This window comes from Delphinapterus leucas, chromosome 15 (genome assembly GCF_059928025.1).
Source record: "Delphinapterus leucas isolate spDelLeu-1000000601 "Yukka" chromosome 15, BTC_Dleu_Yukka2, whole genome shotgun sequence".
Taxonomy (NCBI): domain Eukaryota; kingdom Metazoa; phylum Chordata; class Mammalia; order Artiodactyla; family Monodontidae; genus Delphinapterus; species Delphinapterus leucas.
This window is the reverse complement of record NC_143143.1, coordinates 60,500,618-60,642,884: the sequence shown is the minus strand read 5'-3', so window position 1 is coordinate 60,642,884 and position 142,267 is coordinate 60,500,618. Positions and strand designations below refer to the sequence as shown.

The 142,267-nt window shown below is 45.8% G+C and overlaps 5 protein-coding genes and 1 pseudogene across 30 annotated transcripts in view; 3 read left to right on the top strand and 3 right to left on the bottom strand.

Moving 5' to 3' along the window:
* C15H20orf202 (chromosome 15 C20orf202 homolog) overlaps window positions 1-369 on the top strand; it is a 2,543-nt gene extending 2,174 nt beyond the window's left edge. Inside the window, exon 2 of the mRNA XM_022592799.3 lies at window positions 1-369. This exon is cut by the window's left edge and continues 107 nt beyond it. Within this exon, the coding sequence (XP_022448507.2) occupies window positions 1-127 (127 nt within the window). The 3' untranslated portion in view covers window positions 128-369.
* TMEM74B (transmembrane protein 74B) overlaps window positions 1-8,207 on the bottom strand; it is a 30,984-nt gene extending 22,777 nt beyond the window's left edge. For 9 of the 16 annotated variants that reach the window (XR_016387890.1, XR_016387895.1, XR_016387891.1 and 6 more), the window contains exon 1: window positions 1-75. This exon is cut by the window's left edge. The gene's annotated coding sequence lies outside the window, so the exon portion shown is untranslated. Of the gene's footprint in view, window positions 76-3,304 lie in introns of those variants that run through there. The other 7 variants (XM_089896651.1, XM_089896655.1, XR_016387897.1 and 4 more) reach the window with 5 other exon arrangements.
* An 11,371-nt stretch (window positions 8,208-19,578) lies between these two features.
* On the top strand, window positions 19,579-51,861 carry RAD21L1 (RAD21 cohesin complex component like 1). Of its 3 annotated transcripts, none has more exons than XM_089896647.1 (13): window positions 19,579-21,505; window positions 22,694-22,823; window positions 24,387-24,480; window positions 26,149-26,255; window positions 30,450-30,617; window positions 31,553-31,648; window positions 32,618-32,728; window positions 34,057-34,283; window positions 34,515-34,614; window positions 35,456-35,580; window positions 37,790-37,882; window positions 40,196-40,273; window positions 47,179-51,861. In XM_089896647.1, the coding sequence occupies exons 1-13, from the start codon at window positions 21,362-21,364 to the stop codon at window positions 47,365-47,367; spliced, it is 1,662 nt and encodes a 553-aa protein (XP_089752773.1). In that variant the 5' UTR covers window positions 19,579-21,361; the 3' UTR covers window positions 47,368-51,861. The 3 variants fall into 3 exon arrangements, with proteins under 3 accessions (XP_089752773.1, XP_022448672.3, XP_089752774.1); XM_022592964.3 differs by having other exon boundaries at window positions 37,787-37,882; XM_089896648.1 differs by lacking the exons at window positions 34,515-34,614; window positions 37,790-37,882; window positions 40,196-40,273; window positions 47,179-51,861 and having other exon boundaries at window positions 19,580-21,505; window positions 35,456-35,548.
* LOC111184268 (small ribosomal subunit protein eS27 pseudogene) lies at window positions 44,938-46,156 on the bottom strand (annotated as a pseudogene).
* A 12,744-nt stretch (window positions 51,862-64,605) lies between the features above and the next one.
* On the top strand, window positions 64,606-106,985 carry SNPH (syntaphilin). Of its 5 annotated transcripts, XM_022592812.2 has the most exons (6): window positions 64,606-64,711; window positions 64,956-65,062; window positions 93,523-93,619; window positions 94,306-94,413; window positions 98,717-98,866; window positions 101,980-106,985. In XM_022592812.2, exons 3-6 carry the CDS (start codon window positions 93,570-93,572, stop codon window positions 103,160-103,162), a joined length of 1,491 nt encoding a protein of 496 aa, XP_022448520.2. In that variant the 5' UTR covers window positions 64,606-64,711; window positions 64,956-65,062; window positions 93,523-93,569; the 3' UTR covers window positions 103,163-106,985. The 5 variants fall into 5 exon arrangements, with proteins under 5 accessions (XP_022448520.2, XP_089752775.1, XP_022448519.2 ...); XM_089896649.1 differs by lacking the exon at window positions 64,606-64,711 and having other exon boundaries at window positions 64,771-65,062; XM_022592811.2 differs by lacking the exon at window positions 64,606-64,711 and having other exon boundaries at window positions 94,207-94,413.
* On the bottom strand, window positions 106,941-126,034 carry SDCBP2 (syndecan binding protein 2). 5 transcript variants are annotated; one of them, XM_022592813.3, is made up of 9 exons: window positions 125,668-125,922; window positions 116,267-116,339; window positions 115,533-115,599; window positions 114,800-114,900; window positions 110,906-111,064; window positions 110,070-110,245; window positions 109,819-109,990; window positions 107,718-107,809; window positions 106,941-107,459 (listed from the first exon to the last, which is right to left on the bottom strand). In XM_022592813.3, the coding sequence occupies exons 2-9, from the start codon at window positions 116,318-116,320 to the stop codon at window positions 107,405-107,407; spliced, it is 876 nt and encodes a 291-aa protein (XP_022448521.1). In that variant the 5' UTR covers window positions 116,321-116,339; window positions 125,668-125,922; the 3' UTR covers window positions 106,941-107,404. The 5 variants fall into 5 exon arrangements, with proteins under 5 accessions (XP_022448521.1, XP_022448523.1, XP_089752783.1 ...); XM_022592815.3 differs by having other exon boundaries at window positions 110,070-110,176; XM_089896657.1 differs by lacking the exon at window positions 107,718-107,809 and having other exon boundaries at window positions 125,668-126,034.
* Window positions 126,035-142,267: the final 16,233 nt, after the last annotated feature.

The window sequence follows — 142,267 nt, the reverse complement described above, 5'->3', positions numbered from 1 at the left end:
CAGTGGCGGGGCCTCCCCCATCAGACCTCGAGCAGGCTCTGAAGGCAGGGGCCGCCAGCCCTTTTCCTCCAGGGGCCTGGCCCAGCTCCTCCAAGGGGCAGACAGCAGACGAAGCTCCCTCCCTTAACAGGCCAGAGATGACCCTGACTTTACACCCTCCCCCCACTAGTCTAAACTTTGATTGTGATGAGAGAGAGCACTGGAATGGGAGTCAGGAAGGCCGGTCTCTGGGTTCACCCCTGCCCTCATTCACTGTGTGTCCCTGGACCTGTCACTCAGCTTCTCTGTGTCACTCTTTCCTCTCCTGTCACTTCTCAGGGTTTTTGCACAAATAAAGTATCAGATGTGAACACGTTTGGAAAACGCAAACATGTTACATGGCTTCTGGCAAGCACCACGGTGGTAATCCTATTCTTAGGAATTTCCCACAAGGTGATTGTTAAAACAAAGAAAGAGCTCAATGTGCCCGGATGTTTATCTAGTGTTGCCATGGCAAAAATACAGAACCCCGTGCAGTGACTTGATGGTTGTTTTCTGTCTTCCCGGCAGGCCTTCTTATTCCCCTTTATCTGAAAGAAACAGGCCCTACAACCAGCCTGGCCATAGAGATGGGCATGTAACCAGCCTGGCCAATTACAATTCATGGTCATCCTAACAACATGATTGGCCCAATGAGTGGGATGTGGCTCAACAGAGCCAATCACAGCCCTTCTCTGGGATTGCCCTCTTGATTCTCGTTCTACTGCGGTCGCAAACCTGGGGCTGCCGGTGGCCATGATTCCTGTCAGGTGAGGGAGACCTGCTGGCAGTAGGAAAGAAAGAGGCTAATCTTCAAAGAGAAGCAGAGAGAGGACCACACAAGAGATGGGCAGAGAGGAAGGGTGCTGACTCTTTTTAGTCCCTGGTTTCAGACCCTAATTCTGTGAGTTGCTCCTGCCGTCTTTCCAGAACAGAAGCCAGCAGATTCTACCACCACCACCCACAAAGGCACACACCAGTTTGTTTTTGCTTAAGCTGATTTGAATAAGGTTTCCCTTATTTGCAACCAAAATAATGCAGATGGTCAAAGAAGCAAAGAAGAGAAATCATGAAAAAAAATGGCATTTCTGACAACCGAGTTTGGCAGGCAGGCAACAAGGTGTATGTTGTGGCAGAACCCTCAATTCTTTGGGGTGCAGGAGTCATATATAAGAAAGATATAAATGGAACAGGTGAAAATAAAGTCCTGGTGTTAACATGGTCCGATTATCATCAGGCCTTTTTATTTTTGAAAATCTTCTTGCATGTTGCTAGGATATTGCTTTTAATGGCCTTGAAAAAGTAAATCCATTGCATACAGAGGCAAAGGGTGGGAGGGTTGCATTCTATGTACTATGGTTATGGTCAGACTAATCTGGGGTTTCTATATAATATTTGATAATACAAAAAAATAGTTCTCCATCAATGGCTGAATGGATAAACAAAATGTGATATATACATGAAATGGAATATCATTCAGCCTTGAAAAGGAAGTTAATCCTGGCACATGCCACAAGATGGATGGACTTTGAAGGCATTGTGCTAAGTGGAGTAAGCCAGTCACAAAAGGACAAATATGATTCCACTCATACAAGATACTTAGAGGAGTCAAATTCATGGAGACAGAAAGTAGTTCTGGTTGTCAGGAGTTTGGGGGCAGGGAGTAGGGGGTTGGGGGGGTCATTTAAGGGGTGCAGAGTTTCAGTGTTGCAAGATGGCAAAAGTTCTGTGGATGGATGGTGGTGATGGTAGTATAACAACGTGAATGTACTTGATGCACTATACACTTTAAAATGGTTAAAATGGTAATATTTATCATATGTTATATTTTACCACAATTAAAAATAAATACTTTAAAATTTTAAATTACCTGCTCTGTGATGCTGGGGCTGGAGCCCCACAAACCCTATTTCTGCATTACTAGCTGCTCCAGGTTAGACCTTGCCAATAAGCAGGGCGGGGCTAGAGGGACACCACAGGGCTGGAGGAGAGAGAAAAGACTTGCTTCTTCATCTTTGTTCTTTGTAGCTTCCTGTGGCCTTCCTACTCTCATGAACATCACCCAGCAATGCTCCTTCACCTCAAAGCAGCAATTCCTCCCTGTGGCACCAGCCAGAACCCCCTTCTCAAGGCTGTAGGTGCCAGCCCTGGGGGGCCCTTCCCCCAACCTCAGAGACACCAGCTCCAGATGGCCAGCATCCCCTCCCCCGAAGTCTCAGTTCCTGTCCTCCCTGGCTCCTCTCTGCTCTCTGAGACCTGAGCCCAGCTGAGCAGAGCTCCCTTCTCAGATACCTGAAGTGGAGCTCTGCAAGGCTGAAAGCTTTAATAATTTCAGTCTCCTCTCTTTGCTCCCTCAGCCCTGGGAGTGGTAGATGCTTCCTGCAAGTGCTACCTTCATTCTAAGAGTTCTTTTTATAACCTTTCGGTCATCCAGTTAACAACTTTATACCTAGTTAGCAATTCTTTATATTAAATTCTCTCTGTTAAAATAATGCAGTTTTTGGCTATAATTACCAATGCTGCTGTGATCCCTTTTGTTCATGTGCCCCGGTGCACAAGCCCAGTGCCCCTAGGATATACAGGTTTTCTCTCACTAACTGAAAGTAGATCATTCCTATGGAACCTTTCACAAGCCAAAATTTCATATAGTGAAGAAGCAATTACCTTAAGACACATCTTGCTAAAAGAGGCCCAAAATAAATTGAGATAAAGCACAGATGCTCATAGACACAGGTCAAAGCCAGGTCAAAGCTATGGTGGCTTGGTGCAGAAATGCTGAGTGCTGTTCCTGGGGAAGTAGCTTGGCGGTGCCACTCCCCCCCAGGGTGCTTGCTGCCTCTGTAACGGCTCACCCCAGATCAAACACTGAACACCATTTTCACTTTTCACCTGTTTTTGTAAAAGTGAAAATCATCTTTGGCTTTCTTTCAGTTCATGAAAACAGGTACTAATGTAGCTCTTTCAGGAAAGCAAAGTGGCATAAAGTGAGCTTTCGAAAAACAACGGATACCTGTAGAGCAAAGAGTTGAACTGGAAGTATGTGTGTGAATACTCAAGTTTACAAGAAGCGTGTTTTCCAAAGTGGGGTATTCACTTAAACTCCCACAAGCCGTGTCCAAGAGTTCCTGTTGCTCAACATTCTCGCCAACACTTGGTATTATCAGTCTTCTTAATTTTTGCCCATATAATGAGTGCAAAATGGTATTACACTGTGATCTTAACTTGCATATTCCTACAAATGTGGTGGTTAACCTGAGTTTTAATTCCACCTCCACCATTTACTTACTTTTTGATCTTAGATGAACGACTCAACCTTTCTGAGCCTCATCTGTAAAAGAAGGGATAATAATATCTACCTCATAGGATTATTATTTATATTGTATAGGAGAATGCATATAACTCACTTTACCATGCTCACTGAGCATTGTGAAGGCTAATAAATGACAGCTTGTTATTATTGCTGTGTAATCACAAATATAATGATTTCTGAAACTATGACTATTACAAGTAGACAAGCTTGCTAGCAACCATCATTAGGAGAGATATCTGCCTGGCCATGTAAAGTAACAATGACATTGGTTTTCCATGCCCAATGCCAACAACCAGCACCCTCTGCCTCGCCCAGCTTCCCACAGTTGGGCCCCCAGACCAAAAACATCTGCCAATCCCCCCTCTACCAATCTGCAACGATAAACCTGACCCTCTGCTCGGGTATGTGTTGTTCTCCAGATCCCACCTCTGGAACCAATGTTCAGTTCCTGATCCCAGGTCAGAACAAGCTCAGACTGAGCCCAGATGCTGGGGGACAAGGGGGTTGGAGTGGCAATGACATCTTCAGTGTGGGTTCCTAGAGGGCTGGGTTATAGATCATGCTCATCCACGAGAGCAAGTGAGCACTAGAGGGAGCCTGTGGATCATGGTCACAAAGGAAAATCTGGGGTTTTCTCTGCTGAGGCAGCAAAAACAGTACTGTACACCCAAGGGTGAGGAGAGAAGGGGACACAGGTGGGGAAAGGACTGATGGGGGTCAGAAGCTAAAAAATTAGGAGCAGAAGAAGAACAGTTCAAGATGTGATACCTATTGTCAGGGCCGGCAGTTCAGGACTCACCCTGTGACTAACCAGAAAGGATCAGAGGCTCACTTTTACCTGGGGCCAGCGTCCAGCCCTGGGCCAGGCTTGATGTCCTACAGTGCCCAAGTGTTCTGGCTGGTGCGTAACAAAATGCTCCCAAACTTAAAACAAAAACAGTCACTTTATTATTGCAACAACCATTCATCATTGCAGTAAAATCACACTTCCCACAGTTCTGGGGATTGGCTGGGTTCAGCTGGGTGGTTCTTGCTTTTGGTCTCTCAAGTGGCTGCAGTCAGATGGTGTCTCAAAGGCTTATTCACATGTCTGGCAGTGGACGCTGGCTGTTACCTGGGACCTTAGCTGATGCTGTCACCTGAAACACCTACCCATGACTCCTCCCTGTGGCCTGGGCTACCTCAGAGCATAGTGGCTGGTGCCAAGAACAAGCATCTGAAGAGAGCCAAGAGGAAGCTGTATAGCCTTTATGACTCAGTCTTGGAGGTCACACAGTGTCACATCCATTGCCTCTTATGCAGCAGAAGCCAGGCACCAGGCCAGCTCACATTCAAGCGGAAGAGAATTAGACCGCCTCTTGACGGGAGGAGCATCAAAGAACTTGCAGACATGTTTTAAAGCCACCACACCATGTAAGACTGGACGGGTTTCCAGTGTGGCACATCAGCTGCAAGGAATAGGCATCGACACTTTGTAACCTCAGGCAGAGTGATAAGACAGAATCTCATCAAAATCCACGAGCAGGAACTCCAGGAGGTGAAGGGTAGGTCTGGATCTACAAGAGTTCACTCCATCACTCCAGCATTACTGTTTTCAGTGTGCTACTGGGAGGTGGGCTCAGCTCTGCTGCTGTGACAAACGAACTCAAGGCCTCAACACGACCAAGGTCCATTCCTGGCTCACACTACATGTCCTATGGCTCTATTATGGGGGGGGGGCTCCTGCTCGGGGACCCAGCCACCATCTGTGCTGTCACCAGATGCTACAGTAGGGAAGGTACATAAGGAGAGTCACACACTGTCTCTTCCACACTTTAGCCAGGCAGTGAAATGTGTCCCTTCTGCCCACAGCCCATTGGCTAGAGTTAGTCACGTGGTCTGTCCCAGCATGGGGGCTGGGAAATGTGAGGAGTGGATGGAGAGCCTGGTGAGCACCCCCATGTCAGACACATCCTCCATTCTCTCTCAACAGACCGGCTTCCTCAACGTGTCAGAGTGGGTCCTCGTCAGTCTCCACCACTGTGCGCACTAAGAGTGCGGACCCCCAGGCCCACCCAGGCCTGCTGAACCAGAGCCTCTGAATTGGGGTCGGGGGATTGAGTTTCCACAGCCCCCACTCCCCCAAGGGAAGTCTGAGAACCGGGGCCGGGGGCTGTTCTGCCATCTGTCCTAGCTCCTAGCTTCAGTTTCCTTTAACTATGTCTGGGCTTTACTTTGTCTTCTTTCTGCATATTTTCATTGTCCACTCCCACTGCTAAAGATAGCACTCTCCTGCTATTTCTCTCTGTCAAAGTCTAGAGAGAGGTCTAAAAACAACAAATGCTGGAGAGGGTGTGGAGGAAAGGGAACCCTCTTGCACTGTTGGTGGGAATGTAAATTGATGCAGCCACTATGGAGAACAGTATGGAGGTTCCTTACAAAACTAAAAATAGAATTACCATATGATCCAGCAATCCCACTACTGGGCATATACCCAGAGAAAACCATAATTCAAAAAAACACATGAACCCCAAAGTTCACTGCAGCACTATTTACAAGAGCCAGGTCATGGAAGCAACCTAAATGCCCATTGACAGATGAGTGGATAAGGAAGATGTGGTACATAAATACAATGGAATGTTACTCAGCCATAAAAAGGAATGAAAATGGGTCATTTGTAGAGGTGTGGATGAATCTATAGACTCATACAGAGTGAAGTAAGTTAGAAAGAGAAAAACAAATATCATATATATGTGGAACCTAGATATTTGTTCCATATATATATATATATATATATATATATATATGGAACACATATATGTGGAACCTAGAAAAATGGTACAGATGAACTGGTTTGCAGGGCAGAAATAGAGACACAGATGTCGAGAACAAATGTATGGACACCAAGGGGGGTACGCGGCGGGGTGGTGGTTGTGGTGGTGTGATGAATTGGGCAATTGGGATTGACATGTAAACACTGATGTGTATAAAATTGATGACTAATAAGAACCTGCTGTATAAAAAAATAAATAAAACAAAATTCAAAAAAAAAAGTTTAGAGAGAGGGAATCTGATGGATCAGCTCAGCCTTTGACATCTGAACACATCATAGGTGGTTGGTATAAGGTAGGTTTGTTTTCTCCTCCCCCTCCTCTTCCTCTACCTCTTCTTCATCATCATCGTCAATACACAGGTAATACAATGCAATGATTAAGAGTGAGGGCCTTGACACCAGGCTGTCTGGGTTTGAATCCCAGGTCTGCTACTTATTAGCTCTGTGACGTTAAGCAAATAACATAACTTTTCTTGCCTCTCTTTGCTCCTCCATAAAGCAGGGATACAACAGAAATTACCTCATACAGCTATTGAGCAAATGCAGTGAGTCAACATGGTCCTGGCACATCAATCTTAGCTATTATAATTAATAATAACAGCTACCATTTTAAAGCTCAGGATAGTGTAGTGGCTGTAAGTACAGCCTGTAGCCTCACTGCCAGTCTTTGAATCCCAGCTCTACCATTTACTCATTGTGTGGGCTTGGGCAAGTCATTAAACTCTCTGTGCCTCAGTTTCACCATCTATAGAATGGGAATAATAATATACTTACCTCCTGAGGATGATGTGAAGAACAATGAGTTAATACATGCAAAACGTGATTGGCACCAAGATGGTGGAGTAGAAGGACGTGTTCTCGCTCCCTCTTGCAAGAGCACCAGGATCACAACTAGCTGCTGGACAATCATCAACAGGAAGACACTGGCACTCACCAAAAAAGATACCCCACGTCCAAGGACAAAGGAGAAACCACAGTGAGACAGTAGGAGGGGCACAACCACAGTAAAGTCAAGTCCCATAACTGCTGGGTGGGTGACTCACAGACTGGAGAACACTTATACCACAGAAGTCCACCCACTGGAGTGAAGGTTCTGAGCCCCACGTCAGGCTTCCCAACCTGGGGGTCCGGCAAGAGGAGGATGAATTCCTAGAGAATCAGACTTTGAAACCTAGTGGGAATTGATTGCAGGACTTCGACAGGACTGGGGGAAACAGAGACTCCACACTTGGAGGGCACACACAAAGTGGTGTGCACATTGGGACCCAGGGGAGAATGAACCACACCTACCTGCTAGTGTTGGAGGGTCTCCTGCAGAGGAGGGGGGTGGCTGTGGCCCACCGTGGGGACAAGGACACTGGCAGCCGAACTTCTGGGAAGTACTCCTTGGCGTGAGCCCTCCAGGAGTCGCCATTAGCTCCACCAAAGAGCCCAGGTAGGCTCCAGTGTCGGGTTGCCTCAGGCCAAACAACCAAACAAACAACCTGGGTGGGGAACCCAGCCCCACCCATCAGCAGTCAAGCGGATTAAAGTTTTACTGAGCTCCGCCCACCAGAGCAACAGTCAGCTCTACCCACCACCAGTCCCTCCCATCAGGAAACTTGCATAAGCCTCTTAGCTAGCCTCATCCACCAGAGGGCAGACAGCAGAAGCAAGAAGAACTACAATCCTGCAGCCTGTGGAAAAGAAAACCACATTCACAGAAAGATAGACAAGATGAAAAGGCAGAGGGAGGGACAGATGAAGGAACAAGATACCAGATGAAGGAACAAGATAACCCCCCAGAAAAACAACTAAATGAAATGGAGATAGGCAACCTTCCAGAAAAAGAATTCAGAATAATGATAGTGAAGATGATCCAGGACCTCGGAAAAAGAATGGAGGCAAAGATCGGGAAGATGCAAGAAATGTTTAACAAAGATCTAGAAGAATTAAAGAACAAACAAACAGAGATGAACAATACAATAACTAAATGAAAACTACACTGGAAGGAATCAATAGCAGAATAACTGAGGCAGAAGAACGGATAAGTGACCTGGAAGACAGAATGGTGGAATTCACTGCTGCAGAACAAAATAAAGAAAAAGGAATGTAAAGAAATGAAGACAGCCTAAGAGACCCCTGGGACAACATTAAATGCAACAACATTCGCATTATAGGGGTCCCAGAAGGAGAAGAGAGAGAGAAAGGACCAGAGAAAATGTTTGAAGAGATTATAGTTGAAAACTTCCCTAACATGGGAAAGGAAATAGCCACCCAAGTCCAGGAAGTGCAGAGAGTCCCATACAGGATAAACCCAAGGAGAAACACACTGAGACACATAGTAATCAAACTAGCAAAATTGAAGACAAAGAAAACTTATTAAAAGCAGCAAGGGAAAAACGACAAATAACATACAAGCGAACTCCCATAAGGTTAACAGCTGATTTCTCAGCAGAAACTGTACAAGCCAGAAGGGAGTGGCATGATATACTTCAAGTGATGAAAGGGAAGAACCTACAACCAGAATTACTCTACCTGGCAAGGATCTCATTCAGATTTGATGGAGAAATCAAAAGCTTTACAGACAAGCAAAAGCTAAGAGAATTCAGCACCACCAAACCAGCTCTACAACAAATGCTAAAGGAACTTCTCTAAGTGGGAAACACAAGAGAAGAAAGGGACCTACAAAAACAAACCCAAAACAATTAAGAAAATGGTCATAGGAACACACATATCAATAATTACCCTAAAAGCGAATGGATTAAATGCTCCAAACAAAAGACACAGGCTTGCTGAATGGATACAAAAACAAGGCCCATATATATGCTGTCTACAAGAGACCCACTTCAGACCTAGGGACACATTCACACTGAAAGTGAGGGGATGGAAGAAGATATTCCATGCAAATAGAAGTTAAAAGAAAGCTGGAGTAGCAATACTCATACCAGATAAAATAGACTTTAAAATAAAGAATGTTACAAGAGACAAGGAAGGACACTACATAATGAAGAGGGGATCAATCCAAGAAGAAGATATAACAATTATAAATATATATGCACCCAACATAAGAGCACCTCAAAACATAAGGCAACTGCTAACAACTATAAAAGAGGAAATTGACAGTAACACAATAATAGTGGGGGACTTTAACACCTCACTTACACCAATGGACATATCATCCAAAATGAAAATAAATAAGGAAACAAAAGCTTTAAATGACACAATAGACCAGATAGATTTAATTGATATTTATAGGACATTCCATCCAAAAACAGCAGATTACACTTTCTTCTCAAGTGCACACAGAACATTCTTCACGGTAGATTACATCTTGTGTCACAAATCAAGCTTCAGTAAATTTAAAGAATTGAAATCGTATCAAGCATCTTTTCTGACCACAACGCTATGAGATTAGAAATGAATTACAGGGAAAAAAAATGTAAAAAATACAAACACATGGAGGCTAAACACTACATTACTAAATAACCAAGAGATCACTGAAGAAATCAAAGAGGAAATCAAAAAATATCTAGAGACAAATCACAATGAAAATACGACAATCCAAAACCTATGGGATGCAGCAAAAGCAGTTCTAAGAGGGAAGTTTATAGCTATACAAGCCTACCTCAAGAAACAAGAAAAATCTCAAATAAACAATCTAACCTTACACCTAAAGGAACTAGAGAAAGAAGAATAAACAAAACCCAAAGTTAGCAGAAGGAAAGAAATCATAAAGATCAGAGCAGAAATAAATGAAATAGAAAATAAGGAAACAATAGCAAAGATCAATAAAACTAAAAGCTGGTTCTTTGAGAAGATAAACAAAATTGATAAACCATTACCCAGGCTCATCAAGAAAAAGAGGGAGAGTACTTAAATCAATAAAATCAGAAATGAAAAAGGAGAAGTTACAACAGACACTGCAGAAATACAAAGCATCCTAAGAGATTACTACAAGCAACTGTATGCCAATAAAATGGACAACCTGGAAGAAATGGACAAATTCTTAGAAAGGTATAACCTCCTAAGACTGAACCAGGAAGAAATAGATAATATGAACAGACGAATCACAAGTAATGAAATTGAAACTGTGATTAAAAATCTTCCAACAAACAAAAGTCCAGGACCAGATGGCTTCACAGGTGAATTCTATCAAACATTTAGAGAAGAGCTAACACCCATCATTCTCAAACTCTTCCAAAAATTTGTGGAGGGAGGAACACTCCCAAACTCATTCTATGAGGCCACCATCACCTGATAGCAAAACCAGACTAAGATACTACAAAAAAAGAAAATTACAGACCAATATTACTGATGAATATAGATGCAAAAATCCTCAACAAAATACTAGCACACAGAATCCAACAACACATGAAAAGGATCATACACCATGATCAAGTGGGATTTATCCCAGGGATGCAAGGATTCTTCAATACATGCAAATCAATCAATGTGATACACCATATTAACAAATTGAAAGAGAAAAACCATATGATCATCTCAATAGATGCAGAAAAATCTTTTGACAAAATTCAACACCCATTTATGATAAAAACTCTCCAGAAAGTGGGCATAGAGGGAACCTACCTCAATATAATGAAGGTCATATACGACAAACCCACAGCAAACATCATCCTCAATGGTGAAAAACTGAAAGCATTTCCTCTAAAATCAGGAACAAGACAAGTATGTCCACTCTCGCCACTATTATTCAATATAGTTTTGGAAGTCCTAGCCACAGCAATCACAGAAGAAAAAGAAATAAAAAGAATACAAATTGGAAAAGAAGAACTAAAACAGTCACTGTTTGCAGATCCCATGATACTATATGTAGAGAATCCTAGAGATGCCACCAGAAAACTACTAGAACTAATCAATGAATTTGGTAAAGTTGCAGTATACAAAATTAATGCACAGAAATCTCTTGCATTCCTATACACTAATGATGAAAAATCTGAAAGAGAAATTAAGGAAACACTCCCATTTACCACTGCAACAAAAAAAATAAAATTCCTAGGAATAAACCTACCTAGGGAGACAAAAGACCTGTATGCAGAAAACTATAAGACACTGATGAAAGGAATTAAAGATGATACCAGCAGACGGAGAGATATACCATGTTGTTGGATTGGAAGAATCGGTACTGTGAAAATGACCATACTACCCAAAGCAATCTACAGATTCAATGCACTCCCTACCAAATTACCAATGGCATTTTTTACAGAACTATAACAAAAAATCTTAAAATTTGTATGGAGACACAAAAGACCCCGAGTATCCAAAGCAGTCTTGAGGGAAAAAAACGGAGCTGGAGGAATCAGACTCCCTAACTTCAGACAATGCTACAAAGCTACAGTAATCGAGACAATATGGTACTGGCACCAAAAGAGAAACATAGATCAATGGAACAAGATAGCAAGCCCAGAGATAAACCCATGCATCTATGGTCAACTAATCTATGACAAAGGAGGCAAGGATATACAATGGAGAAAAGACAGTCTCTTCAATAAGTGGTGCTGGGAAAACTGAACAGCTACATGTAAAAGAATGAAATTAGAACACTCCCTAACACCATAGACAAAAATAAACTCACAGTGGATTAAAGACCTAAACTTTAGACCAGACACTATAAAACTCTTAGAGGAAAACATAGGAAGAACACTCTTTGACATAAATCACAGCAAGATCTTTTTTGATCCACCTCCTAGAGTAATGGAAATAAAAACAAAAATAAACAAATGGGACCTAATGAAACTTCAAAGCTTTTACACAGCAAAGGAAACTATAAACAAGACGAAAAGCGAACCCTCAGAATGGGAGAAAATATTTGCAAACGAATCAACGGACAAAGGATTAATCTCCAAAATATATAAACAGCTCATGCATCTCAATATTAAAAAAACAAACAACCCAATCCAAAAATGGGCAGAAGACCTAAATAGACATTTCTCCAAAGAAATCATACAGATGGCCAAGAAGCACATGAAAAGCTGCTCAACATCACTAATTATTAGAGAAATGCAAATCAAAACTACAATGAGGTATCACCTCACACCAGTTAGAATGGGCTTCATCAGAAAATCTACAAACAATAAATGCTGGAGAGGGTGTGGAGGAAAGGGAACCCTCTTGCACTGTTGGTGGGAATGTAAATTGATACAGCCACTATGGAGAACAGTATGGAGGGTCCTTAAAAAGCTAAAAAAAGGACTACCATATGACCCAGCAATGCCCTCTGGGCATATATCCAGAGAAAACCATAATTCAAAAAGACACATGCACACCAATGTTCATTGCAGCACTATTTACAATAGCCAGGTCATGAAGCAACTTAAATGCCCACTGACAGACCAATGGATAAAGAAGATGTGGTACATATATACAATGGAATATTACTCAGCCATAAAAAGGAACGGAATTGGGTCATTTGTTGAGACGTGGATGGATCTAGAGACTGTCATACAGAGTGAAGTAAGTGAGAAAGAGAAAAACAAATATCGTATATTAACACATATATGTGGAACCTAGAAAAATGGTACAGATGAACTGGTTTGTGGAGCAGAAATTGAGACACAGATGTAGAGAACATATGGACACCAAGCAGGGAAAGCCGTGGGGGGTTGTTGGTGGTGGTGTGATGAATTGGGAGATTGGGATTGACATGTACACACTGATGTGTATAAAATTGATGACTAATAAGAACGTGCTGTATGAAAAATATATATATGTATATATATTATTCAAGTCATCCAATGGTGGAATGACCCAGTTGATTGTATGACTGATTTGACCAATAACAGAGTGATGTGAGTAAAATATATATATATATTTTTTATATATATATTGCTTACACCAAAAAAAAAAAGCATCCACTGTACACCTGCTCTAACCATTAAAGAAAAGTGTGCCTTGTCCAGAAGTAAACAATGTCTGTTCTGAAGATAGAGATAAATACCTCCTTTCCTGGAGCATCAATGCTAATACTCCTTTGATGATAAGACTCTCTTCACAGGTGCCAAGGCCAGGCTGATTTGCTGTGTACGTGCTCATCTGTCTTCTTTGAAATTTTGAAGGAATGTATCCTGTAATGTTTGATGTTGTTTGCTCTGACAAGATACAAAACTGTGCTAAAAACCATGCTTCTTTGGAACAATGCCTCAGAGCTATCTGAGAGACTGTCTCCTTGGCTATAGTCCTCAGTTTGGCTCAAATAAAACTCTTTTCTGGTCCCATTAAAAAAAATACATGCAAAATGTTTTCAACAGTGCCTGCCATCTAATAAGGGCTGTGTGTGTGCCATGTAAACTATTCATTTTTATTATCAATTATCTACCCTAACTACTAGCACCATATGAAACATTGTAAAGATACTGTTGCTGTGAACCCACTCAACAGCTCTGCAAGGGTGATATTACATCTCCATTTTACGGATGAAGGAATTGAGCTTTAGGGGAGCTAAGTGGCCCAAAATAACACACTGAGTAAATCTCAGGTCTATCTCCTGCCTAAGCAGACCTCTGACCCACAGCATGATGGTGCTCTTCCAATCAGCAGCAGTGGAGGGAGGGGTGCCGTGGGAAAGAGGATGCAGAGATGCTGGGTTCACATGCCCCCCTACCAGCCCCTCCACTCTTTCTGGCAGAGTCTGGGGCAAGACAGTCTCTGTATGTGTGAAAGGAACTCAAAGACATCTCTAGACAACACCATCTGGAATCACCATGGTTGGTGAGTAGGCCTAGAGTCTGGGTGTCCCCGGTAGTGTGCCCCCTTCCCTGCCTCCAGCATATCTTGAACCCAGTTCATAGGTGGGATTTCTGTCCTGCCTCTGCCCCATGGTCGCAGTTCCGCTCCTGTTTCACTGGACCAAAATCAAGGTGTGGGCCAGGCTGCACTCCCTTTGGAAGCTCTAGGGGATAATCTGTTCTTGACCTTGTCTAGCTTCTGGTGGCTGCTGGTACTCTGATTTGAAGCCACACCTATGCCTTCTGCTCTGTCTGTGTAAAATCTCCCTTTGTCTTCCTCTTACTGAGGATACATGCAATTGTATTTAGGGTGCACATGATAATCCAGGATAATCTCCCCATCTCAAGATCCTTAATTTAATCACATCTGCAAAGGAGGACCCCCCCCCCTCCCTTTGCCACATAAAGTAACATTCACAAGCTCCAGGGATTAGGATGTAGGGGTCATTTTTCCACCTACCACAGTAGGTGATCAACAAAAAGGAATTTCCTTCTCATTCCTGCTGGAAATCATTCTCTGGCAATGTGCAGGGCTAAGAAGAATTTTGTACAGCTGGAGATTACCATGGGCCCTGTCGGAAGAAGTAGGATGCATGTTTGTTGAATATGGGCCGTGCATGGGCACCATAACGTATCGCCTGTTTAGGAAGTACCTGTTAATATTCCCATTTGACAGAAAGGAAACTGAGACCCAAAGAGCAAGTGGTCAATGAAGGAAAAGCAGGGCAGTTGAAATCAAATGAAACTGGTGGTTCAAACTTTGGTTTCGGATAAACTTTTTTGATCTTATCAAGTTGCTATCAAAGACTAGGGTAACTACTCGATGGATCGCGCCACCTGGTGTCCATGCAGAGTAACTCTTCTGGGACCCGGCCTGCTCTGCGTTCTGGGACTGGCTTCTTCAACGTCTGCTTTCCTACTGTGGGACAGGTTATTGGGAGTGCTGTGGACATTGAGGCTTTCGGGCCCTGGAGATCTAGATTTGAAGTTCAGCTCTGCCACTGGCTGAATGACCTGGGGCAAGTCACTTCTCTTCTGAACTTTAACTCTAAAATGAAAATGACATCTCTGAGTTATGGAGAGATCTTGGGAAAGTACTTTGTAAATGGAATAACTGGAGGCAATGAAAAGAAGCATTATCTGCAATGAAACAGGTCTGGATTCATTTAGAAAAATACTTATTGTGCCCCTGCTGTATGCAAGGCACTGTTCTGGATGTGGGAATGTAAGAACAAATAAAACAGACAAAATTCATGTTTCCCTGGAGTTAACATTCTAACATTCTGGCTTCTGAGTCATTCATTCATTCATTCATTTATCTACAAATAGTTTTCTGGTATCACTGTGTGCCAGGCAATTTCCTAAGCAATGGGCATAGAGGGGATCCAATATGGCTAGAGCACAGGGGGCAAGAGCACAGGGTTGGGCAGAGACAGTGCCAGGCTTTATGGGGCCTGAAGCTTATAAAATGTAGAGTATTCTTTTTTTTTTTTTTTAAAGAAGATGTTGAGGGCTTCCCTGGTGGCACAGTGGTTGAGAGTCTGCCTGCCGATGCAGGGGACACGGGTTCGTGCCCCGGTCCGGGAGAATCCCACATGCCGCGGAGCGGCTGGGCCCATGGGCCATGGCCGCTGGGTCTGCGCGTCCGGAGCCTGTTGCTCCGCAGCTAGAGGGGCCGTGACAGTGGGAGGCCCGCGTGCCGCAAAAAAAAAAGAAGATGTTGGGGTAAGAGTTTATTAATTAATTTATTTTTGCTGTGTTGGGTCTTCGTTTCTGTGCGAGGGCTTTCTCTAGTTGTGGCAAGCGGGGGCCACTCTTCATCGCGGTGCGCGGGCCTCTCACTATCGCGGCCTCTCGTTGCGGAGCACAGGCTCCAGACGCGCAGGTTCAGTAGTTGTGGCTCACGGGCCCGGTTGCTCCGCGGCATGTGGGATCCTCCCAGACCAGGGCTCAAACCCCTGTCTCCTGCATTAGCAGGCAGATTCTCGACCACTGCGCCACCAGGGAAGCCCGAGTATTCTTTTCTTAAAGAAAAAGAATAAAGTCATAAATACAGAACTAGGTTAGAAAGGGAAATTGTTTCTAGAATGACAGAAGAAATAACAACAAATTATAAAATGTTAAAAGCTGACAATCATAAAATCTGGAAACATAGCGTAATATTTTATTAATTAGCCGCCATGATATGGCTCTATAATAATTTTTTCTCTACATTTTTTGCTGTATATTCTTTGACCATATACTCATAAGACAATGATTTTGTTGTCTTTTCATAAAAATATGAAGATGATAATTTAGTGTTTACAAGATTGATTAACTTTTTTGGTGGATAGTTTAAACAATTTTCTTTAAGTTGTAAAGCTTAATGCCATGTAAATTCTTAGGATTATTGTCAAATTTGAGAAAACCTCTAAATTGCTTTCATACATGAGCTATAAGTCTTTTTATATAGTGACTAAGCTTAAATACTTTTTGGGTTGACAGCACATTAACTAGTTTTATTGTCAGCATCCCCATGTGGTGGCATAATATGAATTCTACATTATCTTCATCCATATCAGTATTTCATGTCAAATAAGTGAGATATTTGAATCTTTCCCCAAATGTATTTATATAATTCACTCCTTTTAATTAATTAGATTATCACAACAATCTACAAGTGTATTCATTACTTTGATTTGAAATGTATCTATTCCTCTTAATGAATTACCATTGCCCTTTGGTATCTGTGGGGCAATTATTCTCCCACAGATACCAAAATCCACAGATGCTCAAGTCCCTTATGTAAAATGACATAGTATTTGCATATAACCTACTCACACCCTCCCCATACTTTAAATCATCTCTAGATTACTTATAATACCTAATACAGTGTAAATGCTATGTAAATAGTTGCCACTGTGTGGCAAATTTAAGTTTCGCTTTTTAGAAATTTCTGGAATTTTTTTCAAATATTTTTGCTGAGGTTGGTTGAAACCACGGATGCAGAGCCTGTGGATATGGAGGGCCTGCTGTACTACTTTTGTTAACATCTACAGGCCATTTCTTCTGTAAGACATTGCTAGGGCAGAAATGCTAAGTAAGGCATGACCCAACACAATGAGATCATACAACACTCAAATTCCCTCATGGACATACTCGCTGTTTACAGTTCGCCATATCCCTACAAACATAGGACTTTGATATCTTCTAGTTTGTGCAATTCCTATTAGAAAGGAAGAAAAAACGTGCAGTGCATTTATAATTGTACAGGCTGCACTGCCAAATATACTTCTGCTTTTAACCAGGCTTTGTGGGGAACCAAATCCTCTGCATATAGTTTAATACATCTGATGATCAGAAGAATTTTCTGTAGACTAGCTCTAGCACTGTATGTTCCAAATCTTGTTTTCCACCCATTTTGCACTGATGCTGGGCAATGATACAACATGTGGCCCTGCACCTTCCTGTCACAGTGCAGGGTGAGTCAGCACAGTGGACAATAGGGATATTCCTGGAAGCCATTCCTACACTGAGACGGACAGCAGTGACACAACTAAAGATGAAAGGGGCTGTGAACTGTATAAATTGATCCTTCTTGTCCTAATCTGTTCAGGCTGCTATAACAAACTACCATAGACTGGGTGGCTAAACAACAAACATTTGTTTCTCACAGTTCTGGAGGCTGGGAAGTCCAAGATCAAGTTGCCAGCAGATTTGGTGTCTGGTGAGAACCTGCTTTCTAGTTCACAGACAGCTGTCTTCTCGCTGTGTCTTCACAAGGCAGAAAGGTTGAAAGGTCTCCTTTATAAGGGCACTAATCCCATATTATTAACCCATCAGGGTGGAGCCTTCATGACCTAATTACCTCCCAAAGGCCCCATCTCCCGATACCATCACATTGGGGATTAGGATTTCAACATATGAATTTGGAGGGACACAAACATTCAATCCATAACACCTCTGAACCTAAATTAATGTACACCTAACTCAACTCTGCCTTAGCTGCATCCTTCAGGTACTCCATTGCCACAATACAGTATGATAAAGGGAGAGTTGAAAGACATCGATCTTAAAGGATTACCGTTAAATATCTTACTTCTGCAATGTTTACAAAAACACACACCCAGGTGAACACACTGCTATGTTTCTCCCAGGGCCTTGGAGGGGCCCATGCAAGCAAGGGCCCTGAAACTGAAGATTCATTGTGGTCAGGATAAATCCACCCATAGGACATGAAGCTAGAATAATAAGTAAGGGGGAGACTATGCAGGACCCTGTAGTTGTTAGGAGGGAGTTTGTTTTTATTCTAAGAGCAACAGGAGGACTTAGAGGGCTTTAAAGGGGGGAGACCCTTCTGGCTTCAGTGTGGACAATGGGCTCAAGGAAGGCAAGTAACATGAGGGAGATTGCTGAGAAAGCTGTTGGAGCTTTTCCAGGAGGGAAGTAGCTTAGACCAGGGTGGAGAGGGTAGAGGCAGTGAGAAGTGGATAAAGTCCTATTTGAAGGTGGAGTGATGGGCTTGCTTATGGAGTGATATTAAGGTAGAGGTGAGGTTGGCATCAAGGGCATCTCCCAGATGTCTGCCTGAGTGGTCACTGTGACACCATTCCCTGAGGTGGGAAAAGGGGAGCTAAACCCGAGCTGAATTCTGTCTCTAACACCCCCAACTATGTGACCCTGGACAGGTGGCTTCTCCCTCCAGGCCATTTCCTCATCTCAAAAGGAGGGAAATTACTAACTACCTTGTGAGGTTGTTTGAAGAGTAAATAAGACAACCCATCAGCAAGGAGGCTGGGACCTTATCAATAACCTATATATTGGATGCCATTGTTATTCCAAGATTTATCAGTATTTACTATGAAGTTCAGGGAGGAAAACAGCCTTTGATCCATATGCTTTTGTATGATTTTTCTTATGTTGTAGCAGTTGGCTTTAGCTATTGAAAGCTGTGATATTCCAGGCAGGAAAATGTTTGCTGTCCCTAAAGTGCTGGTCAATGTGAATGATCTTTTTAACAACAACAATAATGATAGCTAATATTTATTGAGCATTTATTATTGCTAGGCTCTTTACATGCTTCATCTCACTCATCTCTTACAATACCCTATGGCAGAGGTACTTTTATTATCATCATTTCCATTTTACAGATGAGAAAAACTAAGGTTAAAGAGATTTAATAACTCTCCAGGGACCTCCTCGCTCTAAGTGCAAAAGATGAGACATCATCCTGGTGATGTTCAGAGGCCAAGCAGAGAGGTCAGACATTACTACCCCTCACAATTGTTTTGCAGTGACTAGTGACCGGGTCGCTGAACAGATAAGCTCCAAGAACAAGCACCACGCGGGAAACTGCTCTCAGTGTCCCCCATCCCCGCCCCGGTCCGGGTCCCTGTCCCCTGCCCCGCCCTTTGCCCCACCCACTCATGCCGCTGGCCCTTAGCCCCGCCCACCCTGCCGCCCCGCCCTAGGCCTGCCCTGTTCCCTGCCCACTGCCCCGCCTATAGCCCCGTGCCATCCCCATATGCCCCTCCCCTCGCCCCGCCCCGGTCCACTGCCCCGCCCCTCCCCGCCCTGTAGCCCAGCCGCGCACTCCCAGACGCACAGCAGCTCAGGGCGCGGAGCGCCAGAGATCTAACGCGAGGATCTAGCGACTCCTCCTCCAGTCCCTGTTCGGGCACGCCTCGCTGCAGACCCGGCGCTGGAAGTAGGGCGACGGGCGGGACCCGGGGGCTGGAGGCGGGCTGGATCACGGCGGCCGCGGCCACCCTCATCCCCACACGTGTGCCGCCGGGCTCTTCACCGGCACGAGCCCTGAGGGACCCCGCCTGAGGGGAGGCAATGGGCGCTTGCGGTCACTCCTCAGCCTCGGTGTCCCTCTCTGAGTACCCGGCCTTCAACTCTGAGGAGTCGTGTGTGGAGGGAGCCCTAGGCGTCCGAGCCCTTGGCTCTCGCCGTCTTCTCCTCACACCCCTGCCCCGCTCCCCTTCTCTCTCAGCACCTTCCATTCCTCGCCCCTGCCCCCTTCCCTCTTCCTGGAAGGAGCGCCCTCTGTGGCTCTCTCCACCCCCGACGCCACCCGCCCCCAGGGTCCGCTTTCTAACCCTCCCTCCCGCCCTCTGCTCCCCTTCGCCCACCGCCCTCACTCTCCTCACTGGGACCTTTTCCACGAATTAAGCCTCCTCCCTGGCTCCTAGTTCCATGTACTATCCTTAGCTTTACTTTGCATGAAGTCAATTCAACCTAGAAATAACTCACAGGAAAATGGGGCTTCTGTGGGGGATTTTTTGTGGGGTGAGGTAGGAAAATCAACGTCTCAGGAATAGTAAATCACAGGGTTGTTTTTTTCTTAAAGTTTACTAGTAATCATACACCTGGGAGCAATTGAAAAAGACAAATCGGAATTTATTCTAAAATACCAGACACAGGAGAAAGGAAGAAAGTGGAGCCAAGGCAGGCAGAGGCCATACACATTAAAATCTCTAGCTGTCCCATTGAGGAATGTGGTTCGGTAGATTGCATAACCTTTATTTTGGGCCCAATGATTTGATTCTTGGGGTGGAAATGGGCATTGATCAAAGGTCATCTAAGTTTTTAATTCCGTGGCTGATTTTGTTTTTGTATTCGCTTTGGTTCAGTTTTTCTCTTTTATCAGAACTTTAAGTAGGAAAGAAGTTAAAAAATGGCTTTCTAGTGGCAGTTTAAGATTACCTATATGTAAACAATGATTTGATTCTTCTCTAGAAGTCAGCCAAAGCGTTATGACATTCCTTTGCCTAGTACTGGAGCCTTATGATGTTATTGAGAATAGTACAATTTGTGGAAATGTGCATAATTATTTTGTCTTTAAGTGGAGGTTTTCTTTTACCATTCTTATTTCAAAACATTAAATTGGATTCTTTTTTTTCTTCCCTTCCTCTGATTCTTTTCCTATAGTTTCTTTTCTTTTTTTAAAAAAAATTAATTAATTTATTTTTTGGCTGTGTTGGGTCTTCATTGCTGCGCGCGGGCTTTCTCTAGTTGCGGCGAGCGGGGGATACTCTTCGTTTCGTTGCAGTGCGTGGGCTTCTCATTGCGGTGGCTTCTCGTGTTGCACAGCACGGGCTCTAGGCGCATGGACTTCAGTAGTTCTAGCACACGGGCTCAGCAGTTGTGGCTCACAGGCTCTAGAGAGCAGCCTCAGTAGTTGTGGCGCACGGACTTAGTTGCTCCACGGCATGTGGGATCTTCCCGGACCAGGGCTTGAACCCATGTCCCCTGCATTGGCAGGCGGATTCTTAACCACTGCGCCACCAGGGAAGCCCAATATAGTTTTGTATTTTAAATAAAAGTTTCTTTTTATAAGAAAATAATTTGAATTGAATAATGCATTGAATTAGAAGATAATCTATTTTATAGAATTAGTGAAAAATGGTTTTGCTTGCTGTAAAATAGCACTGAAAGATTTTTGTATCAAAATTTAAATGTCTTTTAATGTTCTCTGTAGTTCATTAAATACTACTAAGGAATACAGGCACCATGTTCTACACACATGTGCTTATGAGTAAGCGAGGGCCATTGGCCAAAATCTGGCTTGCAGCTCACTGGGAGAAGAAACTGACAAAGGCCCATGTATTTGAATGTAATCTAGAAATAACCATTGAAAATATTCTTTCACCTAAGGTATGTTATTCATTAAAATTATAGTATGTATTTGCTATGACTTATGGAGAGGAAAGGAATTAAAATACATTATATCATGAAATATATTTCCAAGGAAGCTTTACTTCTTAAATGGTCTTCTCTTTTTTATTTCCTATAGCATTTATTTTCTGGACATAAACATATATTGATTTCTGTTGGTAATTAACTCTTATATGTTTATCATAAATTGATTGGATCCTGAAGGATAGAGGCCATGTTTTATACATATTTTGTGATTGTTTCTTATTCCCTAACAAAATATTGTATACACAGTAGGTATCAAATGAGTATTTCTTAGAAAAATAATGGGTGAATGAATAGGAGAGTAGAAAGAAAGGAGGATTGGGTATAAATCAAAATATATATGAAGTCACTTCATAAGCAAGGTACTATGTTCATTATAAAACACTATAACAAGCTATTAGAATTTGCATTAAAATATCATTTTAATATTTTTATAGGTTAAGTAGTTTTCTTCTTGAGAGAAGGATGAATTATAATTGAAAATTTACCATGTGTCAGGCACTGGGCTAGACTTTATGTATGTTCTTTAGTTTACTTAATCTTCACAATAACCCTATGAGATAGGCTTCTTTTAGCCTCAGTGAAGTGTGGTAATTAAGAGCATGAACTTCTGAGTTGGTCAAATTTAAATTTAATTCCTCCTCTATCACTTAATAGTTTTGTTACTTTGGGCATGCTGCTTATCATGTCTGAGTCTCAGTTTTTGCTTCTGTAAATAGAGGTTGTTGTCCAAATTAAATAAATTAGTGTATGAAAAGCTCTTAGGACAATGCCTGGCACAAAATAAGTATATAATAAATTGTAGCTATTATTAATAAATTGAAGTTCAGGAAGGTTAAATGACTCAGCCTCAGCAACTGAGCCAAGGCTTGACCCCAAGTCTGCCCGACTGCAAAGGTTATATACTTCCCATAAAACCAATAATAGCATACTTCACTTAAATGCCACATTAGATTATCTTCACTGAATAAAAAAGTTAATCATTTTACAAGGTGAGGTAAAAGTTAAGTGATTCACCTTAAATAAGAATACAAAATGTCTGCTTTTTAAAGAGAAGACATTCTTATTATTTTATAATTTTCAAAGAACAGAGTTTATGAATCTAATTTTTAATATTCTAATACTTTAAAAAATTTTTGAAAGGTGAAAATTGCACTTCGAACTTCAGGACACCTTCTTTTGGGAATTGTTCGAATCTATAATAGGAAGGCAAAGTATCTTTTGGCAGATTGCAGTGAAGCATTGCTTAAAATGAAGATGACATTTTGCCCAGGTATACATGCAATATTGATCTGTCTCACTCATCTTTGTTCCCTTTTGCATTTTTATTTTGGGTGGGCTCTTTTAATTGGCAGCACTCTGTAGTTCCAGTGTGAGTATGGTGAATGTAAACTTCCTTCTGACTGAATCTAAGTTTCCATGGTTAAGAACAAATTACATTATTTTCCTTGCTCTTTTCCTGTGTTTGCAGGAAAAGGTTATGCTTTCAAAAACTTGGAATGTTGCTGCATATTTACACAAGAAATATACTTAATGCTACCACACTTGTGTAAGAAACTCTGATATTCAGTTTTAATGGGTCACTTGGTTTGCCATATCTATTTTTGCCTTCATGAGATAAATTAGAAATAGTGTGATTGACAAAACCTAGATATCAGTAATTGTCATTGTTTTCACAATTCTCAAGACTCTAAGTACAATAGCATGCTATTTATGAAATATTATAGAAAATCTTTAGGCATTCCAAAGTGCTAGAGATTTACATGTGTCATAAATAGAACGCTTTCAAATTTTTATTTTAGTTTTAAGACTTTAGTCATTTTCCACCTTGTATTATGTTTATCTAGGTACAGACCTTGCCTCTCACACTAGTCTGCAAGCTCCTTGAAGGCAACATCTTTGTCATACTTATTTCTGAATCTCTTATAGTGCTTGTCTCAGTGCCTTGCACATACTGTTCCCTCAGTTAATATGGGTGAATCAGGATGGACAAGTTTTTTTTCTTTATTTAAAACATCTGTAGAATCTCTTAGTAGATTTTATAATTATATCAAATATGGTTCAGTGAAATAAATTTGTTCATTATTTCACTTATATATTCCATAAATATTTATTGATCTCATACTTTGTGTGAAACACTATGTTAGGCTCTGGGATACAAGGACAAACAAGACAAATAAGGTCCCTTTGAGCCTGGTGAGAAAATCAGATAATGAAAAAGATTTTCTAAAAAAATTATTATAATAATTATAGATTGTGCTATGAAGGAATATAAAAATAGTACTACTACAGAAAATAAGAGAGAAGTGTATTTTAGTTAGGCTAATTGGGAAAAGCCTTTCTGAGAGGATAGAATTTAAGCTCAGACTTGAAGAATGAGAAGTATCCAGCCATGTAAGAAGTCCATGAGGGAATAGCATTCCGGGCAGAGGGAACTGCAAGAGCAAAGGTCTTGAGGTGGTAAAGTGCTTGACTCATTCAGAGAGCAAAAAGACCAGTACGGCTGGAGTAGAGTGAGTACGGGAAGGTGTTGTTAGATGATGCCTACAGGTTTTGTAGGGATACAGGGCCCTGATTAGAAATTTGGATTTTATTTAAGTGCACTAGGGAAGTCCCTGAGTCATTTTACCTATGGGGGTGATCTGATATAATTGCATATTTAAAATATCACTCTGGCTGTTTTGTAGAGAATAGACTGAAGAGGAGCAGGAGTGGATACAGGGAAACCAGTTAGGAGACTAAACAGTTAGTCCAGTGAGAGAAAGTAGAGATTTAGTTGGAAGTTGATTTTATATAGCATCATGGCTTATTGAATGTGGTATTTTATCCTTTTCAGGACTGGTTGACCTTCCAAAAGAGAATCTCGAAGCAGCTTACAATGCGATCACATTGCCAGAAGAATTTCATGATTTTGATCCCCAAAATATGAAGTAAATTATTTTATTTTCCTTCAATTTGATTTTCCTGATATTTTGTTGTTTTACATTTTCAGATTTCATGAATGCAGATGGAACATAGTTAACAACTGAAATACACATGCAGTTGACAAAGACTTAAATTTAGTGTGAAAGTTCAAAGTAGAAAACCAAAAATGTATCATTATATTTGCTGAATGTAGTTTGCAATATTGACAGTATATTCATTCATTCGATATTTGTTGGGTGCCTGCCATATGCCAAGCACTGTTCTAGGCACTGAGGAGATAGCCCCTGGCCACATGAATCTTATATTTTAGTTGGGGGAGACAGGTAATAAACAAACAAGTAAATATATAGTATGCTAGGAGATGATCAGCATTATGAAGAGAAATAGAAAATAAAATAATAGAGAGATCAGAAAAGGCTTTTCTAATAAGGTCCAAACAGAAATCTAAAGGAAATGAAGGAACAAATCATTCAGTAATGTGGGGAAGAATGTTCCATGTAAAGCAAATGGAAAGGCTCTAAGGCAGAGCATGTTGGACCTATTCAAAGAACAGCAAGGAGGCAAGTGAGACTGGAGTGGAGTAAATGAAGGGCCCAGTGGTAGGAGATGAGGTCAGAGAAGTAGCTGGGGTACAGATGATGGAGGGTGTCGTAGGCTGTAATGAGGACTTTTCTTTTAGTCAGATAGGGAGCACAGGAGGGTTTTGAACAGGAAAGTGACTGGATCTGACTTGACTTCAACATGCTTCCTCTGGCTACATACTATAAGGGTGAAAGGAAGGAAGCAGAGAACCTATGAGAAGATTATTGCAGTAAGAAGTCCAGACAAGAGATGATAGTCTCTGTGATCAGTTCTCAGTCTTCATTTTATCAAGGTGGTAGCAGTCAAGTTATGGATATATTTTGAAGGCAGAGCTGACAGAGAAAGAGACAAGTGAAGGTTGACTATATGATTTTGGGCATGAGAATGGAGTTACCAGTTTAATGAGATTAGGATAACTAGAGCATGGCAAGTTTAAAGAGGGCAAGGTAAAGGAAGTAAATTAGGTTTTGGATATAGGTTTTGAGATGACTGTTACACATCCGAGGGGAGTAGGTAGGTAGTTGAATATCTGGGTCTGAAATTCAGGAAAGATGTTTGATGGGATATATAAATTTGAGAGTTGTGAGTATGTAGATGGAACTTCAACCATGAGTCATAAGAAATCCCTGAGGGAATGAGTGTAGATCTGAGAGAGAGAGAGGTCTGAGGACTGAATGTTGGGTCATTCCTAATAGTTAATAATCTGGGAGATGAGGAAGAACTAATAAAGGAGATGGAAAAGGAACAGCCAGTGAGGTAGGAAGAAAATCAAGAGACAGTAGTATTGCAGAGGCCGAGAAGAGAATGTGTTCCATGAGGAAGGGAGTGAACATCAATTTCAAATGCTGTTGGGTATGGTAAGTAAGATAAGGACTGAGAATTGCCCATTGGATTTGACAACCTGGAGATCATAGTTCATTATATCATATGTATAATGAACTAGTGTTTGTAAGGAATACTATTGAGAAAATAAAATTCTCCTTTGTTTTTATAATAAAACATGTTTTTGTTTAAGGTGTTTGTTTTTCAGTATACTGCAAAATCATTGTGTTCTGTTCACATGCTTTCCTCAATCTTATATTTCTCCATAGTGCTATTGATGTTTCAGAACACTTTACTCAGAACCAAAGCAAACCAGAAGAAATCACACTTAGAGAAGATTATGGCAATGATCTACTTTTCCACACTGGGAGCTTTGGTGAGAATATTTGAGAAATTCAAATTGCAAGTCATAATCAATTATATTTGCATTTTTGTATTAAAACAATGCCAAGGCTATTTCTATGCCAGTAGAAATATCTTTAGAATGAATGAGTTTTTTGATGTATAAATGTAACCCCCCAATAAGTTTATTCTTGCCTTTTTCTACTGTAGGTGTCAATGCCAAGACTCAGGCTTAGCCTATGCTTCCCTTCTCAGTGTACAACCGTTTATTAAATATCTACTATATGTCAGGTGCTATCACAGCCATGGGCAATACAAAGTTTAAAGAAGCATTTCCTGCTCTCAAGGATCTTCAGGCTGGGAGAGAGACATATAAATAAACAGTTGCTGTAGTTAACATATACACAAGGTTTTACACAAGTGCTGCATACAGAGACTTCAAAATATATTTCCTCTAAATATATATCAATAACAGATTTTAAAATAGCTTGGGAGTGAGGAGGAAATACACACTAAATACACATTGATTGAGAAATAGAAACTGTTGAATGTATTTTAGAATTAAAGCTATATGGTGTAATTTAACTATATAGTATTTGTTCTTTTTTATGGCGTTTACCACTCTCTGATTTGTATCATGATATTTATTGTATTGGTCTGTTTTGTTCTGAAAACTCCATGAGGGTAAGATCTGTGTCACATTCATCTTTGACTTTCTTATAGTGCCCAAAGCAGTGAGCATAGGAGAAGGCTGGCCTAAATTTGTCTTAGGTGGAGGAGGGTGATCAAGCATCAGTAATGCTTGAGCTACCTCGTAACCTCCACTTCTCATCCTGACTCTCCTTCCATAACTCTTATAATCTATAGCTGTGTTTCTCAAATGATTTGTGGTGAAGGACCAGTTTTATAATTTTTGTCAATTTCCTATCTGTCATGGAATGACACTTTTGTAAAATATAATAAAAATTAATTACTAGAAAAATTTTAAAACTTACTTAAACATCAACATGTAAGCCTCAAGTTTTTGTTATTAGATTCAACATGTATTAAATTACTCTGCGACGTTATATTAAAACTTTGTGAACATTTACCTCTAATTTGTGTATTTACTCTGTTGTGGACCAACACCGTCTACAGACCCTACTTTGAGTAGCACGCATCTCTTACTGGCTGTTACCCCAAACCTTGAAATATAACACATTGGTAAAAAGTTAATCATATTTCCTACTGCCCAAGATATTCTTTACACATTTCCCTGTAAATGCTACTGCTCTTCTTCAGCCCTGCAACTTTAGGATCACTTTTAACTATGCTTTCTATAAGCTTCATACCAGTGCTAATTAAAAAAAAAAAAGGAAATGTCTCAGGTATTCTTTCTGTTTCCCTAGCCACCAGTACTAAATATATATATATATTTAGTTCACCAGTACTAAAGTGCTGAAGTGCTGTATACCCTCCTACACAGTTTCTTCCAGGCCCCACATTTTATACAGCTCTGCAAGAGGAATTGTCCTTAAATTCCATTTTTTTTCCACATCACATTTCTCTTCTTAAGTGCCTTGGGTCCCTATAACTTACTGATAGATACTCCTGCCTCTCCTCAAGGCCCTCTACCAATTTATCACCATCTTTATTAACTTTGTTTTACCTTAATATAGACTTTTTGCTCTAGTCAAGCAAATGTCTTACCAGTCAACCGATACAATTTAGTTGTTCTCAGTTCTGTCTACTACAATTCAAGAAGGTGGGGAGAACGTGTCCTGAGTAGACTGACAGACCTGGGTTTGAATCTGGGCTTCCTCTGTTGATTTGCTGTGTGATATTGGGCAGATCACCTAGCTTCTCTGAGCCTTACTGCCCTATATGTAAAATCGGGATGTTACTAGCAACATCACAGTTATTTCCCTTATTCTCTCCTTTAGTACTCTCTACCAATAAGGGATTTTCTCTCCTTCAAAAACTAGTTCAAACCTAATGTCCTCTAAGAAATATTTAATGTTAATCCATCCTATTCTGGATTATAGTATAAGAGTGAAAGCAAAGATTATTTCTTTAATTTTTTGGTGTACTCTCAGGTTCTCATGATGTTCAGTGCTCAGAATATACTGTCTGTTCATAAATGTTATTATCTTATTGACCAAGAATGATTTTTCTTTTGGGAGCTATCAAGGTGCACCTGGAAGATGTGAACAATATCTTTAGTTCTTTTGAAAAAGTTAATCTTTTCTATTGAGCAAATCTTTAGTCCAATACAATGAAGGTTGCCTTTTTTAGCTCTTTCTTTCTAGAAGATGTAGGCCTGTAGAAAAATTTCCAGTGAGTGATACTTCATGAGTTTCTTTACTGACTAGCAGTGATGTGGGTTGCTAGAGGAAGGAAAGAGAGGACCAACCTCTGACCTCTGGGATTTCAGACTTCTAGACTCTGACCTCTGGCGTTTCAGACTTCTGGACCCAAAGATTCAAACCCAAGGAAGGGAAAGAATATGCATGTACTGACAGCCAACCTGGAAGCAGGCAGTTTGAAGCAGGGAGTTCATTTTATCTGCTGCTGTCAGTGTCTTAGGAGTTTTCTCTCATTAGTCTCCATTTTGCTAGAATTCTAACACCGTTACTAAGACGATCTTTGCTGCCTTCAGATCCTGGCTCTATCATTTATTAGGGTGTGACTGTGTGCAAGTTACGAAACCTTTCTGTGGATGTTTCCTTGTCTGTACAATGAGGATTATAATAGTATCCTCTACTACATAATACAATGCACATAGTAACCACTCAGTTTATGTTAGCTGACCAGGTTTTATCTTTTTTACTGCTGTATCCAACCCCTAGCATATTGCCTAATACCTAGTCATTCAATAAATATCTATTGAACAAATGTTATAAGCCCATTGTTTAATATTTTACCTACCTTTCCATTACTTAGAAGGCAGACATACTCCTTATTTTCCAATCCCTCCTTATGGACAAACAACTCAAGCAACTGTCCATGAAATAATACTCAATCAAGTGGGATATGACCCACCTAAGGTAGAAGAAATCATTCGACTGCCAATAATAACCTTCTGGGAAGTATTAAACTGTACCACCACTAAAAACTCTATCCTGATATTTTGGAAATTTTTGTTATTGTATTGGAAAAAGTGTTAGACTAGAAATCCAGTCTCCACTGATTAGCAGAATGACTTGAATAATTCAAATATTTTTTTTCTTTTTTCTTTTTTAAATTTAAGTATAATTTACCATGTTGTGCTGATCTATACTGTATAGTAAAGTGACTCAGTTTTACACATATATACATTCTTTTTTTAATATTCTTTTCCATTATGGTTTATCCCAGGAGATTGGATATAGTTTCCTGTGCTATACAGTAGGACCTTGTTGTTTATCTACCAACCCCAAATTTCCAGTCCGTCTGTCTGCCTCCTCCGCTCTCCCTTGGCAACCACAAGTCTGATCTCTATGTCTTTGAGTCTGTTTCTGCTTTGTAGACAGGTTCATTTGTGCCATAATTAGGTTCCACATATAAGTGATATCATATGGTATTTGTTTTTTTCTCTCTGACTTACTTCACATAGTATGATAATCTCTAGGTCCATCCATGTTGCTGCAAATGGCATTATTTTGTTCTTTTTTATGGCTGAGTAGTATTCCATTGTGTATATATATACTACATCTTCTTTATTCATCTGTTGATGGCCATTTAGGTTGTTTCCATGTTTTGGCTATTGTGAATAGTGCTGCTATGAGCATAGGGGTGCATGTATCTTTTTGAATTATAGTTTTGTCCAGGTATATGCCCAAGAGTGGGATTGCTGGATCATATGGTAATTCTATTTTTAGTTTTCTGAGGAACCTCCATACTGTTTTCCATAGTGGCTGCACCAGCTTACATTCCCACCAACAGTGCAAGAGGATTCCCTTTTCTCCACACTCTCTCCAGCATTTATTATTCGTAGACTTGTTAATGATGGCCATTCTGACTGGTGTGAGGTGGTACCTCATTGTAGTTTTGATTTGCATTTATCTAATAATTAGTGATGTTAAGCATTTTTTCATATGCCTACTGGCCATCTGTATGTCTTTGAATAATTCAAATAAATTTTTAGCTCTCACTTTTCTCATTGTAAAATGAAAAGAGCTATTCAAAATGATATCTAAATTCTAGCTTCTAACCCTAAAATTCTGTGTTTCTATGACTAACTCAATATTAATTATATGTATTTATTTAGAGGAGGAACCTGAAATTCTCAGAAGACATAGCTTCTTTGATGACAACATATTGCTAAATTCCAGTGGTCCTGTTGAACATAGTTCTGGAAGCCTCATTGGAGAAATATTTCTGTTCTGTGACAGTGGAGATGGATTTGGAGATGAAGGAGCTGCAGGAGAAATATTTGGTATACTATCTGGTCATATAGAAATTGGATATTTGTTTCAGTCAAATTACATAACATACTGGAAGTTTTATTCCATCAAACTAAAATTTCAGATATGCTTCTGGGTCATATAGGTCAACACATTTTTTTACACAAGTTTTCAAAGCCTATGGTATATTTAAAAATTTAGGCTAGTTCCAAGTAAATAGCTATCTGTTTAAACACATTTATCATATAAGTTCTTGTTTTTATTTTTACAAATTTCTAGTCTTTAGAGGGGAAGAAGTGAGGTAAATATATTCCTCACAAAATATACTAGATTGTATACTAGAAAACATTGTTTTCTTTAGCAGAAATTGTGGGACAGCTATTCTAAAGGATCTGTCCAGCATTTTATATTATTATTTTATATTATTATTTTATATTTATATTATTATATTATTTTAAAGTCATCATAGAAATAAGATAGAGAAAACTTGGAAATCGAAATGCACTTAATTTTAAAGATACTAACTATTATATATCAAATCTTTTTTTTAAATTCTCTAGTTTACAGTAAAAGGCTGGTTATGGCAAACTTTTTGAAATTTGAAAACTACGAAAAATAGTGGCTCTACCTTAGATCTCTACCAAAGGAGTATGAAAACTTTTACTTCTTAATTTGAAATCTAAACATGGCTTTGTAACAAGGCTACTATCTTGGTAGTTTAGTAAATGTTTCCTGAAATAAACGTTTATAAATAGACTTTTAATAAAGGAAAGGAAATTAAATATATAAAATTCTACGTCATACTGCATAAAATGTGGTAGTCTATATAACCAGTCAAATCTAATTAAGCAGGGTTCACTCATTTTTGTATCCCATCACAACTCCTTGTATGCAATACTGTCAAGTGTTTAGTGAACAAATGACAGATTCAACTCTGTATAACCAAAGTGTTTATTGTGTTTTCAAGACAATCTATTGCAAGATGATCAGAATATCCTGTTAGAAGACATGCATTTAAATAGAGAAATTTCCATGCTTCCTGAGCCTCCCGATACTATAGTGGGTATGTTGTTTCTTTTCTGTAGAATGTGAACAGATACTAATATTCAAATTAAGCCTCAAAACTTATGGGTTTAAGTAGCAGTATAGTATAGTGAAAGATAATAAAGAGTGTTGTCCCTCAAACTCTTAGTCTGACTTTAGATAATATAGGATAGAAAACTAAGTTCTGGGAAAAGTACAATGATGGGTATTTAATCGGGATTGGGTTTATTTGTTATGAGAGCACATTTAAATACTCTGCCAAAATACCCTGCTTTTGAATCATTAAAATAATATATGTTACATAGTAAAAGCATCATTAATGTTTGACACTAACATGGTTATTAATTATTAATATCACATTAATATTAATATAGCTTGACAATCTATATATAATTTGATAGAAATTATAAATTTGGGGATATTTTCTACTTGAAATTGATGTGAAAGTACCTCAGATGATTTGAAGTCTTGTAGTCTGATTTTTCTTAAGAATTAAAAGAATGATTAGCCCCATTTTGATGTTTCACTCTTTTTGATGTTACATTTGCTTTCTAACACAGTAGTAGAAATTTTAAATGTAAAAAGAGGCAATAAAAATTTAGTTATGTGTGGTTCTTTATGGGTCAACTAATCATTAACAGAACACAAATCTTTTAGCAGACATATTGCCAAATTTATGTCAATCATTTATTGTGGTTCCTATCTCTGTTTTCACTTCTGATGTGACTGTAGCCCAGCCTTAGATGTGACAGGTGCAAAAGAGGGTGATACTACTTGACTCACCTGAACACTGCAGGCCCCAGACTGTATAATCTCTGAGTCTCTCCAGCTCTATTAAATACATGATTCTAAGAATTCAGATGTGGCTCCAGTTAGCAATATAAATCTACAGTTAGTTTATCTTTCACTTTAATTCTCATACAGTCCTCTAGTTTGCAACATAACCATTATTTTTTTTAATAAATCCTTTTATGGCAACGTTGATTAGTAGAACCAGATAATCCTGAGTGTGTATGTCGACCTGAAAATGAAAAAATGGATGAAAGCACATTATCAAATGAAGAGGAAGGATTTACCCTTGAGCCAATTGATACTTCAGGTCAGAGTCATTCATGTTTTTATGTTTAGTTTTGATGCACTACTATCTTATTTACCCTGAGATATTTTAATAATTCTTAAAATATTATAGGAGGTAGTCAATCTAGTAATAACATTCATAATACAATAAGGGAAAGGTGTGAAGAAAATTTGGGATGGTCCTTTCATTATATTCAGTCCTGGTCAAACCATCTATCCAGCTTGGGAAACTGGAAAATGTAAAACAGAGTTCAGTTCCAATAGTTATCAAGCCATTATTCTGGGCACACAAATGAAGACATAGTTCCTGCTTTTAAGAAGCTTACAGTCTGATCAGGAGATAAATAAGCATGCAATATAAAATAAGACAGAGTAAAAGGGTCAGAATAGAGGCACTGAATATGAATCTAATATATAACTAGATCTTTTAAGAATATCCTAATTTTAAGTAGTATAATTGATATTTCAGTTTATAAACTCAGGCATGCAAAGAATAAAGCATTCAACGTTTTCTTCGCGAAATTCAACTCTGAGCCTCTATCCCACTTGGTTGGCAAGAAATGCAATCTGCAAACCTCCCCTATTTGCCCTGAGCCATGTATAGTATCAAAGTTTGGGGGAGGGGTACAGCAGGTGGAAGGGAACCTCTGGTCATCAGCCACACCACCGTGTGATACCCAGTGTCCCAGCCTACATAACCTCTGGAGTCATCACACAGCCAGCCCCTTTGGAATCTTGTCCTAGTCCCAAGATTTTACTGAGGCACATCAGCAAGCAAGTTCCTTTGGCTCCATCTGATCTCAGGTCTCCACCCATTCCAGAAAATCTAACTGCCCCCCACTCCCCTTTTGCATCTTTACTAAGGAAAAGCTTGACTTCTACTTTCTACCCGGCCAAATTAGTTAAAGGAGCAAAATCCCATGGCCCTAACTACCTACTAGGAATTTGTATATGAATTTCAATGGGGGAGGGAAAAATACACTGGAGAAATACAAATTAATGTTTTAAAAAGTTATCCTGTTAGGTAGATATTTTAAGGAACTTTAGGACTGAGTGACTTCCCTCTCAATATACTCTCTGCTCCACATTCCTCAGTTGTCCATTTAGTATATCAACAGGGTGCCTGCCTCCTAAGCACTTTACAAAATGTGTTAACCCTTGGCTGCTGAGACACACTAGCTGTGCAAAAGCCATATAAAACATACTTTTCAGTAGAGAGAAGGGGATTTTCTTCCCAAGTCAACTCTGTAGGTTGTATTGTGGTAGACATTTCTTAGATATGCAATGCCTAGAATATCATTATACAAAGTTGTACAACCTATCACATTTGTATGTATTTATTATATTTAGACATTGCTGAAAAAAGAAAAGGCAAAAAGAGGAAACTGCTCATAGATCCAGTCAAGGAGATCAGTAGCAAAATTATGCATAGACAGCTTACTTCCTTTACGGACACACTCATGGTTTTGGAACTTGCACCTCCTACCCAAAGGTTGATGATGTGGAAGCAGAGGGGAGGAGCAGACACACTTCTGTCAACTGCTGCCCAGGATCTGACTCATGCTGAACTGAAAATGGTAATAGTTTCTATTCTTTTACATGGGTGCCATGTTTGGTGATAAATAAATACATATTTATATTCATATATACAACGGAATTTAAACTTGTGAAAAAATACCCCCTTTTGAATTAATTTGCTGGATGTGTGTGCATGAATAATAGTTTTAACTTTTTAGCATATATGCTTGTATTTTGTTGAATTGCTTTACTTGTACAAAAGCGAGAAACAAAAATGTATATTTTTACAGTTGTTTACAAAATGCTTTGTGTCCTCTGGCTTTAAACTTGGAAGAAAATTGATGCAGAAGGAGTCAGTAAGGGAAGAAATGGGAAGCGAAAACATAGTAGGTGAGACATCCTGATTCTGTTGGTGTTGAGGGGAATGTTGTATAAACAAAACTTTGATTTTACATTTCAAAATTAAGATGGGATTCAATTCCATATTCCCAAGTATAAATGCTCTTAGAAGAGTACTTGAACTTAAAAGAAATTGTTAGATCAGCCTTGCATTCTTCTATGTGGATTAATTTTTGTCCAACAAACTACCTTAAAAAGATGAAGTATATATACTATGTGGACTATTCTTAATCTCACTCTTTCCCACCTCCCCCACCCGCAAAGGGAGTACTCACAAGCCTTCAACAAAGAAAATTTTATATCTCGTAGGATAATGTTTCACTTTAAGACAACTAACATGAAAAATCACTTAGTGATAAGAATAGCATTTAAACAATACAGTTAACCTGAGGTATAGATATATCTATCCCCCTAGAGGATACATGAAATTTTAATAATATTAATAATGAATTATTATTGTGACTATAATAAAGGAATAATAAAGCTAACTTATGTGGTGAGTGAACCTCTGCTTACTGAAGGCATTAAAATCTGCTGAACAATATACTAAGATGGGCTAGGTATATCCATGTTGTCTTGTGAGTTAAATGTGTGGGAACGAGAGTGGAGGAGATAGGTGGTGGAACATGGGGAGTAGAGGTGATAAAGAGGCAGATGAAGGAAAATGGAAGATAAATATGTGAGACTTCGGGTGCTATAAGAAAGTTTGCGCACACTTAAATTCTTGGATTTTAAGTTGTCTGTCAGAAGTTTTCTTTTGTAACAACCATATCCCAATTTTAAGTTTGAAAGATATGTTAGTGAAATCTTTTTTACTTCCTTAATAATTCAGAGACCTCCATGATGGAAGAGCCAAATTCCCTGCAAGAGTTAAGTCAGTCCAAAACTTGGAAGGAAGCGACTGATGGACCTAAGTGTAGCTCTTGTGAGGATACCAATAAAAATATTAACTCTGATGTAAGTTAACCAAAGAGAGTAATAAAAATATTATTATCTTCCTGTCACATACAGTGAAGGAACATTGAGACTCTGGTATATCGTCTTATATTTATAGTTTATATTTCATCTTACGTTATTCTATAACTTCTTTAGTATGTAGCAGCACTACAGGGTAAAACATAATTTACATCTGCAGAACAGTATTTTCTAGAAGTTTAGGATAGTAAATCACAAGATAAGTAGTTTCATACTGAAAGAGTATTTTTCATGGTACACTGAATAAATTATTATACCTGAATCTGGTTATATGCTGAGGTCTCACATTCAATATGTCATGGAATCCTTTAGAACTCTAGAAAATACACCTAAGCTTTGCTTCTGATCATAAGTTCACCCTTCCTAACTCTAAAAATAATATGTGTTAGACCCACCAATTATCTTAGCCTGAAAGACTAAAGATCCATGACCAAAAAAATTTTTTTAAATTTTTACTTGAAGACATAATTTTTATTTGAAAAACAGTTATTAAAAAAATGCAGGGGCTTCCCTGGTGGCGCAGTGGTTGAGAGTCCGCCTGCCGATGCAGGGGACACGGGTTCGTGCCCCGGTCCGGGAAGATCCCACATGCCGCAGAGCGGCTAGGCCCGTGAGCCATGGCCGCTGAGCCTGCGCGTCCAGAGCCTGTGCTCCGCAACGGGAGAGGCCACAACACTGAGAGGCCCGCGTACCGCAAAAAAAAAAAAAAAAAAAAGTAGTTGGAAAAAGTGTGCTGTAAAATATTTTCCCAATGTCACTTTACTGACTGTACAAGTGTAAATATTATACCACACCAGATAAAAAGAAAACAGTGCTTTTCTGGTTTGTTCCATCATCACTGTATTTTGATAACCACTCAGGGAATTGAGAGTCAATCCACATTGAAACTGAATGCCCTTGGAAGGAAAGACAATTTCATAATACATTAAAACAGAATGTGTTTTAATTTGATCATATACTGGATATTGAGATACTGGGTTGCCAGTACTACTCTCTTCCTTATTTGGATTCAGACATTTCTTAGAATGCACCTACTGAAATTATGATTAGGCAAATTTGTTTACTTTATTATTTTTTAACATAGTGACAAAATTTTGGTGCTTGCAGTGAAGGAAAGATTGTTGCACTACTTCTTTTGAACCTTTTACTCCTTTACCCTATACTTATGCTTTAACCTTCAATTTCATTCTTATTCTGCTTCCAAAAATGGTGAACAGATATGAAATATAGTCAGTAATGGAAGCACAGTCAATTTAAATGGACAGAAAAATATTGATTCTGATAATCATTTTCAAATCTTTCAAAAATTCAAACAATTTTTTGTAAAATAACTGCACAATTGAGAGTATCTAAAATGTAGAATATCCATAGAAATTAAAAGGGAAAAAACATGATAGGGCTCCACAAACATGTATATTAAAGAATAAAATGCAACCTCATACTCATGAAAATTTTTAAAAGCTAAAATGAAAAATCAAGTAAGCTATGTTGTGGGAAGCTTCTAACTTAATCACAACCACAGATAACAGCTGGGGAATGAAGCTTGGAGACAGGCTGAAGATGAGAAAGGGGCCAACAGCTTCCATAGCAATGAGAAAAGAGAATGTTGATGAATGGAGAATTTCTCTTTTTCCGTCTTCCTTTTTGTCTTCGTTCCCCTTCCAGAGGACACAGTTTTTCTTCCCTCTTGCTAGTGGCAACTCCAGCAGCAGTGGCAAGAATCCTGTCATGGCCCTAGGTAGGGATATTAATATCCCTTCCGCCACTCTCATTCCCTCTGCTTACAGTTCTTCTTCCTCTGCCACCTGGTTCTGGTATGAGAATAGAGGTAGGGGACTGGGGCAAAGACAAACTGCTTCATAGAAAGTGGTCTCAGCTGTGCAGCAGCAGAGACTTTTGATATGACATCTGTAGTGTTGAGGGAAATAGGAAGGGAAAAGATACGTAGCAAGGAGGGCAGAACATGCAAGTTCTTCATTGTGGGAGGCATAGAGAAAACAGAATATTTAAGTCAGGGATTGCCTATTTGGGATATTTCAGAAATAATATTTTGAGAATGCAGGTAGTATTTTAAATTACTTTTAGAAATGAGCATCCATGTGATTAAAGCATTTAATAAAATGAGATTGTTCCTGTGATGACTACTACTACTGTGATAACTTACCTATATTTCCCTAATTTGCTTTAGCAGGATATTGCTGAAATGGTACCTTCAGCTGCTGAGGAATCATCTTTACTGAATGCCATCTTAGCACAAGAAATTGAAAATTGTCCAATTGAATTGGTAAATAGATGTATAGTCTTAATAATGTTATTTAAAACTTTGTTCCTCAATAGTTAACACCTTATTTACCTAAAAATTGTTTTTAGCTGTCACGTTACTCTCTAAAATTACAATTTAAATTTGTGTTCTTAACAAAGATGTGTATGAGTAGCTTGATAAAACGTATTCAGAATTCCTTTGATCTTTTATTCTTTAATTTATTTTGAAACTTTAAGTAATTTTAAAGAAATGTATGGAATTTTTATACTTATCACAGGTAGTCATGGGTTTAAAATGTTGAGAATCATTGTTTTAAATTATTCTTATAACATCTGTAAAGAAGCAGAGCTGTATTATGGCTATGTCCTAGGGCATTTGAAATTTCATTTTATTTAAAGAAAAATGTATGGGCATTATTTCCCAAAACAATGACTCACGGTCTATACCAAGACCTTGGCTGATATAGACCAAGGTCAGACTCAAGACTTCTAGAGATCAGAAAAAGGGAATGGTCTGCACAGAGGACCACAAGTCAGTAGCAAAGCCAGAGCTAACATGTGACTCACCTGACTCCATATAGATTACTGTCTTATTTCTCTAGTCCTTGTCCCATAGTGCTGAAGGCATTTTTAACATTGTAATGAATTTTAACAAAAGTTTCTTAAATAATATCAAAACACTTACTAATGCCTAATGTTAGTTTGTTTTTAAATAAATTATCTTTACAATGAGTTCCAAGACTATTAAATTGTTTTTTTCATATGACTGACTTCTCTGGATAATCTAGGACAGAATAAATACATGAAATTTTTACCTGAAACATCCAAACAACTGAGCCAGAAGAGAGTTGAGTCACTTTTCGCCTTTCTCTTTGCTCCTAGACACAGGTTATTTTCATACATGGTCAAGAAAACCACAACACAGCACAAGTTCAGCTGTTTTAATAATCCACAGGGCTTTCCACACAATGGACTCAGCTGTAGGTGTCCAGATAGATCAAGTGGACAGGCTTCAGCAAAATGCACAGACTATTTTTTTCTGAGCCTTTTCCTGATTTGTTTAGTTGTACAATATAGGTGAAGCTGCAGTCTCATGGATCTTTAACAAAGAGTTGGGCCATTGCTTTTTACATTTGAAAAATACATTTGTGTATTTAACAATAAAATAAACATTAGTAATTGGGTGAACTAGTTTGTCCCAGAATAAACCAGAAAGAAATAAACATAAATTTTACCTGGAGGAATTCAGAAAACTCTTCAGAATAAAATTGACCATGTTTTCAGATCACTATCTTTGGAATGTAAGAAAGGATGCTGTATAGGCAGAACCAGGAAGCCAGTACAGCTGGCAAGAATGGGAACTTGGCAGTCCCCTTAGCCTCAAAAGATTTAAAATATCATACAGGATATTCTGAAGCTCTCTGAAATCATCTCGGAGTTCATGAAATTGAATGCAATTTTAAGAAGTGTCTGGGCTCCAGAGGTATACACGAAAACTTGACAAACAGTGGAGCTGTGATAAGGGTGACACAGAAGCTGTTAGGTTTCATGGTCAGAGATAGCATTGGGAAAATTATAAAGTAGGTCAGATCTGTGCCACTTGCCTCCCCCAACCCTTTGTAGTCTTGCTTTTTTATCAGACTCATCAGCACCTTTCCTATGCCCAGTTCTGTTCTCAGCTTATAAGGTGTTAGCTGGTAAGGGCTTAGAATGAGTTCCTGTGAAGGGATTTCAACTCTACAATTTTTAAATATTAAGGTGTTTCTGAAAGTGGCTAAAAACTGAAAAGATTGAATCTATTCAAATAACATGAAAGGCCATGGGTTGATCTTTTTCGGACAAGGCACCCTTGAAACTCGTAAGATTCCTAACCCAATTGTACATACTAAACATCACTTATTGTTACAGCTTTTATATCACCAGATAAATTCATATAAAGGCCTTTACAAGGTAGTTCTTCTATAGCTTTTTGTTTACTCCTGTCATCTGAGTTCAGATTGACCAGAGCTGGGACAGTCCTAGCCAAAAGTGGTCATCTTTACTTTTAAAAGTAAGTGCACAATGCCTGGGATGCATCACCAATAGAGATGGCAGAATCTCCAACTCTGGAACCCCTTGTCAGAAGATAGCCTGGGAGTATAAATATAATCCTGTAAAGACTGAGCTATATTTGTATGTTAGTCATATTCTCTCAATTATCAGACTATAAGCTCCTTATTTGGCAGGACCCAGTGTTACAGTTGTGTTTCTTGCGGCAGCTAACACTATGGCTGGCAAGTAGTAAACATTCAGTAAAATTTGGTTAAATGAAATATTATATCAATTATTCAAACAGGAGTCATTGGGGAATGAACAAAATATTGAGGTGGAGAGATGGAATCGAAGAATACTTCAGATGTTAAATAGCTTGCGGGTAAGACTTAGTAGGGTTTGTCAACCCTATTTTTATTTTTAAAAATAAGTAAAATGTTGAGTTCAACCTTCTAAATATTAATAAAAATAAAACAATTTTCATTGTGTTTTTGTTGAGGCCAAATTACACTAGAGTGAAATGATTTTTAAGCTGTATACCCGAGCCTAAATGTGAGTTTGCTTTTAGTGCCTACATGTTCTAATCAATTCTTACCCATTTTCATGTCCCTAGACATCTATTCTATGTCCAGTTCTTGTGTTTAGCAGCCTGTTAACTAATTCTCAATGTGAAACTAAATTTATAACACTTTAAGAATGAAACAGATAATTTTAAAATTTAACTTATATTTTTATCAAAATAATACATGTATATAATTTTGAAAGTTCAGTAGTACTATGCTTAAGGCTGAAAGGGAAACACACAAGTCTTTTGTCCCGCCCCTACTTATTCCTAAGTTCTGCTTACCAGAGGAAACTATATAAACTGTTTCTTTTAGTATTTATATCTATGTTTCTAATTACATGTTCTTACTGCTCTTTCCTAATATTTCAGCTTTATATTTTATCTGTTGACTTCTTTCAGAAGAAAATGAAAATTTAGCTTAGTTATATCTCCCCCACCCCAGTGTATTTTCAGCACAGTATTCAGTGCTTACAATGTTATAACTAGAATAGTCACGATGCAGGTTTGATTGTGACACAGAGCCAAAATGTCAGTGGCTTAAAAAGCTGGAAGTTTATTTCTCTGTCAGGTAGAGTACTATCTGGTATGGCAGCTATGTTCACAAAGTTGTCAGAGGCCCAGGTTCCCTTTATCTCATTTTCTTTATTCTTGGGATCCAAAATGGCTAACTATCCACCATGTCTGCATTCCAATCAGCAGCAAAGTTTCCTTTAAGGGTATATCCCGGAAATTGTATGTATCACTTTTCACGTTTAACTGACCAGCACTTAATCACCTTGCCACATCTAGCTGGGAAACGTAGTCCTTATCTGGCAACCATGGGACCAGCTAATAATTCTATTACTATGGAGGAAGAGGAAAATGGATATTAAGGGACAACCATCAGTTGCCACCACTATGTAAAAATTAGTTTAAATTGAGGCTTCATAAGCATAATTACATTTCTTGCCAACTTTATGGGTTTTTTATTTTGGCGTTAATCTTTACCTCATTTTTCACATTTGCTTAGTATCTATATACCCATCCTTAATTCTTTTTCAAAACTCTCTGACAATAAAATAAAACCCCTTTTAGTATGGTCAAATACATCAATTAATTCATCAGTTCCTTTCTTTTTCCTTGAAAATATCCTTCCCAGAGCTCATCCTCCTCTTGTTCTAATCTAGACTAGTTGCTCTCTAGGTCTGCTCCACAGTTTTTGTCTTGGGACATTCCTTTACCATAACATGGGAATTCCTTTGTCTCTTTCCTATGTTAGTCCCTCTATTTCTGATGATTTGATCTTTATCTTGAATTTTTTTGGTGGTTAACATCCTCTCATAATTTCCTGAGACAAAGAGTGCATAGGAGGTCAACTAATCTATGACAAAGGAGGCAAGGATATACAGTGGAGAAAAGACAGTCTCTTCAATAAGTGCTGCTGGGAAAACTGGACAGCTACATGTAAAAGAATGAGATCAGAACACTCCCTAACACCATACACAAGAATATACTCCAAATGGATTAAAGACCTAAATGTAAGACTGGACGCTATAAAACTCTTAGAGGAAAACATAGGAAGAACACTCTTTGACATAAATCACAGCAAGATCTTTTTTGACCCACCTCCTAGAGTAATGAAAATAAAAACAAAAATAAACAAATGGGACCTAATGAAACTTCAAAGCTTTTGCACAGAAAAGGAAACTATAAACAAGACGAAAAGGCAACCCTCCAAATGGAAGAAAATATTTGCAAATGAACCAATGGACAAAGGATTAATTTCCAAAATATATAAACAGCTCCTGCAGCTCAATATTAAAAAAACAAACAACCCAATCCAAAAATGGGCAGAAAACCTAAGTAGACATTTCTCCAAAGAAGACATACAGATGGCCAAGAAGCACATGAAAAGCTGCTCAACATCACTAATTATTAGAGAAATGCAAATAAAAACTACAATGAGGTATCACCTCACACCGGTTAGAATGGGCATCATCAGGGCTTTCCTGGTGGTGCAGTGGTTGAGAGTCCGCCTGCCGATGCAGGGGACACGGGTTCGTGCCCCGGTCCGGGAAGATCCCACATGCCGCGGAGCGGCTGGGCCCGTGAGCCATGGCCGCTAAGCCTGTGCGTACGGAGCCTGTGCTCTGTAACGGGAGAGGCCACAACAGTGAGAGGCCCGCGTATCGCAAAAAAAAAAAAAAAAAAAAAAAAGAATGGGAATCATCAGAAAATCTACAAACAACAAATGCTAGAGAGGGTGTGGAGGAAAGGGAACCCTCATGCACTGTTGGTGGGAATGTAAATTGATACAGCCACTATGGAGAACAGTATGGAAACTAAAAATAGTATTACCATATGACCCAGTAATCCCAGTACTGGGCATATACCCAGAGAAATCCATAATTCAAAAAGACACATGCACCCCAGTGTTCACTGCAGCACCATTTACAATAGCCAGGTCATGGAAGCAACCTAAATGCCCAGCGACAGACTAATGGATAAAGAAGACGTGGTACATACATACCATGGAATATTACTCAGCTATAAAAAGGAACGAAATTGGGTCATTTGTACAGACGATCCTAGAGACTGTCATACAGAGTGAAGTAAGTGAGAAAGAGAAAAACAAATATAGTATATTAACGCATATATGTGGAACCTAGAAAAATGGTACAGATGAACTGGTTTGCATGGCAGGAATAGAGACACAGATGTAAAGAACAAACATGGACACCAAGGGGGGAAAGTGGCGGGGGGGTGGGGGGTGGGGGGTTGGGGGCGGGTGGTGGTATGAATTGGGAGATTGGGATTGACATGTATACATTAATATGTATAAAATAGATAACAAGAACCTGCTGTATAAAAAATAAACAAATTAAATTAAATTTTTTAAAAAAAAGAGGGCTTCCCTGGTGGCACAGTGGTTAAGAATCCGCCTGCCAATTCAGGGCACATGGGTTCGAGCCCTGGTCCAGGAAGATCCCACATGCCGCAGAGCCAAGAAGTCCATGTGCCGCAACTACTGAGCCTGCGTGCCACAACTACTGAAGCCCATGCGCCTAGAGCCTGTGCTCTGCAACAAGAGAAGCCACCACAGTGAGAAGCCTTCACCCCACAACGAAGAGTAGCCCCTGCTCACCGCAACTAGAGAAAGCCTGTGCACAGCAACGAAGACCCAACACAGCTATAAATAAAAATTAAATTAATTAATTAATCTAAAAAAAAGAGCTCATAAGAGATAGAGGCCCTACATACAAGTCTGAAAATGTCTTTATTTTACCTTTAACTTTATTGGGTGTATCTGAACATAGTTTGAAAATAATAACTCTCAGATCTTGAAGGCTTTGCAACATTTCTAGGCATCTGTGTTGTTATTGAAAAGTCAGATGCTGCTTGGTTGGTGGTCTTTTGTAGGTGACCTTTATTTTCTCTCTGGAAGCTTTTAGATCTTTTCTTTATCCCCAGTGGCGTGAAATTTCATGATGATGTGCTCTGGTATGGGTCTTTTTCATTTATTGTGCTAAACATGTAATAGATTCTTTATTCTGAGAGTTCATGTTCTTGCATTGGAAATTGTTTTGGATTTCCTCCCTGTTAATCTAGTCTCTTTTTCTGCACTACCTATGCGTCAGATGTTGGATCTCCTGAATTGCACCTTTACTTTTTTTTTTTTTTTTTTTTTGCGGTACGCGGGCCTCTCACTGTTGCGGCTTCTCCCGTTGCGGAGCACAGGCTCCGGAAGCGCAGGCTCAGCGGCCATGGCTCACGGGCCCAGCTGCTCCGTGGCATGTGGGATCCTCCCGGACCGGGGCACGAACCCGTGTCCCCTGCATCGGCGGGTGGACTCTCAACCACCGCGCCACCAGGGAAGCCCCTTAGTGATTCTCTTGAATGCATTCTTTTCTGCCCTTGAATGTTAGAAATTTTATCCAAATGTCTCTTAGATCTCTTTTTTTTTTAAGAGTGAGACACCAAAAAGCTGATTGGAGGTTAGATAAGCATGGATGGGGCTTGTAGACTTGTGGTCTTTATAGTGAGATAATTGGGTGGTGCCCCCCCAATACACACACACACACACACACACACACACACACGTCATTATCTATAGGATTTTTTTCCTTGGAATGTTCACTTTCCCAGCTTAATCTTCAGATCTACTGCCTAGGAGATATAAGCATGATGCCCGTGGTTCAGGAACCAAAGGGAGTAAGGGAGAGGCTGCAGTCTCACTGTTTAGACATTAGAATTTCCCATATTCCCCCAGTCTGTAACACTTCTCCTCCACCATCCACAGTGCCTATTATTCCAAGTCTAGAACCTCACTGGTTGATATCTCCAGAAAGACAACTTCCTGCTTCCTGCTAGGTATGGGAGTAGTGGTCTTAAGGTTCTGTGAGGTGGTAGAGTAGACCTGAGGATCTAACTGTTTCCAAGTAACCTTTTAAGGAACTCTCATGTTTTTAGCTTCACCCCTCATTTCCAGCTTATGACATCCTGCTGCCTACAATTCCTGAGCTTTTCCTAGGTTTTGTTTCACTTTGGGGTTTTGTCTTTTGTTTTATTCAAGTGTGTTTATAGGAATGGTATCCCTCTCATCTTGATTCAGGATGCTTTTAGAGCTGCTTCTGTCTGAAGGAGCATCCTTCTGTAAGCCTTGCTTTTATTCCTGTAGGCTGGCGAGAACAAGGAGCAACCAACACACAAAATTACTGTTTGTGCATTGCTAGAGGTGGTAGTGATTTTATGGCATCCTGGGTATTTCATAACCATGGAGTAGGAATTGGGGTTCTGGACCAGGTGCTTCTTCTCATGTTTCCTCTTCTCTTTTGGAGACGGATGAAGGAGATCCTTTGCAAGAGGCACATACTCATGGGGAGGCTGTCACTGCTGGAAATGCTTTTTTTTTTTTTTATTATTTTACAGTTTTCATGTTTTATTGTACTTAACTTAAATTCCACCATTAAATACTGAGCAGAAGTATATGCTGGCCTTATGTCCACATTTTTGACATGTAAAGATAAACGGACGGATGGCCTTAAGGATGTGATATATTAGAGGTTGTAGAATATATTAAATAATTAGAGAATCTGGGGGTAGTAACATTCTGTCTATATACATTTACACATTTAGTGGCACAAGTAAACTCTATAGGGACAGGAAGACAGATGTAAAGCTTTGGGTTGCAATTAGAGGAAAAGCCCATTCAGGACTGAACTGAGAGGTCCTTGCTTGCTGACAGAATCTCCCCTTGACTTCAGACTTTAGACAAACTAAGTATTTTTTTTGTTCAGTATACAAAAACCACTGAATTGTACAAAATCCCTATTAGTCATGAGAAGCAGTAGCAACAAGATAGATTAAGGAATTGGCTCAAGCCAATTAAGATTGTAGGGTCTGGCCAGTCAGAAGTGAGCAGGGCTGGCTGGAGGCTGAAAATCCAATTGGATGTTGCAGTTCAAGTCTGGGATCTATAGATTAGAACAGCCAGCAAGAAACTCAGTCTAGAGGCAGAATGGTTAGTGCATTCCTCAAAAATCCTTGTTCTCCAAATAAGTTCCTAAAAGACTTTCCTCAAACAGGGTCAAATTTCTGTATCTCAAGTTGGCTTGCTTTTTGCTGGCTTTCCTCTCTGCTGGCATGTAGGGTTCGGCTTTCTCTAAGTCTGATAGTCTTCCACTTTGTATTTCTCTCCTTCCTTTATTCCTTTACCTTCATTTTAAAGGAGTTTCTGGAGGAAACAGAATAATCCTCTCAGGGTGTTTTTCAAAAGGATTCCTGGAATTGAGAAGGCTGTCCCTGCTCTCTCCCTGGGGAAAAAGCCACCTGATCTGCATTTTGTCTCCTCAAGAGGGGGGGATAAATGAAGGCTTGGCATGCCATCTCTGAAAGGTTGCTGACACTGGGCTGCTCCTTTGGTTGAGATAAAGTATGATAAATTATTTAACTTATTGATTTGTTAAGTGTTATGGACTGGCAAAAAAAAACAAAACAAAACAGAACAGAAAAACCCTTGTATATGTTATTTAAAAAAAAAAATGCTTCACAGCTATCAAATTAGTACAATACTCACAGGGATACTGACCAGTATTCACCACAGTATTTCTAACTAAAAAACAATACTCCTGTTCTAGAAATCTGATTCCAGGTACGTAGTCTAATTAAATACTTTATTGTACCTCAGTTTTTTCTAGTAGATTCACAGGTGTCCTATAGTGAATCCAACATCTTTTTAATCTGTGCAAAGAAACTGGGAGATGTATTTAGTCATATTCCCCTGCCATTACATTTACCACTAGAGTTGTTTAGTCACCCCCATCCTGCAGTACCTTTAAAGAAAACAAGCCTGATAGGCTGATAATTTTCATTGATTTTGAAGATTCCCAAGGTCCTGTGGACTTTTTTCTGCCTGCAAGTCTAAATTAATTTGCACTTTCTCCAGGAGCCATTTATGTTAACATCAATTTTTTAAAAGACCTAACATTTGTACAACACATTAGAAATTTGTGTAATACTTTAGAGTTCTTTTGCATGTATTTTCTCAATGAACCAAGCTGTGCTCAATGACCTATGATGTTTTTTATGTTTCCTAATGAGTCATTTGCATTTCTCCATTTAAGAATTTCACAGTCACTTATCAAAAATATCAATATTTTGTTGTTCATTATGCATCCACAGCCTGCTTTATTTCTAATCATCTTGTTTCCCTTTCCTTTCTTCTTTTATAATTGTTTTCCCAGGAATCCAACAAGATGGGAATGCAGTACTTTAGTCTGATGAAGCTCTGCAGAAATAATGACCGAAAACAAGCTGCAGCCAAATTTTATAGCTTTCTTGTCCTAAAAAAACAGCGGGCTATTGAGCTGAGGCAGAGTGCTCCCTATGCAGATATTATAGCTACAGAGGGACCAATGTTCCATAAAATGTGAAGGAAACCCAGAACATGCAGATTTATGTCACCATTGGAATTTCTTTATAGATTGTTCAGTTTAATGTCAAAGCTGTCTGGAAGCAGCTGAAGGTCTGATCCATTTCATAGATAGGTTGATCTCCATTTCCTCTTTGTAAGCTCAGAATAATCATAGCTAGAATTGGAAACCTATATGCTTACAGCAATACTTAATTATAGCTAAGTAATATTTTAACTTAGCTGACTTGAATGCTTATCATTTACCATTTCCCTGACTTGAACGTTGCATTTAGAATACATTGTTAAAATACTGTATGCCTTCAAGAAACATTCAAGGATTTTTAAAAAATTGGATTATTTACTTAAATTTTATGGGATTAATTAATAATTAACACTTTCTTATTTCCCCACAGACAATAATTTATTTGATCCTAATGCATATCATTCTTGATTTGATATGCCCCGGCTTTTAATCTAATATCTTAATTGAAGAGTTATAAAATTCACCTTAGCTTTTAATTATCTGAGTGGCTTTAGTCTAATAATAGATCATTCAACCTATTTATACACTATTTAATGATTATTATGACCATTATTTATGTATCAGCAAAACTGCTTCTTAACATTAAAAAAATTAACACATACTTATTCAGCATGTTGTCTGCAGCTACAATTCAAGTAAAGGTCACTAAAATAAATGTTCTTTATGTGGTGTTTACTGAGCATTTTTTTTTTTTACATCTTTATTGGAGTATAATTGCTTTACAATGGTGTGTTAGTTTCTGCTTTATAACAAAGTGAATCAGTTATACATATACATATGTTCCCATATCTCTTCCCTCTTGCGTCTCCCTCCCTCTCACCTGCCCTATCCCACCCCTCTAGGTGGTCACAAAGCACCGAGCTGATCTCCCTGTGCTATGCGGCTGCTTTCCAGTAGCTATCTATTTTATGTTTGGTAGTGTATATATGTCCATGCCACTCTCTCACTTTGTCACAGCTTACCCTTCCCCCTCCCCATATCCTCAAGTCCATTCTCTAGTAGGTCTGCGTCTTTATTCCTGTCTTACTCCTAGGTTCTTCATGACATTTTTTTTTCTTAAATTCCATATATATGTGTTAGCATATGGTATTTGTCTTTCTCTTTCTGACTTAATTCACTCTGTATGACAGACTCTAGGTCCATCCACCTCATTACAAATAGCTCAATTTCGTTTCTTTTTATGGCTGAGTAATATTCCATTGTATATATGTGCCAAATCTTCTTTATGCATTCATCCGATGATGGACACTTAGGTTGTTTCCATCTCCAGGCTATTGTAAATAGAGCTGCAATGAACATTTTGGTACATGACTCTTTTTGAATTTTGGTTTTCTCAGGGTATATGCCCAGTAGTGGGATTGCTGGGTCATATGGTAGTTCTATTTGTAGTTTTTTAAGGAACCTCCATACTGTTCTCCATAGTGGCTGTACCTATTCACATTCCCACCAGCAGTGCAAGAGTGTTCCCTTTTCTCCACACCCTCTCCAGCATTTACTGTTTCTAGATTTTTTGATGATGGCCATTCTGACTGGTGTGAGATCATATCTCATTGTAGTTTTGATTTGCACTTCTCTAATGATTAGTGATGTTGAGCATTCTTTCATGTGTTTGTTGGCAGTCTGTATATCTTCTTTGGAGAAATGTCTATTTAGGTCTTCTGCCCATTTTTGGATTGGGTTGTTTGGTTTTTGTTATTGAGCTGCATGAGCTGGTTGTAAATTTTGGAGATTAATCCTTTGTCAGTTGCTTCATTTGCAAATACTTTCTCCCATTCTGAGGGTTGTCTTTTGGGCTTGTTTATGGTTTCCTTTGCTGTGCAAAAGCTTTGCAGTTTCATTAGGTCCCATTTGTTTATTTTTTTTTTATTTCCATTTCTCTAGGAGGTGGGTCAAAAAAGGATCTTGCTGTGAATTATGTCATAGAGTGTTCTGCCTATGTTTTCCTCTAAGAGTTTGATAGTTTCTGGCCTTACATTTAGGTCTTTAATCCATTTTGAGCTTATTTTTTGTATGGTGTTAGGGAGTGATCTAATCTCATACTTTTACATGTACCTGTCCAGTTTTCCCAGCACCACTTATTGAAGAGGCTGTCCTTTCTCCACTGTACTGTCCTTTCTCCTTTATCAAAGATAAGGTGACCATATGTGCGTGGGTTTATCTCTGGGCTTTCTATCCTGTTCCACTGATCTATCTTTCTGTTTTTGTGCCAGTGCCATGCTGTCTTGATTACTGCAGCTTTGTAGTATTGTCTGAAGTCAGGGAGTACTGAGCATTTTTGATATTACAACCATTCTTTTTCTTTTTTCTTAGTTGAAGTTTAAGTTAAGAAAATTTCATGTAATGTTCTGTGAGCTCCATAGTGTGCTATAAAATGAAGCCTGTGGGACTGTCTAAAATACTATTGTATCTGGAATTATGCTAGACTAAATTCTAAATGACCCCTTTGAAAGTATTAACTATAAGTTTTAAATGTCAAAATTGCCTTTTTATAAATTTCCTTTAATTCTTAATCAGCACACAGAAAAAATTGACTTTTTAACTTTGGTGCACAGTTCTATGAATTTTACATGTATAGATTCCTGTAACCACCACCAGAACTAGGATACAAAAAAACTATGTTGTACTATCCCTTAGTAGTCACACCCTTCCCCCATTCTAACTCCTGGCAAGTACTCTTCTACATGACTATAGTTTTATCTTTTTAAGAATGTCATACAAATGCAATTACATAGTATGTAACCTTTTTGAGACTGGCTTCTTTCACTGGGTGTGTCTTTGAGCTTAGTACAAATTGTAGCAAGTGTCAGTGGTTCAATCCTATGTATTGCTGAGTAGTGTTCTGTTGTCTGGATATACCACAGTTTATTTATCCATTTACCCCCGAAGGACATTTAAGTTGTTTCCAGCTTTTGACAATTATAAATAAAGATGCTACTTATACCTGTGTATAGTTTTTTTTTTTTTTTTTTTTTTGCGGTATGCGGGCCTCTCACTGTTGTGGCCTCTCCCGTTGCAGAGCACAGGCTCCGGACGCGCAGGCTCAGCGGCCATGGCTCACGGGCCCAGCCGCTCTGCGGCATGTGGGATCTTCCCGGACTGGGGCACGAACCCGTGTCCCCTGCATCAGCAGGCGGACTCTCAACCACTGCACCACCAGGGAAGCCCTGTGTATAGTTTTTGTGTGAATAAAAGTTTCTTCTCTAAGATAAATGTCTAGGCCTGGGTCATATGATAAGTGCATGTTTTTTGTTTTTATAATTAGAGTATAGTTGCTTTACAATATTGTGTTAGTTTATACTGTACAGCAAAGTGAATTAGCTATATGTATACACATATCCCCTCTTTTTTGGATTTCCTTCTCATTTAGGTCACCACAGAACACTGAGTAGAGTTCTCTGTGCTATACAGCAGGTTCTCATTAGCCATCTATTTTATACATAGTATCAGTAGTGTATATATGTCAATCCCAATCTCCCAATTCATCCCACTCCCTCCTTCCCCCTTGGTATCCATACGTTTGTTCTCTACATCCATGTCTGTATTTCTGCTTTGTAAATAAGGTCGTCTATACCAATTTTTTCAGATTCCACATATATTTGTTAATATACGATACTTGTTTTTCTCTTTCTGACTTACTTCACTCTGTATGACAGTCTCTAGATCCATCCATAACTCTACAAATGACCCAATTTCATTCCTTTTTATGGCTGAGTAATATTCCATCTTCTTTATCCATTCCTCTGTTGATGGACATTTAGGTTGTTTTCCATGTCCTGCCTATTGTAAATAGTGCTGCAATGAACATTGGGGTGCATGTGTCTTTGAATTATGGTTTTCTCTGGGTATACGCCCAGTAGAGGGATTGCTAGGTCATATGATATTTCTATTTTTAGTTTTTTAAGGAACCTCCATGCTGTTCTCCATAGTGGCTGTATCAATTTACATTTCCACCAAAAATGCATGAGGGTTCCCTTTTCTTCACACCCTCTCCAGCATTTATTGTTTGTAGATTTTTTTGTTGGTTTGTTTTCTTAACATCTTTATTGGAATATAATTGCTTTACAATGGTGTGTTAGTTTCTGCTTTATAACAAAGTGAATCAGCTATACATACACATATATCCCCTCCCTCTTGCGTCTCCCTCCCACCCTCCCTATCCCACTCCTCTAGGTGGTCACAAAGCACCGAGCTGATCTCCCTGTGCTGCTTCCCACTAGCTATCTATTTTACATTCGGTAGTATATATAAATCCATGCCACTCTCTCACTTCGTCCCAGCTTACCCTTCCCCCTCCCCATGTCCTCAAGTCCGTTCTCTACATCTGCATCTTTATTCCTATCCTGCCCCTAGGATCTTCATAACCAATTTTTTTTGCCTTAGATTCCATATATATGTGTTAGCATACAGTATTTGTTTTTCTCTTTCTGACTTACTTCACTCTGTATGACAGACTCTAGGTCCATCCACCTCACTACAAACAACTCAATTTTGTTTCTTTGTATGGCTGAGTAATATTCCATTGTATATATGTGCCACATTTTCTTTATCCATTCATCTGTTGATGGACACTTAGGTTGCTTCCATGTCCTGGCTATTGTAAATAGAGCTTCAGTGAACATTGTGGTACATGACTCTTTTTGAATAATGGTTTTCTCAGGGTATATGCCCAGTAGTGGGATTGCTGGGTAGTATGGTAGTTTTATTTTTAGTTTTTTAAGGAACCTCCATACTGTTCTCCATAGTGGCTGTATCAGTTTACATTCCCACCAACAGTGCAAGCGGGTTCCCTTTTCTCCACACCCTCTCCAGCATTTATTTGTAGATTTTTTGATGGTGACCATTATGACTGGTGTGAGGTGATACCTCATTGAATTTTTTTTTTAATTTTTGAATTTTATTACTTTTTAATACAGCAAGTTCTTATTAGTTACCCATTTTACACATATTACTGTATATATGTCAATCCCAATCTCCCAATCCATCACACCACTGCCATCACTCCGCCCCACCACTTTCCCCCCTTGGTGTCCATACGTTTTTTCTCTATATCTGTGTCTTTATTTCTGCCCTGAAAACCGATTCATCTGTACCATTTTTCTAGGTTCCACATATATGTGTTAATATATGATATTTGTTTTTTTTTTCTGCCTTACTTCACTCTGTATGACAGTCTCTAGATCCATCCACGTCTCTACAAATGACCCAATTTCGTTTTTATGGCTGAGTAATATTCCATTGTATACCTGTACCACATCTTTTTATCCATTTGTCTGTCGATGGGCATTTAGGTTGCTTCCATGACCTGGTTTTGTAAATAGTGCTGCAATAAATATTGGGGTGCATGTGTCTTTTCGAATTATGGTTTTCTCTGGATATATGCCAAGTATTGGGATTGCTGGGTCATATGGTAATGCTATTTTTAGTTTTTTAAGGAACCGCCATACTGTTCTCCATAGTGGCTGTGTCAATTTACATTCCCACCAACAGTGCATGAGGGTTCCCATTTCTCCACACCCTCTCCAGCATTTGTTGTTTGTAGATTTTCTGATGATGCCCATTCTAACTGGTGTGAGGTGATACCTCATTGTAGTTTTGATTTGCATTTCTCTAATAATTAGTGATGTTGAGCAGCTTTTCATGTGCTTCTTGACCATCTGTATGTCTTCTTTGGAGAAATGTCCATTTAGGTCTTCTGCCCATTTTTGGATTGGGTTATTATTTTTTTATATTCAGCTGCATGAGCTGTTTATATATTTTGGAGATTACTCCTTTGTCCACTGATTCGTTTGCAAATATTTTCTCCCATTCTGAGGGTTGTCTTTTCATCTTCTTTGTAGTTTCCTTTGCTTTGAAAAAGCTTTTAAGTTTCATTAGGTCCCATTTTTTAATTTTTGTTTTTATTTCCATTACTCTAGGAGGTAGATCAAAAAAGATCTTGCTGTGATTCATGTCAAAGAGTGTTCTTCCTATGTTTTCCTCTAAGAGTTTTATAGTGTCTGGTCTTACATTTAGGTCTCGAATCCATTTTGAGTTTATTTTTGTGTATGGTGTTAGGGAGTGTTCTAATTTCATTCTTTTACATTTAGCTGTCCAGTTTTCCCAGCAGCACTTATTGGAGAGACTGTCTTTTCTCCATTGCATATCCTTGCCTCCTTTGTCATAGAGTAGTTGACCATAGGTGTGTGGGTTTATCTCTGGGCTTTCTATCCTATTCCATTGATCTATATTTCTGTTTTGGTGCCAGTACCATATTGTCTTGATTACTGTAGCTTTGTAGTATAGTCTGAAGTCAGGGAGTCTATTCTTCCAACTCCATTTTTTCCCCTCAAGACTGCTTTGGCTACTCGGGGTCTTTTGTGTCTCCATACAAATTTTAAGATTTTTTGTTCTAGTTCTGTAAAAACTGCCATTGGTAATTTTGTAGGGATTGCATTGAATCTGTAGATTGCTTTGGGTAGTATAGTCATTTTCACAATATTGATTCTTCCAATCCAACAACATGGTATATTCCTCCATCTGTTGGTATCATCTTTAATTTCTTTCATCAGTGTCTTATAGTTTTCTGCATACAGGTCTTTTGTTTCCTTAGGTAAGTTTATTCGTAGGTAGTTTATTCTTTTTGTTGCAATGGTAAATGGGAGTGTTTCCTTAATTTCTCTTTCAGATTTTTCATCATTAGTGTATAGGAATGCAAGAGATTTCTGTGCATTAATTTTGTATACTGCACCTTTACCAAATTCATTCATTAGCTTTAGTAGTTTTCTGGTGGCATCTTTAGGATTCTTTATGTAGTGTCATGTCATCTGCAAACAGTGACAGTTTTACATTTTCTCTTCCAATTTGTATCCCTTTTATTTCTTTTTCTTCTGTGATTGCCATGGCTAGGACTTCCAAAACTATGTTGAATAATAGAGGCGAGAGAGGACATCCTTGTCTTGTTCCTCATCTTAGAGGAAATGCTTTCAGTTTTTCACCATTGAGAATGATGTTTGCTGTGGGTTTGTCATATATGGCCTTTATTATGTTGAGGTAGGTTCCCTCTATGCCCAGTTTCTGGAGATTTTTTTTATCATAAATGGGTGTTGAATTTTATCAAAAGCTTTTTCTGCATCTATTGAAATGATCATATGGTTTTTATTCTTCAGTTTGTTAATATGGTGTATCACATTGATTGATTTGCGTGTATTGAAGAATCCTTGAATCCCTGGGATAAATCCCACTTGGTCATGGTATTTGATCCTTTTAATGTGTTGTTGGATTCTGTGTGCTAGTATTTCGTTGAGGATTTTTGCATCTATATTCATCAGTGATATTGGTCTGTAATTTTCTTTTTTTGTAGTATCTTTGTCTGGTTTTGCTATCAGGTGATGGTGGCCTCATAGAATGAGTTTGGGAGTGTTCCTTCCTCCACAAATTTTTGGAAGAGTTTGAGAATGATTGGTGTTAGCTCTTCTCTAAATGTTTGATAGATTTCACCTGTGAAGCCATTTGGTGCTGGACTTTTGTTTGTTGGAAGATTTTTATTCACAGTTTCAATTTCATTACTTGTGATTCGTCTGTTCACATTTTCTATTTCTTCCTGGTTCAGTCTTGGAAGGTTCTACCTTTCTAAGAAGTTGTCCATTTCTTCCAGGTTGTCCATTTTATTGGCATAGAGTTGCTTGCAGTAGTCTCTTAGAATGTTTTGTATTTCTGTGGTGTCTGTTGTAACTTCTCCTTTTTCATTTCTAATTTTATTGATATGAGTCCTCTCCCTCTTTTTCTTGATGAGTCTGGCTAATGGTTGATCAATTTTGTTTATCTTCTCAAAGAGCCAGCTTTTAGTTTTATTGATCTTTGCTACTGTTTTCTTTGTTTCTATTTCATTTATTTCTGCTATGATCTTTATGACTTCTTCCTCCTACTAATTTTGGGTTTTGTTTGTTCTTCATTCTCTTGTTCCTTTAGATGTAAGGTTAGTTTGTTTATTTGAGATGTTTCTTGTTTCTTCAGGTAGGCTTGTATTGCTATAAACTTCCCTCTTAAAACTGCTTTTACTGCATCCCATAGATTTTGGATCATTGTGTTTTTCTTGTAATTTGTCTCTAGGTATTTTTTGATTTCCTCTTTCACTTCTTCAGTGATCTCTTGGTTATTTAGTAACGTAGTGTTTAGCCTCCATGTGTTTGTGCAGTTTTTACGTTTTTTTCCCTGTAATTGATTTCTAATCTCATAGTGCTATGGTCAGAAATGATGCTTGATATGATTTCAATTTTTTAAAATTTACTGAGGCTTGACTTGTGACCCAAGACGTGATCTAATCTGGAGAATGTTCCGTGTGCACTTGAGAAGAAAGTGTAATCTGCTGGTTTGGGATGGAATGTCCTATAAATATCAATTAAATCTATCTGGTCTATTGTGTCATTTAAAGCTTGTGTTTCCTTATTTATTTTCTGTTTGGATGATCTGTCCATTGATGTAAGTGTGGTGTTAAAGTCCCCCACTATTATTGTGTTACTGTTGATTTACTCTTTTATAGCTGTTAGCAGTTGCCTTATGTATTGAGGTGCTCTTATGTTGGGTGCATATATATTTATAATTGTTATATCTTCTCTTGGATTGATCCCTTGATCAATATGTAGTGTCCTTCCTTGTCTCTTGGAACATTCTTTATTTTAAAGTCTATTTTATCTGGTATGGGTATTGCTACTCCAGCTTTCTTTTGATTTCCATTTTCACGGAATATCTTTTTCCATCTCCTCACTTTCAGTGTGTTTGTGTCCCTAGGTCTGAAGTGGGTCTCTTGTAGATAGTATATATATGGGTCTTGTTTTTGTATCCAGTCAGGGAGCCTGTGTCTTTTGTTTGGAGCATTTAATCTATTCTCGTTTAAGGTAATTATCGATATGTATGTTCCTATTACAATTTTCTTAATTGTTAGGGGTTTGTTTTTGTAGGTCCTTTTCTTCTCTTGTGTTTCCCACTTAGTGAAGTTCCTTTAGCATTTTTTTGTACAGCTGGTTTGGTGGTGCTGAATTCTCTTAGCTTTTGCTTGTCTGTAAAGCTTTTGATTTCTCCCTTGAATCTGAATGAGATCCTTGCCGGGTAGAGTAATTTTGGTTGTAGGTTCTTCCCTTTCATCACTTTAAATATATCATGCCAATCCCTTCTGCCTTGTAGAGTTTCTGCTGAGAAATCAGCTGTTAACCTTATGGGAGTTCCCTTGTACGTTATTTGTCATTTTTCCCTTGCTGCTTTCAATAAGTTTTCTTTGTCTTTAATTTTTGCTAATTTGATTACTATATGTCTTGGCATGTTTCTCCTTGAGTTTATCCTGCCTGGGATTCTCTGAGCTTCCTGGACTTGGGTGGCTATTTCCTTTCCCACATTAGGGAAATTTTCGAATACAATCTCTTCAAATATTTTCTCAGGTACTTTCTCTCTCTCTCTTCTCCTTCTGGGACCCCTATAAAGCAAATGTTGTTGCGTCTAATGTTGTCCCAGAGGTCCCTTAGGCTGTCTTCATTTCTTTTCATTCTTTTTTCTTTATTGTGTTCCACGACAGTGAATTCCACCTTTCTCTCTTCCAGGTCACTTATCCATTCTTCTGCCTCAGTTATTCTGCTGTTGCTTCCTTCTAGTCTGTTTTTCATTTCAGTTATTTTATTGTTCATCTCTGTCTGTTCTTTAATTCTACTAGGTGTTTGTTCCTTAATTCTTCTAGGCTTTTGTTAAACATTTCTTGCATCTTCCCGATCTTTGCCTCCATTCTTTTTCCAAGGTCCTGGATCATCTTCACTATCATTATTTTTCTGGAAGGTTGCCTGTCTCCACTCCATTTAGTTGTTTTTCTGGGGTTTTATTTTGTTCCTTCATCTGGTACATAGCCCTCTGCCTTTTCATCTTGTGTAGTTTTCTGTGAATGTGTTTTTTGTTCCACACGCTGCAGGATTGTAGCTCTTCTTGCTTCTCCTGTCTGCCCTCTGGTGGATGAGGCTATCTAAGAGGCTTGTGCAAGTTTCCTTATAGGATGGACTGGTTGTGGGTCAAGCTGGTTGTTGCTCTGATGGGCAGTGCTCAAAACTTTAATCTGCTTGTCTGCTGGTGGGTGGGGCTGGGTTCCCTCCCTGTTGGTTGTTTGGCCTGAGGCGACCCAACACTGAAGCCTACCTGGGCTCTTTGGTGGGGCTAATGGCGGACTCTGGGAGGGCTCACGCCAAGGAGTACTTCCCAGAAGTTCTGCTGCCAGTGTCCTTGTCCCCACGGTGAGCCACAGCCACCCCCTGCCTCTGCAGGAGACCCTCCAACACTAGTAGGTAGGTCTGGTTCGGCCTCCTATGGGATTACTGCTCCTTCCCCTTGGTCCCAATACGCACACTACTTTGTGTGTGTCCTCCAAGAGTGGAGTCTCTGTTTCCTCCAGTCCTGTTGAAGTCCTGCAAGCAAATCCTGCTAGGCTTCAAAGTCTGATCCTCTAGGAATTCGTCCTCCCGTTGTTGGACCCCCAGGTTGGGAAGCCTGACGTGGGGCTCAGAACCTTCACTCCAGTGGGTGGACTTCTGTGGTATACGTGTTCTCCAGTTTGCAAGTCACCCACCCAGCAGTTATGGGAATTGATTGTATTGTGATTGCACCCCTCCTACCGTCTCATTGTGGCTCCTTCTTTGTCTTTGGATGTGGGGCATCTTTGTTGGTGAGTTCCAGTGTATTCCTATCAATGATTGTTCAGCAGTTAGTTGTGATTCTGGTGCTCTCGCAAGAGGGAGTCCGGTTTTATATATATATTTTAATGAGTGTATGTTGAAACTTGTTAAATGCTTTTCCTGAATTGATTAGATACTGAGGTTTTTCTCTAGACTATTAAATATTACACCAACCAAGTTTTTTTGGCTGTGTTGGGTCTTCGTTGCTGTGCGTGGGCTTTCTCTAGTTGTGGCAAGTGGGGGCTACTCTTCGTTGCAGTGCACAGACTTCTCATTGTCCTGGCTTCTCGTGTTGCAGAGCACAGGCTCTAGGTGCGGGGGCTTCAGTAGTTGTGGTATGCAGGCTCAGTAGTTGTGGCCCTTGGGCCCTAGAGCGCAGGCTCAGTAGTTGTGGTGTGTGGGCTTTTTTGCTCTGCGGCATGTGGGATCTTCCTTGTCCAGGGCTCAAACCCGTGTCCCCTGCATTGGCAGGCAGATTCTTAACCACTGCACCACCAGGGAAGCCCACCAACCAAGTTTTGAATTTTTAACCAGCTTTACATATCCAGGATAAACTCTACTTGGTCATGGTATATTATTTCTTTTATGTATCATTGGATTCAATTTGCTAATATAGTTTAACAGCTTTACTGAGATATAATTCACATATGATAAAAGTTTTAAAGTGTTAAAAAAAACCTTTTATAAAGTGTTAAATTCATGGTTTTTCATATATTCACAGTATTATGCAACCAATACCATTATCTCATTTTAGAACATTTTAATCATTCATATAGCAACCCCATACTCATAAGCAATGACTCTTCACTCCCTCCTTCCCCACAGCTCCTGGCAACAAGTAATCCACTTTCTGTCACTCGTATAATATATGGCTTTTTGTTTCTGGCTTTTTTTCACTTAGCATAATGTTCATTTATGTTATAGAATATATCTGTACCTCATTCCTTTTAATGGTCAAATTAATATTCCATTATATGGATATGCATTTTGTTTATCCATTCATCTGTTGCTGGACATATGAGTCGTTTCCATTTTTTGACTATAATGAATAATGTTGCTGTGAACAACAGTTTATAATTTTTTGTGTATACATGTTTTCATCTTTCCTGGATGTATATGTAGGGGTGGAATTGCTGGGTCATATGATAATTCTATGTTTAACTTTTTAAGGAATTGTCAAGCTGTTTTCCAAAGTACCTGTGCCATTTTAACTTTCCACCAACAATATATGAGAGTTCCAATTTCTCTATATCTTTGCCAACACTTGCTATTGCCCCTTTTTTGATTATAGCTATCCTAGTGAGTATAAAGTAATATCTCATGGTGTTGATTTGCATTTTCCTAATAACTAATGATGTTGATCATCTTTTCACATAGATTTGCTAGTATTTTGTTTAGGATTTTTGCATCTGTGTTCATGAGGGATATTGGTCTGTGTTTGTTTTTTCTTGTACTGCCTTTTTCTGATCTTGGTATCAGGGAAGTACTGACCTCATAAAAATAACTTGGAAAGTGTTTCCTCCTATTTTATTTTTCTGTGAAAAGACTGTGTAGATCTGGTACTATTTCTTCTTTAAGTGTTTGGTAGAAGTCACCCATGAAACCATCTGGATCTGGAGTTTTATATTTTGGAATGTTTTAAACTATGAATTCAATTTTTAAAATAGTTGTAAGGCTATGCAGTTATCTATTTCATTTTGGGTGAGTTTTAGTAGTTTGTGGTTTTCAAGGAATTGTTCCATCTCATCTAAATTGGTGATTATGTGTGTAGAGTTGTTTAGAGTGTTCCCTAATTATCCTTTTAATGTCTGCAGGGTCCATAGTAATAACCCATCTTTCATTTCATGTATTGTTAATTTGTATCTTCTCTCTTTTTTTCTTTTAAATCACATTAGAGGCTTATCAATTTTATTGGTCTTTTCAAAGAACCAGCTTTTGGTTTCACTGATTTTCTCCTTTGCTTTTCTTTTTCAGTTTCATTGATTTCTGGTGTGATATTTATTGTTTCCTTCCTGCAGCTTGCTTTGAGTTTATTTTGCTCTTATTTTTTAGTTTTATTAAGGTGGAAGCTTAATTGATTTGAGACCTTCTTTAAACAGTTAATGCTATATATTTCCCTCCAAGCACTGCTTTAGCTGCATTGCACAAATTTTGACATGTTGTATTTTCATTTTTGTTCAGTTCAAAATATTTTCTAATTTCCCTTGAGACTTCCACTTTGACCTGTGGATTATTTAGAAGTATGTTGTTTAATTTTCAAGGGAGAGTTTCCTGTTACCTTTCTGCAATTATTTCTAGTCTAATTCATTATGGTCAGAGAACATACTTTAAATGATTATGATTCTTTTAAATTTATTAAGGTTTGTTTTATGACCTAGTGTAGGGTCTGTCTTGATGGATGACACTTGAATATATTCTGCAGTTGTTAGGTGAAATGTCAATTGAACCTAGTTGGTTGTTAGTGCTATTCAGTTCTTCTATATCCTGGCTTATTTGCTGTCTACTAGTTCTACTGATTACAGAGAAAGGAGTGTTCATGTCTGCAACTATAATTATGAATCTATTTATTCTCTCGGTTATGACAAGTTTTGCTTCATGTATTTTGAAGCTCTTCTACAATTATTTACAATTATTATGTCTTCCTTGTGAAATGACCCTTTTATTTTTATATAATGATTCTCTTTATCTCTGGTAATTTTCTTTGCTTTGAAGTCTACTTTTTCTCATATTAAGCCATTCCAGCTCTCCTTTAATTCGTATTATGGTATATCTTTCCCCATCTTTTATTTTTAGCTTACCTATATCATTATATTTAAAGTGAGTTTCTTGTAGAAAGCGTCTAATTAAGTCATTTTTTTATCCATCCTGAAAATCTCTGTTTAATTGATGTTTATACATTTAATGTAAATATTGACATGTTTGGATTTAGATCTACCATTTTATTATTTGTTTACTGTTTGTTTCCTCTATTTTTCATTCCTCTGTTTCCTCCTTTCTTGCCCTCTTTTGGAATATTTGAACTTTTTTTTTTAGAATTCCATTTTAATTTATCTGTTGTTTTTTACTATATCTTTTGTTATAGATATTCTTAAATGGTTTCTTTAAGGATTACAAAATAAATACTTAACTTTTCACAGTCTACTTAGAATCAGTATTTTACCATTTCAAGTGGAGTGTAGAAACCTTGTACCATATAAGTTCCTTTATACTTCCTGCTTTATATGTAATCAAAATTGTCATGTATTACATCTACCTACATTGAAACCCCATCAGACAGTGTTATGATTTTTGCTTTCAACTGTCAAACATATTTTAAAGAATTCAAGAGGAGGACAGTCTATTAAATTTACCCAAATATTTACCATTTTTATTGTCCTTCTTTCCTCCCTGATGTTCTAAGTTTCCTTCTAATATAATTTCCCTTCTGTCTAAAGAATTTCCTTTAACAGTTCTTTCAGAGCAGGTCTGCTGACAACAAATTTTCTTAACTTACCTTTATCTGAGAAATGTCTTTATTTTACTTTTATTCCTGATGGATATTTTTGCTGGGTATAGAATCCTGGTTGACTGCTGTTTTCTGTCAGCAATTTAAAATTCTTGTTCCATTTTTCTCCTGCCCTTCATGGTTTCAGTTGAGAAATTCACAGTTATTCAAATCTTTATTCCTATGTAATTAACACATCATTTTTCTCTGATTGCTTGCAAGATTTTTTCTTTATTTAGTCTTCAGTAGTAACTGGGATCATTATTTTTCTATTATTATCATTATTTGGTTTATCCTCTTTGGGGTTCACCAGAAAGCTGGAGCTTGTAGCTTTGTTTACTCTGCTCTGTTTTGCTGCCTTCTCCCCACAATTGCACCTGCATCTGAAGCCAAATGGTGGGAGGACGGAAAGAGACAAAAGAAAATAAATAAATAAAAATAAAAACAAAAAACCAGCAGAGGCTCACACTCTCTTAGGACTACAGATACTTGATTGGAGAAGTTTTTCCTCCCTCAGAGTTTTAGGGATCTGTGGGTCCCTGATGTCACAGCCACCACTGCAGGATTCCCTGGGAGCTTGGGCATGAGATAATGGAGAAAAGATTAAAAAATAAAAGAAAAATTATTTCCCCCTCTCACCCTGAGCATTAGGGGTCTCCTTTCCTAACCCTAAAGTCAGAACTAGGGAGATTCATGGGCACTCTCTCTGTGTTGATTCCCCAAGTCCAGGTTTTGGGCTTCCTTCAGACCAGGCTGGGGGATACCAGAGGAAGAAAAACTGGTAAATTCACTAGTCAGTGGTATGTCAGATTCTATCCTTCTTCCCCAATTTCCTGCTAGTATTTTCGGAGTCCTCAAGTAGCTGCTACATACATTTTGTTCAGGTTTATTGTGACATTCAGTGGGAGGAATGTGCTTACCCAGAATTGGAACCAAAATTGCTTTTGAAACTAAACAAATTTAAGTATTTCCCAATGTGTACAAAACAAAAACTACTAATTTCTTTAGAATAATTTGTTTTATGCTTAAAATCCTCACTTATGATAATTTATGTTGCAACTAAACATTGGTTCTCTTCTTCTCAATCACACGCTTTATGTTACTGAGGAGAGATTCTTAACACCATCCCAGATGGGAGTAATGTGGTTAGAGGTCCTCTCTCTTTTTGTGGGGTGAAGTTCCTTGTGGATATTTCTGGGAAATGTAGTCTTCTAAGTACCAAGGGAAAAAACCTGAGGACAAACAAAACATATTTTTTAAATAAGGATCTCAGGAATTATCTCCTGATAAACAAACAACAATTACATGGCTTCCTTTGGTTTTGCTTTAAGTGTAAATAAGTCACTTATATAATTTAGGTGGGCCTTAGGGCAGATAAAACATTTCATCAATTAACTTGCTAATTTAGCATTAGCTTTTTGTTTGTTTGTTTTTAGACAGAAGGCCTTATTTCACATGGCTTTTTCAACTACAATTTCCTATTTCTGCCACGATTGCTGTTATGTTTTTCCACAAAGCATAATATAATCATGGCCATCTGATAGGAGAATTCAGCTTAATTGAATGAGGGAAAAATATTACCAATATGCAAAAAAAACTTATAGGCATTTGTTGCAAAATTATATGTATTGTTATAGAGTGATGGATTTACCACAAATCAGAGCTACACAAAAGATTTAACTTTGAAAAGTAACAGTTAATTTAAAATAATTATTTTTTTCATGTACATTGTAAATATTAACTATTTCTCACCAGGCCAGTATTGCAGAGTCATGATATGAAGTTGGTGAAGTCACTTTACAAATACTTCTCTTGGAAAATTCAGTTTAGGGTGGAGGGTACCAGGTACAGCCTTGCCAAAAGTAGACTGAGACTTTAGGACATAAAAGTCTTAAGAGACGAGGATAGCATCTGGCCTTGTGTTCTTATAGAAGACTAGGGCCTGGCATAATGCATGCTTGCTCTCTCATTCACTTAGTCAATATTTATTGAGCACATGATATGTGTTAGGCACCATTGTAAGCACTGGGGATATGGCAGGAGACAGAACAAAGTCCCTTCCTTCATGGAGTGTACATTCTAGTGGGGGTAATAATGAAAGACTACAAATAGTAAAAATACAATCTGGTGGTGAAATACAGCAAAACTGGGGCAGAGGAAGTGAGGGAGGAGGGAATCACTATTTTATTTTGGGTGGTCAAGGAAGGCCTCCCTGGGACAGTGACATTTGAGCAGAGATCTGGAAGAAGTGACAGATGGTTTGAGCAGAGGAATGACAAATCAGGTAGTTAGGGCTGGTTCAGAAGGAGGGAGACCCTTCCCATTGAGCCCCACTTCCCACACATGGAGCAGATAAGAAACCAGGCCCAGAGAGTGAGTTAACTTATCTAAAGTTGCAGGGCTAGAAGTGGAAACGCTAGGCAGAGAGTCCAGTTTTCTTTACTTTTCCCACTTGTTTTTCCTCTTCTTCCCCTGTGATAGTGGGTGGAAGACAGACACAGAGGGGAAAGGTGTATAATAAACACTTACTTTAGGTTGTGACTGCATATGTTTCCAATGATTCACCATCTTGTTTAAGATTCTTGCTATCATTTTTCTAAGTAGTCTGAGTGCTGTTTGCATTAAATACTCAGAGGTACTTGATTTGAGGAGCGAAAAATGTTCTCAGAGGAATTCGGATCAAATTACTATTTAAGCCAACCGTGTGACAGGGAGTAAGACTATTACCATCATCCGATGTTACAGATGAGAAAGCTGAGGCCCATGGTGGTGAAGGGGCTTGCCCAGGGTCACACGACCTGTCAGTGGGCCAACGTGCTCTCCGCCAGGCCCCGCCGCCCAGTTATAAGTACAGGCCGGTGTGGAGGTACGAGAGGCCCCTAACTCCACGCATGCTGGCGTCTTCCGCGCCCTCTGGAGCAAGACACTAACTATCTCTTTAAGAAGGAAAGTGAAGCGGGCCGCTTACGCAGCTGCCGGCAAGCCGCCGACTGGCTGGTCCCCTCCATCCACCTCACCCTCCCCACCCCCCTCCCTCCCTCCCTCCCGGCAGCCCCAGCCCCAGCGAGCACGCAGCTAGCAGCCTCCAGTAGGGACTCCAGAGAGCAGTTCGGCGGCCTGGGCAGGGCAGCCGAAGCTATGGAAGCCTCCGCAGGTGATGACAGGAACCTCCGGGCCCACCGCCCAGCTGTGCCGCCGCAGCCCAGAGTGCCAAGTGCGGGGTGGGGGGAGGGGAGGCGCGGGCCCCGCAGGGGAGCGGCCGGAGCGCCCGGCGGGCAGCCGGCCCTCCAGGCTTTCTGGCCGCGGCGGCCCAGCTGTCAGCGGTCGGGGACTCGGCTGCCCGCTGTCCCCGCCCGCGCTCACCCGCCCCTGTCTGTCTGTTTTCCCCACCGCCGCAGGTTGCTGATCTGGGCCAGGCAGCTGCAGCAGCGACTGCAGAGGCGCTGCGCCAAGCCGGGCCGGAGTGGTGAGAGCCGGCGGGACTGCGGAGGGCGAGTGGACTCAGGTGAGGAGGCCTCGGCGGAGCAGGGATGGGGGCCTGCGCTGCACCGCGGCGGCCGGCGGGCGGGGGCTGCTCTCTGCGGTAGAATCCCTCAGAGGGCACCAGCCGAGGAGGGGTTAACTGTGACTCATTCTTACCATCCCTTCATTCCCCTACATCCCTCGAAGCGCCCCACCACCACCACCTAGAAATTCACTAATTAGAGGATGCTGGTGGCAGCAGAGAAGATGCCCAAAGTGGGCTATTTGGAGGATTTTAGGAATCACCCCATTCCTATTTGTTTTCCTCTTACGGCATTTGACAAACATTTAAGCCTCTCTCTTTCTTGGAGGAGGAGCAAGAGTACCTGGGGGAGGGGGAAGCAGGGAACCCCACACCCAGCCCAAGGTCAAGTGCCAATGACTGCTTCCTTCCCATATTCTCCCCTGAGAAGAAAAAAATGTCCATGACCCCTAGAGTAGGAGATCTAAGCCTCAGTCTCCATGGATTCTCCACAGGCTGTGATGGTTTCTTCTGCTCCTCGGCAGGGAGCTGGGCTGTTGGGAACACCTCCTAGCCTGGGAAGCACCCATATACCCTTACTCAACCCAGCAGATTGAGGAGAGGCCTGGCAACACACTGCCTGTTTCCTCTGCCTTCTCTGCCCATCTGGAGGTGGGATGGGCTGGAGTTGCTTCCCAGAAAAAGGTGATCTCTGCAGGCATGGTCGGGTAGGGAAAGTGCCAGAGATTGGGGTTCTAGTCCTTTAGCTTGCTTGCAAGTAGCCATCTTAAAATTCTGTAGGCGTGGGTGTCTGTCTGTTAATCTGTTAAATTCAGGAGTTGGATTAGATGGTCTGTACAGTTTTAATATGCCATTCAAGCAGCTCTTACATGTCAGGGGGACATCCCTATTAAAGCAACCCAGAATTTAAACTTGGGTCTATGAAATCATTGGGGTTTCCTCAGTTGATCTTTTTCAACTCGAGACTTCTCAAGTGAAACATTGACTGTGTGGGCCTCGTGGAACCGGAGGTATCAGACAGTCCTATATTGTCATCTCTGTGCCATCACTGGGATGACCTTTGTCAAGTTACCTCCCTTCCCCAAGCTTCAGTTTCCTCATCTGTAAATCTGGGAAGAAGGGTATGTATCTCAGAGGGTTGATATAAGGATTGAATGAGACATATATGAAAGCACTTAAAATAGTGCCTGTGCCTGGCACATAGTAGGTTCTCAGGGACACAGGAGTTGGGAGATAGACTGGAGGAGAGAGGAGGGGTGGCTGCTCTTTGTCCGGTTCTCTCCCACCTCCCCCACCCCACCGGTCTCTTTTACATCCCTGCGGATGGTTCCCTGCCAGGGGATAATGAATGCGGGAGTGTGTTGGGCTGCCAGGCTGAGGGGCCTAGGAAGCAATCAGGAGGTACAAACATTTCCACTGCAAGGGCACTGACGTCATTCCAGCAACGATGGTCCCAAGGAGGCATATATAGCCCAGCACTGGGTTTGGAAAATCTTGGCATCCGAGGGCAGAATCCCTAAAGGGACAGAAGCATCAGAATCTTGTGTGCTGTCAGGGAGTCAGGGACCGTGGCTTTCTGATTTCACATGGATCCCACTGCTGCTCCCTTGCCCTCCCAGGAATCTCTCATTAGAATCTCCATGAGACAAGGAGGTCAAGTTTTTGGTGTCTGTATTTTCTATTCTCTACCTTCCCTCCTGCTGTCCTGTTCAGCCTTTCATTCATCTTTTCTTGCTCCAGTTTATTTCAAAGATACATTCTGCCGCTTGACAGCATGATAAAGAAGCCTCCCCATAGGGTGGGGCAGGGCATTTTACTGCTGCACCATTTGGACCAAAAGAAGTTGTTATGTGCCCACCTGCCCTCAATCCCCATTAGATTGTGAGCTCCTTCCGGCAGAGGCATGGACTTATTCCTCTCTGTGTCTCCAATCTCTAGCCCATGGCTAGGCATAAAGTGGGTCCTCAGGAAGTGTTGAATCAAATAAGTTGGAGGAAATTATGTTCCTAAGCCAACCAGGTTAGGGAGAAACTGTGAGAATGTGTTGACAGTGTAGGGAAAAGTGTTTTAAAGTATAGGGTACTGTGCCAGTTGTTGACTATCGTTATTTGTTGCTCTTACTGTTATTGCTACTGCCAGGGGCCAACAGTTGTTTTACCTTCTCCTCAAGTCAGGCTTGAAGGGACTAGATGTGCCTGGGGGGTGTGATTATGTTGACAAACAGATGGTTCTGGCTGGTGAAAGATAAGCATGAAGGGAAGAGGATGGGAAAAGAGTGATTCCATCCACTTCCTGTGTTTCGGGGAGGGGGCAGATAAGGAGAATCAAACGGGCCAAAATGGACATGTAGCAAAAAATCAGGAGACCCAGGTCCCAGGTCTTGTTCCACCACCACCTCAATGTGTGACCTTGGGCCAATCACGCCTCCACTCAAGACCTCTGGGTCTCCAGCTATAAAACGAGAAGACTGGACCACATGATCCCTAAGGCCCCTTCTGGTTCTGACATTTTGTCAAGTGGATTTTGTTAAATAAAAATGAGACAACTATTATTACTTTCAGTATCATTTATGGAATAGCAGACCATTACATATTTTAGGTAATCCTGATAACAGATTATACCACTTTGTTTTGTTTTGTTTTTGTTTTTGCGGTACGTGGGTCTCTCACTGTTGTGGCCTCTCCCGTTGCGGAGCACAGGCTCCGGACGCGCAGGCTCAGCGGCCATGGCTCACGGGCCCAGCCGCTCCGCGGCATGTGGGATTCTCCCGGACCGGGGCACGAACCCGTGTCCCCTGCTTCGGCAGGCGGACTCTCAACCACTGCGCCACCAGGGAAGCCCAGATTATACCACTTTGAAAGATGAGGAGACTGAGGCTTAGAGAGAGTGACTTGCCTAAGACTGCACAGCTCTAAGTGGCAGACTTGTTATCTGACACCCGGTCTATCTGACTTGAAAGGGTGAGCTCTTGCAAAGGTTTCACAACCTCTCCTTGTCATCACTGTGAATTGTGTGTACACTTGCACACGTGCATAAGGCTTTGGAGGAGGGAAAGCTGTGAAGGATTCGTGACAAAAGGTCAGGCATTTCCCCAAAGGGATTGTTGCAGGGGACTCGCTGGGTTGAAGACTGTGTAAGTCAGTGCTGGAAAGTCTTCCTTGCGCTGTGAGCTCTGCTTTGCTGATGGGTGGTGGGTGCCCCTTTACCAAGGAGAACAGCCAGGAGTGAATGACAGTCATGACAGGCACACTTTTTGAGCTCCTCCTATGTCCTGTGCTCTGTTTTACACAGGTTCACTTACTCCTCAGACAATCCTATAAGGTAGGCACTACAATTTTACCCATTTTACAAGTGAGGAAGCCAGGGCAGTGAGGCAAAGGATCTCGCCCAGAGTTACACAGCTAATGTGTAGTAGAACTCGAGACAGTTTAGCTGGAAATGCACTGTCCTGAGAGTTGGAAAGGCTGCTTTTTGTCCGAGCCCTCTCACTGACGGAGTGATTTTGGATCGGCCAGTTTCCTTCTGCATGTCACAAATGGGCTGGATGTGTCTATGGCTCTAAGGGGCCTAAATGCTGCCTTATCCCAGGACAGGAGTGGAGGGGATTCCTTGTCTAGCTAAACATATATCAGCCTTTGTTTATTATTTATTTATCAGGCCCTAGACCAAGTGCACAGGGTAAAGGAAGGAGTAAGAGGCGGTCCCTAGTTTCAAGAAGCTCACGGCTAACAGAGGGAGACAAATATCTAAATGTGTAGGTATGATGAACCATCTAGGAGCTGTGATAATACTGATGTGGGTGTAATGGGACAGGGAGGGGGGATGGCCTTTCCTACTCAGTGGGTCAGGAAGGTGAGGGTGATGCCATTTTCTGTGTTGAATTTGTGTGTAATAATAATAATAATAAATGTTCTACCCAACTTAGGACATTTTCAAACAGTTCTTGGCTCTTGACCCCAGCAACCCAAAAAGTGGCCACAGAGTCTGAGGGGCCATCCAGACTCACTTCTGTGGCACAGTTCCAAAGGAACCATCCATTTGTCTCAGGTGGGCCTGAACCTTCCCTGTCATCAGAGGCCCCTAGAGGCAGGACTCTGAGGCTCCTCTTGGAAAGCCTGTCTAGTGCCTATAACAATCCAATAGGCTTGGGAACTTCTTCCTCATGTCATTCTTTCACCTGTCTGGAGCACCTGACCCCTGGAGAGATGAAGGCATTTACCCGAGATTACTCAGCAAGGCTGGGATCAGAACTCTGGCCTAATGGAATTGCATTTCTGAGCCATATGGGTCACCAGGGACCTAAGGGGCTGTTTCTTCATTTGATGGGCAGCTTGCACTGAGTGGGAGGTTTGATGCAGGTGCTGTGAAGCTTGAGCTGAGGGCCCTTATAGAGGATGAGGCCTGTGTTCCCAGGCTGCTTTTTACTGCTTAGTGGGGAGGTATTTATGAAGTGTTTGTCACATGCTAGCACCTCTGAATTGAGGTGCTGAGCCAACCAAAAGGGAGCAGCTGGGAAGCAGCCTGGTGCAGTGGAAAGAGCCAGCACCGAGGGGCCGGGAGACTCACTTTAGCTCTGCCAGGACTCCCTGGGTGGCCTGGGGTGAGACTCTTTGCTTTTCCACACCTGCAAAATGATAGTCAGAGGTGGTGATCTCTAAGGGCTCTTCATGTGCTGACTGGCTAATAATTCAGTATCTCTTCCCTCTGTTCCAGAACCACTTTAGGGGGTACAAGAGTGGATAGGATACAGATAACTGTAACTTGAGGAAGAATGAGATAAATATAACAAGAGGAATGAACAAATGCTCTGTGAGTTTGCTGGAGGGAGAGGGCTTGGGAAAAGCTCAGTTCAAAAGCCACCTCTTCAAAGATAAGATGAGATGTAGATAGAGGTGGGGTTTTATTGAACCAGGAGGAGTAGCAGAAACATGCTGTCATTCTGTGACAAGAAGGCTGTATAGCAGAGCAATGGTCCTCAGACTTAGACTTCAAAGATCAGTACATTTGGGAATGTATCCTAGGTTGGCCAACTTTTTATTCTGCCAGGCAGACACATGACACTAGTTCTGTTTGCTATTGCTATCATATAGTGAGAGAAAGAACATCTTAATACCTTTAGCCCCAAAGTAAGAAGGCTATATAAAATCAGAAAAAAGTATTCCTTCAAACTGAATGCATTTTGCTGTATGAAAAACTCACTGCAGGGGCTTCCCTGGTGGCGCAGTGGTTGAGAGTCCGCCTGCCGATGCAGGAGACACGGGTTCGTGCCCCAGTCCGGGAAGATCCCTCATGCCGCGGAGCGGCTGGGCCCGTGAGCCATGGCTGCTGAGCCTGCGCGTCCAGAGCCTGTGCTCCGCAACGGGAGAGGCCACAACAGTGAGAGGCCCGCGTACCGCAAAAAAAAAGAAAAAAGAAAACAACTCACTGCATTGTCCATACTTTTGCTGCAGACCAGTGTCCTTGTGTTTGGCTCTGAAGTCAGGCTGCTAGGGTTCGAATCCTGGCCAAGTTACTTTTTCTCTCAGAGCCTCTGCTTCCTCATCTGTGAAATGGGGACATGATGCTATCTACCTCATAAGATCATTAGGAGGTCCGCATGCCATGATAAAACATGGAAAGCAAGGGACCTCAAACCCTGTTGTCTATGTTGGGCTCTTTGGGGGTGATAGCAAATTAGAGAGTGTTGCTTGAAAGAGGTGGCTGCTAGCCTGCTCTCGCCACCGCTGCCACGCAAGAACTTGGGCCTCGTGTTATCAGATCTTCTCACTTGTAAGAAATCTGGATGTTTGTGACATCTCTTGATTTTTTTAATGTGGCCAACTAGGAAACACTTTAAAACGCACCCATTAATGTGTGTCTGTGTCAGGCTATCAGTCTGTGTCCCCTGATGTACAGTGTTAGATGCCAGGTGCGTAGTGCTCCTAGTTGTCACCTGAGGATGAGGGCGGAGAAGGGAAACGAGGCTGGAAGTGCAGGCCTGGGCCAGGGATGCCCTATCTGCAAGGCAAGGGAACATATGACTTTGGCCACTTGTGATCTTCTGCTTCTGGGCCCCCAGCTTCAAAGGCCTAATTAGTGCCCCTTCCCTTCTGGCAGCACTGTCAGAATGGAGCCTGTAGAGACTGAGGCCTCCAGGCACCTCTGAGCCCCCTTGAAGCTGTCACACTAGTCGGCCTCCCTACCACAGGGTCTCTGGAAGCCTGGTGGGCAGCCTCAGAAGAGGGAACTTGGCTGATGGCACGTGAAGCCGGCACAGAAGCCACACCCGAGAGGCAGGTGTGAGGAGAGGCTCTGGCAGCTCCTCAGCGGGAGAGGTGCTTCCTGTTCTCTGGAAGCCCTGCTGGTTCTGCCACCTCTGCCTGGGTTGTGATGAGGTCTGGACAGCAAGTGGTCTCTCTGTAGAGAGCTCTGCCACACAGCCACCACTGAGGAAAAGCTGGGATCTGAGTGTGGAGGAAGCCTGGAGCCTTCTCAGAGAAGGACCTCAGAGGAGTTCCTAATTAGCAGGAGGGGTCCCGCTGACATGCTTTCAGGACATTCTGGGATTCAGTCTAAAGCCACTGAGGACAGTTTACATTTTTGTGGCTCTAGTTAATCAAATATTCATCAAGCACCTACTGTGGTCAGGCTTTATCCGGGCCGCTGTGGGAGAATGCAAAGAAGTATTTCCATCCATTCATTCAGCCAGTGTGTACAGAGTGTCTGCTCTGTAAGCAGGCCCCAAGATGTGGTCCCTCCCCTTAGGGAGCTTTTTAGGCTGATAAATATATATGGATGGTACATGGAGCCTGGCTCATAGAAATATTAATAACAGCTGCTGTTCAACTGTGTGCCTTCTGAGTAAAAGATACTAGCCATATAGTACCTGCTTTAAAGAGTGGGTACTGGGATTGAATGGAATCCTCGTCTGAGGATTGAGCGCCACACACTGGTGCTCAATAAAAGGGTAGCTGCGTTATAGTTACCTTGGAAAATTGGGCAGATCCAGAAGAAAGGCCAAGTCACAGATGGGTCAGAGAATACAAGAAGCAAAACAGGTCAGGCCCACTTAGCATATGTTATCCTCATTTTATAGATGAGGACACTGAGGCTCAGAGAGAGGAAGTAGTTTGTTCAGAGTTACACAGCTGCTGTGTAGCAGAGCCTACACTTAAATGCTGGTCAGTTTGGCATCGAAGCTATGTTCTTTCTTCTAAGCCATATTGCCTCTAAAGAAGTGGTTAATGAACAGAACAATAAAACTACCACATTCGACAGGGGAGGCAGTGCCACCTGGTGAGGTTAGGAGTTTTTATAATTGAGGAAGCTGGGACTAGTGGAAAGAAGGAACTGGCCAGAGTTATATAACCAGGAAGTGGTAGGGTTGGGACCCCAATCTAGGCATACTGGACGGACATGACTTCCCACACTGCTGGGACAGAGTAGTAGCCGTTGAGGGTAAAGATAGTTGTCTCCAGATACTCAAAGTTCAGTCACAGGAAAGAGCCCAGGCTTCCATATGCCCTGAGGGGCAGACCCCAGACCAGCACTTACAAGTGCCAGCCAGGGAGGAAAATTTTGGCTCAGTTCTAGGAAGAACATTCTAAATTGAAAAACCATCTAGCAGGGCTTCCCTGGTGGCGCAGTGGTTGAGAGTCCACCTGCCAATGCAGGGGACACGGGTTCGTGCCCCGATCCGGGAAGATCCCACATGCCGCGGAGCGGCTGGGCCCGTGAGCCATGGCCGCTGAGCCTGCGCGTCAGGAGCCTGTGCTCCGCAACGGGAGAGGCCACAGCAGTGAGAGGCCCGCGTACCGCAAAAAAAAACCACAAAAAAACAAAACATCTAGCAATGAAACAATATGTTTTGAGAGCTAGCTCCTCATCTCTGGGAAGCTCACATAGGTCTGGATGTTCTAGAAGGAGTTCTTGCAATGTAATGGGGTTTGGAATGGCTGTGCTTGGCAGTCTTACAATCTAGAGGATCTGGAATTCTAGTATAGGACTGGTCACAGGTGATGCAAGCAGTGGGTACCACTGGCGACCCCAGGAGAAAGGGTAACTGTAGGCTGGAGCTATCTGAGAAAGCTTCCTGGAGGAGGAACTAGAGCAGGATCTAAAGGGCTGCGAAAAGGGAGAGGAGTAGAACTGGGTAAGGTGAGCCCGCCAGTCTAGCTGGGCTGTGGGGTTAGTGCTTCTCAGCAAAGGGTCTTCCCCTGTTCTCTGGGGCTTTTTAAACAGTGGAAATGACAGTGAGTCCTGGGTCTTTCCTCGTTAGGAGGCTGGTTTGGCACCACATCCCCCTCTTACCTCCCAACCATCCCTCCCTCCTCTCTTCATTGTACCGCTCACCTCCTCCCACCCTCCCTTTCAGAGGTGGCAGACTTTGGACATTGAGCTCCCTGGGAGAAAGGTGTGCCAAACGTGGCCTCTGCCGTGAGGCGAAGCCCGCAGCGTCTGACAAAGGCCACCTTCCTTGCATTTGGGCAGAGCTGAAGCCGACCTGGGCCTCCTAGCAGCTGCTTGCTGCTCAGGGTGAGCACTGGCTTCAGAGTCAGGCCTGGCTCATCTCCAGTTCTGCTACTTGTTAGCCTGGGACCTCAGACCTCAGATGTCTTACCCCCAGGGCCATGTTCTCATCTACCAAAGAGGGATCGTTCATTCCTGCCTGAAAGGAGAGCGATGATCTGCTGAAAGGGCCTGGCATACAGCAGATGTCCGCACAAATGCCCCTCTTCTGCACGGCCTCAATCGCTTCTCTGCCCGCTGGGTCCCAACCCTTGTCCAGGTGAATGATAAGAGGGACACCACATACCAGGTGCAGGGATGTGTGACTTAGTGCATCCTCCTACCGCTCTGTGAGGAAGGTATTATTATAGAAGAGGAAATTGAGTCACAGAGAATTTAAGCAACTTGTCTGTTATATGCGGCCTAGCTACCAAATATCTGATTCCAGAGCCCACCTTCTCTCCACCCCTTTTTCTCCCTTTGCTTTTTCATCCTCTTTCTCTCCCTATTTCTGTTCTCAGGCCTGTGAGTATCCGCTCGTCCCTCCTCAGCCCTTAGCTGGGCTCTTATGAGCAAGATTACCAGCCCTGGGCCTGATTGGAGTGAGCCGGCCTAAGAGCTAGAGAAAGGCATTTTGTTACTTCAGAAATGTCCCTAAGGGACCCTTGGTCCCATTCTATCCCAGGTCAGCAGTATACCTTCCACGGGCCTTTCCTTTCTACCTAAATTACTTTTACTCACCCCAGTTCCCTCTGCTTGAAATTTTCTTCCCACCACCACTGCTATCTCCCCATGTTCCCATTTGTCTCAAGGCCCAGCTCACGTGCCATCTTTCAAGGGTCCCTCTTCATCAGCTCCTTCCCAGAGCCCAGGCTCCTAGTCACCAGACCAAGGTCTGTGCTCGCAGAGGACGGAGAGCACCTGACCCTCCATGCCCTCCCATTCCCTGCCCTGCAGAGAGCAGCCCATGCTGGGCAGTACCCAGGGCCTAGCCTGGAGCTGTAGGACACCTTGAGCCAACTCTCTGTTTTGTGGCTTCCTTCTGGAAGGAAGTGGGTGGGGCCCGTGCCTGGGAGAGGATGGGCTTCAGAGTTTGTTAGGACTGGCAGGAGATCGCCATTGTAAGGAATCCCAGAGGTTAGCCTTCAGATGAAGGAGACCAGGATCCAAGCCTAGACAGCGTCAGACCCCTCGCCCTGCTCTCTGAGTGGTCGAGAACAGAGAGCATGGACTTTGCAGTTGGACATGCTTGGTCTCGAACATGGACTTACTTTGTGACTGTGGGCAAGTCACTTGATTTCTCCGACCTTTTGTTTCCTCAGTAGTAAAAATGGGCATCGTAATCATAATCCCAGCCTCAGAGGAGCAAAGCTGGGTAGAGAATTAAACTAGATTAGAAATCCCATATGTGTAAAGCCCGCAGCACAGGGTTTAGCACACAGTAGGTGCTTAATAAATGCCAGTACCCTTCCATGCACAGTTAGAAGGAAAGAACTTTACAACTTCTCTAGTTCTCCAAAGATCCGATACATCTTCAGTTGGTAGTGAGCTCCTCTCTCGCTGGAGGTCTTCAAACTGGGTCTGGGTGACTGCAGAACAGGAATGTTATTCAGAGAAGTGAAGCTTCAATCAGATGGATGTTGGGCTTTGAAACCTTCAGATTCTTTCCTGCCCTGAATTTCTGCAATTCTGTGAAGACTTTGACTCAGATCTCATTAGTCAGTTATTAGAAATCAGTTGGGGTTCAGCTTGGATGTCTGCTTAGCACAGATACAGGACAGAATCCGGCTGGAGTTACAAGCTTTCTCCCAAGAGGTGGCGAGGCTAGAAACAAAATCGGGTCCAAGAAGAAGAGTTCTCATAGCTCCTGTGAAGGGAACCTGCCTGGTATATTTGGGGCATGAAGCTAAATGTTTAGGCTGAATTTTGGGAAGGCTTCCCCATGGCCAATAGCATGAACTGCCCAGGGCAAGGCCTGTGTTTGATTTATCTCTGAATCCCCAGTGCCCAGCGCAAGCCAGGCACACAGGAAGTACTCTGGACGAATAATGAGCAAATGGCAAGTAGCCTTGGTGTTTCTCACAGATGGAATCCTGAGTTGAGAGACTCTTAGGACTCCCCTGGAGGCCAAGTGGCAGTTTCATACTCAGTGCATGTACGTCCGTGTGTCTGTGTCCGGGTCCCAGGCTTCCCAGAAAGACTCCTCCTGCTTCCTGCTGCCCTGCCTTCTTCTCTTTCCCCTGCCCCTTCCCCTCCTTCCAGCTTTATTGATGTACAGACAACATACATCAAGCTGCACATACTCAAAGTGTACGGTTTGGTCAGCTTTGACATAGTATGTAACCCATGAAACCATCACCACAATTAAGATAGCGAACACATCCATCAACCCCCAAAGTTTCCTCTTGCACCTCTGTAATTCCTTCCTCTCATGCCTCCCTCTCCCCTCCCTTGTCCAGGCAACCACTGACCTGCTTTCTGTCACTATCAATTACTTTGCATTTTCTAGAATTTTGTATAAATGGAATCATACAGAATATACTTTTTGGGAGGCGGTGGGGGTCTGGCTTCTTTCACCCGGCATGATTGTTTAGAGATTCAAGTTGTTGTGTACATCAGTTTATCCCTTTTTATTTCTGAGTACACATAGTACACCATTGTATGTAAGGGTAAACCATGATTTGTTTTGCCCTTCATCTGTTGATGGACATTTGGTTTTTTTCTAGTTTTTTGTTATTATAAATAAAGCTGCTGTGGACAATTGTGTATAAGTCTTCGTATGGATATACCTTCCTGTTCTCTAGGGTAAATACCTAGGAGTGAAGTGGAGCGGCTAGATCATTTGGTAAATATATATTTAACTTTTAAAAACACTGCCCAAGGGTTTCCAGAGTGGTTGAACCATTTTACATTCCCAGCAGCAGTGTATGACAGTTCTGGTTTCTCTGCGTCTTCAACAGTACTTGGTATGATCAGTCTGTTTAATTTTAATCATTCCAATAGGTGTATAGTGGTATCTCCTTATGGCTTTAATTTGCATTTTCCTAATGACTAACGATGTTGAGCATCTTTTTGTGTGCTTATTTGCCATCCATATATCTTTGGTGAATTATTTGTTCAAGTATTTTGCCAACTTTTTTTTTTCTTTCTTTTTTTTTTTGTGGTACGCGGGCCTCTCACTGTTGTGGCCTCTCACTGTTGTGGCCTCTCCCGTTGTGGAGCACAGCCTCCGGACGCGCAGGCTCAGCGGCCATGGCTCACGGGCCCAGCCGCTCCACGGCATGTGGGATCTTCCCGGACCGGGGCACGAACCCGTGTCCCCTGCATCGGCAGGCGGACTCTCAACCACTGCGCCACCAGGGAAGCCCCAACTTTTAAATATTTTACTATTTGACTGTTGGTCTTAATATTATTGAGTTGTAAGAGTTATTTATACATACTCATTACAAGTTCCTTGTCAAATATATATTTTGCAGCTATTTTCTCCCAATCTGTGTCTTGCCCCAGAGAGCCCTGTGGGAGTTTCAGACTCAGCGTGCGTGTGTATGTATGTGTGTGTGTTTGTGTGTGTGTGTGTGTAAGAGAGAGAGACTCAGAAAGAGACTGGCTTCCTGAGAGATTGCAGCCTCTGAATTCAGTCCTTCTCTACTATCATGTGGAATCACAGGACAGCACCTAGAGGTACTTAAAATTCACACATCTCCACAGCTTTCTTTTGCAAACAGGGGGCCTGAGTCCCTGAGACCATGGGGTGTAGCGTCAGAGCCCACACAGACCTCTGATCTCTAGAGGAAGAGGGCCCATGCTGGGTGCCTTGATGCCTTTGATTCCGGTGACACTTGGTGAAGCAGGTCACCTTTCTCCCTCACCTTGTATGTACAATGGGCACGGCACTGCCTTTCTGTGGGTGAGAGGCAGGTGCAGAGCTCTGTAGCTGACCGTCTCAACTCCAAGGACAAGGAGCATGTCAGCACCATCTATTGTCACAAAAGGCATTTGGGAGACAGAGGAGGAGGAGCCATATATTCATTAAGGAATATTTGTTGAGCTCCACGCTGGGCCAGGCTCGAGATGCACTGGCTGGAACAGTGCAGGGCAACCTTCTCTGCTCTGCTCTGGGTGTGTGGAGCCTGGTTGAGGGCATCACTACCTCTTCTGCCAGTGCCCTTTCACAGCTCACCAGCAGTGCACATCGCTGCTTAAGCCAAACGCCTCTGTGTCTATGTGTCTGTGTGTCTGTGTATGTAGACTTAGAAACCCTCAAAACATGGAAGATAGTGATCCACAGCGGATGTGTGTAAACAGCCTGTGTCCTCCTGGTAAAACAAAAGAGCACGTGCAATGGGGCCACCGTGACGAGAGCTGTGAACTCTGTCTCCCGTGGAGCCACACATGGGCTTGGAAGAGAAGCAGGCAGAAGAAGCTTGGAAGGGCTTTCTAGGCAGAGGGCACTGCATAGGTGAACGCATGGTGAATCCATGAGGTGAATCAGTGAGGATATTTGGGAAGATGTGATGGCAGAGGCCAGGTGATCACACAGCTCCATGAGGTGGGGGCATTGTCTCCATTTATAGACGGGGACACTGAGGTACCAACTCAAAAGAAGGGTGCCCTCAGGCCTGTGAGTCAATGGCAGAGCTGAGCGTATAGGTTCCCAGTTCTGTGCTCTCTCTCCTGTGCTAGGCTGTGTCCCAGAGTAGATGGACAGTGGCCTCAAGGCCATTTTCCTGGTACTAGGTTGACTGTGCATGGGGTCCTCAGGTCCCAGATCACCTGGTTGGCTGCCTGACTTCCTTCAGCTCGTGTTTGCTAGCCCTTGATTCTGAATCTGGCCCTGCTTCTGGCACCTGGGAGACTGAGCCACTGAAGGCGTGATGCCCACTTCTCTTCCGGCCTCGCATGCTGGATGACAACTAGCCAGACTCTTAGGCCCGGTGCTTATGCTCACAGTACACAGGCCAGAACTGCTAGCGCCACTCTGGATACTGGTGTGTTTTAAGCTGGGTATATTGCCAACCCTGAACAAAAGTAGGGTTCTGTTATTAAGGGAGAAGGGGAGACGAACATTGGGTGGGCATCACCCCCACGTACCCAGAGGCCTGGGCATCATCACGGTTCTTCCCTCTCCCTGGTTTCCCACGGCCCATCTCTTTTGGTCCCTGTCTACTCCCTAAATTTCTCTCGAAGCCATCTTTACTTCTCTCACTTCCTTTCCTCTTCTCCCTTCTTGGCTTTCCTGGTGCCCTTTCTCATCTCTTCCAGCCCATTCTCAGCAGAGCTGGTACAGGGTTATCGTCTACAATCTAAACCTGACCTCGTCCTTCCTCTGCTCAGAACTTTTTCTGTAGGCTCAAAAGGTGCTCCCCCAGTGCCTGGTCTCCCCTCTGCTCCCCTTTGTCCCTACACTGTCTGGTCTCGTGTACCCAGCCCCTTGTATCTCCCCTTCTCCTGCATGTTTCTGTAATGTTGACCCCCCTTCCCTGCACTGAAGCTGGAATGCTCCTCCACAGACAGCTGTGCATCCATCTGCAGAAGCCTGCTCCTGAGTTCTGCAGAGAGGCTCCCTCTGTCCTCTGCCCAGCCCCTCCCTGACACACGCTTTGTTTACTGGGACTACTGGGGAGAACCCAGCGCACATAGACGCTTGGTAAACATTGACTGAAATGTCCCTGCCAGACCTGCCACACAGGTAAGAAGTACTCTGATTAGGAGAGAGGAGAAGCTTGAGGGGACCTGCTTTCAATCTTGGAGCTAGGCCACTTTCGAGCTACGTCTCTCCAGGAGGCCTCAGTTTCCCTCTTTGCCATGTGAGGTGAAGACACTTGTCACAAGGCCAAAGAGACACAGAAAGACCGTCTTTGGTAATTCCTGTTTTGAACTCAAACTCCTTGCCTTCAGGAGGCAAGGCTAAGTGCCTGTGGTTTTGTCAAGGGGAAACACAGCTGCTGTGCATATGTTACGGGGGGAGAATCAACTAGCAACTCAGCCCTTTAGAAAAGCAATTTGGCAGCATATTCAAACTTTTTGACCCTATAAATCTACTACGGGGGATCCTTCCTAAGGAAATAATTCTAAATACAGAAAAATAATAATGCACGAAGATGTCTGTTGTAGCATTCTTTTTGATAGTAAGAAAGTCTATATGTTCAACAGAGGGGGATGTTAAGGTAACAGTGATGCACCCATGAAATGGACTATTATACATCCCATAAAATACTTCTTATAAAGAATATGCCATTTCACGGGCAATTCATAAACCATGTTAAATTTTTAAAAAAGATATAAAGGTGCCTCTTACCATGTTTATAACTATGTAAAAATAGCAAAACCCACCTCCAAAATAGTTTTTCTTCTATGCTTAGAAAAAAGCTAGGAGGAGCAGCCGTCAAATTAATCAGTGGTTTATCTCTGAGTAGCAAAAATGGAGGCTTTTTTTAAAAAAAAAAAAAAAGGTGTGTGCTACTTTATAGCTATAATAACAACATTCATAAATAGAACTATATTTAACATTTAACAATTACCCAGTTGGAGCTAATTCCGTGACCTTCTTGGGGTGAATTATTCACTTGTCTCTGGGCCTTGGGTTATAACATAAGGGGAAGACATGACTGCTCATTGGGCAGTGTGTGCCAGGGCTCTTCACAAGCATTATCTGATTAAGTCTTCGCAGTTGAAGATTGAAGATTTAATGTTGCAGATGAGGGAGCTATAGCCCATGGTCAGTCCTCTGCTGAGACCTAGGTTTTCCAGCTAGATTCTGCTCTAGGAAAAGCCCCTGCTCTGCGCACCTTCCCGGGGGGCCCCTGCGATTACGAAGATCTTTGCCTGCTCAGGGGAAATGTCAGGGCAGAGGGACACCTGAGAGCCCTGTGTCAACAGAGCCGGGGAGGAGTTTATCTTACAGGGTGGGGGAGGCTGGTATTTGCCCGCAGGTGGGAAGGAGAGCTTTCTGCTGACTGCGGCCAGAGCTGCTGGCCTCTGCTTTACCTTTTGGCACCAGCAGCCTTTTCCTGAACAGGATTTGCCCCTCAGCCCAAGTCCCCCGTTCTGTGCTCCCAGCCTCCTGTGTGTCCAGCACCCTGGGTTCAGAGCTGCAAGCGTTCAAATCTCAGCTCCACCAGTTTACCTGGGGCCTTGGGCAAGTGCCACCCCTTTCCCCTGACCTCAGATCCTCTATCTATAAAATGGGATTGGACTAGACTGGAGATTCCAAACTCCAATGCCAGGCAGCTAACAAACAAAACAGCCCAGGTAAAGAGCACAAGTGCAGGTAAGAACTGGCAAAAAGGGGCCACTCCTCAGCCTCAGCCCGTAACTGCCATGCAGGAATGCAGGCACAGAGCTGCAGGATCTTTGGGGTTAAGACAAGCTAGAAATCTGGGTTTCTTTAAGTAGGCAATCTCTCAAGTTATAAATGTTGACTGAAATTAAAATACACGTACATGCAGGCCAAAGGAGAGTGGTCTTTAGGCACGATACAGCCTATGGGCTGCCAGTTTGGGACCCCTGGAGTTGCCTGTCTCTGAGCACCTTCTGGCTTTGACCTGCTGGTCTCTGGCCTCCTGGCCTCCAGGTGCTCCTTGAGTCAGCGCTGGGCAGAGTGAGGCCCAGGCCTGCGAGAGCAGGGAGGCCAGTCTGCTAAGGAGGGGGAGGCCCTCAGTTTGGCTCTCCTGGTCCCCATACATGCCCTGTACAGATAAAAGGGCTGAAAAGGCTCTGTCCTGCTGCCTGCCCCAAGCCCTACCCCTATCCCTGCGCTTGGCAGCTTGACCTGCACAGCCCCACTTTACCATCGTGACAACGATTAACCTCACATACGCGTAAGGAAACTGGCCCTGATTATGACAGGCCTGCAGGCACACAGCTCCCCGCTGAGCTGGGATTTGAATCCAGGAGTGTTTGGCTGTACCCCCCGAGCTCCTGCATTTAGTCCTCGCGGCCCCCCGAGGGCTCGGCTGGTGCTGGTGCTGATGGCGGTGTTGAGTACACGGAGCTGAGCACACAGCCGAGCGTGGTTGTATATGTACTTGTGCATGAACACGACCAGACCCGTTGTGTGCAGATCTGGGTGCTGGGCACCTGTGCTTAATACAGTCGGTTCTTGTTATTTGCAATAGTGATGCTCTGTAATCCAGCTGTGAACCCTGAATTAGTACAAAACCATTGCTCCTGAGGGAGAATACGGAATTAGGCTCCTGGGAGCCTCTGGTCACAACATTTTCATCAACTCAATACATAACCTTGTTTTATTTATTTGTGTTTCTGTTTAAAGACACCTTTAATATACATTGTTGATACATTCACATGGAATTCGTGCCAACAACACTATAACTCACACCTGGACGAACCTTATCTGACATTTATTTTCTCCATAAGGCACGTCACAGCCTTCCTGAGCTTAGGAACACTGGACAGCGCTTCAGCACTATGCTTGCGGGCCATTTTAAATAGCAAAATTACCCCCCCACACCAGCAAAGCACAAAATATGTTAAAAACATAGCTCTAAAGAGACCACAAAAAGGACACCTGTTTATAGTATAAGAAAGGAACCAAGCTAAGTGAAGTGTGTGCATTTTTGATAACTGTGTACTCCTGGAAACTGTGCAGTTTAAAATACTATTTTTTAAAATCAATTTTATTTAAAAAAAAAAAGAAAGAAGAAAAGAAATGAAACGAGAGGTTGCCTTGCTCCACTCAGCTGGGAACATGGGCATCAGGCAACTGAAAATTTTCACCGCTCTGTGCATTCCACCCATGACTGTGAAGGAACTGGGTATTGATTTGGGGCTTATGAATAAATGTTAGCAAGTAGATGATTCACAACTACAGAATCTGCAAACCATGAGGATCCACTGTAATGCTGTATCTTTCACTTTTCTCTGAGGGCTGCTGTCAGGATTTGGGGTTGTTGACACAACGAATTGGATTTTCTGAGTGCGGAGATGTAATTTAGAGGGGCAGCTGGAATCGTTTGAGTTCCACTCTCAGTATTACCACCTACTTGCTACGTGCCCTCCTGCAAGTTCGCTGGTCTCTGGAGCCTAAGCTTCCTTGGTGGTAAAATGGAGGGCACACCCCCTAACGTGAGGGTGAACTGAGAGGGTAAATGTGGAACACCCAGGACAGTGCCTGGCAAGAGGCTGATTAAATGACAGCTTTCAAACTGTGCTTTCATGCTTTCCCTTAAGATGCAGTTTTTAAGGGTTTTGTACTCAAGACCCTGCTAGATACTAAGGATTCGGAGATGGATAAATCCCTGGCTTACAAATCTAGCGGGAGAGACCAGCCCACCTAAATAGGACGCCATGTGTGAGAAGGACTATAATAATATAAACTAAGTACTGCAAAGCTTTTCTTGCCCCTTTTTTTACTTGCTAAGAAGCCCGCACTTACTTGGGTAGTGATATCAACCCAAGTGAGTGCAGAACCACTTATTCATCCAGCAACTATTTGTTGAGGGCCTGTGGGGTGCCAGGTACTGGTCTAAGCGCTGGGAACTAAATTAAGAACTAAATGGGCAAATATTCTAACCTTCCTAGAGCTTATATTCTAGAGACAATAAACAAAGTACATAAATATATTAGGTGTTGCTAAGAACTGTGGAGAAAATAAAGCATGGGGAGAAAGAAAGGGACCCCTGAAGTACAAACTATTATAATATTTCAGATGAAGATTTTGGAGTGGAATAAAGGTGTAACATATATGAACAACATTAAGAACAAGACTATTTAGGTGAATAAATAAATACTGTTTATGGAGTGCTTTCCCTATGCCAGATCCTTGCTAGGCATTTAGCATGTATAACTGCTAATCGTGACTGTACTTGTGCACAATATCTGTAATTAGCTCCATTTTACAGATAAGGAGACTGAGGCTTAGAGAAGTATAGTGGTATTCCCACTGTCATAAAGATAGTGGGTTGGTGCAGTTTGGAATTCAAATCCTGGCATATTTGAGCCCAAAGCCATGGTTTCTTTTTGTTAAATTAGCCTCCCAGCAAAGAGGAAAAACTCATTCTGAGACAAAGGGATTTTAATATAGACATAGATTTTTGCAGAGTCTCGCTTTGAAAACATTTTAAAATGCTCATTTTAGCTAAATTAAGGGGTGGAGCAGCTTCTCCAGAGTAGGAGGTCTTTTGGGGAGAGAGGTTTATAATTACCCACCCCCTTTCAGCAAGTGTGAGCCGTGTTGGGCGCTGTCAAAGGCCCCAGATCTTAGTGAAGGCAAAAGAATTCAGCTTGATGGGGGAGGTGCCACTGGAAATCAGTTGGACAGGAATCAGCTGCTGAGGACGGCAGGGAAGCTGGCAGCTGGAGAAAGAAAGCGGGTCTGGGAGGAGAGGGGAAGGATGCTGATTTGGGATCAGCATGGCTCCTGGGCTAAACAGGAACAGTTGGGTGAGCTGGGCCTGTATCTCCATACAAAGCCCCCAGGAGCCTCAAGAAGATAGGTGAGACTTGGCTTCCAACAGGAGCAGCACGCCCACAGTGGCTGGTGGGATTGGAATCAGCTGGCCCACCTTCAGTCTCATGTCCCCTGTTCCTACAGCTCACATTGTGGCCTTTGGCAAGTCATCAGTTTCTGCTTAGAAAATGTGGCAGTTGGACTAGATTGTCATGAAATGCCAGGAGAGAGAGCGAGAGCGAGAGAGAATGCAAGAGACAGCGTGAGTTTATGTGGTTCCCTGCTTTGGATTCCCAGGAAGATAGAGCTCTCTGATCTCAGATTGGGTGGGGGCTATCTCCATGGAAAGGAGCTGTGGTCCCAGGCAGATCAGATGACATCTGAACATCCCTTTAGCCCTTTGGTCCTTGTGTTCCATGGGTCCTTCAATCTCATGTCAGCAGAGCACAGCACATACAGGGTAACTTGGCTGAGCTCTGAGGCCACCATCTTTCCTTTATCTTGGGATCCTCCTTGCAGATTCACAATAGGCAGTCCTCTATCCCTACAGCAAATCACATGCAATAATGTTTCTTTCAGCATTCATTTTAGGGAGAGCTTTATGCCTCCTAAAGAACTAGTCTGCCTCCTGCTCTCCCCTAACTATAAGAACAAGAAGACTGGGCATAATTTCTCTTTTTGCTTTGATGGCCAGGAAGCTCAGAGTGGAATCTGAACCTCGTTATTGCTGCCACGTTTGCATGTGTGGTCAGCCTGTGGTATTCCCTTCTTCCCCAGGCCTCGGTTTCAATGTATATTTTACTGTGTCATTTGTGAGCTGCCTTAAAATTGGTGAGACTTCTGTTTTACCCTTGGCTTTCCTTCCATGACTTCTTTACTCAAAAAGCCGCCTTCTGTTCTTATTTTATCAGACTCCTGCCTGGATTCGAACAGGGGTGTGGGGTGGGGCTGCAGTGCAGAAGCTTTGTCACTAGAGTCAGGAGGTGAGCTCCCAGCCCAGGCTTTGTGCTGCACGTGCTGAGCAACTTTAGACATATGGCGTGCTCCCTCTGGCTTTCAGTTTCTGTCTGTAAAACGGTGGGCTGTGACAAAGTCTACCCAGCATTCTTTCCATTCTAGAGCTCTGTGAGTGTGTTATAGCTCCTGTAGGTACTTGGGATAAATGCAGGGGAGGGGTGCACACTAACTCCAGGATCCTAAGAACCGCAGCAGAGATCTGAAGAAAAGAGAGTCCATGGGGTCATACTTTAAAGCTGGAACCTCAGGAGGAGGCGGTGGCAGGAGAGGAGCCAGGCTGCGGCTTGACAGCTCTATCAGCCGGGAAGCCCAGGGAAGCATATGCTGTGGCCAAGGTCGTTGAAGGACCTCCACCTGCCAGGAGCCACTTGCCAAGCAGCTGCCAAGCTGGGGCTAGCACCAGGGCCCCTCTGTCCCCCACACCTCCCCATGGCTGTCTGCAGAGGGGCAGCCTTGGCACAGCTGTGGAGGGATGGAAACCACTGTTGCCCCTGCTGCCCCTCTCCATGTAGGAGGCTTGCCAGGCATTGGCCTGGAGAGCCACCCCAGGGCAGTCGGCTCAGCAGAGGGTGCCGGTAATTTCAGAGTCACCACCTGGGCTTGCTCTGACTTGCACTAAAGCAAGGAATAATACCTCTGAGAAAGGAGAAAATATCCCCTATAAGAGGTAGTGGTAGCAGTAGTAATGGCAAGAAATGTTCTGTCCTCTATTTGTCTAGAATTCCCCCGTTGCTCCATTCATTGCCTTGGTTGGATAAGGCAGGGTCAGGAGGGTGGTTCCCACCGAATGCATGAGGCAGCTGAGACTCAGGTCAAGGGTGCAAGGTCACCGACAGGGACCATGTGATGTGGCTTGAGGAGCTGAGGGTCTCTCAGTGCTGGGCCCGCACAGCACCTGGGCTAGTGAGCAGGATGCAGCAGCTGTTGGAAGAGTTGAACACAGTGGTCCTCATGGTGAGGGCTTCCCCTTTGCCCACATGGCTGATTCTTGGAGGGACATGGAGAGACTTACACTGTTTAGGGAGAAGACACATGAAGAATTTCTTTTTGAACAATCTTCCTTGCTCTGCTCACCTCCTGTTTCTGTGATGTCCACTTGCTTTTTTTCAGGAATATATTATTTTATTTATTGTCTTTTTATTGAAGTATAGTTGATTTACAATATTGGGTTAGTTTCAGGTATACAGCTTAGTGATTCAGTATTTTTTTCAGATTATATTCCTTTAGGTTATTACAAGATAATGGGCATAATTCCCTGTGCTTTATAGTATATCCTTGTTGCTTATCAATTTTATATATAGTAGTTCGTAGCTGTTAATCCCATACCTCTAATTTGTCCCTCCCCCTTCCCTCTCCCCTTTGGTAACCACATGTTTGTTTTCTACATCTGTGAGTCTATTTCTGTTTTGTATATAGATTCATTTATATTAGTTTTTAGATTACACATATCAGTGATATCATATATTTGTCCTTCTCTGTCTGACTTATTTCACTAAGCATAATATTCTCTAGGTCCATCCACATTGTTGCAAATGGCAATACTTCATTCTTTTTTATGGCTGAATAATATTCATTTTGTGTGTGTGTCTGTGTGTGTGTGTGTGTATATATGTATATATACCATTCCTTCTTAATCCAATCGTCTGTTTATGAGACTTGGGTTGTTTCCATGTCTTGGCTATTGTAAATAGTGCTTCTGTTGAATGTTGGGGTGCATGTACTTTTTCAAGTTAGTGTTTTTTCTGGATATATACCTAGGAGTGGAATTGCTAGATCATATGGTAGTTCTACTTTCGGTATATTAAGGAACCTCCACACTGTTTTCCTCAGAGGCTGCACCATTTTACATTCCCGTCAACAGTATACAAGGGTTCCCTTTTCTCCACATGCAATGTTCTGCTTTTATGGAAGCATGAGGAGCCCAGGATACGGGGATGTAACCCCCACATCTCCACCCTGGTATTTTAGAATCTCCTGGGAAAGTAGATTTTTGCTTTTTCATGCAGCATAGAGGTATGTGTCCCAGTTCTCTTGTACTATGAGACAGTCATGATGCAGTAGAAATGCAGGCACTCATGACCTAGACGTCCAGGTGTGACCTTGAGTGATCTCGAAAGCTCCGCAGCTTCAGGTTTCCCATGTGTCCTGTGGATCAGTCTCCACCTGGCCTCCCTCCACAGGGAATTTGTGAGGATCAGATGAGGTTGGGGTTATGCCAGACCTTCAAAGGGTCAGTCTTAGTCGCCTGTCTCCTCCAGGCTGACCCAGAGTCAGGAGGACCAGGGCAGTACCTGCCCTGGGCCCAGCTGCCTGAAGTCAGGTAGAGGCAGGAGGGCTGCTTCTAGTTCCTGTCCTGTCACTACTTGCTGAGCCATCCTGGGCCATTCCCTTCCCCTTCCTGAACCATGCCTGTCCTTTTACAGTGGTTCATTTTAAATATATATTATATAGATTATTTTTGTTTTTTATTGATATATAGCCACATACTATAAAATCCACCCTTTTAAAATGTACAATACAAAGGGTTTTAGTATATTCACAAAGTTGTGTATCTGTCACCACTATCTAACTCTAAAACATTTTCATCAATCCCATTAACAGTCATCCCCTCTTCCTCCTTGGCCCAGCCCTTGGCAACCGCTAATCTGCTTTCTGTCTATGGATTTGCCTATTCTGGCCACTTCATATAAATGGAATCACGATATGTGGCCTTTTGTGTCTGGCTTCTTTCATTTGGCATAATATTGTCAAGGTTCATCCATGTTGTAGCGTGTATTGGTACTTTATTCCTTTTTATGTCTAAATGATGTTCCATCGTATGTATAGGCCACATTTTGTTTGTCCATTCATCCGTTGATGGACATTTGGGTCATTTCCTCCTTTGGGCTGTTGTGAATAGCGCTGCTATGGACATCCCTGTACAAGTTTTTGTTTGAACACCTATTTTCTATTCTCTGGGGGTGTATACCCACTAGTGGAATTGCTAGATCATTTGGTAATTCAATGTTTTACTTTTTGAGGAACTGCCAGACTGTTTTCCACAGTGGCTGTACCATTTTACATTCCCATCAGCAATACACAAGGGTTTCAATTTCTCTGCATCCTCGCCTGGACTTGTTATTGTCTGTCTTTTTGATTATAGCCGTCCTAGTGGATGTGAAATAGTATCTCGTTGTGGAAAATATATATTACTTAGATTTTTAACCTGCAAAACCCTTTTAAAAATGTAGTCTTACTTCAGACCTTCCATATGTAGAACAGGTACAAGAGGAGTCTCTCGAGATGAAATGGGGAAGGAGGCCTGAGCCCACCCCCTCATAGTCCCAGAGACAAGTTCTCCAGGTGGTTTGAAGACCACTGGCTCCTGGTGCCCTCCAGGCTCTGGAATCTGAGTCGAACCACCAGAGACTACCTGCATAGCAGACGCCTCAGCCCTCACGCCCATCCTGGTTGCCTTGGGAGCCCTCGCAACATTTGGCCAAGCTGTGGGTCTGCCCTGCGCTGTGCTGGGGTTGCCACAGTGAGAAGGAGTCCAGTGGCTCCATCTATGGTTCCAGCTCTGAGGACAGCTTGTGTAGCAAACAGGAAGCAAACTGGAGAAATGCCACCACTGCCCCCCTTCCCAAGTCTAGGAAGAAAGGTCCTGGTTTTGCTGATAGTAGAGAGAAGCATAGTGGCTGATGAGGTCGTGAAGCCAATGGAAGGTTTGCCAAACTCCTCAGCCATGAGTAGCCCTCATAGCACTGATCCTCTGAGGTCCAGAGAGGTCGGCTGGAACACTCCCAGGCCCGTCTTCCATGTCCCGCTTCCCTCTGCATTAGCATTCTAGGAGCACCAGGCGTTCTACTGTTTGAGGGTGGAATGTTCTGCATTCTAGTGTTGCCTTGGCAGAGACAAGATTCCTCCCAAGTTCTGTTCTATTGGTTGCATTGCTCTGCTTTCCACAATTGTGAGAGGCTTGAGTCATCAGACACAGATTGTTCTGTTGCTTTGGATTTTAGGATAGCTTTCTTCTCTTATTGATGGCTAATTCTTCGGGGAAAAAAGATAATTTATAGTGCATACAGGGACTTTCACTTAGCTAGGATATTAGATTAACCTAGTGCCTGGTTTCTCCCCCATGACTTGCTGATTGAGCAAAATGCCATAGTGTCTCTTTGAAGAATGCCGCTTCCTAGTTTTACAGATGTAGAAACTGAAATCCAGGAGTCCTAGTAACTGAAAGGGAAGAAAGCATCAATTAGAACTCTATTTCATTTACAGCCCTAGAATCAGAGAATGTTGGATCCAGAGGTGTCTTTGAGACCATCTAATCCAACCCCTTGGTCTATCAAATGTGCCTGTTTAACTCATTGCGTTTCTAACAGTTGTGTGTTGATTGTGTTTATTTTTATGAAATTCCTCAGAGGGGGGTGTTCCCTGAGTTTCAACCTAAGGCATGGCACGCTAAGTGGTCAAGAGAGTAAGTGACGGGTGAAGTCCCAAGACAAAAGTCCTGTAGGGCAGAGCCTTACAGAAAGTGTGACGTGTGCATGAGGGCAGGGCAGGGCAGGGCAGGGCACGTGCTGTCGGCTGGGCAAACGGCCTTTGCAAAGATGTGGGAGCAACGAACAGGGCTTTCCTCTGGGGTCAGCAAGCAGCTGAGAGCAGGTTGGAAAGGGTATAGACAAGAGGGCCTTGAATGCCAGGATCAAGAGTTTTGCCCTAATTTTTACTTAATCGGGGGCCTCTGATGAATTTTGAGAAGGCTCCAGGCCCCTTTCTCCATTGCTCCTGCTGCTGCCCTGACCCAGGCCCTTCTAATTTCTTGATAACCTCCTAACTGGTCTCCCTGCCTCTATTCTTGTCCCTTTCCAGCTATAGTCCACAAAGGCCCCCTACGCAGGGGCTTTCTAAAATGCAAGTCTGATTGTGTCTGTCCCCCTTTTAAGGCCCTTCCATGGCTCCCTGTTGCTCACAGGACAAGATCCTGGCTTTTGTGGCTCGGTGTGGCCTGGCCCCACCTTCCTCTACAGCCTCAGGCCCACTGTGCCTCTGCCTCCACTAGGCCCCCTAGTTTCCTGAGCAGCCATGCTATTGAATTACTCACGGCTTTTGCCCACGCTTCTCCATCCCTCCCGTTCACTTTCTCTGCCTGGTGACCTCTTATTCACCCTTTAAGACTTAGTGTAAATTTCCTTTTGGAGACGCTTTCCCTGACCCTCCTGAAGCCACTATTATGCCTTGAGTCTTTCTGTTTTGAAGCTCACATTGCATTGCAATTATCTAGTGCCAAAATCCTGGGAGTTCCCATTTTCGAGTGTTTATTGTGTGGAGGTGCATTCTGTTACAGCCCCACTTACAGATGAGGAAGCTAAGGCTCAGAGAATTGGTGTGACTCGCCCACTGCCTGCAGCTGGAGGGTGACAGAGCTGGGATTTGAGCCCAGATATCTTTGACTATTTCTGACTCCTTCCATCTCCTGTTCCCTGGATCCTGCTATATCTCCTGAACCTCCACTGTTCGGTGTGTGAGGCACTAATCAAAGGGGTAGATGCAGCAGGGTTGCCATGGTGTGGGCAGGATGGGGAAATGGGGCTGGGCTTAACCTGGGGTGGAGGTGATAAGCAACTGTCAGCCCAGCTCCCCACAGCTAGGGGTTTCCTTTCCACCTTCCATTCCAAGCGGCTACCTGGGGACAGGCCTGCGGGACTCCAGGCCGAACAGGTGGCATGGAGACAAACGGCATGGCAATCTGCCTCCTCTCTGGGGCCCAGAGAGGAGGGAGGACCTGAGAGAGCCCAGGGTGCTCACTGACACTTCTGGGCTAGATCCTGGGGAGGCAACTCCCTTTGGGCCTGGGTGTCTTCTGCCCTCCCAGAGGGACCCCAGCCTGCAAGGTCCCGTCCCAGCAGGGGAAATGCCACTTCCACCTCTGTCCCAGATGAATGGCTGGCTTTGGCCTCCCAGGAGACTGTCTGCTCCAACCAGGTACAAATGCCATCCCCTTCCCACCCCCACCCCCCTGGCCAGAGAGGAAGGAAGAGGGAGCGAGAGAGGAGGGAGGCGTGGGGTTGCCAAGCAAGGTAGGAGCAGGGACAGCGACAACAAAGCCCTCATTGTATCAAGGCCACACGCAGCTCCAAGGCAAAGCAGGCATCGTTCCCGCCTCCCAGGACCTGGGCCTAGAGCTCCACCCGGAGTTTCTGAGCTCCTTAGCAATGCTCACCAGAGCTGGCTTGGAACAGCGAGGCCCTGCCTCAGCTCTGAGTCCTGCCTCTGCTGAGAAGTCCTCCTGAAATCACAGCATCCTTCCAAAAGCCAGAAGTGGTGATGGGAGGATGGCCAGTGAAGCCAGGCTGGCTGGGGCTAGAAGCCAGGGTCTGTTGGACGTGCAGCTGTGTGACCTTGGACCCAAATGTGATAAAAAATCCTGCCTTGAAGGATTTTTATTTGAAGTAATGGACCAAGGCACATAAAAGCACTCAGCACGGTCACCTGGCCGCAGAAGTGTTCAATCAGTGACAGGTGATCCTTGAAGCCCTCGTCCACCCACGAGCAAGGACTGTCAGCCCCTCCCAAGCTGCTCCTAGTTGAGGCCCTCCTGTGCCCAGGAGGTGGTGAGCCATTGGTGGCCTTCCTGGCAAGTGTGGAGTAGCACTGTTGTCCCCTCAGCCCCTGTCTCACTGTTCCTCCTCCAGAAGCCGGCCCTGCAGTTCCAGGAGGCCCCGCCTGGGCAGTTGGGGCATGGTGGGTGGGATGCATCGCCAAGCTGGGGCGAGCAGCTCAGGTGACAGGTGGGGTGTCGGCGGCTCCTGTGCCTGGCACCTGACACCTCTAGGCAGACAATGCTGGCAATGTCCGAGCCCTCCAGGGAACACGCCACGTCTGTGTCACAGCCAGGAAACAGGCCACCTGAGTAGCGCCGTTGTCCACTCAGGACGCAGCCCCGCCGCTGGCCGGAATGACCGGGATCCCCAGAGGCCCTGACGTGGGAAGGGGTGGTGCCCTGGGCAGGGGCTCTGGGGTTTGAGACCCAGCCCCTCAGCATCTGGTGTTGGCCTGGTTCAGCTGTTGGCCCTGCCACACTGGGGCTGGGACTTGGGCAGGCCGTTCCCTCTCGGGTTCCTCATCTGTAAAGGGACTAATCACAGCACTTCCTCATAGGGTTGTTGGGAGGAGTCGATGGCATAATGTACGTAATGTGGTTGGCACGGGGTCTGGTGTGGAGCAGGGCTTGGTCACTGCTTCTCTCCCCGCATGGGGGAAGGTCCAGCGCACTGTGTCCTTGGCTGAATCTCCTGTAACCCAGGCTACTGTCCTTAGTTCTCGCTCTGAGCGTGGAAGGAGGGGACTAGGGTCTCTGGAGCTGGCACAGCACTAGCACATTGGCTGCAAAGAGCCCAGGCCTCTCCACCTTGGACTCCAGGAGCTCTGGGCTAATGCCCTGTGCAGGCCTCCTTCCACAGTAGCCAACACCAGCCCAGGATGGGGCCTCTCCCCTCCTTAAACTTCTGTAGGGCTGGCTGCCCTTGGAGCCCAAACCTCTACCCAGGAAAGGGGCCTTGGGATTCCTGGGCAGGAGGCCAGGTCTGAGTCTCTCTACTGATTTGTCAAGAGGGCCAAGGATGGATCTCTGCAGGCATGGTCACTTCCTACTGGGTCCAGCCTACAGAGACACCCCCTGGGAGCAGGGAGGAGTCCTCATCTCCCATCTGTCTCCTTCCTCATTTGCTTTGAGCCTGTGCCCTGAGTTCCTGGTGCACCCCACAATGAGCATGAGCATTTGCATGGATGGGTGTGGGCATGCCTGTGTGCAGCGTGTGGACAGTGGGGGGCGGGGCAGGTGAGGGCTGCATGTCCTGCATTGTGGGCAGGCCCCCTGAGCATGTTCACTGAGCCATGTGTGGCATGCCTTGGAATGGAGGGGACGTGGTACCTTTTCATATTCGCGTGTATCCATATGTCTTTCTACACGTGTGTGGTGTGTTGGTCTGTCTTATCTCCCCTGTAGACGGGAAGCCCCGAGCCACGCACCAGCAGGCACTGTGACAACGTGACATCGAGACTAGCGCAGCCTAATCTGGGGTTCCTGGTCCTGCTCCAGGAGTCCTCCAGTCTGCAGCCTCCGCCGAGGGAGGATTGACTAGCGTGGGGGTGGGGGTCCGAGAGTCAGGGGTCTGGGGGCCTGGCTTATAGCTTAGAGGACTCAGTGCTGGGCCGAGCCAATTAGGAGGCCCTGCCCCAGTGTCAGTGACCTTGGGTGAGGCCTTTGTCTCTCTGGGGCACATTCACTCATGTGGAGGACACGGGATCGGGCTGACGATTTCTGCCCGCCCTGAGGCTCTGATGATCATGATTTTACGTCGGGTGGTGGGGTGAGAGCCTGCTGCATTTGTTGGTGGAGGCAGCTGTGGCCTGAGCCTGGCCTGCCAGCCCCCAGCTCGGTCCTGGGTGTCCTGCTGAAGGGTGAGAGGAGAAGCCATGCCGGGCAGCGGCCCCAGCGAGAGGATGACGTGGCCGGGCCCGGCCCCCCCCGCGGCCCCCCCAACCCACCCTCTCTCCTCAGCCCCGGGGACACCGCCCATCCCGCCCCTCACCCGGACCCACAGCCTCATGGCCATGTCCCTGCCAGGCAGTAGACGGGCCTCTGCTGGATCCCGCAGGTGAGTTTCCCCAATGCCCGGAGCCTTGGCCTCTGAAGGTGGGGGCAGGGAGGGTCTCTGTCTCCAGTCCAACACCGGCTTGTTTTTGAGCAAGTTGTTGCCCCAGTTTTCCCATCTTTAAAATGGGTTTGCTGACACTGGCCTCAGGAACTATTTATGGGCTCAAATGACACAGTGGGTATAAAAGTTTTCTGAAGACTTAAACCATTGGATCCCTGCCGTCACCAGTATTGTTGTTCGATCTTCACAGTTACTGCAGGGACGGCATGCAGCCTTCCACCCAGGCTCCCCTGGCCTCCCCATGCGCCCCTCCTCCTGTCCCTCCTCCTGCGGGCCCCATTCCTCTCCACCTCTGTTTCAGTCCGTGCAGGGACCTTTCCCTCTGGGCTTGGGGGACCCTGGAAGTTGAGGACCCTTGGTAGGGGTAGCTGGGACCCCACCCTTGGCCCGCAGCCCTGCTCAGCCTTCTGGGGAGTCCCGAGGACCGGCCTCCTTCTGGTTTTCCACCTTGATTTGCACTGTCTGTTCTGTCACCCCTGTCTGTGCATCCCCCCGCCATGCTTCTCTCCCCGGCGGTGACCCTGAAGTGGGGGCCCTTTGGGCCGCAGCGGCCTGGCGGTGTTCGCCCAGTGTCCGCAGCTGCCCACCAGCCAGAACGAGCACCTGCCTCTTCTTCCTGCCTCCAGGCGCACCTCTCCCCCCGTGAGCGTGCGGGATGCCCACGGCACCTCTTCCCTCAGCAGCAGCAGTAACTCGGGCTCCTGCAAGGGAAGTGACAGCAGCCCCACGCCCAGGTAACCAGCTACTCCCTCCCACCCGGCCTGGCCAAGCTGGCTGGAACCCTGAGTGCCCTGGGGGTCGGGGGAGGTGGGCGTTCTAACCATCCCCAACTCTAGCACACTTCCCCGCTGTGTGACCTTGAGCAGGTCACTTCTCTCTGAGCCTCAGTTCCCATCTGTAAGATGGGTGTGATCATACCCAGCTGCACGTAACCAAAGTCAGTAGCTGAGACAAACTGGGGATGATGCTTTCAAAACAAGGGGCCAGAGGCGGGCAGCTCCCCGAAGTGTCAGGGACCCCATCTCCACCATCCTTGGTGTACAGCTGGCTCCTACACCTCTAGGCATCAGGTCAGCATCCAGGAAGGAAGAAGGTGGAAAGACCAAAGCCCCTGAACCCCCAGAGACTCGTGTTTTTGAGACAGGACACGTTGCCCAGGAAATTCTGTCTATGCTGTGCTGGCTGGTGCCAGGTATGACTGGCCACAGGGAGAGTTAGTGGTTCCCAGTGTAGGGCCACCCAAGCAAACTGGGAGTTCTGTTGGAGAAAAGGCAAGAATGGATATTGGGAGGCAACTCACGGCGTCCGCCAGCCTGCTCTTCTAGGTGGTACACTGTGAGGGTGGCAGACTGGAGTTGTTCTAGAGAGTGAAGTGTGTTACAAGTGCAGCATGTGCTTTGGGCTCTCAGCAAAGAGGAAAGGCAGGATCGGGCTGGGGAGACGGGTAAGGAGAGCAGTGGGTCCTCAGAGACCAGGACGTGCAGGCTGTGATGGCGGCGCCCATCCTGCTTCCCAGGAGCGCGAGGGGGGAGCACGGGCTTAGGATGTGATTCAGTCTGAGTCTCCACTCCCTCATCTGTAAAGTGGAGCTCACAACCCGGAGGCTTCAGGGAGTTGATATCTGCACCCACCACACGCTGCTGCTGGCCCGTAACGCGTAACCGCTCTCATTGGGACTTTGGTTCAACTTGAGAATCGTAGGCAAGAGAAGGCCAGGAGACTCTGGCCTGCAGCTCCCATGGCCAGAGCTCCTCCTGGGAAGGCTTGTCTTGAGTGAGCGTCATTTGTGCGACCAGATCACACTGAGGCGGCAGTTCTGAGTTTTCCACCATGACACGCATGATGGGTGACACACATATGCCGGACCCATGACCCAGCATCCTGTCTGTAACTGCCCCCAGAACAGGGGTGGTGGTGGTGTGTGAGTGAGATTGATGATGCATTAATTTACCTTTTGAAAAGTGTATAGTTGGCAACTTTAATACTTTTTTATTGGTAGCAGATTTTTGCCACACATGTCATAACTGCAACCCACGGGGGCAGTCCCAACCCTGAGGCTGAGAGCTGCTTCCATGCAAGGGTCTCCTTGCCACCATCAGAGTTGCTGGTGAGCAGTGTCTCGGCTCTGCCAGGTGTTCCAAGGTGTGAATAGCTGAGGGACATGAATTGTAGTATACTTCTCTTCTCAGGTACGTATAGTATATATGTAAATATATACTATATTAAAAAATATTTTTCCCACAAAGAGCTAGTGACTAAAAATATATGAGTGTTAAATGTTATATTGAGAAGGAAAACTCGTGAAAGCATATGGAAAAAAGTTAAAATATTTACTTCCTTTATAATCCTCAGCTCTTACTAGTTTAAGTAATCCTGGTTCCTCTACCCCGGCACAGGGAAAAGGCCTCTTTTTCTCACCACAGCTCTGGGTCCCTCTCATCATAGCCTTTGCAGGGCACCAGGATGTCTACTGGCGTAACACATGGGGCTCAGGGCCCTTGCTGGCTTCCTCTCTTTTGGAAGGAGATTTCTTAGAGCCCATCAGAGGGGACCCCAGGGTCCCACCCGACACCGCGCCTCTTCCCCTTGCCACACAGAAAACAAGCCAGTGTGTGACCTGACTTGAGTTAGACTTAGAGGCCAGGAGCTGAGTGAGTAGAAGAGAATCGTTTCTCTTTCCCTCCACTTCTGTCCACACTTTCTCTTCAACAGTTTACGATTTACAAATACTTTTTCCTCGGTAAACGTTAGACAGCTTCCCCAAAACTTTTAAAACTGCCTCCAACTTGGCTCCTTCAGCAAATGGGCCCCACCAAGGCCTGTCTTTTCTACATCCATAAAATGTGATTGCCTCTTGCTAGACCTGGGACTCCCTGTCCCCTAAAGGAACAGAGTTGGATGGCGGCAAGGCCTCTGCCAAATTGTGTGAGAACACGCCCAGGTGTTTAAGCCAAAATCCAAGAAGGTTTCTTCCCAAACGGAACAGCCGGCAGGAAGCTGTGAGTTGAGGTGGCCTGACCGTGGTCTGCTGGTGGCATGGGGTGCTCCCCTTCCCTGGGTGAAAGCCTCGGCCCTCCCTCCTCCACTGGGTGGGAATTCTTCCACCTCGGCCCTGGTGGGACCAGGGCATGCTCACCACACACACACACACACACACACACACACACGCGCGTGCGCGCACGCGTCTGCGCCACCCTGTGCTAGGGTGTTTGTGGCTGCAGGGTACCGCTGTGAACAGGGCAATGCCCAGAGACAGCCAGTGTTCCCGTGTGTGCTCACGTGTGCCCCCAGAGCGTGCACATGCAGATGGAAAGGGTCTGCCTGCGTTTGTGTGAATGTGTTCATGGGCTGCTGTCCTAGAGCAGTTGACCCTGGACCGACCAACAAGGGGGTTGGGGTACTGACCCCTCGTGCAGTTGAAAATCCGCGTATAACTTTTTACTCCCGCAAAACGTAACTGCTAATATCCTACTGTTGGCCAGAAGCCTTCCTGATTACGTAATTAGTTGATATGTATTTGGTGTGTCATATGTATTATAAACTATACAGTAAGCCCCCTACATACAAACGAGTTCTGTTCCAAGAGTGCATTCATTTTAAGTCCAATTTGTTCATAAGTCCCAGAAAATTAGCCTAGGTACCCAACTAACACAGTTGGCTCTATAGTACTGTACCGTAATAGGCTTATAACACTTTTCACACAAATAATACATAAAAAACAAGCAAACACAAAAAATAAAGAAAACATTTTTAATCTTACAGTACAGTACCTGGAAAAGTACACCAGCCATGTGAACTAACTCATGTGATTGGACATGGGAACACACGTTCATCTTTGAAAGTGTGCAACTTGAAGGTTCATATGTAGGGGACTTACTGTAGTCTTACAATAAAGTAAAAACCAGAGAAAAGAAAATGTGAAGACAATTATAAGGAAGAGAATATACACTTATAGCAATATACTGTATTTATTGATACTGTAAGTTTACATTGTTTTTAAAATGAGTCATCTATCAGTACATCAATATTGTCTTACATGATACAAAACACTGTAGCTGTTACATGTATTACTAAGACTAGACATCAAAAATGAAAAGATCATGTGAAAAAGAAATTCGTATTTATTTACAGGTATAGTGTGCATGCGTTGATAACAGAGAAGCTAGCAATGGTTGCCTAGCTTATCTAATGAATGAATCATTATAAAGGTTTTATGGCATGCAGTATTACAGTCATATTCAAAATATGGTATTAGAAACATTGTTACATTTTTCTAAAAACCTCTTACCTGTGATGATAGGCTGATAGGCATTTTCTCCAATTGGGAGAGAAAGGCATACTGTAGGGTAATGTGATTCTTTGAAAGCAAAGTTGTAGAACACTAAGAAAACGAACGCATTATTAATATTATATCAACTATCACCCACCTGACGCCAGTGTGAGGACAGGCTGCTGCCTTAGGACCAGTCTTGCACACAGTGTTCTACACGATGAATGCTGAGGCGGTAGTGATGGTGACAACGCAGAAACGGCTCAAACGGTTGCTGCCATACAGTTACTAGATTTTCACATGAAATCACTCATACACATACACAGCAGATAAATCCTGGCCCACCATGCAGGCCCCAGGATAATTACACGGAGGGGGAGACCTCTCCCACCCTCAGCCTTGGTCTCTGGGTTGGGAGAGTGGACACCTGAGCTCTGGGCTGCGGCGCTGGGACTGGGCTGGTGGAGGGGGCGCCACCCCGGGTGGCGCCAGGCTGGTGCACGTGCTCTGTGACGTGTCTCCCCAGCCCAAGCTAGAGGAGCCCTGAGCTCCCCACCCTGACGCTGTGCTCGAAAGAGCCTTAATGAAACCCACCTCCCAAAGGGGCTGCGTGTTCTCGTGCCCACAGGGGCCCCGTGGGGGAGGCCTGGCCTGCAGCGCTCCAGTGGCCAGGGGACCAGGATGGGTAGGCGGGGCCCCTAGCTCCTGGAGGCACAGTGCCTCGCCAGGCCCCTTCCTCCCTCCCTGCTGACAAGCGTCCCCGGCAGGCGCGCCATGAAGTACACGCTGTGCAGTGACAACCATGGCATCAAGCCTCCCACCCCGGAGCAGTACCTGACCCCCCTGCAGCAGAAGGAGGTGTGCATCCGGCATCTGAAGGCCCGGCTGAAGGACACGCAGGACCGGCTCCAGGACCGGTAAGCGGGTGGCCAGGGAGGGCCCTGCAGTATCTCTGGGAGGAAGGCGTGGCTGGGGGCTCCTCAGCTGCTCCTTGAAGCATCAGGTAGCTGCTTGGGGCCAGGCTGGGAGCAGTTTCCCCTGCGAGGGTCTATCAGGCCTCCCACCCACGGCAGTGCTCTCCCAGTTGTAGCCTGGCAGCCCCATTTGGCCACTTCTCGTGCCCTGGCTCCTTTCTACCTGGGGAGGAGCGGCACAGGGCACTCTTCCTGGCTGACCTGTCTCTGTGGGGGAGAAACAACCCCTTAACCCTCCTTTGCTTCCTCCCAGGGGGTCACCAGGGGCTCGTGACCCACCAGTTCAGGCCCCAGAAGCCTTCCTCCTCATCCACGTATAGATGATGTAAGATCGTGAGAAACCTTCCTCTGAGCTCCCACCCAGCCCAGGGGTCTCCCAGGAGCCCCCGTGGGCCCGTCTGAGCTCGTTCTCCAGACCTGATCCTCCCGGCCTCCCAGTTTCCAGACTGGCGGCTTCATCTTTACGATCGAAGCTTCAGGGCTGCCCTCTGATCTCTTCATCACCTACCCGTCTTCTCCAGACTGTGTCAATTCGGATACGCAGCCGACTGTGAGCTGGACAGGGTGCCGTGCAGGGCGCTGGAGGGCAGGCGGGGAGGCCACCACTACCACGCCTTCCTTCATCTTTTCTTTCGTTCGTTCTTTGTAATATAACTGCTTTATTGAGATGTAATTCACATACCATACAGTTCACCTATCTAAAGTAAACAATTCACTGATTTTTAGTGTATTCACAGAACGGTGCAACCATCAACAGTATCTAATTCTAGAACAGTTCCATCACTCCAGAAAGAAACCCTGTTCCCAGTAACAATCACGCTCCATCTCTCCCCAGCCACGCCGTCCCTGGCAACCACTAATCTTTCTGCCTCTGTGGATTTGTCTATTATATTCCATGTAAACTGGAGCACACAGTGAGCGTGACCGTGTCTCTCTTGACCAGAGCTCTGCCAGGTAGCTGATCCAGTTTGTATCTGTTGTGTTTTTGAACTTGGAGAGGGTAGAGGTGGCATTCTGTGGACCTCCTTGTCTGTAGAGCTAGGATTTCTATTTATATTTCCCACTGTCTTCTCACTGATGCCCTGCGTCTGCTTGGCCATTTACACTGATGTCCTCAGGAAGCAGACAGCCCATCTCCCTGCTTCCTTTCTAGGGCTGCCCTGTGGCTCAGAGCAGACAGTCTGCCCTGTGTGGTTTGGGCAGGACGCCCTGTAGTGGACACGCCTGCACCTCAGCTCCCCGGCCTCTCCACCTGATACTCTTGTAGTACCTGTGGCCATTCTGTACTTGCTGTATTGTCAGCCTCCTCACAGGCTCTGAACATTCAGTCTGATACCTCTCATTCCCGCAGTAGCCTACTTCCCCCTCAAAGAAGGAGCTCTGCTTCTACACTCTGTGCTTTCATATATTGTGTCCCCACTTCTAAGATACCCTTTCTCTCATCTTGCTCCCTTGGAAAACTCATCCTATAAGACCCAGTTCAAATGTAACATCCTGCAGCCCCCTGAGACCTAGACAGGGCTGGGAAGCCATAGCTCTGGGGTCCTGCTGGCTCCCAGGAGGAGTGGGGCCCAGCTGAGCTGAGCATGCCCAGTCCCTCCTTTCAAACTCACTCTTCCTGCCAGGGCTCAGAGTCAGTGAGGAGGGTTATCCTAGAATGAGCCCCCCACCCTGAGGCAGGAGGAATGAACGCTATCCCCACACGTGTGGGGATGTCTCTTATCATGGCTCTTGAGCAGCTCCAGGTTCCTGCTGCCATCCCACGTCCATCACCAAGCTGTATCCTGTTGGGCAGCCCTTCCCCTCCTTCCCCTTCCAGTTGATGCCATTGCTGACCTTGTGGCCACTGCAGCCCTGCAGGCCCAGTCCCTTCAGTGTTTTGTGGAGTGAGATTCCTGGGCCCATTTCCCGAATTTCTAATTTGACTTTGAAAAGTGCATGGTGCTTCATCTGGGTTGGTCACTCTGCTGGACTCATAAAATCCAAAGTGATGGTCGTGCCTTTTGGATTTTATTTGTGTGAATGTAGGGTTTGGGCTGAGTGGCTGCGTGTGGGCCGGATCACTAAGACGTTTGCCAAAGGAGGAGCACCCAGGGTGGGAGTTCAGTCCCATGAAGGAGTCTCCTCCTTTCTCACTGCTTTTGGTGCATCCTGTTCAGTCTCACCCTGGCTTCACCTCTGGACTTGATGGCATCATTTCCTACTTCACCTCCTTCCCCTGCACCCCCTGGATTCATCTATGCCCCAGGGATTTTAAAAGCCTGCGAGTTTCTGGACAAGAGTCCTCTGACCGTCTCGTTTGCCTGCTCTTGCCTCTTCTTTCGGGAGTAGCTCTGTGCCCTTTCCGGCAATCTTCTGGGTCTTCCCTCTCTACAGTAGGTACAGAGAGGAAACATGTAGCATGGATAAAGGACAGCCACTCTGTTCGCATCATTCTCGTCTGATTCATCCACCACTTCTCACCCTCCACCTGAGGGAAGATGTAAAATTATCCGCTACCTTCAAGGCAGTAATTTCTCTCATAAAAACGAAGTGGATCATCACTCCCTCCCCGGGGTCTCTGGCCAAGTAGCCCTCCACTGAAAATTTCCACCACCGGCTTTTGTAGGAGGCCACATCCATTTCTGCAGAGTAGAGATTTTAGGTTTAGTTTTTGTTGTTTTATGTTAAGATTTTTAAATGGATGTATTACGTTTTTATAGCGGTAGCATCTTTAAACTGAGAATATTTATCGTCTACTGTCTTCTCTGGGTAGTGGATATAAATGTGGACAGTTGTCTGCATTTTGGCTCTAGAGGGTGGGAAGGAGATGGTGGCTCATTCTTGTCCCTGAAGAGGAGGTCTCTCGTGTCCTGAGCCCTGGCCCCTCTCCCATCCCCACTGCTTCCCCGATGGAGTAAAGAGGGTGAGGAAGGAACTCTGAGTCGTTCCTTTGTTTTCAGCTCTGAGGGGCAGCAGCAAAAGGCCCTGTGTCCTTGGGGACAGCCCCCTCCTTGTCTGTCCTTGGTGATGGTGACAGGCCAGGCGGTGAGCATGTGTGTCTCATCTGCTCACAGGGACACGGAGATCGATGACCTGAAGATGCAGCTGTCGCGCATGCAGGAGGACTGGATCGAGGAGGAGTGCCACCGCGTGGAGGCCCAGCTGGCCCTGAAGGAGGCCCGCAAGGAGATCAAGCAGCTCAAGCAGGTCATCGACACCGTCAAGAACAACCTGATTGACAAGGACAAGGGGCTGCAGAAGTACTTCGTGGACATCAACATCCAGAACAAGAAGCTGGAGACGCTGCTGCACAGCATGGAGGTGGCCCAGAACGGCTTCGCCAAGGAGGACGGCGCCGCCGAGTCGGCCGGCGGGTCCCCCGCCCGCTCCCTTACCCGTAGCTCCACCTACACAAAGCTGAGCGACCCCGCTGTCTGCGGCGACCGCCTGCCGGGTGACCACCCAGGCGCCTCTGTGGAGGACGGGGCTGACAGTGGCTTCGTGGCGACCGACGACACTCTGAGCCGGACGGATGCACTGGAGGCCAGCAGCCTGCTATCTTCGGGGGTGGACTGCGGCCTCGAGGAGGGCTCCTCGCTGCACGGCTCCTTCAGCCTGGGCCCCCGCTTCCCCGCCAGCAACACCTACGAGAAGCTGCTGTGCGGCACGGAGGCCGGCGTGCAGGCCAGCTGCATGCAGGAGCGCGCCATCCAGACGGACTTCGTGCAGTACCAGCCGGACCTGGACACCATCCTGGAGAAAGTGACCAAGGCCCAGGTCTGCGGGACAGTCCCCAAGTCAGGGGACAGGTGCCCGGAGTTGGATCCCCACCCCCTGGGGCCCAGAGACCCCAACTCTGCAGTGGTGGTGACGGTGGGTGACGAGCTCGAGGCCCCAGAGCCCATCACGCGGGGGCCCACCCCACACCACCCCGGTGCCAACCCCAACCCGTCGGTGAGCGTGGCGTGCCCCGTGGAAGAGGAGGAGGAGGCGGCCGCAGCCGAGGAGGAGCCCAAGAGCTACTGGAGCCGCCACTATATCGTGGATCTGCTGGCGGTGGTGGTGCCAGCCGTGCCCACGGTGGCCTGGCTCTGCCGCTCCCAGCGGCGCCAGGGCCAGCCCATTTACAACATCAGCTCCCTGCTGCGGGGCTGCTGCACCGTGGCCTTGCACTCCATCCGCAGGATCAGCTGTCGCTCGCTGAGCCAGCAGGGCCCAAGCGCCAGCACTGCTGCAGGCGGCAGCTTGCAGCTCTGAGGCCCCATCCCGGCCCGGGCTCCGGAGGCCTGACTACCGATTGTAGGGGTGCCGTCCTCCCTCTCGCACCTTCCCGTGGGGCATCATCTTATTTATTTAGTTTTGGGTTTGGAGGTGGTGTTTCCAGAATGGTGACAGTGTCAGGGGCTGGGAGCGGGGGGTGGGGGAAGGTGTCCCAAAAGTGCAACAGGAGAGAAGGGAAGAGAGACCAAGGGCAGGGAGGCACAGGGATGGGACACACTGCAGAGAAAGAAGGTGGTGAGGCCCCCAACCTGGCCCCCCTGCCCACCTGGCCTCTCACACAGGGCAGCCCCTGCTCAGGAAGTCTCTGGTGTGCTGATCTGGGGAGGCCGGGCTTAACTTGTGTGCCAAGCCTCCCCGTCCCCCACCCCCATGTCCTGTCCAGTTCCCTGCCCACCCCAAGCCTTCTCTCCCAAGCCACCCCTTGCCCTCAGCCCAGGCTTCTGGGCCGGTATTACCTCCTCAGATGGAGGCAGCTGCGACCCAAAGTACAGGCAACTGACCGGGACTCCGAGCGGGTCTGGAACCACTTGGCCTGGGCTGAACTCCATCCCCTTCCGGCTGCTCCCCGCTTTGGGAGCACGGTCAAGGCCATGGGCTGGAGGAAAGATGGTGATGGGCAGAGGGCGGTGTGGGTTCTGTGTCTGTCTGTTCGTCCCAGAGCTTCCCGACATCTGTTTTCCTCCTGGCGCTTCTGAGTGTGTCAGATAATTTTGTGAGAGCCAGACAGGCGAGTGCCGGGGTGTGAACGCTAGCCTGAGCCCAGCTCCTGTCTGGAGACACTGCCAGCAGGAAAGGAGGAGGCGGGGGCTGGCGGCTTAAGGGGGCAGCTCCGGCCTTCTGAGACAGGGCCCTGCAGCCTGGGAGGCAGGGCTAGACTCAGCAACCACCAGCTGACTGCTCCAGGCCTGGCTGCCCTGGAGCTCGCCCTGGTTTATCCGGGGACCTTAGGACCGACTTCTGCTTTGCACTGTGTTCACTTTGGGGCTTGCTTCTCACGCATCCCAGGGTCTCCTGTGAGGTGGCTGCTTGCTTTCTAGGATGAGGATTCCTAAATCTTACACCTTTCTGCCTCTGAGGGGAATTCCAGCGGGATGAATGGCAAGATGAGGTTTTGAAGCCATCATGTCCGTCCAGGCCTAAGCAGGGTGTCCTGGGATGTTTCCCAGGTAGGGGGTGGAGTGGGGCTCCCAGCCCAAGCCCAGTCAGCCTGGGAAGGTTCACTGGCTCCCCCTCCTTCCCCGGGACCACATCTAGGTCCCTCTGCAAAGCTGCTGACATGTTATTTGCATTATTATTTTACAGAGTAAACCCATTCCTCTTCCTCTGCAGGGCTTATACCTATCTCGTCATCCCACCCACTCTTCAGAGTTAGGCCCTACATTGTGGCGGGGGGAGGGTGTTGGTGGGACCCTGTATCTCACTCACCCCTCTGGCCTAGGGGCCACTCTGGTTCTGCCAAGGTTGCTTGCCCACCCCCGCTGCTCCGACAGCTGTTGCCTGACGCATGGGCTCTGCCCTTCCTCTCTGTGCCACCTACTTGAGGGGGGATGCCTGCATGCACTGGGGGTGGGCAGCCGGCCCAGCCATCGTGGGGAGAGCCCCTCTGCCACGCGCTTTGTGCCTCCAAAGCTCCCCTTCCTCGCTCTGGGCCTCAGACCTGCCATCCTTTGTGGAGCACCCCTCCACCCCAGTCGAACCAAACCCAAACTCTGGGGGCCGGGCAGGGCTGCCCCACAGGACCTGGGGATCGTGACGTGGAGGGGCAGTGGAAAAACCCAATCCAAAGCCAAGCCAGGACTGGCTGCGGACCCCGCCTCCCGTGCCGCGTAATCACGGAGCTGCGTGGTGTCTCCTTAGAAATAGTCAAAAGCTTTGCCGAGAAAATAAATGTATGACTATTATATTTGACAACGTAAAATCTATATATTTTTCACCACTGGAATCTAGTCGAGCTGCGTAGCCCCTCTGCTCCGGTCTGCGTCTTGCTGTCTGTGGCCTTCCTACTGTGTCCTGTGTTTTGATGGACGTGGTCAGGGCCGGGGCTGTGGTCCGTTCTGTCCCTGATGCTGGAGGAGCCACTCGTGAAGAGCGTGGACCGAGGACTCTGGACAAGGTGAGCGGAGCTGGCACCGCCCTCTGCTCCTGCTGTGGCTCAAGACCTGCCTGTCTGGTCAGAGGGCCTCCAGCCCACAGTGTTGGGGGTGCCTCTCTTTTGGGGGGTCTGGTGGGACCTTGACGGGCTTTGCCTCTTGTCGGTGGAGGAGGCAGCTCTCTGGCCCAGGCCTGGGACAGACGCTGGGACCGTGTCGGCCAGGCCCCGGCTTGTGCGTGTGTGTTTGTGTGTGTGTGTGTGCTCGGTATCCTGCATCTATGCAAAAGGGGCAGCGCTGCCTGGGCAGCTCCCAGGGGCGGAGGCGGAGGCGCAGCGGCCCACGGGCTCAGGCTCCAAGCCCTGACTGCAGGACACAGGATGTGGGACCAGGAAGCAAGGCCAGGGCCCGGGGGCCTCCCGCTAAGTGCTCATCCTCCAAGGCTCCCCTTTTCCTTCCTGCTTAATACCACCTTCTGCTGGGCTGTGACCTTTCCCTCCCGCCCTCTGCTTCTGCAGCAGAGATCTTTGGGGTCTCCCCTGTCCCCAGCCTCTGGCCAGAGCTGATTAGATCCTAAGGGACCATGTTCTCAGGAACCACCTTCTGGAACTGCTGGTCCCTTGGGGTCCCACCTCCAGAAGTGGCTTCTCCTAAGCTATAAGGTCCAGGCCAGAGCTGCTTTGCTGCTCCTCTCGTCCAGGCTCAAAGCAGAAATCAGTCTGGGGCCGGGACTCTGCTCAGAGAGCTGGCCTCAAATGGAGTTTATCCCAAATATCTCCCAAGGGGATAACTTAGCTTTTCACTGAATACCCTTCCCAGTCGCCACTAGCACAGGGGTATCTGGCAGCACCTTGGGGGGTGGGGTGGGGGCAGATGACAAGGTTCTGGGGTAAAGGCCTACAGAGGGGCCTCTGCCCAGGGAAATCATTACCCCCTCTGACCTAGGAATCAGTGCACACAAGTCACAGTGCACTGCTACATTCAGCCATGCCCATGTATCAGGGGATACAGGAAGGGGGGAGGTGGGGAGGGGTCTTCACTTTTGTCTTCTTTGTCCTTTTGATCAGACAGAGTTGTACCTACAGCAGACAGCTCTGAATTAAAGCATGAAAACACAACAAGATCCTTGGCCTGTTTTCTTTATATTGTATCTTTTGGGGGTGGGGGCGAGGGGGATGAAGGGGGCTCACACTTGTCCCCACCTGCATGGGAGTCATAACACGCATCCTGGGAAAAGCTGAGCAGACAGATCTTCCTGAGGTTGAGGGAACCAGAGAGCTGCGTGCTTCTGACTCCCCTCCAGGGGGTCACTTGGCGCACCCCACGCCCCCCGTCAGACCCGTGGGGCCCTGTAAGTGCACGTGTTCCATCCTCTCCAGCACCCTTGAAGTGGTCCTCACGCCCGTTCTGCAGATGCGGAAGCCAGCTGCAGTCGCTGAGCAGGGGTGCGCAAAAGCCAGGGCCCCCTTCCAGGGCCCCACACTGTCCCCCTCTAGTCACCCATGCCCCGGACCGGCGGCATGTGACGGTGGCAAAGCCCAGTCACTGCTCTCAGAGGCAATATGTAGCAAAGGCCTTGGTCTCACCACTGCTTAAAAGAAAACCAGCTCTGGCATGTCATGAGACAGAAGATTCTGGAATTTCAGTTACTTTTGAGGAAGGGATTTTATGTAAAATCAAATCTTTATTCAAAGACAGTGACGGGTTATAACTAAATACAGTTTGTGACAAAGAACAACTAAAGGAAAAAGAAACAATTCTCCCAAAAAAATGTATTTGTCCTCTCAAACCGTGGAAATGTTTTACTGGTAGAGGCAAAAGTTTGAAAGGGACCCAGCTGCAACTTTAGGAAGTGTTTAGTCGGCCTGCCTACGTGCCCAGCATTTAAATCGGCTCAGAGAATCACTGCCTGTGGGCCCTGCCCCTGCCTTAGCCCAGTTAAGAGGCTGAGGCTCCAAGGAGGCCAGTGTGTATAAAGGACAGGCCCATGTGACCCAATGTTGCCCCACCCAGAACGCGCCCGCCTGGAGACAGCCCCGCCCCCAGGCAGAGGCCTCCTCAGTCTGTCCCCTGAGGACTCTCCCCTTCCTGCTGGAGGGTGAGAGGGCTGAGCTGCTCTCCCGTGGCTTCAGATGTCAGGGATGGAGTGGTCCATGGTGTGGTGGAGCAGGGCTGGGGACAACCTAGATACAGCAACAAGGACAGTCGCCAACACTGGCAGCACCTTCCCCCATCCCCGCAAAGCCTGTGCATGCCTTGTGGACCCTCACTTCCGAGTCTAAGACCTTCAAATCACCAGAAGCCACTGGCTAGCGTGAAGGGAGGCAAGGGCAGGAGAGCAGAGGGCAGGCTGGTCTGGGCTCTGCAGGAGCCTTGAGGAAGCCGGGGTGGACGGGAGGTGGGGAGCTGAGGGGGGAGGGGCAGGAGGGGACCAGCCTTACTTTCTGACCATGTGCGCATAGATCACAGTGGGGATGATGGCCAGGTTGATGACGTTCCCGGCTGTGGCCAGAATCTCCATGACTTCTTTGTCCTGGAGAAGGGGTGAGTGAGCGGTCACCCCGGGGGCCAGGGGAAACTCTGAAGGCACCTCTGTGGAGAGGTCAGCACGGCCCCCGCTGAAGGATGCCACTGACATTCTGACATCAGGGACAGGGCTGCCCCTCAGGTGAACAAGAACGTGGGCCTCCCACCTAAGGCCCTGTCAGTAAAATGAGCGTGCCCCTCCCCCCCTCAGCTCCAGGGCCTGTGTGGGCCTGACACCTAACAGGGCCTCACAAACGTGACTTTCCCCAAAGAGCCCTGGGAATCTCACCAAGCACACATGTATGCCGTTTCCCAGGACCCCGTCACACTCGGGTTCTGGACCCAAAGCACAAAGAGAATAACCGTGCAGTGGGGGCACAGCAGGGGCTCCCCCACCCTCTTCCCTGGGCTCCTGTCAGCCTGAGCCGAGCCCATGTGGTACTTCTTCCTCTTACATCTTGTCGACTAGTGAAAAGAGAGGCCCGCAGAAGCCATTCAGATCATGGGGAGAACAAGAAACAAAAGACGTCTACACAAAGTGTGCCAAACAGTCCAAAGACAAACGCTATGGCCATTAGAAGAGCCTCTGGCCCTTACTCAGACACCATGACCTTTACTTTACGCAGGTGTCTAACCCAGGTATGTGTTTTCTTAGCTGTTCCAGGATAAATGGGAGAAGATGTGCTAGGTGGGACTAGTGATGGCCACAGAGTAGAAATAGACAGACCTTTGAGAAGATAAATGATCTCAAGAAGCATAGCTATCCGGGGCTATTCAGCAAAGGGACAGGCCCAGTCCTTAGAGCCTTACGCCATTGTTTGGTAGGATAACTGATAAGTTCATAGTGAAGCCTTGAACCATCAGTGAGGACGAGAGAATCTGCAGCACATTTTACAAGGACTGCTCTCCAGAACAGTTAAGAACAAAGAACTGTCATGCTTTGAAAGGAGTGGGTTCACTAACACCCAGTAGAGCCAGCCACTCGGAACTGGTGTTACTGCACTCAGCCTTTTAGCTACAATGGATTCCCTTTGGATTGTCATGCCTGATCCCCAAGGAAGGGGAGAGATGCAGCAGGAGGGATGTCAGACAGACATTAGGAAGGACTTGCTGATCACAATGCTCATAAGCCAGCAGAACAAGCCTCCAAGGAAGGTGGGGAGACTGTCAAGCACAGGGAGGAAGATGTGCAACAGGAATGGTGATGGTGATGGCCCTTGTGAAGCGGAGGAGAACTGGCTTAAAAGACTGTGCCACCTGTGGAGTGAGATGCCACCGCCCAAGAAACCTCTACCCGGGGAGCCCTACCTGTGAGCCCCAAAGCCCTGGCTGCAGCAGGGCAGGGACCCTCACTCTAAATCACAGCTGGGATTAAGGAGCACTCTCGGTCCTGGTGGTATCAAGTCGGGATAAACCACTCTCACTTATCCAGGGACCAGAAGCGGCGTGACTCATCCTCCTCCAGGGTCCATTCCCCAAAGGCACCCACCCCCGAGTCCAGGTCACAGCACTGGGCCTAGATCACTTGCTCCTTCTGTATTTAAAGATAAAACTCGCCACGCAAACCCCCTTGGGAGGGCAAAAAAAGGAGGTCAGAAATGGACTTCTGAAGAGCAATTTTCTAAGATATTCCTATTACTGAACAAGATCCAGGATACAAACAGAAGTGCCACACAGAGTAGGGAGGTGTCCATGCAGCCAGGAGCCACCTGGGCACCTACGTCCTTACACAGGTCATCAACTCCACCCCCACCCCCACCCCCCGGCTCCCTGTCACACCTCTGGCCTCCACGTGTAATTAACAATCGCTTGTATTTACTGAGCAATTACTTTGTGCATGCGCTGTGCTCGAAGCTCTGTGCACCTTGTCACATCGAATCCCTGTAGCAGCCTTAGGATGAGGAACGGAGGCTGGGGTGGGGGCAGCAGCCCACCCGCAGACACGAACCTGCCCACCACCTGGCGTGTCCCAGCCCCTGACGTCCCGGGACAGAGCCACTGCTCTGCCTAGCTTACCTTCAGCCCAATGACGTTCTGCCCATTCACCTCGCACACGTAGTGGTTGATGAGGAGCCCGTTGCGGGCCGCAGAACTCCCTTTGACCAAAGAGATGATCTTCCCCTTCTTGATGACGAAGCCAATGTGGCCTGTGCTGTCCTTGTGCATGGTGACGGTCCGCTGGAATGGCCTGGCAGGGACGGACAGTGAGCTGGGCCTGGGGCGTGGCTGGGGGTGGACAGAGAGGCTCCTGGGACCCAGCTACTCACCTGTCCCGAACAACCATGACAATCTTCTCAGCCGACGCCTTCTTCACCACCCGGTGGGCTTTGTCTGTGCTCCACCCGACACAGTTGCGCCCATCAATCTGCAGGATCTGGTCCCCAAAGCACAGCCCCACCAGGGACGCGGGGGTGTTGGCCTGGACCAGCTGCACAAAGAGCCCCTGGGGGAGGCGGTCCCCACAGTCAGCTCTCCCGGCCCACCATGAGCCCAGCTCCCTCCTCCAAGCTGCTGTTTGCCTCCCGATCCTCCCAGAGCCTGCAGGGCACTGGGACTGCAGCTCTGCGCAGCAGACAAGGGCAACCCCATTTTCCTGGCGAGGAAACACTCCAGGCCACACAGCTAGGAAGCAACGGAGTCAGGAATTCAACCCCAACTGGAGGCCGCACCCCCAACCACTGGACTACAAGGCCTCTCACACTGGCATCCAGGGCCCCCAGCTTCCACTGTCTGCAGACAGCCGCCCAGAAGCCAGATCCCTTTGACTGGGGGACAAGGAGGCAAGGAGCCCACGGAGGGGCAGGTAGAGGATCCCTGGCGCAACCCAGAGCCAGCCCTCGGGCCTTGTAGGAGGGGCTTGAGAGGAAGAGCCTGGCCTAGGGGTCAGGTGGGCCTCGGCTCCCAGCCCGCGCAGCCCCTTCCTTACTGTGGATGGGGCTCCCTGCTCTGCCTCCTCTCCCGCTGGTGGACGAGGCGGCCAGAACCCCGGAGGCGCGCGGAGGAGGGCGGGCAACTCGGGCTGCGGGCAGGCGCTGTCCAGCACGCGGGCTCGCCCTCCGCCCTCCGCGGGGCCCTTCCTCTCCCCCCCGACCCCCAGTCCCACCTTGTCGATGGCCCGCAGCCGCAGCCCCGTCTTGCCGCGCTCATCCTTGCACAGGTGGATCTCGCGCACCCCGGGCTTGACCTCCCCAGGCAGCACGCCCAAGCTGTTCCCGGACACCGGCGCCACCACCTGGTCCGGTGAGGGGCCCGAGACCGCTGCCTGCAGACATCAGAAGAGCAGGCGGTCAGCCAGCGCCTGGGGCCTCGTGCCACAAGAGTCCCCGGGGTGGGAGCAGGGATGGGGTAAGGAGAATGGAGTGGACCCCAGGCCGCAGTCCACCCCAGCTCACACACTTTCCCGCGTGCGGGCGAGAGGGAACATGGCTCAATGACGCCACTAGGGGGCGTCAAAGTCCACACCCCTGAAAAACAGCCGGGAAAGTAGGGAGAGAAGAGAGGACAGGTAAATAGGAAAGGGGTCCTCGTTTTCCAAGGCAAACTGGGGTCAGGAGAAGAGCCCTTTAAAATCCACTTAAAAATAAAAGTTCCACAGAAAATAGTGAACGATGGGGGGAAATGGGCTCAATTTGATCTCTGCCTTGAAAAAAATTAAGGTAAAAGTACCAAAATGAGCGAGTGCTTTCCCCCCTAAGATCTGGAACAAGGTCAGGATGTCCACTCTCACCACTACTATTAAATACAGTAATGGAAAAACTAGCCAGAGCAATAAGGCAAGAAAAGGAAATAAAAGGCATATAGATTGGAAAAGAAGACATAAAATGGTCTCTATTTGCAGATGAGATGATACTTCACTAGAAAATTCCAAGGAATCTACAAGTAAACTCCTAGAACTCATAAGTGAGTTCAACAAGGTCACAGGATACAAGACCAACATATACAAAAAAACAATTGTACTTCTAAATACTAACAATGAACATGTGGAAGCTAAAATTAAAAATACAATACCACTTACAATCACTCAAAAAAAAAAAAGAAATACTTAGGTGTAAATCTAATAAAACATATGCAGGAATTGTATGCTGGAAATGAAAAAAACACTGATAAAAGATATCAAGGAAGATCTAAATAAATAGAGAGATATTCTGTATTCATGGATTGGGAAAACATAGTAAAGCTGTCAACTGTCCCCAGATTGATGTACAGATTTAATGTAATTCTTATCACAATCTCTACAAGATGTTTTGTAGATACATGCAAGGTTAGTCTAAACTTTATATGAAAAGACAAAGGAACTAGAATAGCTAAAACTATTCTGATAAAAAGAATAAAACAGGAGAAATCACTCTACCAAATTTCCAGATTTATTATATAGCTACAGTAATTAAGACAGTGTTGTATTGGGGCGCGACAGACACATGGATCATGGAGCAGAAGAGAGAATCCAGAAATAGCCTCACACAAGGAGGGGCAACTGCTTCTTAACAGAGGTGCAAGAGCAATTCACTGGAGAAAGAAGAGTCTTTTCAACAAATGGTGAGGGAGCAACTGAACATCCGTGGGCAAAATGTGAGCACTGACTCCACAGGTTATACACAAATTAACTCAAATTCAACCATAAATTTAAACATAAAACTATAGCAGTTTTAGAAGAAAGTAAAAAGGAAAATCTTTAGGACCTAGGGCTCAGTGAAATTTCTTAGGACACTAAAGCATAATCCACAAAAGAAAAAAATCAATAACTTGGACCTCATCAAAATTAAAGACTTTTTGCTCTGCAAGAAACCCTTTTAATACGATCAAAGGAGAAACTACACAGTGGGAGAAAATATTTACAAATCAAATATCTGACAAAGGACTCTAGAATAAAGTCTCAAATGTTGACTTAAAAAAAACAATCCATTTAGAAAATGAGCAAAAGATATGAAGAAACATTTTACCGAAAAGAATATACAGCTGGTAACTGAGCACATGAAAAGATGTTCAGCATCACTAGCGTTAGGGAAATGGCAAATTAAGACAATGATAAGTCAATGCTACACACCTACCATAATGATTAAAATTTAAAATAGTGATAATACCAAATGCTGGCAAGGATGTGAAGAAACTGAAAACACTCATGCATTGCTGGCAGGAAAATAAAATAGCACAGCCATTCTGGAAATAGTTTGGCACTTTCTTTTTTAAAGAATTAACCATACATTTATAACACTACCTAGGAATTACACTCCTGGGCGTTTATCCCAGAGAAACAAAAACTTATATCCGTACAAAAAGCTGTACACAAACATCCATAATAGCTTAGTTTATAATAGACAAAAACTGGAAACAACTAAAATGTCCCTCAAGAGGTTAAACAAACTGGGGGTACAGACACACCATGGAACACAACCCAGCGATAAAAAGGAATGAGCTGTTGATACAGGCAACAGCCTCGAAGGATCTCCAGGGCAGGATGCTGAGTGGAAAGAGTCCATCTGAAAAAGTCACACCGCGTGATTCCACTTACATAACCTTCTGAAATGGCAAAATTATAGGGACAAAACCACGCTAGTGGTTGCCAAGGGGCTGCGGATGGTGAGAGGGAGGCTGGGAACGATTATGAAGGGACAACACTAGAGATTAGAGATACCCTTGTGGTGATGACATAGTTCTCTATCTTGATTGCGCTGGTGGTTGCAGGTGATAAAATGACATTGAACCACAGACACACATTGTACCAATGTAAAATGCCTGGTTTTGACGTTATAGTGTAGTTACATAAAACGGAACTACTGGGAAAACTGAGTGAAGAGTACAAAGGACTTCTCTATCTTTGCAACTTCCTATGAATTTATGATTACTTAAAAATAAAAAGTTAAAATGAAATAAAATAACTAAAAAATTTTAATTATAAAAATGCATTATCTGTCTTTTTTTTTTTTGCGGTACGCGGGCCTCTCACTGTTGTGGCCTCTCCCGTTGCGGAGTACAGGCTCCGGATGCGCAGGCTCAGCGGCCATGGCTCACGGGCCCAGCCGCTCCGCGGCATGTGAGATCTTCCTGGACCGGGGCACGAACCCGTGTCCCCTGCATCGGCAGGCGGACTCTCAACCACTGCTCCACCAGGGAAGCCCTATCTGTAATTTTTAATCAAAATTTAGGTTGTCCTAATTATTGGGCCAAAGAGGGATTAAATCGATGGATTAAAATTGGACTATATGCAACATGAGCTACTTTGCTTCTTGTGTGTACTTCCCTACATGACTGTCAGGAGGGTCATTTTGGAGAAACACCCCAGGGTGTCGCCAGTTTTTCTCAGGGTCCCACATGTCCTCATCCTTTCTGATTTTTCCTATGAAATCCTCATTTGTCAGTGTGGCAGTTCTCATCCTCATTTCCATCAATTTCATGAAATCCTGCGGCCTTAGTAAGATTTGCATTTGCACTCTGCAGTCGATTTGCACTGGACCAGGGAGGGGCTGGCAGACAAGGACACCTGACAGATGGTCCGCAGGGAGGCTGGAGCTGATTGGGAGAGGGTTTGGGACTGATTCTATAGGTGAATACATTTTCAGGAGTGAATATTTCAATGTTATGATTTCCTTTGCTCCCTGAAGCCATGCGGAGCAGGAATCAAGCGTTATTGTTTAATTTGGGGAGTGGGGCTGGATGACAAGCCCCTTCCCACTGGGCTCTGCCTAACCATGCAGCTGCTGTCAAGTCACAGGCAGCCCTTCAGTAGAAGCACCCAGGCTCAGGCCAGGCTTAATGTCCTCCCTTCTCCTCCAGCAGGCTCAGGCCAGCAGGTCAGAGGTCAAAGGGCAGGCAGTGGCCCTTCAGCCCCAAGGCCCTCAGGAAACCACGAAACCCCACAGCACTTTTAATGAAGGCTGAAAATACGAAGTGCCATCAAAAAACAGAGGCGCAGCAACGCTGGGGAAAGAGGAGATTCAAGTCTGTTTAAATGGTAAGACCAAGAAGGAGGGCCCACATCAGGCAAGAGACAAATACCTACACTGGCACCTTCTGGAATCTGAGGCAGGTTCTGCTGGACTTCGTGGCTGGAGAACGAAAGACCCATATAACCTTCCAATTCCGACAGGTTTGGATACAAAACTGATGGGAAGGGAAGGAAGGAAGAAGAAAGGTGTTACTCCGGGCCTGAGATTAGCCACACCTGCCTGGCTCCCAGGTGGTCACTCATTTTTATTAAGAAACAGGGCCTGGGGATGCTGTTTACTCCCAAGAATGCAGTATACCCCTGAGTTGGCTCTGCACTCCCAGGAACGCTCGCTGGCACTGTGGGTCCTCCCCTCAGACGGTCTGCTTTCTCCAGGAGCAGCCTGGGACGCTGAGTACCTCATGTATCACTTTGGTGTTCAATTTAACTGACTTTATTTGGCACCGGCCAGACCCGAGGGCAGATCTGGGGAACTGCATGGTGAGGAGGAGAAGAGCTGGGCCTGAGTTCAAGTTTGCTACCACGGGGCCTGAATCAAGACGGCCACGAGCAGCTCCAGGGCCACCACACACATCCTGGTCTCCACATGCAGCCTTCCTTGGTGGCCCCAAGTCAGGGCAGTCAGTGCCCTCACAAAGCTGCGGGTTTCTCAGTGTCCCCCTCTAAGGGTTCTAGGAAGGGTCAACCTGCATAGTGCCCACGGCTCAGCGGCAGGAAGGAGGCAGGCTCTCAGAAATGTCCAGCAGAGGTCACTCTCAGCCAGGAGAACCCCAGCCCACTCACTCACCTGACGGCTCGGAGTCTGTTCCCTGCCCCGGCAGGGCGGGCATCCTGGGTACGGCTCTGGCCTCGGCCTGGGGATGGATGGGGAGTGCCAGTCAGCTGTGGCCATGAGCCCCAGAGCCCTTGAGGCCTGGGGCTCCCTGAGGCTGGGGGTCAGGGCATTAGGTATGCTGGCGGCCTGAGGGGGGGTGTCCATGACCCTTGGAGTAAATATGGCCTCTGCAGATGTCCACGCTTCTGGAGGGAGGTTCTCCCAGGGGCCCGCGACCCACCAAATGTCACAACTCGTTTACTACTTGAGGCAGCCAAGGCAAATTTTCAGTCGAAAAGTCCCCAATTCTCAAAACCCACTAGGACCTCATGTGGGATGGAAGGAGAAAAGGGCTTCTGGGGGCTGAGTAGGCCAAACGCCACGGCCACGGGGTTTACTCTGGAAGCTTGTCCTAGAGCACGGGTTCTACACGAACCCGGATGGAGGAAGCTCTGGGATAGAGCAGGCACCAGACAGGCCGGTCTGCTGCTGCTTGGTCTTCTCCACCTGCTGTAATTCCATTGCCTTGGCCTCTGGACACCTGCTCTGCTCAGCAGGCCCTGCAGTGGGGACCTGCATGCCCTGGGGCCAGTCAGGAGCTCCCAGGGGTCCCCAACACTTGACCCAAGACAGGCCTCCCTTAGCTACCCTGGTGCAATCCAGAAGGCCCCGTCAGGGGACCCCAGGCTGGTAGCCTGGCACTTTACCTGCATGGCTTGGTCCACCTTCAGGTCCTCCAGAGATGGGTACAGGGTGGACATGGCTGCTCTTTGGAACACCCTGCAGGGCACAGAGGGTGAGGAGGGCTGAAGGCTGAGAGGAGGCACGGACGTGTGCCACTCAGCACTCTCAGGACGAGAAAGATGTCACAAAGGTATTATTATCCCCATTTTAGAGATGGGGGAGCTGGGATTTGACCCAAAGTCTGTTTGGTTCCCAAGCCTGTGCTCTCAACCCCGCAAAAATCCCATCCCACCATGTTCAGCCGACTCTGGGCTTTAGAACCTGAGACCCGGGGTCACCTATAGCACATGCCGACCAGGCAAAGCAGGATTGGGGGCCACGTCCTTCCCTGTCCTGTTTCAAAGGTCAGACAGGCTTATGAGGTCTGATCACTCAAGACCTAGATCCAGTCCAGCTGGTGGGTAGTGAGTACCTGCTGTATATCCGGCCACCGTTAGGGGTTTGCACAGCATCGCCCCACAACTACGCAGGGTTCAGTCCAGTGTCAAGTGGGCGGGGACTTAATATTACAACAGAAAGGCAGCAGGCGCTTTGGAAGTCCTCCCCAGCCCCCACACGCCTCTGCATCTCTGGGCATTTGAGCTCCTACTGCATACCAGCCATTTCCGGTCTCACTGGTGACTCTTGATCTTGACCACAATGAGGTAAGGCCAAAGGCAACTCTTAAAAACATGCACACAAACTGTAGCAGAATTTATACACTCAGCAGAGTATTGCTCCAGAGGGAGAAGGAAATGGGGGGAAGCACGATAAACATTTACTGAACGCCTTCTACCTGTCCAGAGGAGAACCAGGGACCTCGGAGCAAGGTACCAAAAGAAATTCAAAGAAATTACCTCCCAGAAATGCTTTATTTCCTTCCTAGTTGAAATGTGAGGAAGGAGCAGTTTGTCTTTCTGGATTCTTTTCCGTTTACCCACTAACACATTGTCTCTGTCACGTCTCCGGGCCTTTGTTGGGCCAGTCGTCACTAGCTGGATGTCTCTGCCCCGCCCTCCCACCCTGGCTTCTCAGACAATGAGGTCACTGCTGCTCCCAAGGGCCCTGCCCTCAGAAGAGACTCTGGGCCAGCCTCCGGCCCTGGACTCTTCAATCGTCCTCAGTCTGTCTTCCCACCTGAACTGCAGTTCCTTGGGGTCAAGGGGTGTCCTATTCACCCCACTGGGCCCACATTCTCCGGACCAGGTCCAGATCCTCTGGGCATCTCCCCTGAGTGACCCACAGGGGCTGAGGTCATCTTCATCCATCACTGTTCCTCGTCCTTCCTCTGTACCTGCTGCCTTGACCCTTGTATCAACCTTAACACTCCCCAACGACCTCCCCCATCCCTCCTAATCTGCCGTCAAACCCCATCTCTCCCCATCCCATCCCTAATCCCCATGCTGCCTGCAGACCTCCACCATCTCCCCGCCCTTCTGCAGGTACCACGACATCTCCAATGAGTCCTAGCTCCTCTATTGTTGTTCTCCAGCCGACAGGCCCTTTCTGCATGAGCCTGGAATGTCACGCCCTGCTGAAAACCCCCAGTGGCTCCACACTCTCAGAATCGAGCCCACGTTCCCTTTACGATTCCTCCAAAGATTGGAACTGGTGGCTCAAAGGCCAGACGCAAACATTGTAAAGCAATTATACTCCAATAAAGGTGTTTTTTAAAAAAATCTGTTGCCAAGTGCTTTATACATTCAAACTAGCCCCCTAAATGCATAACTCAAGACGCTGCTTTTTTTTAAATTAATTAATTTTATTTTTGGCTGTGTTGGGTCTTCATTGCTGCACGCGGGCTTTCTCTAGTTGCAGCGAGTGGGGCCTACTTTTCATTGTGGTGCGCAGGCTTCTCATTGCGGTGGCTTCTCTTGTTGCAGAGCACGGGATCTAGGCACGCGGGCTCCGTAGTTGTGGCTCAGGGGCTCTAGAGCGCAGGCTCAGTAGTTGTGGTGCACGGGCTTAGTTGCTCCGAGGCCTGTGGGATCTTCCTGGACCAGGGCTCGAACCCATGTCCCCTGCATTGGCAGGCAGATTCCCAACCACTGCTCCACCAGGGAAGTCCAAGACGCTGCTTTTAATAATCTAACTTCACATTGCTCCTGAAAAACACGACATTCTGGCAACCCTGGACCGCTGCTGAGTGGCTACAGCTGAGTCGCAGCTGGCTCCCGGGTGTCCCAGACCCCACCAGCCTCTGCTGTCTCTTACATCAAGACCGCTTTACTTAATGGCAGTGAGACCCTATAGACATTTGCTTGCCCCCCCCCCCCCCCCCGCCTAATTCTCCTGCTTTCTTTCTTTTTTTTTTTTTAAAGAAGATGTTGGGGGTAGGAGTTTAATTAATTAATTAATTTTTGCGGTGTTGGGTCTTCGTTTCTGTGCGAGGGCTTTCTCTAGTTGTGGGAAGCGGGGGTCACTCTTCATCGCGGTGCGCGGGCCTCTCACTATCGCAGCCTCTCTTCTTGCGGAGCACAGGCTCCAGACGCGCAGGTTGTGGCTCACGGGCCCAGTTGCTCTGCGGCATGTGGGATCCTCCCAGACCAGGACTCGAACCTGTGTTCCCTGCATTAGCAGGCAGATTCTCAACCACTGCGCCACCCGGGAAGCCCTCTCCTGCTTTGCTTGCTTGCTTGCTTGCTTGCTTGCTTGCTTGCTTGCTTGCTTGCTTGCTTGCTTGCTTGCTTGCTTGCTTGCTTGCTTGCTTGCTTGCTTGCTTGCTTGCTTTCCACACGTCCTTCTCCCAACCCCCAACCTCAGCTTCAGCCATAATGAGCTGCTTTCAGATCCTCGAATTAATCGAATTTTCTCATGTCCCCAGGCCTTTGCATGAATTATTATTCCCTCTATTTGGAATACGTTTCTACCCCCTCCACTCCCTACCTAGCTAACTCCCAATTATTTTCAAGTCCCAGACCAGAGGGCTCTTCGTTTAGGAAGCTTGCCTTGATTTGTGCTCCCCCCGCCCCCAAACCCCCCTCCTCACCCAACTCATGTTCTTACTCTGTTGATAATTCACTACTCCTGTAGTTGCCTCTTTGTCTACCTATTGGGAGTTCCAGAAGGGCAGGAACTGGACCTTCTAATTTGCTATGGAACTCCTAGCCCCTAGCACGGACACCAATGCAATAATATTTCCAGAAGCAATGCATTCTGCCCGGGCTTCCACTTTTCTCCTTGTAAAGTAAAGCTCTGATGTCCTATGGACATGCACCTTCCTAGGATGGAAACAAGGATGAGAGGTCCCAAACAGGTTTTGTTCACCTCTCACAGGCTTGGTTTTTTTTTGTTTTCATTTGAATTAATGCCAACATTTTAAAATCTGGAAATATAAAATTCTTCACTTCTAACTTGTACAGAAAAGAAAAATCACACTATTTGGCAATGCAAGAGCAGGAATCATGCACGGCAACAGTCAGCCAGGCCCAAGTCGCAGCCTGCCATAACATGGGGCTGCACGCACCTCCTTGCTTCCCGAAGTGCCCATCCAGCTGACTTACGCTGCCTGCTTGGCTCCTGCAGGCAGGCAGCTGCAGATCTTTGCCTTAGCCTTTGGGGCAGGAATGATCATCTCAAGAGGACAGGGATTGTCCTAGGGGGAGAGAGAGACTGGCCCTGGCCTCCTTTAAATCAGCTGAGGGAAGAGACCACTTTGTCTGTGGTCTTCTCCACTGTGCACACACTCTGGGAAACTTTTATCTCGGGACAGTCCTCAGGAGGTACCATCTGCCAAAAACATGCCCTGCTACCAGGATCACACGTGAACGACAGGTGTGAAAATAAGAGGCACCCCTGCCCTGCTTTTTCAAACACTGAAGCAGCAGAGCGGTTATGTTTTCTGGGAGAGCAGAATCAGAGATCTACTTCTTGGAAATCACTCCCGGGCTAAGACCACACAACCCTTCCTCTGTGTCTGGGACCCTTTCACCATTGCCACCTACTCTGGGTCTCAACTAAGGTTTGGGCTCTGGGTGGACTCAAGAGGCAGGTTTAGCGGTTCATGATATAGTGGGGAATGGCTCCCTGCCGGCAAATATGCGTGTCTCATTCAGTCATCCATCTACTCATTCACAACACTGGAGTGTCCACTGCGTGCTAGCAACACTGGATCTGTTTCAGTCATGCTGATCCCTCTGCTTGGCACACCACCCTTCTCTGCATGGTGCTCTTTCAAGGCTCAGCTCAAATGTTTCTTCTCTGGTTGGCTTTTTCAGACCATGGGACCCCCTGCTAGTTGGCCGGGTCTTCATGTGTTCCCAAACTGACTTGTACCGCCCCTACTGTCAAGTTATTTATCATATTGTATGATTACTATCTGGGTATTTCCTCATACTGGGCCCCAACTCGGAAGGGTGGGGACTGTGTCCTGTTCACCACCCTATGCCTCCCCACCAAAACAGCACCCAGCACATGGATGCCGGCAAAAATTGCTATTCGACTGAATAAATCAGTGGTTTTCCAAGGAACAGATTGGAAATTTGTGGGGGCAGTTTTGGGTGTCACACGACTGAGGGAACACTACTAGCATTTAGGAAGCAGGGAGTAGAGACCCGGACCTCCTGTAATGCACAGAACAGCTCACCCCAACAAAGCGGTCCTGCACAACTTTCCAATACCCTGCCAAACCTTCATGGAGGCAAAAAACCTGTTTATAACCTGTTTTATATACAAATACAATGAAACTTTCCCTGGTTTTAATATACAATATATTATCCAGAAATGTATACACCAGCTTAACCGAGGAAGTTATTCTTTGTTTTGTTCACTATTGTGGAAAATCACTGTCTATCCTTCTGAGCGCAGGTGAGTCACCAGAACGCACCCATGTGTGTCTGCGTTTGTAGCTGTCACAGTGATGGCACGCCTGTATACAAATACATTTAACCTTCGACTCAAGATACCACATAGAGGGACTTCTGTGGTGGTCCAGTGGTAAAGAATCCGCCTTCCAACGCAGGGGAAGAAGGTTCCATCCCTGGTCGGTGAACTAATACCCCACACAGCCAAACAAACAAAAGATGCCGAATGTAAACTTTGGCAAAATTTAGTTGAATACTATTAAATCCAAACTTTCTCATTTTAAGTTAGGTACAGACGTGGCCGGGTGTCATCCAGTCTGAGCTTTTACATAGTGAAGGGCATATTCGTTTATTATAAATTACTTTCATTGCTCTCATTTCTCCTTTATAGTAGAGAGAGGGCATCACGTTTATTTTTTTTTTAACCCAGGCGGCAGCGGGAGGGGGGGGCGGACACTGAACCATCACTCAAGACGAACCCGCCCCCTCCCTCAGCCTCAATCTCCCGCTTTTTGAATGCAGCCAGACACAAAACTCCGAGCACTCGGGCACCGGAGAAAGCCCCAACGGTTCCTAGGGCCTGTTCTTCACCCCAGGCCTCAGTTTCCCAATCTGTCCAACGATCTTGGATCAAAGCTCTTCAAACGACTCCCCACCCCGACGCTCCGGTAACTCCAAACTCCGCCTGAGGCGACCTCCCCTGGTTGCTATGGGTTACAGCGCCTGCGCAGAAACCACGCCAAGCCGCTAGAAGGCGCTGGGGCCGCTAGGGCGCATGCGTGTCACCCACACAGGGCTGCGCGTGGCTACGGACGCTTCCCAGGATATCCTGCGATTGTGGGGTGGCAAATGGCGGTCTCCTTGCCCCGCGGGTTGCTGGCCGGCTAAACTCACCCGGCTTCTTGCTTTTTCCAGGCGCTCGTGGCTGGCGCGCGCGCACACATACACACACACACACACATACACACACACAAAACAGGTAAAGCAGCAGAGTAAGAGATGGGAAGTCTCGGTCAGGGCCTGCGTCCGCTCTTTACGCGCCTGGAGTCTACGCGGATCAAATCGCGCTTTAAAGGGGCGAGTGTCCCTTCGCCTCCCCACGCCCCGGACCCTGGTCCATTAACGGCTTCCCGAAGGGGCGAGGGTGCGGTTGAGCCGCCCCCTGCTGGCCGATAAGATTCCGTTCTAAGGCAGCTGTGGGAGGGAGGAGGGCAAAGTTGACACGCCTGCGCTCCGGGCTGCCTGTTGCTCATAATGAAGAGGAAGCTCCCTCGCTCCCTAGGATTTCGGAAGCTCCTCGGATCCCCGAGTATGCCCTACCGTTGTGACTTCACCGTCCTTCCCACCATCCCAGGTTTCTTGCCCGGCCCTGACTTCCAGTCCTAGTGCTGAGCTGCACGTGCCCCGCCCCACTCCACGAAGATTTACTCTGGGATCCCACCCAAGAATGACTGAGTGCCTGCCCCCCAGGGTAGAGGTCTTGGGCTCGGCCAGGCAGATCACTTTTCACAGCAACAATGGACCCACTGCACATTTTTAGAGATTGAGGCAGTTGGGTTTGCGGGGTGCAGGATAAAAGTCTAGGGCAACGGGGAAGGCCTGGAGGAAGGTAGGAGACGCCTAGTGGACCGTGAAGGATGGAGTTCAGCAGGGTGAGAGTGCAGTATGTTACTCCAGGGATAGGGAGGCCCAGGCTCAAGAGTCCAGCTGCCTTCCAGATCTTTACTACCTCCTGCAGTTTATTCAAATTGAATTCATTTTTCCCCAGCTTTGCTGCCCATCTACAGTGACACCACCAAATGCACCTCACGGTCTGAGCCAGAAATCTGGGAGTTATCCTTAGCTCCTGCTCTCCAGCCATACCCAGCTCTTGCCCTCAGGAGAAAATATGCGACTTCAACTTGATATTCCAGTCTCTATGATGTGACTCCTGGTATCTTCTCCACTGACTCCTGGTGACCTCCTCACTCTTGCGCACTCACCCTGCATTTCATTAATTCCAAACTCACCCTGCTAGTTCATGCCTCTGTGCTTTTACAGGTGCTGATCCTAAAACTCACCCTGCTAGTTCATGCCTCTGTGCTTTTACAGGTGCTGTTCCCTTTGTCTTGAATGCCATTCACACCTCCCCCCAGCCACCACCACCTTGTTCATCTGGTGAACCCCTCTTCTTTTCCCCCCAAATCCCCAAAACCAAACACAGCGTTAGGCAAGCCTCCCTTCTCTAGAGCACAGAATCTCATATTTGCCTATTCATCATTCATTCCACTACTGTTTATTAAGCACCCACTGTGAGCAAGGTCTTCTGCATTTCCTGGGTTGGATTTCCACCGAGCTGTCTTTGTTTGCCTGTCGCCCTCTTTGGTCAGGAATGTCGCTCATTTCTGAAGCCCCAGTGCTGTGCCCACTGCGTGCTACACAGCAGGCATCCAGTTACTGTTCCTTAAAGAAGTAGGAAAGCAGACCCAAGGGGAAGAGAAAGCCCCAAAAAGTCCTTTGAAGAAAAACCCTGGCCTAGAAGGGGAGTAAAACCAGTGCCCTGATGAAGTAGATTGAAAGGCTGGCTCCTGCGGTCTGACAATGGAAGAGTTTGCTCAGTTCGGTGCTGATGACTTCCCGAAATTAACTGGCTCCTCTGAAAAGAAAGGAACCCATCTAACCTATCTCACCCAGAGAAATTTTCCTCTCCCACTGCATTTTCCAGGATTTCCATCCCTGAGCTGCTGCACTCTGTAATATTCTGAGCAATAACAACTCCCACAACAAAGCAGCAATCAGGTCCTCAGAGACCAGCAGGGCTGAAAAGGGGTCGCCAGCCCCCATCTTTGGACTTCGGAATGAGAACACTCCTTTGGAACACTTTGTTCCAAAGAGCTGAAACTATGGGACGCCCACTTGTTCCCGTGGACAACTCATCCATCCTTCAGAAGACAGTGTGCGGGAGGGAAGCGTGGGTTAGAGTGTCAGAGGAACAGCTCCTGGAAGGCCAAATTAGCCCAGGGATGTGGTGAGTTGGAAAAGAAGAGGCTGTTGCTAAGCCACCAGCATATACTCCCCTCCTTCTCTCAGGCTGTACTACCTGCTGGAGAAAAGCTGTGGACTTCTTCAAGGAGTGCGGACACTCCTGAACCCAGGCGCAGGAGAGGCAGAGCGAAGCCAAGGACCTTGGAGGCAGGCAGGATGGGTTCAGACTGCTGCATCTGACTTGGGAGAGCAAGCATGGACAAGTCCCTTCGGCATGTCATTCATTCCTTTGTAATATGGGTAACAATACTTGCATCACAGAGTTATTGTGGAGATTAATTAAAAGATTCTTAAATAAAAGAGATACGTACAGAAAGCACTAGTACATAAAGGGCATGCAGTAATCGTTAGCTATTGTTCATTCAGTACATTTACTGGGCACCTAAGTCCCAGTACTGTTCTAAGTACCAGTAATAAGGCAGGGAACAAAAGAAAAATCTGTCCTAGAGTGTCACTTTCTAGCTGGATTAAATAAGTGCTTATGCCACGTTAGGTGGTGGGAAGTGATGGGAAGAAAGATAAAGCAGAGTGGAGGGTAGAGCCTGGAGGTGCGGAAGAGCCTCACTGCCAGGGGATGGGTGGGGGGGGTGACAGGTGGCTTTTGAGTAAAAGCCTAAGTGGGGAGGGAGAAGCATTGAGGCTGAGGGCAAGCCACTGCCCTCTGTTTAGGGAACACCTGACCAGTGAGACTGAAGTCACTTGTTCATAGGGGAAGTAGTAGGAGAGGAGACTGGAGATGTAGCGAGAGGGACTAGATCCTGTAGGGCCTGTGGGTCATGCTGACGGCTTGGCATTTACTCTGATGAGATGGGAGCCCCTGGAGAATCCTGAGCAGCAGAGTGACATGGTCTGACTTTCATTTGGAGGATAGATTAGGGGGCACGGGTGGACAGGGAGCCCAGGCGAGAAGTGACGGTGGTGCAGTTGTTAGTAGTTGGGGCCACCGTATGTACAGCAGCCAGTGCAGTGCTGGCCCAGCACACAGCAGCCCCATCTTAAGCACCATTTTCTGAGGCTTGCTGTGTGGAGGGCATGTTCCAGCCCCTTACATCCATTGCCTCATTCAGTTCCCCTGATTGCATGGGAGTTCCCGCAGGAGGAAACCAGTGTTCAGATCAGGCCACTGGCCCGGTTCCCCCAGCAGGTTCTCCTTGCCATGGTAGGGAGCTTGTTAATGGAAACAGCTTCAGGCAGAGAAGTAAGTGACAGAAACTGAGGCCCCCACTCAGTTCCCTGTGGGAGTTGCTCTTTGGCTTTCCAGGAGCCCATTTCAAGGAGCAAAGTGTGGGTCCCATCTCCGTGAGAACGGACCCAGGCAGTGAGGAGGAGCCTGGAGCCCTAGTGATGTCTGGATAAATATCACCCAGCCCTTGAACCTGGCCCGGGGCTGGGCTCAGAAGAGGAAACCCCAGTTCGCATTTCACTGCCAGAGAAAAGCACCTTGAGAGAAAAAGGCCTGGAAGTCCCAGAGGGTCGGGACAGGCAGGGAAGAAGACAGGTGAGAGCAGGTCTCCCTTATCCCTGTGCCCACCTCTAGGGGCCCCTTGCCCCGCTCTTACCTGCAGGCCAGGTGCTGCTGCTCGTCCTTCTCCAGCCACTGCTGATGGAGTCTGGTCCCCTCCCTGGAAGGTGGCGGCCCTTGTCCCAGCTGGGTTCCTGCTCCCTGGTCAGCTGACTCACTCAGGACTGGGATGGGCCCAGGTAAGGACCTGCGGCTGACTCAGCCTGCTCCTAGGTCACCAGGCTCAGAGGAGGGCTTTGGCCGTAGTCTGGATGAGGAGGTGGGGTTAGGGGCTCACAGCTCCTGTTGAGAGGGTGATGAACCAAGACTTCTTGGCCTTGAGGAAATCGGATTTGGATTGGACAACCAGTCCTGCTGAACTCACTGAGGGCAGTTTGATGGGTCTTAAAAAATGGCCATACCTGGGCTTCCCTGGTGGCACAGTGGTTGACAGTCCACCTGCCGATGCAGGGGACACGGGTTCATGCCCCGGTCTGGGAAGATCCCACATGCCGCGGAGCGGCTGGGCCCGTGAGCCATGGCCGCTGAGCCTGCGCGTCCGGAGCCTGTGCTCCGCAACGGGAGAGGCCACAACAGTGAGAGGCCTAAGTACCGCAAAAAAAAAAAAAAAAAAAGGCCGTACCTTGTGACCCAGCATTTCCTCTTGTAGGAATTTGTTACAAGAAAATAAACAAGTAGGCAGTGAGGTCTCAGGGCCCACCGTGTTTCTTATAATAGAGAAATCTAGAAATCCCCAAATGCCCATCGCTAGGGTCAGTTAAATAAGGCAGCATCTGTGGAAGATCACAAAGCTGGCAACGTCATTAAGGAAGAAGCCATGAGGAAGTGTTCCGGCAAGACATTGAAAAATCAGTATCGTGATAACCATCTTGTGTTTTGTCTTCATTTTTTGAAAAGTGAATATGCACTGAAAACAGTCTGGGAGGGCGTATCCTAAAACGCTGGAAATCCGGATGGTGGGATTGTGGGTGGGGTTTTGGTTTGTACTTTTGTGTCTGTTTCAAGGTGGTGGAGTTTTGTTTTGTTTTCTTTTGAAGTTAGTTTTTGCTTTGAATGTTTATGATTTTTGTAATCAGGGGGGATCAAATTAAGGTTAATTGTTTTAAAAAGGAATTTAGATGGGTTGTCTCCAGGAAGGACAACTAGGGGGCTGTGTGCTGAGGTGGGGGGGATTTTTGAATAGCGCACTTTTTGGTGCCTTTTAAATTTTGAAAAAATTTAACTTTTGACTATCCCTCCAAATAATCATATAAAATTAAACAGAAAAGGGGGAGGAATTTAGCTGAGGTCCTGGTAGGTTTGGATATATAGAGGTGCCTGTCACACCTGGTGCCTGGGGAGGGCTGCACCCCCCATGCTGGGTGGTCCTGGGAGGAATGATGCAGGGCAGCCGCCCAGGGTGGGGTGAGCATCGGGGCTGCTCGGCAGGCCAGGCGGGCCCACATCACAGTCCCCATGACGATCCTGGGTGGAGGGGCACTAGCCTTGGGCGTCAGATGCCGACCGGGGCCCAGCTGGTGTTCAGCCCATGCAGGAGACACTGCCAGCCTCAGGGGCTTACAGCAAAGAGGCCCACACTGGAGACAACAGCAAGAAACAAGAACCATGGCAAGAAAGGCAGTGGCCAATAATGAAGCCCTCATGGCCTGCAGAGTACGAGATCCTGCCCCAGGTGCTTCACAGTCATTATCTCAGTGGCTCCTGCCATCCCTGTGAAGCAGGTGAGAGGCAAAGTCCCTCTCTCAAGTAACACAGCTGCAGAGTGCCTCCAAGCTTCTGTTTTCTCTTCTGTGAGACAAATGCACTTGAAGCTGAGGTGTGGACACACCCAAGGGCTGAACCATATGGTCCTGAAGCATGTGGTAAACCATGAGTGATGGACCCACCTTAGGTCAGGTCTTTAAGACCAAACAAAAGTAGAAAATAGAGACCCTAAGTGAACCAAGTGACACCCCCTGCCCCATACACACCTCAGTTCACTCAGCCAAGGTCTAAAAGGGGCCTTTTCCAGAAGGGTATGGAACTTGCCCGCGGTCACACAGCACATTGGCACAGATCTGGGACTAGAATCCACATCCCCTCACCTCCACCTACGTGCAGGGGCACTCACTCCATGCCCTGGTGTTACAGCCACCTCCACCTCTGACTTCTCTCCTGTTCCAGCCAACAATAAGTACTTTTTAATTTTAATTTTTAAATTTTTTTTTACATCTTTATTGGAGTATAATTGCTTTACAATGGTGTGTTAGCTTCTGCTTTATAACAAAGTGAATCAGTTCCCATATCTCTTCCCTCTTGCATCTCCCTCCCTCCCACCCTCCCTATCCCACCCCTCCAGGCGGTCACGATCTCCCTGTGCTATGCGGCTGCTTCCCACTGGCTATCTGCCTTACGTTTGGTAGTGTATATATGTCCATGCCTCTCTCCCGCTTTGTCACAGCTTACCCTTCCCCCTCCCCATATCCTCAAGTCCATTCTCTAGTAGGTCTGTGTCTTTATTCCTGTCTTACCCCTAGGTTCTTCATGACATTCTTTTTCTTAAATTCCATATATATGTGTTAGCATACGGTATTTGTCTTTCTCTTTCTGACTTACTTCACTCTGTAGAACAGACTCTAGGTCCATCCACCTCACTACAAATAGCTCAATTTTGTTTCTGTTTATGGCTGAGTAATATTCCATTGTATATATGTGCCACATCTTCTTTATCCATTCATCCGATGATGGACACTTAGGTTGTTTCCATCTCTGGGCTATTGTAAATAGAGTTGCAATGAACATTTTGGTACTTTTTGTTGGCATCCCTTGCCCAAAGTCCTCAGTGGCTCCCTACTGGAGGGGGAAGCAGGGAGCGTGAGGATCAGAACTGAATTCCTGGGCCTGACATTGACACTCACGGTCCAGCCCCATCGTTACCATTTCAGCCTTGTTCCCCCAGTGCTTCTACCCCAGCCAAGCCACAATCCTCTCCACTCCCACCTCACACTTCCATACCTTTGCCTGTGCTGCTGCTTCTCCCAGAATGCCTTCCCCCTGCCCCCATTCCACCTAGCCAAACCCACTGAGCTCGTCTTCCAGGAAGTCTCCCTGTCACCCCCATCCACGTGGCCTGTCCCGCCTCTGAGCTCTGGATCAGACTGTGCTGTCCCGTTCTGTTCTTTCATAGTAATCATCTTGTATTGTTCATCTGTCTTAGGCTACAAATTAGACCCTAAGTTCCTTGAGGGTACGGCCTAGTTATTAGATCTACAGTGGCTATTTTCAAAATGAAAACTGGAACCTGTGCTCTGACCAGGGTATGTTTCTGCTTTGTTATACATTTGTATGAACAATCTTCAAAGTCTAAACCATGGGTATCCAATATGGACCATATGCTTGGAAACTCTCTAACAGCACCCTTCACAGATCTGAGTAATCGGCCACTTTACCCCTTCCTGCTGAGCCCAGGGGTGGCTCAGAATCCTCTCACAGTAGTGTTGCAGGTAGCTAGTGCCACCTGGATTTGGCCTGTGAGATGAAACCTCTGTGCCATCTGGAATGGGCACTCCCTGAGGGCAGGGACTTGTCTGTGGGGTTCTTATCCATAGGGCCTAGCATCATGCCTGGCACATAGTAGGCTCTCAGTAAGTATCTATTGAGTGAATGAATGCCCCTCCTAGAAAAGTCAATCTCAGTTATAAATGTAATGGCTAACTCATTTAAAATATGGGCTGGGCTGGGGCATCAGATCTGTGTCCCAGATCTGTGACATTCATTGCACAAGTTACTAAACCTCTGTGAGCTTCAGTTTCCACATCTACAAATGGAGTGTTGGTACCTGCTTTACAGGCTTGTCCTGAGGATTAAATGAATCATGCTCAGTGCCTAGGACATGGCTGGCACTCAATAAATGTAAGTTTCCAACTTCCTCTTGGAATGAGTCCAGCTACAAGTTACAGAAACAAAAGTCATCGGTTCAAGTGAAAATGGGGGTGCTTTTTGGGGAAGAAGGGGGAATGGCTGCTGGGCAGAGAGAAGCACCAGCTGTGCACTTCTACCCTCTGCATGGAATCGGGATGGCATAGAAAACCCAGGTTACATCACCACAGCTGCATCAGTACCACTGAATGATAACAGGAAGTGCTCTGTCTGCATGCTGGGCACTCTGCTGGGCATGGGGTAGAACCCGGTCTCACATTGTTCCCAGCAGCCCCCAGATTCAGAGAGTGGAGCACCTTGCCCAAGGTCACACAGCCTGAGCGTGTGAACAGGCCTTGGCTGTGAACTGAATGGAGCCACTGGGCCTCCAGGAGCCTTTCCCATCCCCACGCAGCTGAGTCATGGATTTCCCAGGTGGTGGCCAAGGGCCCTGGTGAGTCAGAGGCCCGGTGGGGGGCTGACCCCCTCACACTTCACCCCACTTAGTCCTGCCCAGGACCCCAGCCCCTTGCTTGGAAGCACAGGCACCTGCCAGAGACCACAACCTATAATGCCCTTACAGTACCCCAAAGTGATATCCTAAAGGGGCCACGGCATATTGTATAGCTGTGGAATCCCAGCCTGCCTGGGCTTAAATCCCTACGCTTAGGCCACGTGACCTTGGGCAGGTCACTTTACCTCTCTGGGCCTCAGTTTCCTCACCTGTGAGATGGGGAGAATGATTTCACTTTGTATTTATTAGCACAGACAAAGTATTGCGGGGCTCATGGGAAGAGCCAGCTAAATTTGAACTATTATAATATGCACATTATTGGATTTTTGCATTATCCAAGTGAGAAAAATGTATCCACTACTGTTCTAAATGTGATCAAAGATCAAACAAACAGAAATTACTTGTATCCTTTCTGGAACGTAAATCCAGGTTGGATCCTCCCTGAGACAGTCACTGTAGAAGCTTCCAGCAAGAGGGAAGCTAAGGTCCTCAGAGGTCCCACTGCTGTGGGGGCCTAGCTATCTGCGCCTTCCCCTCCTCTGTTCTTGGACTTGGATCCTGTATTTCTCCAAGTGCACTGACCCCAGCCACCTGCAACAAAGACCTCTGGGCAGGGAACACTTGCTAAAAATACAGATCCCAGGGGCACAGCCAGGCTTGCTGCATCCGGCTCTGCATTTGACTTACCTTTCCAGGTGATTGAGATGTGAACTATAACGTGAGAACGGATGTCCTGCTCCTTCCTGACCCAGTTTCTTCTCAGATCCAATGCCTACAGTGAGCTAAGCATGAGGCAAGGGGCTTTCCATCCCTTACCTCCTTTAAACCCCTAAAACATACAAAAAATGACCATTGGGGAGTTGTGACAGATAAAGGAACTGAGGCTCAGAGAGGTATGCTGTGGGCCCATGATCACATGTGGTAAGCCGTGGAACTGGGATTTGAACCCAGAATCTGTCTTCTTTCCCCTTGCAAATGCTGCTCTCCCATAAATGTGGCTGTGCCTGAGTGCCCTCATTAGTCTGGGCCGGGGTCTAACTTTGTAATTTGCTGGTGAAAGCTGGTTGCTACAGCCAAGCTTCTTGGCCAGAGGCACAGGAGGAGCATCTAAATATACACGGGCAACTTGGGGCAGGGAAGGTGTCAGCATTTGGGCCTGAGGAGGGGAGCCAGCTGGGGTTTGTGATCACCCATCAACAGAAACCGGCTGTGGGTTACTTAAGCAGGAAGGGAACTTATTAAAGGTTACTGGGGAGCCCATAACCTCTGAGAGACTCAGAGAGCCCAGCCTGGAGGTCTCATGGCCAGATCACCCCTCAGCCCCCCACCATGAGGCACTGACATGGCAGCCTGTCCCACTGACACCCAGATCTTGGCCAGTCCCTGCAGAACCTCTATCCCTGGTGACTCCAGACACTGGATGTAGGCACTGCCAAAGTGGGTCTGTGTGCCCCTGCCTCTTTGGCCATGGATTCCCTCAAAGCTCTGTGCTGGGGGGTGTGACTGGGGGAGTCTGGGTCCTGTGCTCAGCCCTTATACAAAGCGTGCTGGTAAATTGAGGCTGCTCTGTCGGAAGTGTCATTAGGTGGGGAATTCACCAGACATGGGAAGGTGGCTTGAAAACAGGGCATCCAGTAAGAATGCAGATGTCCAACTGAGACCAGGAACGGGTGGTCAAAGACCCACCAGTTGCTGAGGGCTGCCATGCACCAGGCACTGTGCCAAGTGGTTCACATCTGTTAGCTTCAATCTTCAGCTACAGAAATAATGCCCAGTTTACAGATGAGAAAGCTCAGGCCCAGGATCATAAGATGCGTGAGTGACAGGTCACACTATCGAGCCTGGGTCCATCAGACACTTGAGCCAGGGCTGGGGACCAGCAGGACATACGTCATTGCTTTCTGCTTCCTGTGACTGGGACCAGCCCCCCACCCCTCCAGACTGCACACCTGCCTTTCACCCGCCTCCTGCGCACCTCCTAGCTCAGCAGGCTGACCCCTCAGCATCCCTGGGAGGGAGGCAGGGTGAGTACTATTATCCCATTTTATAGATGGCGAACCTAAGTTGGGGGGAGGGATTTGTCTAGATCAGGAAGCAGTCATTGTAGGTCTGGGGTCTCCCCACACCGGCCTTCTCTCACTTACTCTCTGCCCCATTTCCTGGGGAGGCCCGGCTGCTCTTCTGAAGGCAGCTTGGAGAGCCAGCTGAGAACATCCCACCCCACTACCTTAGCCTGGCAGAGAGCCAGCTTCTGCGGGAGGCTGTGGGGTGGGAGTGCGGGGGCCCTGGTGCAACTTGGGCAGGAGAAGGAAGGTGAAGAGAGCCCTAGAATATACGATCAAAGCCCTGCTTCTCCAGCTGTTTGAGTTGCTCTGCCAAAGAACTGCTCTCCTCCAGGGCTGGAGAAATGTCCCCAGTGCCTTCAGCCCACCCAGACATATCTCTTCCAGCCCCTTCTGTGACTTACTTGATACAGTAGGGCTTTGCTAGCTGGGTACAAAAGCCACATGGGAATTGTGGCCCATCTTCCTGGACAGTCAGTTTTTATAGGAGATTTTATGACGCCTTCATTAGATATTGAAACTTCTTCCCAGTCTTCACAATTTTCACACTCACCGTCAACCACCTGTACCACCCAAGACAGCTGCTGGGGCTGCAGCCTCGACAGCTATGTTTCTAGTAGCAGGAAGGAGGAGGCAGAAGGACCTCCAGCTGAGTCAGCTCCCGTAGGAAGCCCACCAAGAAGTCCAAGTGGACTTCAACTTACTTAGGCGGCAAGAATCTAATCACGTGGCCACGCAGTGGCATGCGAGGCTGGGCATGTTGCCAGATAATATTGGGGCTCTGTTACAAAGGACAACGGAAGCGTGGGTACTGCGTAGGCAACAAGCAATCTCAATCACTCATGTCAAGATGTGCTAAGGTCCAACAAAGGGCCACCTCAGCGTCACCTGGTCCCTGCTGGGCCGAGACACCACGGGTATCCAGCCTGGGCTTTTGGCATCACACATGCTGAGCCAGACCTCCATCAGGCCGGGCACCCCAGGAGGCCATACTCCTCTGCCTCAAACACCCCAGGGCCAGGGGCCCAGCAGCTGAAGACCCCTACAGCCCCGAGCCCACTATAATTATTCAGACCAGTCTAGCCCAAACTGTTCACCCCGCCCTGTCTTGTCTTTCCCATGGAAACCCCAATAAAGGCTGTGGCCTAAGCATTCTCCCCTGCCCCTCCTGAGCACCCTGGGTTTTTCCACACGTGGCACACGTGCCTCCTGTCTCTGGGACCTGTGCGTAGAAGAACCTTTGTTTTCCTGAGCCTCTCCTCTGTCTCCTCTGTGGCCGCAGCTGAAGGGCCATCCCATAAAAGAATACGAAACAGGTCTCCAGAGACAGAATGTCCTCCACGCCATTTCTCAGCTCCATCTTGGTTTTCCTTTCCAGAGGTCTGTACTAGTCAAGGTAGGCGAGGTCGTACTGCAATAATAACAAATAACCCAAGTCTTAGCGGCTCCCAACATGAAGTTATTTCCCAGGCACCTGCACGTCTACGGAGGGCTGGGGGGGGTCCCCCCAGGGCCCAGGCGATGGAGCAGCCACCACCTCAAAGGCTGTGCGAAGCCACAGCGGAGGAAGAGGGTCTCCACCTGGCAACTGAATGCTCCAGCCTGATGTGACACAAGTCACTTCTACTCACACCTCATCGGCCAGGGCTGGACATATGACCCCACTCGATCACAAGGGGACAGGAAGTGCCATCTACTCACATGCCTGGAGGGCAGAGCCTGGGAAATAATATGGAGAATGACACTAAGGACCACCTCAGGCCTCTGTCTGGGGTGTCTGCCAGGCAGCTGTGCTCACCTGTGCAGGGGCAGAGGGAGCAGCTATGTCTTGGGGGTGGGGTGGTGCTGCACTGAGCCCAGCGGGGACCCACCTGGCGTGAGGGGGCTGAAGAGAAGAAAGACATCTGACACCCCAGAGCCTGGGGTTGTCATGCCAGACAGGCCTTCCAATCCAGCCAGGAGCCAGGTTCCTCTTCTGCAAAATTGGAATAGTATTTCCCATCCAGCAGATTTTAGTGAAGATTAATTAAAATACACGAGTAACATGGGGAAATGTGCCTTTATACTCCCAGCAGCCTTCCACGGAAGGAAATAACTTTTCAGTGGAAGGCCCTCTGCCCTCTGAGCCCTTTGATGAACTCGTGTGGGAAAATTTGACAGCAGGAGCTTGGCGAAATGGAGCTTGGGGGAGGCAGGTTGGAAGGGACTTATTTTAAAAATTGTGCTTAAAAAGCGCAAAATATTCTTAAGATTTCTTTGGGGGTGACCTTGTTTATATGGGATGGTTTGGGGGGAGTTGATGGAGATTATGGGGGCATCCAAGCCCCCACAACTGCCCCTATCGAAACTGGGAACAGATCAATTGTTCTGTATAACAGGAAGAGAAGGTTTGGGGGTTCCTGTGGCAGTCCACAAGATGCAGGAGCAAAAAGAGGGGAGCAGGAGAGGGAAGGCAGCGTGATGACAGAGGGTGGCGTGTACATAACCGTCAGGGAAGTCCTCTGGGTGCATGAAGGCAGCAGGAGGCTACTCTCAGAATAGGGTGAGGCTTTGAAGGTGAGATGTGATGTAAGCCCCAGTTCCTTCCCACTCCTCAGGTTTTGAGCAAACTCCCTCTGATGACAGGAGGCCACTCCTGCACAGCGGTCACTCAACATGCTGCTCTGTGCCGTCCATGTCACATCAAAGCCAACCGGTGGACCTGGAGGCCTGCTCTGCTTCCTGGGCAGAGGACGGTGAGAAAGCATATCAAAAACCGGATTCTGGGCTTCCCTGGTGGCACAGTGGTTGAGAGTCCGCCTGCCTATGCAGGGGACACGGGTTCGTGCCCCGGTCCGGGAAGATCCCACATGCCGCAGAGCGGCTGGGCCCGAGAGCCATGGCCGCTGAGCCTGCGCGTCCAGAGCCTGTGCTCCGCAACAGGAGAGGCCACAACAGTGAGAGGCCCACGTATTGTAAACAAACAAAAAAAACCCGGATCCTGGTCCTGCCCAGCCCAGAGAGACACGCCAATAAGGCTTGTATGTACACTTCCAGAAGCCTCAAATGGCCAGCCCCAGTGTGGTGGCGCGGCTCCTCCTCTGAGCGGAGAAATGGGGGACAGGGTGGCAGAAAGACAAGAAAGAAACTTCCTGAGATCTGGAGTTATCCCGTTAATCTAGGTGTGCAGGCCACGTGGCAGATAGGACAAACTGAGTCCTGGAGGGCTCAGCTTTCCCACAGTAACCCAGCCAGCCAGTGGTACAGCCAGGGTTCTACAGCCGTTGGAGGATAGAAACTGGAGCACAGAGAGGGGAAGGCCTTGCCCAAGGTCACACAGCAATTCCATAGCAGAGCCAGGATGCAGGGACTCCAGGTCCTATCTCTTCTGGCTGCCAGCCTGGGAAAGCTGCCCAGCCCTTTCACCCACTTTTGGCCTGTGCTGGGGGAGAGGTGGAGCGGGTGGGATGAGGAGAGGCAGCGTGATCTAAGAACTCCACGCAGGCCCAGACACTAGGACTGAACCGGTCCCCCTTGTGCCCTGGCGAGCCCACCCCAGAGAGACAGTACCTGCGAGTACAGCCGTGCCCAGGGTGGGAAGCCAGGCGTGGGGCTCGGCCTTCTGCACATGTGATCTCATTGAACCCTCAGACAACCCTGTGAGTTGAGCACCTCCGCTGTTTTCGATTTTTCCAGAGAGGAAACTGTGGTGAGTAGGACCAAGGCCTCGGGACTCGCAGTCCAGTGCTCCAACCCACGGCGCTCAAGGCGGGAGGGGCCTGGCGGAGCGCCACACGGGGCGGGTCGCGGGGGCGGGCCCCTTATCCCGGATGCGCCCCCAGCCGGCTGGAGCTGCCCCGCGGGGTTCCCAGAGCAGGGCTGAGCAGGAAGGCGGGAACAATGGGCAGCGGCTGCAGCGGGGCTGCTGGTTTCCGGAGCAGGGGTGGGGCGGGCTGGGGCCTGGCGGCCACAAAGACTGTGGGAACGAGGTGCCTGCGCAGGAGACTAATGAGATTAACGACTAACATCTTTTGAGCACTCACTGTATGCCAGGACCTGCCTTCAACGCTTTAGAGGAATCCGCACCTTATCCCTATTTAGCCCCATTTCACAGATGAAGAAATTGAGGCACAGAGAGTTTAAATAAAATGCCCAAGGTAAGTAAGAGGTGAAAGCGAGATTTGAACCTAGTCAAGTGTGGCTCCAAATCCTATGCTCTTAACCACCATAAACTCTATACACCCTACCCCACCCCCACATTTTCTCGTAAATTTCCTTTTTTCACTTAAAGCATTAACAGCTTTCTATGTCATAAATATAGTCCTCAGCCTTGTTTAAAGTCCTAACATTCTGAGGAGATGTTGTCCATGCACCCAGCCCCCACCCCCTACGTCTCTCCCACCATTTGAGGCGCCCGGGTTTCCACCACTGGTGCCCTATCATTGAGTTAGGTTTGGTTCCTCTAACTTAAATTGGTGGCACCCAGGGGTGGGCTCGTGGGTGCTTAAGAACCTCCTAATCTCCATCAGAAGCACCTCCACTACCTAAAAAGACGCACCATCTAGATAAAATGACGTGTTTATTATGCAAATGAAACTTTAAGACCGGCCTCCTTCCCACCCCAATTAGACTGCTGCACCCAAGCTCCTCCCACAGAGAATTTCCGGAGACAGCAGGCTGGTGGGTTCGTGCTTGCCCGGTTCCCAGCGTTGAACACAAGGTGAGGAAACACTGCAGGTTTCTTAGGATCCGGTTGGGTGAAGACCGGCCCTTCCCAGAGCCGCGGGAGACACGGGAAGACCCAGCCCGGCCAGCGGTGGTGGCTCCAGAATCTCCAGAAGGCCTGGGTAGCTGGAGCAGGTGGAGGTGCCGGGCTGGGGCTTGCATTTTATACGAGATTAAGGCGTCAAATTGGCACCGCCAACGACTGGGAAGGCACGTGAGAATCTAGGGCACCTCTTACTCCCAACTGAGACAGACTGGGATCCCCAGGTGCAGCAGGGATGAGGCGGGGGATTGTTAAAGCCACTCCGCTACATCTGCTGGGAGAAAACCCTTTTCCCAAAGAGGCTGATGGGGCTTCTCCTCCAAAAATGATGAACCAGCTGGAGACCGCCCTCCCAAAGCCTTCTTGCCCTCACAAGGTCAGCTGAGAGCACTGGATGGGGAACCAGGATACCTGAGATCTGTGTTCTGGTTTTATCCCCGTCCGGGGCTGCTGTATGGCTTTGGACCAATCATTCTCCCTCTCTGGGCCTCTAGCTTCCCATCCCTACCACACCAGGGACCTCCAAGGACTCTTCCCACTCTGACAGGTGGTCTGACAACAGCACTTTCCCTTTCTGGGGCCACCTGAGCTGCCCAGGTGTATGATCTGGTACAAGTCACCTCTCTGAACCTTCCTTTCATCACCAATTATTATCTTCCAAAGATGGCTGTAATTTGGGGGTCACCCAGCATCCACTTTCCCTTCTTATGGTATCAACCCCCAATTTTCTTCAGGGGAAGCGTTCCTCCTCCCACCTCAGCCTCGTGCAGTGGGTGGAGTTGAGTCTACCCCTGACTACAAGGGGATGAGAGTGACCAGGCCAGGCCGACACCCGAGTTCCATTCCCCGAGGCTCCGGTGAACTGTCCAGGGGGTAGTCATGCAGCCCTGTTCCCGTCACCAGCAGTCGGGCTTAGGACTTGTCCCAAATGTTGAGAAGAATGGAAGCATCAAACCTGGGAGGGCTGGCGGCTGGAGTTGCCTCTGCTAGGAATGGAGCCTTTGCAGAGCAGGCAGAGCTGGGGGCTGGGGCGTCAGGGCTTGGCGCCGTAGCCTGATCCCTCCAGTCCAGCTGTGCCTGAAGCCTACTGCCTACCCTTAGGTTTTCCTTGTCCAAGAGCCAATAAAATACCTTTTTCACTTAAACCAGTTTGAAGTGGGTTTTCTGGTGCTCACAACCTAAAGAATCATGACCATTTTGGGGTTTACTTGATTCTATGACACCGTCAACTGTAAGATTTTTTTTTAAGAAAAATATATCTACAGTATTTAATAACTTCTCGGTGAAAAAAAGAAGCATACTAGGTGTGCCCTTTAAAAATGGAGAGTAGTATGTTTTTATTTCTAAAATTGCACATCACAGTCACTTTGGTGACTTGATCAAAGTTCTTCACATTCTTTGGATGAATTCCGCAATTTTTATTTTGCCTGGCTGATGATAGCCTTTTGAACACTCAGTAACCTTTTATTTCCATGTGGCATCACTTTAGAAGTCACTTTAAGTGATAATTAAGGATCCAATCTGGTAAAATTCCATCAGGTTGGATCTCAGCCACCCGAGCAACTGGAAGCAGACGGTGAGGACACGAAACTCCCCCTCTGCCTGCTGGCCGGCATGTTCCTTGGACATCAGTTGTGGGACACATCCTCATTCCAGAACCGGTGAAATGTGTGTGTGGGACCCATGTGTCAGAACTACTGCAGTTACGATCATAACTATGAGACATTTGCTGTGGGACAGGCACTGAGCTAAGCAGAACGAGGTGGGACCTTGGACAAGTAACATCACTCTTCCTCAACTGCCACATCTGAAAGTGAGAATAATAGTTTCCCAGGGTCGTTGGGAAGGTTTAATGAGAAAAATCAATGTAAAACTCTTAGAGAAGCTTTGGCATATCAGAATTGCCCAATAAATATCAGGTATTATTATTTTGTTTCATTCTCACAACTGCTCTTTGAGATCAATATGATCTACTTTAAGGTTTAGGACACTAAGAACAGGGACAAGAAGTGTCAAGTCCAAGGTCACTCATCTGAGAAGGAGGTGGTGGATCTGGGACTCAAAGCCAGGCCTGTCCAGTACCCAGCCTTATGTCTGTAACTAATGCCATCTGGACTTCCGGCCAGTAGCGGGGCTCCTAACCCCAGAGGTTTGGGGTGGGGTGGGCCAGGGGGGGCTTGTGGGTCCAGTTCTTAGCCGGGGCAGGGAAAGATCATACTCGCTCACCAGCCAAGCTCACTGCCCAGACCACTGTCTCAGCCTGATTCGTGAATCCTGGGCCTTTGTAAACTCCAGAGAGGAAACACCAAGGCCCAGGGACTTGTCCAAGGCCATATGGCCAGGGAGTGACCTGGGTTCAGGCTGGAACCCCTGTTCTCTGACTCCTCACATGGTCCTCATGCTTCACTGCTCCCCATAGACCCTCCTGGCACCACATCCTCCAAGAAGCCCTGCCTGACCACCCCAGTCCATGTCCCTGTTCATTTCTCTGGTAGGGTCTCAATATTTGCTGGCATTTCAGACATCGCCTATGGAGTCAGGCCAAGCTTGGATTTGAATCCTCTTCCTGCCACTTATTACCTATGTAATCCTGGGTTCTTTCCCCCTCTCTCTGAACCTCAGTTTCCTCACCTGTAAAATGGGCTACAAAAGCCCATCTCATGGGGTCGATGGGAAATTTCAGGTGAGGTCAGGGCTGAGCACAGCCTGACTAGGAATTAGCCTTCATGATCAGCTGTTTTCTCACTACCCCCTCCTGTATGCAACATAGTTATTGTCATTAATAATCACAAAATAAAATAAATAATAAGAATAATGTACAGAAAAGAAATTCAGTGCGAAAATGTTTTTATTAGACTTCACATTTATATAATTGTGGCAGTGAAAAATAATGAACTAAATCAACAAACACAGTATTATAGTACAAAAAAAGGAAAACAGTAATGAATTAATACTTTTAAGTCATATTAATTTTTTTTTTTTTACAAAAAAACAACACATTAAGAAACGCTTCCAAAAAAGTGAATCCGAGAAGTTTGGAGTGCGATCTGCCCATGGAGCGATGGCGTGAGGTCATTCGGGCTCCGTTTCTGCGCCTCATGGTCACAGCGCTGTCAACTGCTTATTCACTTGCTGTTCAGGTGCAGGGGTGTGCAGGACACCGGAGGGAGCACCAGCTGTGTCTGGAGTTGAGTTTAACCGTTACAAAATGTTACCAAACTTGAAACGAATGCCTGTAGTTGAATCTGGGTGTGTTGGGAGCCAAGTGTATGATGAAGTTCTCTGCATTAGCTTCCATGCAGAACACAGTGTTTATTACAGGAAAAGTGGTTTTAAAATGTATTAATAGCCTATTATTAAAACTTAACAGTAACTACAGGGACTATTTAGAGCCTAGACTAACAAAAAATTTTTACCAGGAGGAGAAATTTAAGCACTGACTTCGGTTAGAATTGCCAGTGCAGGGTGATAATAAAAAGCAGGCGACTTTCAGTGGTTTCATTATTGCTTCTAAACTCTACAGATAACACCCCGCTCATTGCCTGCACTGCACAGCCTCCCCTTGCCCACCCTTGGCCCTCCACTGTGCTCATTCCCTGGTAAGTGTCATTTTGATGATCAACACAAGCTTTAACCATTGGGCACCCCCAGAGAGGGGTGAATGAGGGAAGGAGGGAGGGAGACCAGAACAGGGAGCCATCGCCTCTTGAGTCCCAGGCCTAACTCCTTATAACAAGCTGTGTGCCTTTAAGAAGTCACACCCTCTCTGTGTTTCCAACGGGATGGGTTATCCTTCCCCTGCTTTACTCAGCCTGGGTGATGGAGAGGTCGGGCCTAGGGGCAGAAGCAAGTGACAAATGCATGCCTGCTCCAGCCCTGGACACCCCTCTAGGAGTCGAACCCACGCTGGCGCAGCCTCGCTCTCTGTTACCTGTCCTGCTTCAGCTGCCTAGCTATCTGTAGGCCTTCAATGCGCTGTAATGCCCCCCTCACGTGAAGGGGCTGATCTCCAGTGCCCTGGATGCCCCCAACTGCCAGTGACCCCTGCCACTGGAGTTGCCTCATGGTTGCCACTGTGGCCACCTCTTTCCCAGCCTGTACAGAAATGTCCTCCCAGTGTCCAGCTGTTGCAGAGGCCCCACAGCCCCGGACTGGGGCCCCAAATGACCTCCTCTTTCAATCCTGTCACTCGGCCGTCTCCTTTCTTGTAGGCTGTGCTGCAGGGGAAGTTGGTTAAGAGGCAGCCTCATTCCCTGCTCCGAGCCTCTGCTCCCTTTCCACTTTTAATCTGATGGCCGTGGCGACACCAGGCTGCCTGGAAGAGAATACACACTCAAATGCACACCCTAATATCAAAAGGATTTAGCCAAGGGTACAGATCTCATGGAAGCAAGGTGGCCACAGGGGCAAGAGCAGGTGCAGCAGGTAGCGGCTGGGCTTCTCCCTTTCCCTGCAGGACCTGGCAGTTGTTGCTACTTTCTCTGAGTGGTTACGATCCTTCCAGAGCAGAGAACAAGGCTGAGTGCTTGCTATGCCACAAAGTCTTTCACATTCACATTCCCTCGAATTCCAGGAGAACCAATATAGTAACATAGGTAGTTCCTCAAAAGGAATGGTTACCAAGGTTTGTTACTAAAGTTTGTTTATCCTTTCACCAACGGAAGGACATTTTGGTTGCTTCCAGTTTTAGGAGATTATGAATAAAGCTGCTATAAACATGCATGTGCAGTTTTTTGTGTAGACATGTTTTCAATTCAGTTGGGTAACACCTAGGAGAACAATTGCTGGATCGTATGGTAAGAATATGTTAGTTCTGTAAGAAACTGCTAATCGTCTTCCAAAGTGGCTGTACTGTTTTGCATTTGCATCAGCAATGAATAAGCATCCTTTTTGGTCTGTATCCTTGTCAGCATTTAGTATTGTCGGTTTTGTGGATTTTAGCCATTTCAAAAGGTATGGAGTGATATCTCATTTTAATTTGCAATCCCCTAATGACATATGATGTTGAGCATTTTTTCACATGCTTATTTTGCACCTGTACATTTTCTTTGGTGAGGTGTCTGTTCAGAAGTTTTGCCCATTTTTGAATTGGGTTGTTTTTTTTCTTACTGTTGAGTTTAAAATGTTCTTTGTATATTTTGGATACCAGTCCTTTATCAGATATGTGTTTTGCAAATATCTTCTCCCAATCTGTGACTTACCTCTTCAATCTCTTAACATTCTAACACAGAGCAGAAGTTTTTACTTTTAATAAAGTCCAGTGTAATCAATTTTTCTTCTATGGATTGTGCTTTTGGTGCTGAATTTAAAATTCATCATCAAACCCAAGTTCACTTGGATTTGCTCTAATTTATCTTCTATAAGTTTTATAGTGTTGCATTTTACATTTAGGTCTAAGATCCATTTTGAATTTACT

Bases quoted from the DNA above. Each gene is read 5' to 3' on its own strand.
- RAD21L1 (XM_022592964.3), top strand. From the start codon at position 21,362: ATGTTCTACACACATGTGCTTATGAGTAAGCGAGGGCCATTGGCCAAA. The intron at 21,506-22,693 runs GTATGTTATTCA...AATTTTTGAAAG, and splicing joins AAAATATTCTTTCACCTAAG to GTGAAAATTGCACTTCGAAC. The intron at 40,274-47,178 runs GTAAGACTTAGT...TTGTTTTCCCAG, and splicing joins AGATGTTAAATAGCTTGCGG to GAATCCAACAAGATGGGAAT.
- SNPH (XM_022592800.2), top strand. From the start codon at position 93,438: ATGCCGGGCAGCGGCCCCAGCGAGAGGATGACGTGGCCGGGCCCGGCC. The intron at 94,414-98,716 runs GTAACCAGCTAC...CGTCCCCGGCAG, and splicing joins GACAGCAGCCCCACGCCCAG to GCGCGCCATGAAGTACACGC. The intron at 98,867-101,979 runs GTAAGCGGGTGG...ATCTGCTCACAG, and splicing joins CAGGACCGGCTCCAGGACCG to GGACACGGAGATCGATGACC.
- SDCBP2 (XM_022592813.3), bottom strand. From the start codon at position 116,320: ATGTCCACCCTGTACCCATCTCTGGAGGACCTGAAGGTGGACCAAGCC. The intron at 115,600-116,266 runs GTAAAGTGCCAG...ATCCATCCCCAG, and splicing joins AGGTGGACCAAGCCATGCAG to GCCGAGGCCAGAGCCGTACC. The intron at 109,991-110,069 runs GTGAGTAGCTGG...CGTCCCTGCCAG, and splicing joins GTCATGGTTGTTCGGGACAG to GCCATTCCAGCGGACCGTCA.